Source organism: Scyliorhinus torazame, chromosome 10 (assembly GCF_047496885.1).
Source record: "Scyliorhinus torazame isolate Kashiwa2021f chromosome 10, sScyTor2.1, whole genome shotgun sequence".
NCBI lineage: Eukaryota > Metazoa > Chordata > Chondrichthyes > Carcharhiniformes > Scyliorhinidae > Scyliorhinus > Scyliorhinus torazame.
In genome coordinates, this window is record NC_092716.1 from 184,690,463 (window position 1) to 184,833,556 (window position 143,094).

The 143,094-nt window shown below is 52.2% G+C and overlaps 1 protein-coding gene across 2 annotated transcripts; it reads left to right on the forward strand.

Moving 5' to 3' along the window:
• The first annotated feature begins 1,429 nt into the window (after positions 1–1,429).
• On the forward strand, positions 1,430–110,165 carry LOC140384906 (uncharacterized oxidoreductase YjmC-like). 2 transcript variants are annotated; one of them, XM_072466822.1, is made up of 11 exons: positions 1,430–1,594; positions 29,986–30,134; positions 45,244–45,432; positions 66,864–66,925; positions 67,019–67,072; positions 72,286–72,384; positions 73,063–73,198; positions 88,703–88,821; positions 96,779–96,874; positions 108,312–108,422; positions 109,610–110,165. In XM_072466822.1, exons 1-11 carry the CDS (start codon positions 1,590–1,592, stop codon positions 109,670–109,672), a joined length of 1,083 nt encoding a protein of 360 aa, XP_072322923.1. In that variant the 5' UTR covers positions 1,430–1,589; the 3' UTR covers positions 109,673–110,165. The 2 variants fall into 2 exon arrangements, with proteins under 2 accessions (XP_072322923.1, XP_072322922.1); XM_072466821.1 differs by lacking the exon at positions 1,430–1,594 and adding an exon at positions 5,190–5,325.
• The last annotated feature ends 32,929 nt before the right edge of the window (positions 110,166–143,094 follow it).

A 143,094-nucleotide genomic window follows, 5' to 3' on the forward strand; every position in this document is an offset into this window, starting at 1 on the left:
GACAGGCGGGGTATAAGAACCGGTGCCGTCCCAGCAGCCCAGAAGCTGCTGGGGAACAGTTTTAGTCTATCAAAGCCTTCAGTTATGATACTACCTCGTCTTTAATCATAATTGATCGTGCATCAGGGAGATAGAAGTGGGTCTGTGGGCGGATGCTTTGAGCAGAGTCAACACGTCCTCATCATGTGCCAGGCTCAGCCTGATACAATTTAAGGTAGTCCACCGGGCACACATGATGGTGGCCCGGATGTAAAGGGTTTTTAGGATAGAGGACAGGTGTGTGAGATGTGCGGGAGGGCCAGCAAACCATGTCCCTATGTTTTGGGATGTCCGAAGGTTAGGGGATCCTGGCAGGGATTTGCAGAGGTCATGTCCACGGGGCTAAAAACAAGGGTGGCGCCGAATCCACAGATGTTGATTTTTGGAGTGTCGGAAGATCCGGGAATCCAGGGGGCGAGAGAGGCTGATGTCGTGGCCATTGCCTCCTTGGTAGCCCGGATATGGATATTGCTAGCGTGGAGGGACTCGAAGCCCCCGAAATCAGAGATCTGGGTTAGCGATATGGCCGGGTTTCTCAGACTTGAGAAAATTAAGTTCGCCTTAAGAGGGTTCGTCCGGAGGTGGCAGCCGTTTGTTGACTTCTTCGGGGAAAACTGTCAGCACAGGCAATAAGAAAAATGGGGGCGGTGGGGGTGGTGGACGGGGGGAAGGGGGGGGGGGAGTTCGGCTATTTTCTGTTTACTGTTATCATAATAAAATTATAAATACATTAATAAAATGTTTTACAAAAAAAAGATATGCAGGTCCTGTCTTCTCCCACTCCCAGCAGTTGTGGCGGCCTTGTTCCTTGGTGGGTGGGTGGGTGGGTGGGGGGGGTCGCTGGTAGCCGGTATGGGTGATGGCATGTGGTGCAGGTTGAGGGTTCTGCCGCCCTCCAAGTGGGGGGGTCGGGCTACAGGTGTGTGGTACGGGGTTAGTGCCAGGATCACAGTGCTGCCTACTCACCCTGGAGACCCTGAGGTCGGGCAGTTTTTTTGGCACTGCTGACCGGTCTGGACAGTGTTGCCCACGGCGCTGGCTGTGTTCCACGTGATGCCGGTGCTGGCCTCTTAACAGTAGCAGAATCAGTCCGGGTGCGGCGGCAGTTTTGCTGTCGTGGAACGCCACGAATTCTGCGTCGGCGTCAACACTTTGGGCTGGGTTCTCCTGCCCCGCCCACTGCAAGAACGCCACGGGGCCACGGGGCGGGCCGCATAGAACTCCATTGACCCAAGGTGGGTTCTCCGGTCGCTGGGCAGATGCGGCCAGAGAATCCCGCCCTCAGACTCAGAAATGGAGAATCCCGCCCCTTGTGCTTCATTTCACTGCCAAATAAGTAGAGGCTGCTGGGCAGGTTTCTTACTGTTTGGGTGTTGAACAAACCCATGGGTTTTACCTGCAAGGTGAGGCAGGGCTGTCTCCTTAGCAACACGTCACATGGAATCAGCAAGGTGATAATTAGTGACTGGATATTAATGTCTTATTCAAAGACGGGCAGTTTGTAAAATAAACCTGTTTCCATTTACCAAGCGTTAAATTGAGAGATCATCATGAGGTAAGTTTTATCTTTTGCAGTTATTGATAAAATGCCTACAGGTAAAATTTGAGATTTTGATCAAAGCAATTCCTGCTCCTGACACTGTGGGGATTCATCAACTCTCAGCAGTAAGGGCGTCATTGTTAATTTTTCCAAGCAAGGCGCAGTGAGCAGGTTCTAAAACTAAATTAAAGCGCAGAAGCTGGAAACTCAGTGGGCCAGACAGCGTCTGTGGTGAGACACATCCGTTTCCCCCCCCTGCAGCGTGTTGCCTGACCTGCTGAGCATTTCCAGCATTTTCTATTTAATATTTGTCGAAGCTTGAGCTGCTCCACAACAGCCATTGGCTCCAGATCCGCAGGCAGGTTCGCAATGTTTTCGGGAGAGAGCAGTGGGTTGGGATTTTCAAAGAGCCAGCAAGAAAACAATGAGCTAAATGGCCACTTTCTGTGCTGTGAGACTTTATGATTGTTGTGTCATATTCTGAAGACTTTGCAAAAGTAACAGCAAAGAACTTATAATAATTTTTAATTTCAGGTGCATACAACATTTGGAATTTTTAATAGATCTGCAAAACATGAGCTTGTTTTCCGACTGTAATTCCTCGCCCTTGGCTGGACCATGTGAAGTTCTGAGTCAGAATTTATTCCTTTTTAAAAAATAAATTTAGAGTCCCCAATTATTTTTTTTCCAATTAAGGGGCAATTTAGCGTGGCCAATCCACCTAACCTGCACATTTTTGGGTTGTGGGGGTGAAACCCACACAGACACGGGGAGAATGTGCAAACTCCACATGAGTCAGAATTTATTCCTATTGGTAGTTTGTTTCCTGTTGATTCCTCTAAAATGCGGTAAGTTACATATAACACATCTAAATCATAGAATCATAGAATTTACAGTGCAGAAGGAGGCCATTCGGCCCATCGAGTCTGCACCGGCTCTTGGAAAGAGCTCCCTACCCAAGGTCAACACGTCCACCCTATCCCAATAACCCAGTAACCCCACCCAACACTAAGGGCAATTTTGGACACTAAGGGTAATTTATCATGGCCAATCCACCTAACCTGCATATCTTTGGACTGTGGGAGGAAACCGGAGCACCCGGAGGAAACCCACGCACACACGGGGAGGATGTGCAGACTCCGCACAGACAGTGGCTCAAGCTGGAATCGAACCTGGGACCCTGGAGCTGTGAAACAATTGTGCTATCGACAGTGCTACCGTGCTGCCCACGTAAATCAGTAATCTACGGATAAAACTAAGAAATCCCACAACTAAATCTCGATAGTTCCATCACATCCAGCTGAGAACAATGGTGCAAAGCCAGGCAAACAAGAGGAGGAATCTATTCACAGCCATATTGAAGCTCATTCACAGTCATTTTGAAGCTCATTATGAGAATGCAAAAGTAATGTTTACCAGTGCAGGATGACTAAACCCAATGGGCTTTCTCCCAAGGTCCCACTTGTAACAGATTTCCACCCAACCCTGTTCACTTCACTTGACAGTAAAAAGTATCTGAGTGTTACGGTAAAGGCTCTGGAAGTTTACAACATTCCGGCTGTAGCATTGAAGTTCGGTGCTCCAGAGCTAGTCCTGCCTGCAGCCAAGCTGTTCCAGTACAACTTTTGTCTGAAACAGGCATTTTTGTACATTATTAAATGAATGGAATAAGGCGTTTCTAAATCTGGTTTTGACATGTGGGCGTCGTTTACAAGGCATATTTTGGCACTGATCCCAAATTACCCCGAGAAAGAAAATATATCAATTTTGATAGTGTCTTTCACAACCATAGGACCTCCCAAATCCTTTTGCAAAGACGGGCAGTTTGTAAAATAAACCTGTTTCCATTTACCAAGCGTTAAATTGAGAGATCATCATGAGGTAAGTTTTATCTTTTGCAGTTATTGATAAAATGCCTACAGGTAAAATTTGAGATTTTGATCAAAGCAATTCCTGCTCCTGACACTGTGGGGATTCATCAACTCTCAGCAGTAAGGGCGTCATTGTTAATTTTTCCAAGCAAGGCGCAGTGAGCAGGTTCTAAAACTAAATTAAAGCGCAGAAGCTGGAAACTCAGTGGGCCAGACAGCGTCTGTGGTGAGACACATCCGTTTCCCCCCCCTGCAGCGTGTTGCCTGACCTGCTGAGCATTTCCAGCATTTTCTATTTAATATTTGTCGAAGCTTGAGCTGCTCCACAACAGCCATTGGCTCCAGATCCGCAGGCAGGTTCGCAATGTTTTCGGGAGAGAGCAGTGGGTTGGGATTTTCAAAGAGCCAGCAAGAAAACAATGAGCTAAATGGCCACTTTCTGTGCTGTGAGACTTTATGATTGTTGTGTCATATTCTGAAGACTTTGCAAAAGTAACAGCAAAGAACTTATAATAATTTTTAATTTCAGGTGCATACAACATTTGGAATTTTTAATAGATCTGCAAAACATGAGCTTGTTTTCCGACTGTAATTCCTCGCCCTTGGCTGGACCATGTGAAGTTCTGAGTCAGAATTTATTCCTTTTTAAAAAATAAATTTAGAGTCCCCAATTATTTTTTTTCCAATTAAGGGGCAATTTAGCGTGGCCAATCCACCTAACCTGCACATTTTTGGGTTGTGGGGGTGAAACCCACACAGACACGGGGAGAATGTGCAAACTCCACATGAGTCAGAATTTATTCCTATTGGTAGTTTGTTTCCTGTTGATTCCTCTAAAATGCGGTAAGTTACATATAACACATCTAAATCATAGAATCATAGAATTTACAGTGCAGAAGGAGGCCATTCAGCCCATCGAGTCTGCACCGGCTCTTGGAAAGAGCTCCCTACCCAAGGTCAACACGTCCACCCTATCCCAATAACCCAGTAACCCCACCCAACACTAAGGGCAATTTTGGACACTAAGGGTAATTTATCATGGCCAATCCACCTAACCTGCATATCTTTGGACTGTGGGAGGAAACCGGAGCACCCGGAGGAAACCCACGCACACACGGGGAGGATGTGCAGACTCCGCACAGACAGTGGCTCAAGCTGGAATCGAACCTGGGACCCTGGAGCTGTGAAACAATTGTGCTATCGACAGTGCTACCGTGCTGCCCACGTAAATCAGTAATCTACGGATAAAACTAAGAAATCCCACAACTAAATCTCGATAGTTCCATCACATCCAGCTGAGAACAATGGTGCAAAGCCAGGCAAACAAGAGGAGGAATCTATTCACAGCCACATTGAAGCTCATTCACAGTCATTTTGAAGCTCATTATGAGAATGCAAAAGTAATGTTTACCAGTGCAGGATGACTAAACCCAATGGGCTTTCTCCCAAGGTCCCACTTGTAACAGATTTCCACCCAACCCTGTTCACTTCACTTGACAGTAAAAAGTATCTGAGTGTTACGGTAAAGGCTCTGGAAGTTTACAACATTCCGGCTGTAGCATTGAAGTTCGGTGCTCCAGAGCTAGTCCTGCCTGTAGCCAAGCTGTTCCAGTACAACTTTTGTCTGAAACAGGCATTTTTGTACATTATTAAATGAATGGAATAAGGCGTTTCTAAATCTGGTTTTGACATGTGGGCGTCGTTTACAAGGCATATTTTGGCACTGATCCCAAATTACCCCGAGAAAGAAAATATATCAATTTTGATGTGTCTTTCACAACCATAGGACCTCCCAAATCCTTTTGCAAAGACGGGCAGTTTGTAAAATAAACCTGTTTCCATTTACCAAGCGTTAAATTGAGAGATCATCATGAGGTAAGTTTTATCTTTTGCAGTTATTGATAAAATGCCTACAGGTAAAATTTGAGATTTTGATCAAAGCAATTCCTGCTCCTGACACTGTGGGAATTCATCAACTCTCAGCAGTAAGGGCGTCATTGTTAATTTTTCCAAGCAAGGCGCAGTGAGCAGGTTCTAAAACTAAATTAAAGCGCAGAAGCTGGAAACTCAGTGGGCCAGACAGCGTCTGTGGTGAGACACATCCGTTTCCCCCCCCTGCAGCGTGTTGCCTGACCTGCTGAGCATTTCCAGCATTTTCTATTTAATATTTGTCGAAGCTTGAGCTGCTCCACAACAGCCATTGGCTCCAGATCCGCAGGCAGGTTCGCAATGTTTTCGGGAGAGAGCAGTGGGTTGGGATTTTCAAAGAGCCAGCAAGAAAACAATGAGCTAAATGGCCACTTTCTGTGCTGTGAGACTTTATGATTGTTGTGTCATATTCTGAAGACTTTGCAAAAGTAACAGCAAAGAACTTATAATAATTTTTAATTTCAGGTGCATACAACATTTGGAATTTTTAATAGATCTGCAAAACATGAGCTTGTTTTCCGACTGTAATTCCTCGCCCTTGGCTGGACCATGTGAAGTTCTGAGTCAGAATTTATTCCTTTTTAAAAAATAAATTTAGAGTCCCCAATTATTTTTTTTCCAATTAAGGGGCAATTTAGCGTGGCCAATCCACCTAACCTGCACATTTTTGGGTTGTGGGGGTGAAACCCACACAGACACGGGGAGAATGTGCAGACTCCACATGAGTCAGAATTTATTCCTATTGGTAGTTTGTTTCCTGTTGATTCCTCTAAAATGCGGTAAGTTACATATAACACATCTAAATCATAGAATCATAGAATTTACAGTGCAGAAGGAGGCCATTCGGCCCATCGAGTCTGCACCGGTTCTTGGAAAGAGCTCCCTACCCAAGGTCAACACGTCCACCCTATCCCAATAACCCAGTAACCCCACCCAACACTAAGGGCAATTTTGGACACTAAGAGTAATTTATCATGGCCAATCCACCTAACCTGCATATCTTTGGACTGTGGGAGGAAACCGGAGCACCCGGAGGAAACCCACGCGCACACGGGGAGGATGTGCAGACTCCGCACAGACAGTGGCTCAAGCTGGAATCGAACCTGGGACCCTGGAGCTGTGAAACAATTGTGCTATCGACAGTGCTACCGTGCTGCCCACGTAAATCAGTAATCTACGGATAAAACTAAGAAATCCCACAACTAAATCTCGATAGTTCCATCACATCCAGCTGAGAACAATGGCGCAAAGCCAGGCAAACAAGAGGAGGAATCTATTCACAGCCATATTGAAGCTCATTCACAGCCATTTTGAAGCTCATTATGAGAATGCAAAAGTAATGTTTACCAGTGCAGGATGACTAAACCCAATGGGCTTTCTCCCAAGGTCCCACTTGTAACAGATTTCCACCCAACCCTGTTCACTTCACTTGACAGTAAAAAGTATCCGAGTGTTACGGTAAAGGCTCTGGAAGTTTACAACATTCCGGCTGTAGCATTGAAGTTCGGTGCTCCAGAGCTAGTCCTGCCTGTAGCCAAGCTGTTCCAGTACAGCTTTTGTCTGAAACAGGCATTTTTGTACATTATTAAATGAATGGAATAAGGCGTTTCTAAATCTGGTTTTGACATGTGGGCGTCGTTTACAAGGCATATTTTGGCACTGATCCCAAATTACCCCGAGAAAGAAAATATATCAATTTTGATAGTGTCTTTCACAACCATAGGACCTCCCAAATCCTTTTGCAGCCACTGAAGTATTTTGAAGTGTAGTCACTGCTTGTAATGTAGGAAAATGTGGCAGCTACTCTTTTCACACAGTAATCAGATATTCACCAGAGCATCTGTTTTTAATGATGTACTTGGCTATAAGCTTCTGCTCGGCGCTTCTGCGTTGTCGCGCGTCCTGAAGGCCGCCTTGGAGAACACTTACCTGTAGATCAGAGGCTGAATGCCCTTGACTGCTGAAGTGTTCCCCGACTGGAAGGGAACATTCCTGCCTGGTGATTGTCGCGCGATGTCCGTTCATTCGTTGTCGCAGCGCCTGCATGGTCTCGCCAATGTACCACGCTTCGGGACATCCTTTCCTGCAGCGTATGAGGTAGACAACATTGGCCGAGTCGCACGAGTATGTACCGCGTACCTGGTGGGTGGTGTTCTCACGTGTAATGGTGGTATCCACGTCGATGATCTGGCACGTCTTGCAGAGATTGCCATGGCAGGGTTGTGTGGTGTCGTGGTTACTGTTCTGAAGGCTGGGTAGTCAGCAAACTACAACGCCGAATCGCCGAGCAGAAACTTATAGCCAAGTTCCGCACACATGAGTGCGGCCTCAACCGGGACCTGGGATTCATGTCGCATTACATTCATCCCCTATCATCTGGCCTGCAAAATCCTACCAACTGTCCTGGCTTGACACACTTCACACCTCTTTAACCTGGGGTTACCCCATCTCTGGATCTGTAAAGATTTAATCACCTGCTAATGCTCGCATTCCAAGCATTGTCTGGCATCTTTGAATCTGTCTATATATATGTTTCTGGAACAGACCTCTTCATTCACCTGAGGAAGGAGCAGCGCTCCGAAAGTTAGTGACATCGAAACAAACCTGTTGGACTTTAACCTGATGTTGTAAGACTTCTTACTGTGCTCACCCCAGTCCAACACCGGCATCTCCACATCATGGCCTTTAATGATGTAGGTAGAGGAATAAATATCAGCCAGAACAAAATAACAACTTATTTTTATATTGTACATTTCATGGAATAAAACATCCCATGGCACTTCATAAATGTTATAAAACAAAGTATGACACTCTTTCAAGTCGAAAGACAGCAGAGCTTAGTCAGCATTTTGGCTCAGTGAGAATCTTTATCGAACTCATCAGAAATGGTAGCCTGCAGTGCATTGTGCCTCATGTCAGAGCCACATTGATGCACGGTCAATGACCACTAAAGCGAGGTTGCAGTCCAACTGAAGGCTTTAATAAGCTAGATGTTTCCCCCAGCAGCTCAGGTACGGAATGAAGGCTGCTGGGGCGGCTCGGGCTCTTATACCCCACCTTGCAGGGTGGAGCTACCATACAGCTTGACCAATAGGAAACATACAATATCTACCAATGGTGTTCCAGCATTACCAGGTACCGTAATACCTCTACACAGACTTCCACATTCACCCCCAATTAAAAAAGAGTCCAGCGGGGGAGGTGGCTTGATATGACAACATGGTAACGTGGTAGAAATTATAGTTATGGAGGTACCGTAATACCTCTGTACAACGTTTTGTAACTATTTACAGATTCATAATTAACTATACACTTTAAAATGAAGCAATCAGTCGATCGGGAGCCCTGGTCGTCCTCTGTGATCGTCGAAGCTTTGGTGGTGACTCCGGTGGAGGCTCGGGGGTCTGTGACTCCGGGAGCGTGGCCTCGATCTCTGTGGCAGCTTCAACACCCCTAGACGGCGATGGTGGAGAAAACAGTTGACCTGGGAAGGGAGCGTCTGCGGGGTGCATTGGTGGGTGGGGGGGCCGGCGGAAGGACCGATCCTCCTGTAAGGTGCACTGGTGGGAGGGAGGGTGGGACTGGTGGCTGGGGTGTGCGTGGGGATCTGGCGGGCGGCAGGTCTCATAGGGAGACCGTATCTTGACGGCCGTCGGGGCACGCCACGTAGGCGTACTGGGGGTTAGCGTGGAGAAGATGGTCCCTCGCGACCAACGGGTCCGACTTGTGCGCCCGCACGTGTTTTCGGAGCAGGATGGGTCCGGGAGCTGCCAGCCAGGTCGGGAGCGAGGTCCCAGAGGAGGACTTCCTGGCGAAGACAAGGAGGCGTTCGTGAGGTGTTTGGTTGGTCGTGGTACAAAGCAGTGACCAGATGGAGTGGTGGGCATCCGGGAGGACCTACTGCCAGCGGGAGATTGGGAGAATCCTGGACCGTAGGGCCAGTAGGACAGTCTTCCAAACCGTTCCGTTCTCCCTCTCTACCTGTCCGTTACCCCGGGGGTTGTAACTGGTCGTCCTGCTTGAGGTGATGCCCTTGATGAGCAGGAATTGACGCAGTTCGTCGCTCATAAAGGAGAACCCCCTATCACTATGTATGTAAGCGGGGAACCCGAACAGTGCAAAGATGCTATGGAGGGTCTTGATGACGGTGGTTGCGGTCATGTCGGAGCAGGGGATGGCGAATGGGAACCGGGAGTACTCGTCAATCACGTTCAGGAAGTACGTGTTGCGGTCGGTGGAGGGGAGGGGCCCTTTGAAGTCTATGCTGAGACGTTCAAAGGGACGGGAAGCCTTTACCAGGTGCGCTTTCTCTGGCCGGTAGAAGTGCGGTTTGCACACCGCGCAGATTTGGCTGTCCCTGGTGGTTGTCCTGATCTCCTCGATGGAGTAGGGCAGGTTGCGGGTCTTGATAAAGTGGAAAAAGCGAGTGACCCCCGGGTGGCAGATGTCCTCTTGGAGGGCTCGGAGGCGGTCCACTTGTGCGTTGGCACATGTGCTATGGGACAGGGCATCAGGAGGCTCGTTTTGCTTCTCGGGATGATACAAGATCTCGTAGTTGTAGGTGGAGAGTTCGATCCTCCACCGCAAGATCTTGTCGGTTTTTATCTTGCCCCGCTGTGCATTATCGAACATGAAAGCAACCGACCGTCTGTCAGTGAGGAGAGAGAATTTCCTGCTGGCCAGGTAATGCCTCCAATGTCGCACAGCTTCTACCATGGCCTGAGCCTCCTTTTCGACTGAGGAGTGGCGGATTTCGGAAGCATGAAGGGTACGTGAGAAGAAGGCCACGGGTCTGCCCGCTTGGTTGAGGGTGGCCGCCAGAGCTACGTCAGGCGCGTCGCTCTCGACCTGGAAGGGGAGGGACTCGTCGATGGCGTGAATCGTGGCCTTTGCAATGTCTGCTTTGATGCGGCTGAAGGCCTGGCGGGCCTCTATCGACAGGGGAAAAACTGTGGATTGGATCAGGGGACGAGCCTTGTCTGCATAGTTGGGGATCCACTGGGCATAGTAAGAGAAAAACCCGAGGCGGCGCTTCAGGGCCTTGGAGCAGTGAGGGAGGGGGAACTCCATAAGGGGGCGCATGCATTCAGGGTCGGGGCCTATAACTCCATTTCGCAATACGTAACCGAGGATGGCTAGGCGGTCGGTGCTGAACACGCATTTATCCTTGTTATACGTAAGGTTAAGGATCTTTGCGGTCTGGAGGAATTTTCGGAGGTTGGTGTCGTGGTCCTGCTGATCGTGGCCGCAGATGGTGACATTACTGAGATACGGGAATGTTGCCCGTAAACCGTACCGGTCAACCATTCGGTCCATCTCGCGCTGGAAGACCGAAACCCCATTGGTGACACCGAAGGGAACCCTTAAGGAGTGATAGAGCCGCCCATCTACCTCTAAGGCAGTGTATTTGCGGTCACTAGTGCAGATGGGGAGCTGGTGGAGGCGGACTTAAGATCCACCGTGCAGAAGACCCTGCAATGCGCGATCCTGTTTACCAGGTCGGATATGCGGGCGAGAGGGTACGCATCCAGCTGCGTAAACCTTTTGATGGTCTGACTGTAGTCGATGACCATCCTATGCTTCTCCCCGGTCTTTACCACCACTACTTGAGCTCTCCAGGGACTGTTGTTAGCTTCAATGACCCCTTCCCTCAGCAACCTTTGGACCTCTGACCTAATAAAGATCCGATCCTGTACACTGTACCATCTGCTCCTGGTGGCGACGGGTTTGCAATCCGGGGTGAGGTTCGTAAACAGGGAAGGCGGATCGACCTTGAGGGTCGCGAGGCCGCAGACAGTGAGACTTTGGAGATTACACTGGAAGTCTAAACCCAGGAGTGTGGCCGCGCAGAGGTGGGAAGGACGTAGAGCCGGTAGTTTTTAAACTCCCTTCCCTGGACTGTGAGGTTTGCTACACAAAACTCCTTTATCTCTACTGAGTGGGAACCGGAGGCCAGGGAGATTTAAAAAAATATATATATTTTATTGAAATTTTTTTCCCTGAGCAACATTTTTCCCGCTTACAAAACAAGCGAAACGATAACAGTAACAAAACAGAAATTTTTAAACTTTTTAACAATAATAATAATAGTAGTAATAATATACAAGTAACAAAACCTCGTACTCTATTGACCTATACTCAACTGCCTCCCCCCTCCCCCCCCCCCCCCCCCCCTCCCCCCTGGGTTGCTGCTGCTGGTCATCCGTCTTCCCTCTAACGTTCCTCTAGGTAGTCGAGAAATGGCTGCCACCGCCTGGTGAACCCTTGAGCCGATCCTCTCAGGGCAAACTTTATCTGCTCCAGTTTAATAAACCCCGCCATATCGTTTACCCAGGCCTCCAGTCCGGGGGGGTTTCGCCTCCTTCCACATGAGTAGGATCCTGCGCCGGGCTACGAGGGACGCAAAGGCCACGACATCGGCCTCTTTCGCCTCCTGCACTCCCGGCTCTTCCGCAACTCCAAATAGAGCTAACCCCCAGCCTGGTTTGACCCGGGCCTTCACCACCTGCGAAATCACTCCCGTCACTCCCTTCCAATACCCTTCCAGTGCCGGGCACGCCCAAAACATATGTGCATGGTTTGCCGGGCTTCCGCCACACCTCCCACATTTGTCCTCCACTCCAAAGAACCTGCTCAGTCTTGCCCCCGTTATGTGTGCTCTATGTAGCACCTTAAATTGAATCAGGCTAAGCCTGGCGCATGAGGAAGAGGAATTTACCCTGCTTAGGGCATCAGCCCACATACCCTCCTCTATCTCCTCCCCTAATTCTTCTTCCCACTTTCTTTTTAGTTCGCCCACCGACTCCTCCCCCTCTTCCCTCATCTCTCTATAAATCTCTGACACCCTGCCCTCTCCGACCCACGCCCCTGAAAGCACCCTGTCCTGTATCCCCTGTGTCGGGAGCCGCGGAAATTCCCTCACCTGTTGTCTAGTAAACGCCCTCACCTGCATATATCTCAAGAAATTCCCCCGGGGTAACTTATACTTTTCCTCCAGTGCTCCCAAGCTCGCAAAAGTCCCATCTATGAATAAATCTCCCACCTTCCTAATTCCCAACTGGTACCAGCTTTGAAATCCTCCATCCATTCTTCCTGGGGCGAACCTATGGTTGTTCCTGATAGGGGACCACATCAGGGCTCCCCGCACCCCTCTCTGTCGCCTCCACTGTCCTCATATGTTCAGTGTTGCCGCCACCACCGGGTTCGTGGTGTACTTTTTCGGTGAGAACGGTAGCGGCGCCGTCACCAGCGCCTCTAGACTCGTCCCTTTACAGGACCTTCTCTCCAGCCTTTTCCACGCCGCTCCCCCACCCTCCATCATCCATCTACGTATCATTGCCACATTGGCGGCCCAATAATAATCTCCCAAGTTCGGTAGTGCCAGTCCTCCTCTGTCCCTACTGCGCTGAAGGAACCCCCTCCTTACTCTCGGAACTTTCCCTGCCCACACAAAGCTCGTAATGCTCCTATCTATTTTATTAAAAAAGGTCCTGGTGATTAAAATAGGGAGACATTGAAATACAAATAAGAACCTCGGGAGGACCATCATCTTAATTGCTTGCACCCTGCCCGCCAGCGATAAAGGCTGCATGTCCCACCTCTTAAAGTCCTCCTCCATTTGTTCTACCAGCCGTGTCAGATTAAGTCTGTGCAAGGTTCCCCAGCTCCTAGCGATTTGAATCCCCAAGTATCGGAAGTTTCTTTCCACTTTCCTTAGCGGTAAGCCTTCTATCTCTCTACTCTGGTCCCCTGGATGTATCACATATAATTCACTCTTCCCCATGTTTAACCTATACCCCGAAAATTCCCCGAACCTCCTCAAGATTCGCATAACCTCTATCATCCCCCCCGCTGGGTCCGACACGTATAGCAATAGGTCATCCGCGTATAACGAAACTCGGTGTTCTTCTCCCCCTCTAGTCGCCCCTCTCCATTTCCTGGAGTCTCTCAGCGCCATGGCCAGAGGTTCAATTGCCAGCGCAAACAACAATGGAGACAGCGGGCATCCCTGTCTTGTTCCCCTATATAATCGGAAATACTCCGATCTATGTCGACCTGTAACTACGCTTGCCGTCGGTGCCCCATAAAGTAGTCTAACCCAGCGAATAAATCCGTTCCCAAACCCAAACCTCCTTAACACTTCCCATAAATATGCCTTCTCTGCGTCCATTGCCGCCACTATCTCTGCCTCCCCCTCCACTGAGGGCATCATTATCACCCCTAATAGCCGTCGCACGTTAACATTCAATTGTCTCCCTTTTACGAACCCTGTCTGGTCTTCGTGCACCACCCCTGGGACACAGCCCTCTATCCTCGATGCCAGCACCTTTGCTAGCAGTTTGGCGTCCACGTTTAATAGTGAAATCGGTCTATAGGACCCACACTGCATCGGATCTTTGTCCCTCTTCAAAATTAGCGATATCGTCGCCTCCGACATTGTCGGGGGTAGTGTCCCCCCTTCCCTGGCCTCATTGAATGTCCTCGCCAACAACGGGGCCAACAAGTCCACATATTTTCTGTAGAATTCCACCAGGAACCCGTCTGGCCCCGGGGCCTTCCCTGCTTGCATGCTTCCCAGTCCCTTAATAACCTCATCCACCTCAATCGGCGCCCCCAGGCCTGCCACCGCCTGCTCCTCCACTTTTGGGAACCTCAGCTGGTCCAGGAACTGCCGCATCCCCTCCTCTCCCTCTGGGGGCTGAGACCTATAGTTCTTCATAAAAGGTTGTAGCGCACAAAGACTCCGAGAGACGAATAGAGTGAAGTCGATGAGGCTTTATTAAGCGTGACTGTTTCCCCCGCAGTTCAGTAGTAGACTACCTGCGGGGGAGGGCTCCAGGTACTTATACTCCGCCTTCAGGGCGGAGCTAGAGGTCAACGTCCAACCAGGACCCGGGATCTGTCAGCCAATGACATCATGGCTTCACAGTCCCACATGACCCCTAATGCATACTACCACATTCACCCCTTGTTAAAAATGAACCCGGCGGGGTGATGCTTCCCATGGTGGTAAGGGTTTACAAGGCTGGTCCTGGGAGGAAAACTTTCAATATAACAGTATGTACAAGGTTTTTTTTGTTTTGTTTCAACTATTTACAGCAATCGTCAGGAAAAGACAAAATGTTCTCGTTAGAAGTCCACATTGTACTGTTAGATCGACGCCACGAGTCGGTCGGGCGGTCTGGTCGTCCGTGTCGATCGCCTCGGCCCCGGTGGTGGTGGTGCTTGTTCTGGTGTTGTCTTCTCTGGGAGCCTTACGGTTTCAGCTTGGGCTTTATTCCTGGTCGGGCCTGGGAGGAGGACTGATCCTCCTGGGAAGGGGGCGGTCGCGGGGTGCGGCGGTGGCAGGAAGGGGGGGGGTTGGGTGATTGGTGTCGGGGGGGTGTGTGTGTTGCCGGCGGGCGCCAGATCTCGCAGAGAGACCGTGTCCTGTCGGCCGTCGGGGTACTCCACGTAGGCGTACTGCGAGTTCGCGTGAAGGAGGTGAACCCTTTCGACCAACGGGTCCGACTTGTGCGCCCGCACGTGCTTTCGGAGCAAGATGGGTCCTGGGGCCGCCAGCCAGGTCGGCAGCGACGTTCCAGAGGAGGACTTCCTGGGAAAGACAAGGAGGCGCTCATGAGGCGTTTGGTTAGTGCTAGTACACAGTAGTGACCGGATGGAGTGGAGGGCGTCCGGGAGGACCTCCTGCCACCGGGAAACTGGGAGGTCCTTGGACCGTAGGGCCAGTAGGACGGTCTTCCAGACCGTGCCGTTCTCCCTCTCTACTTGCCCGTTCCCCCGGGGGTTGTAGCTGGTCATCCTGATCGAGGCTATCCCGTTGCTGAGCAGGAACTGGCGCAGCTCGTCACTCATGAAAGAGGACCCCCTGTCGCTGTGGACGTATGCGGGGCAACCGAACAGTGTGAATATGGTGTTCAGGGCTTTAATGACTGTGGCCGCGGTCATGTCAGAACAGGGGATGGCGAATGGGAAGCGGGAGTACTCGTCCACCACATTAAGGAAGTATACGTTGCGGTCGGTGGAGGGGAGGGGTCCTTTGAAGTCCAGACTAAGGCGTTCAAAGGGGCGGGAAGCCTTAATCAGGTGCACACCATCCGGCCTGAAAAAATGCGGTTTGCACTCTGCGCAGATGTGGCAGTTCCTTGTGACTGTACGGACCTCCTCGAAGGAGTATGGGAGGTTGCGGGACTTGATAAAGTGGAAAAACCGAGTGACCCCCGGGTGGCAGAGGTCCTCGTGGAGGGTTTGGAGGCGGTTAATTTGTGCGTTGGCACATGTGCCGCGGGATAGGGCATCGGACGGCTCGTTCAGCTTTCCGGGACGATACAAGATCTCGTAGTTGAAGGTGGAGAGCTCGATCCTCCACCTTAAGATCTTGTCGTTTTTGATTTTGCCCCGCTGTGCATTATCGAACATGAAGGCTACCGACCGTTGGTCGGTGAGGAGAGTGAATCTCCTACCGGCCAGGTAATGCCTCCAATGTCGCACAGCTTCCACTATGGCTTGGGCTTCCTTTTCCACTGAGGAGTGGCGGATTTCTGAAGCGTGGAGGGTTCGGGAGAAAAAGGCCACGGGTCTGCCCGCTTGGTTAAGGGTGGCCGCTAGAGCTACGTCGGAGGCGTCGCTCTCGACCTGGAAGGGGAGGGACTCGTCGATGGCGCGCATCGTGGCCTTTGCGATATCCGCTTTGATGCGGCTGAAGGCCTGGCAAGCCTCTGTCGACAGAGGGAAGGTCGTGGTCTGTATTAGAGGGCGGGCCTTGTCTGCGTACTGGGGGACCCACTGGGCGTAGTATGAAAAGAACCCCAGGCAGCGTTTCAGGGCTTTTGAGCAGTGTGGGAGGGGAAATTCCATGAGGGCGTGCATACGTTCGGGATCGGGGCCTATTATCCCATTGCGCACTACGTAGCCCAGGATGGCTAGCCGGTTGGTGATAAAAACGCACTTGTCCTCGTTGTACGTGAGGTTCAAGGCTTTAGCGGTCTGGAGGAATTTTTGGAGGTTGGCGTCGTGGTCCTGCTGGTCGTGGCCGCAGATGGTTACATTGTCGAGATACGGGAACGTGGCCCGCAACCCGTGTTGATCAACCATTCGGTCCATCTCTCGTTGGAAGACCGAGACCCCGTTTGTGACGCCAAATGGGACCCTTAGGAAATGGTATAATCGCCCGTCTGCCTCGAAGGCTGTACTTGCGGTCACTTGGGCGGATGGGGAGCTGATGGTAGGCGGACGTGAGGTCCACGGTGGAGAAGACTTTATATTGGGCAATCCGATTGACCATGTCGGATATGCGGGGGAGAGGGTACGCGTCTAGTTGTGTGTACCTGTTGATGGTCTGGCTATAGTCTATGACCATCCTTTGCTTCTCCCCTGTCTTCACTACTACCACTTGTGCTCTCCAGGGACTATTGCTGGCCTGGATTATGCCTTCCTTTAGTAGCCGCTGGACTTTGGACCGAATGAAGGTCCGGTCCTTGGCGCTGTACCGTCTGCTCCTAGTGGCGACGGGTTTGCAATCCGGGGTGAGGTTCGCAAACAAGGACGGGGGTTGCACCTTGAGGGTTGCGAGGCCGCAGATAGTGAGTGGGGGTATTGGGCCGCCGAATTTGAAGGTAAGGCTCTGTAGATTGCACTGGAAGTCTAATCCCAGTAATGTGGGGGCACAGAGTTGGGGAAGGACGTGGAGACTGTAGTTTTTGAACTCCCTCTCCTGCACCGTTAGGGTAACTATGCAGAAACCTTTGATCTGTACGGAGTGGGATCCTGCAGCTAGGGAAATCTTTTGTGCGCTGGGATGGGTGGTCAAGGAACAGCGTCTTACCGTGTCGGGGTGGATAAAGCTCTCCGTGCTCCCGGAGTCGACTAGGCATGGTGTCTCGTGCCCGTTTATCAGCACCGTTGTCGTCGTCGTCTGGAGTGTCCGGGGCCGAGCTTGGTCCAGCGTTATTGAAGCGAGACGTGGTTGTAGTAGTGGAGCGTCGTCTTCGAACCCCGTGGAGCCGTCGACACTGGGGTCCGTTGTTGCCGTCCAAGATGGCGTCGGGGATGAACAAAATGGCTGCCCCCATGCATCGCACATGGCTGGGGGGTCACAAGATGGCGGCGGGGGTGGACAAAATGGCCGCCCCCATGCGTCGTACAGGTCTGGGGTGGTCCAAGATGGCGGCGCCCTTCCTCCCCTCGTGGTGGCCGGGACCCAAAATGGCGGCGTCTGCGGGTCGCACATGGGGCGCCGGGGGGGGTTGGGGAGCGTTAGGAACGCGCGGGGCTCCCTCATCTCTGGGGACAGCGGTGGTCGGGACCCAAAGTGGTAGCGCCGGCGGGTCATACATGGGGCGCGGGGGGGGGCGGTTGGGGAGCGTAAGCGGCGTGCAGGGCTCCCTGTTCTCCCGGGACCGCGGCGGTCGGAACCCAGAGTGGCTGCGCCTGCGGGTCGTACATGGGGCGCTGGGGGGGTTGGGGAGCGTAAGCAGCGTGCAGGGCTCCCTGTTCTCCCGGGACAGCGGCGACCTCGCGGGACCGGCACACAACCGCGAAATGGCCCTTTTTCCCGCAGCTCTTGCAGATCGCTGCGCGGGCCGGGCAGCGCTGCCGGGGGTGTTTTGCCAGGCCGCAGAAATAGCAGCGGGCGCCCCCGGTGCGACTTGGTGTTTGGACCGCGCAAGCCTGTGGGGTGTCCGGTGGGGGGGGGGGGTGGGTTTGTCGCGACGGGTACGTACGGAGCCCAATTACGCGGGTAATTACGTGCGGCCACGTCTAGGGAGGCTGCTAGGGCCCGTGCCTCTGAGAGTCCTAGCGACTCTTTTTCTAGAAGTCTTTGGCGGATTTGGGAGGAGTTCATACCTGCCACAAAAGCATCGCGCATTAACATGTCCGTGTGTTCATTTGCGTTCACCGACGGGCAGCTGCAGGCTCGTCCCAAAATTAGTGGCGCGGCGTAGAATTCATCTATCGATTCTCCGGGACTTTGCCATCTCGTTGCGAGTTGATAGCGAGCGTAGATCTGGTTTACTGGGCGGACATAGAGACTTTTCAGTGCTGCGAACGCCGTCTGGAAATCCTCTGCCTCTTCGATGAAAGAGAAAATCTCCGTGCTTAACCTCGAGTGCAGGACCTGTAGTTTTTGGTCTTCTGTGACCCGGCCGGTGGCCGTTCTGAGGTAGGCCTCGAAACAAGTCTGCCAATGCTTGAAAGCTGCTGCCGCGTTCACTGCGTGGGGGCTGATCCTCAGGCATTCCGGGATGATCCTGAGCTCCATAGTCCTTTTTAGGCACGCTTAATAAATTGTAGCGCACAAAGACTCCGAGAGACGAATAGAGTGAAGTCGATGAGGCTTTATTAAGCATGACTGTTTCCCCCGCAGTTCAGTAGTAGACTACCTGCGGGGGAGGGCTCCAGGTACTTATACTCCGCCTTCAGGGCGGAGCTAGAGGTCAACGTCCAACCAGGACCCGGGATCTGTCAGCCAATGACATCATGGCTTCACAGTCCCACATGACCCCTAATGCATACTACCACAAAGGTCTTAAACACCTCATTTATCTTTCCTGCCCTTCGCACGGTGTCTCCCCTTTCTTCCCTAATTCCTCCTATCTCCCTCGCTGCTGCCCTCTTTCGCAGTTGGTGCGCCAACAGGCGACTAGCCTTTTCCCCATATTCATACCTCCTCCCCTGTGCCTTCCTCCACAGTACCTCCGCCTTTCTGGTGGTCAGAAGGTCAAACTCGGTCTGGAGTCGTCTCCTCTCCCTGTACAGCTCCTCCTCCGGGGTCTCTGCAAATTCCCTGTCCACCCTTAAAATCTCCCCCAGTAATCTATCCCTTTCCTTGGCCTCTGTTTTCCTTTTGTGGGCCCCAATAGAAATCAGCTCTCCTCTGACCACCACTTTTAGTGCTTCCCAGACCACTCCCACAGGGACCTCGCCGTCGTCATTGACCGCCAGGTATCTCTCGATACACCCCCTCACTCTTGCACACACTCCCTCATCTGTCATCAGTCCCACATCTAATCGCCAGAGTGTTCTCTGCTCCCTGTCCTCTCCTACTTCCAGGTCCACCCAATGTGGGGCATGATCCGAAACCGCTATGGCTGAGTATTCAGCTTCTTCCACCCTAGAGATCAACGACCTTCCTAGAACAAAAAAATCTATCCGGGAGGACACTTTATGGACGTGGGAGAAGAAGGAATACTCCCTAGCCCTGGGTCTAAGAAATCGCCATGGATCCACTCCCCCCATTTGGTCCATAAACCCCTTAAGTACCTTGGCCGCCGCCGGCCTTCTTCCAGTCCTTGAGCTGTATCTATCTAGCCCCGGGTCCAGCACCGTATTGAAGTCCCCTCCTAAAATCAAATTTCCTGCCTCCAGGTCCGGAATACGCCCCAGCATCCGTCTCATGAACCCCGCATCGTCCCAATTTGGGGCACACACATTAACCAACACGACCTCCATTCCCTCCAGCCTACCACTCACCATTACATATCTACCTCCACTATCTGCTACGATGTTCTTTGCTTCAAATGCTACCCGTTTCCCCACCAAAATGGCCACCCCTCTGTTCTATGCGTCCAGTCCTGAGTGGAACACCTATCCCACCCATCCTTTCCTTAGCCTAACTTGGTCCGCCACCTTTAGGTGCGTCTCTTGGAGCATAACCACGTCTGCCCTTAGTCCTTTCAAATGCGTGAGCGCTCGGGCCCTTTTTATCGGCCCATTCAGGCCTCTCACGTTCCACGTGATCAGCCTCACTGGGGGGCTACCTGCCCCCCTCCCGTGTCGACTAGCCATTACCTTCTCTAGGCCAGTCCCATATCCCGCCTCCGCGCTCCCGCTCGCTCCCCCAGCGTCGCATTCCGCCCCCGACCACCTTCTCTTTAGCCATTTCCTTTTGGATTTCCGCAGCAGCAACCCAGTTGTCCCCTTCCCCCCCCCCCCCCCACCCGCTAGATCCCTATCTAGCTTGATTGCTCCCCCCATATCACTTCCATAAGTCAGCTGACTTCAACTGACCCCGGCTACTCCTGCTCGCCCCTCGGCCCCCCCGGTGTGAGGGAACTCCCATCCGCCTTGCGCCTGTTTTCCCGCCTTATTCTTTCTGGCGCGGGAACATCCCTTTACCTGTCCCGCCTCTAATGGCGCAGCTCCCTTTCCCCTCCCCCTCTCCTTCCCCATTCTCTGACTATGTCCCGCCTCTCCCCCCTCACCGGCGCCCACATTTCCCCAGTGTCCCCCCCCTTCCCTGTTTACTTCTCGCTTAACTTTCACCATCCCATTAACAAAAACAATAATAACAACAATAACAGTTCCCTGCAGCATCAGTCCCTCAGTTCCGGTCCAGTTTCTCTTCATTGATGAAGGACCATGCTTCCTCCGCCGTCTCGAAATAATTGTGTCTCTCCTGATGTGTGACCCATAGTCTTGCCGGCTGCAGCATCCCAAACTTCACCTTCCTTTTGTGCAAAGCCTCTTTGGCTCGGTTGAAGCTCGCCCTCCTTCTCGCCACCTCCGCACTCCAATCCTGGTAGATCCTTACCACCGCATTCTCCCATCTGCTACTCCGCACCTTTTTGGCCCATCTCAGGACCTCTTCTCTGTCCTTAAGGCGGTAGAATCGCACGATTATCGCCCTCGGTGGTTCTCCCGCTTTTGGTCTTCTCGCCGGGATCCGATTTGCCCACTCCTCCTCCATGGGGCCCGCAGGGGCCTCAGCACCCATCAGTGAGCTCAGCATCTTACTTGCGTACGCTCCACAGTCCACTCCTTCCACACCCTCCGGGAGACCTAGTATCCTAAGGTTCTTCCTTCGCGCTCCATTTTCAAGGGCCTCAATCCTGTCAGCACACTTTTTATGAAGTGCCTCGTGCGTCTGAGTCTTGACCGCCAGGCCCAGGACCTCGTCCTCAATACCTGACACCTTCTGCTCCACCACACGAAGTTCCGTCTCCTGGGTCTTTAAAGTCTCCTTAAGCCCTCAATTGCCTGTAACAACGGGGTCATTACCTCCTTCTTCAGCAGGTCCACGCACCATCTCACCACCTCGTCCTGCTCAGGCCCCCATGTCACCTGTGGTTTCTCCGCCGCCATTTTGTTTCACTCCCTCTCTCTCTATCTCTGATCTTCTGGCTGCAGATTCATACTGCCCGACCATACTGCCCGACTAAACTACAATCTTCTACCCTTCCTGGGTCCGTATCCTTCTATTCCCATCCTATTCATATATTTGTCAAGATGCCCCTTAAATGTCCCTATCGTCCCTGCTTCCACTACCTCTTCCGGTAGCGAGTTCCAGGTACCCACTACCCTCTGCGTAAAAAACTTGCCTCGTACATCTACTCTAAACCTTGCCCCTCTCACCTTAAACCTATACCCCCTAGTAATTGACCCCTCTACCCTGGGGAAAAGCCTCTGACTATCCACTCTGTCTATGCCCCTCATAATTTTGTATACCTCTATCAGGTCGCCCCTCAACCTCCTTCGTTCCAGTGAGAACAAACCGAGTTTATTCAACCGCTCCTCATAGCTTATGCCCTCCATACCAGGCAACATTCTGGTAAATCTCTTCTGCACCCTCTCTAAAGCCTCCACATCCTTCTGGTAGTGTGGCGACCAGAATTGAACACTATACTCCAAGTGTAGCCTAACTAAGGTTCTATACAGCTGCAACATGACTTGCCAATTCTTATACTCAATGCCCCGGCCAATGAAGGCCAGCATGCCGTATGCCTTCTTGACTACCTTCTCCACCTGTGTAGCCCCTTTCAATGACCTGTGGACCTGTACTCCTAGATCTCTTTGACTTTCAATACTCTTGAGGGTTCTACCATTCACTGTATATTCCCTACCTGCATTAGACCTTCCAAAATGCATTACCTCACATTTGTCCGGATTAAACTCCATCTGCCATCTCTCCGCCCAAGTCTCCAGACAATCTAAATCCTGCTGTATCCTCAGACAGTCCTCATCGCTATCCGCAATTCCACCAACCTTTGTGTCGTCTGCAAACTTACTAATCAGACCAGTTACATTTTCCTCCAAATCATTTATATATACTACAAAGAGCAAAGGTCCCAGCACTGATCCCTGTGGAACACCACTGGTCACAGCCCTCCAATTAGAAAAGCATCCCTCCATTGCTACCCTCTGCCTTCTATGGCCTAGCCAGTTCTGTATCCACCTTGCCAGTTCACCCCTGATCCCGTGTGACTTCACCTTTTGTACTAGTCTACCATGAGGGACCTTGTCAAAGGCCTTACTGAAGTCCATATAGACAACATCTACTGCCCTACCTGCATCAATCATCTTAGTGACCTCCTCGAAAAACTCTATCAAGTTAGTGAGACACGACCTCCCCTTCACAAAACCGTGCTGCCTCTCACTAATACGTCCATTTGCTTCCAAATGGGAGTAGATCCTGTCTCTAAGAATTCTCTCCAGTAATTTCCCTACCACTGACGTAAGGCTCACCGGCCTGTAGTTCCCGGGATTATCCTTGCTACCCTTCTTAAACAGAGGAACAACATTGGCTATTCTCCAGTCCTCCGGGACATCCCCTGAAGACAGCGAGGATCCAAAGATTTCTGTCAAGGCCTCAGCAATTTCCTCTCCAGCCTCCTTCAGTATTCTGGGGTAGATCCCATCAGGCCCTGGGGACTTATCTACCTTAATATTTTTTAAGACACCCAACACCTTGTCTTTTTGGATCACAATGTGACCCAGGCTATCTACACCCCCTTCTCCAGACTCAACATCTACCAATTCCTTCTCTTTGGTGAATACTGATGCAAAGTATTCATTTAGTACCTCGCCCATTTCCTCTGGCTCCACACATATCCTTCAGTGGGCCAACCCTTTCCCTGGCTACCCTCTTGCTTTTTATGTACGTGTAAAAAGCCTTGGGATTTTCCTTAACCCTATTTGCTAATGGCTTTTCGTGACCCCTTCTAGCCCTCCTGACTCCTTGCTTAAGTTCCTTCCTACTTTCCTTATATGCCACACAGGCTTCGTCTGTTCCCAGCCTTTTAGCCCTGACAAATGCCTCCTTTTTCTTTTTGACGAGGCCTACAATATCACTCGTCATCCAAGGTTCCCGAAAATTGCCGTATTTATCTTTCTTCCTCACAGGAACATGCCGGTCCTGTATTCCTTTCAACTGACACTTGAAAGCCTCCCACATGTCAGATGTTGATTTGCCCTCAAACATCCGCCCCCAATCTATGTTCTTCAGTTCCCGCCTAATATTGTTATAATTAGCCTTCCCCCAATTTAGCACATTCATCCTCGGACCACTCTTATCCTTGTCCACCAGTACTTTAAAACTTACTGAATTGTGGTCACTGTTACCGAAATGCTCCCCTACTGAAACATCTACCACCTGGCTGGGCTCATTCCCCAATACCAGGTCCAGTACCGTATCAACTTGGATACGGGCTACGGCCCCTTTTATTTTCCCCAAACCAGGCTGGAATACATCTGGGTATCGTCCTAGCACCTCAGTCAACCCTTCAGAAACTGTTTGGAGGATGTGCTGCCATTGCAACCGCAAATGGCGCAACCAGTCCCGACCCAACAGGCTGGGCCCATGGCCGCGCACCACGATAAGTGGGAAACGCCCCTCCTGGCGTCCATAGACAACAGGGGTCATTGTAGTTCCTGCAATGTCCAGTGGTTCCCCCGTGTAGGTGGCCAACCTGGCCTGTGAGTCGGTTAATGTAAGGGTCTGTATACCCTTCTTGATGCGGTAGAATGTCCTCTGGGCGATCACGGAGACCGCTGCGCCAGTATCCAACTCCATCTCAAGCGGGTGGCCATTGACCCGTACTGTCACCTTAATGGGGGCCACACAGGGAGCTGCCACACAATGCAGCTGCAGGCAGTCGTCCTCCGTCTCCACGTCCTCAGGAGTAGTCGCCGCCGGTTCATCCACATGGAAGGTACGGCCTCTGGGCTGGTCCCAGTTACGGCCCCTGGGCTAGTCCCAGTTTCGGTCGGAACGACGGCGCCTCTGGCGTCCCCAGGACCGCTGTCCGCGACGGGGTCGGCGCCTACAAGTCTGACACGGACATGGCTCCTCATCCATTGGCTCTGGAGAAGGCTCCCTTCGGGGAGGAATGTCCGATGGCCACTGGCATCGGTCCGGACGTTGCCTCGCCCAAGGTACCGCAGGAGTGTGGGGGGACGTTTTTGGACGGAAAGGGTTGCGCCCCAAGGCATGCACTTCCATTCCCTGTAGCTCCTGTACTCCTCGCTCTGCGCTCTCTCGGGACAAGACTATTTGAATGGCCTGTTGAAAAGTCAATGTTGGCTCCGCTAACAACTTTGTTAGCTGCATTGTTAATACCGCAAACCAAACGGTCGCATAACATTTCTGACAAGGTCTCACCATAGTCACAGTACTCCGCAATCCTGCGTAGCCTGGATAGAAAATCAGCAAGGGATTCTCCAGGGGTCCTCTCAGCGGTATTAAACCGGTAACGCTGGACTATCGTGGATGGGGTTGGATTAAAGTGGTGCCCCACTATATTCACAAGTTCATCAAACGTTTTGGTGTCCGGCGCAGCTGGGTACGTAAGGCTCCTAATCACCCCAAACGTATGCGGGCCGCAGGCGGTGAGCAATATGACCACCTGGCGCTCGTTTTCGGTGATATTGTTTGCCCGGAAATAGTAACGCATCCGTTGTGTGTACTGGTTCCAGCTTTCCAGCGCAGCATCAAAAACATCCAAACGTCCGTACAGAGGCATGGTATAATAGAAAACAACTTCCAACCTGTATCCAACAAAAATCCAGGGAGGTGGCTTCAGCAGTGTAGACAGCTATTCACTTTTACCTTCGTCGCCAGTTTTGTAAGGGCCACGAAGAATCCAGCACGAGTTTTAAGGATACAAAGTAATAACATTTATTCACTATAACATATATACATAACAGTAGCAGTAACTTCCCTTGCTACATACTCCTTCCTCCTGGTTCCTGAACTGGCCAGCTTATTTATACTAGGAGTTTACTAGTTGTTTCTCCGCCCCCCTCATTGGGGAAGCTCATACTCCCACAGGATTGTGGGATAGTCATTAGTCCCCAGACAATGGTAAGTAAGCAGGTTATAACAGCCAGGTTTCACAAAAAGACGCAACGGTTTCAAAGATGGAAAAAGCGCAACTGCGAAGTTTAATTGGGCAACTGAATTGGTTAGGTAGACAGACTAGACCGGACATGAGTTTTGATGTCTTAGAGTTGAGTACAAAAATGAATGATCCCAAAGTGGAAGACATAATAAGAGCAAATAAAGCGTTGGTCAAACTAAAAATGCAGAAGTGTGTTTTGAGGTTCCCGGTTTTAGGTGACCTTAGGCACTTGAAACTCATAGTTTATAGTGATACGTCCTATGCTAATTTATGTGATGGGGTTTCAAGCACAGGAGGTTTTATAATTTTCCTTTTGGGGAACAATGGTAAATGTTGCCCTCTTGTGTGGGAAACAAAGAAAATAAGGAGTGGTCAAAAGCATTTTGGCTGCTGAGATATTAAGCCCTGTAGAGGCTTATATCTTATATCTCAGATATTGACAGACATGGGATTAGGGGATTTGGGTAACATACCCATTGAGTGTCACTTTGACAATAAATCCCTGTGGGAAAATGTGCACTCTACAAAAAGTGTCAATGAAAAAAGATTAAGGATAGACTTCGCAAGTTTGAAACAGATGTAGGACAGAGGGAAAATAGCAAAAATTAAATGGGTTGGAAGTAGCTATCAATTGTCAGGCTGTTTTACAAAAAGTGGGGCTAGCTCACAGAAACATTTGGATATTGTTAATGAAGGATGCCTGTTTCTGTGACTGTTGTTTTTTCTTCCAAAAAAAAACAAAATGAAAAAAAAGTGGGGGAAATTACATGTGTGTTTTTGAGTTTCTTGTAATTTTGTTTTCACCTAATTATTTTTTTCTCCAAGGAAGGGGAGACTGTTAAGTATTGGTTAAGAGACATTCCACTTAGTTGTCTCATTTATGTTAAGTATCCAATAATTGACACTGATATGTAAAGGGGCTTCGGGTGGCCTTTGTGTCAGGTGATGTGATGTTAGAGTTTTGTGCAGTCTGTTGAAGTAAATTAAAGGTGTTTATGGAAAATGAGCAGTACCTTTGACTCTTTATACAACAGCAGCTAAACGTCTAACATTACCCACCCTCTCAACCCAAACCTCAACCCTCTGCCCCATTCTCCAAAACCTCAAACCCTTCGCCCAATAACCTCAACATAATATTCCTCATCCTAATACCACCTCACCCCATACCCTCTCACTCTAAATGTACCTTATACGCTCATTCAGTGTTTTTCAAAGTGGGGGTCACGACCCACGATGTTAAATGGATCGGCAAATGGTCTCCAAAAATAATCCCCGAGGATCGCCTGACCTTGATTCCTATTTTCTCCCTGGGTGAATTCTGGCTACAGCGCAGTGTGTGGCCACATGAGGTTGATGTAGAGGCCGGTGCCGTGGACCTTCTGCCTCCCTGGGTCACCGTTACAGTCACTGCCACAGCTTTCAGCAGAAACTCCCATTTCTACAGCAGCTGATCAGCCAGGTTAATCAGCACCTGCACCTACAACTGAAGAGTTTAAAAGAAAAAAAAATTATCTTTAAATTTATTTCCTGCAGATACTCCTTCTGCACAACATTAGTTACCATCAGTGCTTTACGATTTTTTTTTTCCAGGTCTGCATCCCCCACCCAAAACCAAGTGATTGCCGGCTGGAAGATGTATCCACAAATACCCCAGTCAGTAACTCACTAACTATGGAGAACCTATTATGAACTTGGCGTGGATCACGAGAGGCGGCCATTTTGTAAAAATGGGTCACCGGAAAAAAATGTTTGAAAATCACTGCCCTAATTCACTCACCACTCATAACTCAACTCTCAACAATAATGACCTGTATTTATACAGCATGTTTGGTATTGTAAAACATTCCAAAGCGCTTCAAAGGAGCATTATCAAAAAATGTTTATCACTGGACCACATAGGGAGATATTAGGGAAGGTGGCCAAAAGTTTAACCAAAGCAAATGGTTTTCAGGAATATGTTAAAGGACAATCCAGAATAGGCAGAGAGGTTTAGTGAAGGAATTACAGAGTTTTGGACCTAGGCCGCTGAAAGCACATCCACCAATAGTAACTAAAATCGGGAATGCTCAAGAGGCCAGAATTAGATGAGCACAGAATTATTGGAGGTTTGTAGGACTGGAGATTACAGAGATTGGGAAGGGCAAGACAATAAAGAGATTTGAGAATCTTAAACTCAAGACATTGCCTAACTGGGGGTCAATATAGATGAATGAACACGGCAGTGATGGATGAACTGGACTTAAGGTTACTGAAAGCAAAACATGGGAGGCAAAACAGGAATGCATTGGACATAACACAAAAAATAGGAGAAGTCAGACAGTTGGCCCCTTGGGCTGCTCTGCCATTCAATAAGATCATGGCTGATCTGAGTGTGGCTGCAACTCGACTTTCCTGTCTGCCTTCCATAATCTTTCACTATCTCATCGATCAAAACATCTATCTCAGCCATGAATACATCAAATGACACAAGATCAATTGCTCTGTAGGGTATAAAGAATTCCAAAGATTGACGGCCCTCTGAGAGAAGTAATTCCTCCTTATCTCTATCCTAAATGAGAGGTCCCTTATTCTGAACCCATGTTCCCCATTTCCAGATTCCCACAAGGGCAAATATCCTCAGAATTTACCCCGCCTCAGAAACTTATATGTTTCAATAAGATCACCTCTCATTCTGCTGAACCCCAGTAAATGTAGGCCCAACCTGTTCAATATTTCCTCATTGAACAACCCCTTCTTCTTTAGAATCAACCGAGTGAACCTTCTCTGAATTGTCCCGAATATAATTGTATACGTTCTTAAATAAAGAAACCAAAACTGTACGCAGTAGTTTATTCCATATACAGTTGTAGCAAGACTTCCCTTCTTTTATACTCCATCCCCTTTGTAATGAAGGCAATATTCCATTTACCTTCCAAATTACTTGCTGTATGCATGCTAGCTTTTTGTGATTCATGTAGGAAACCCAAATCCCCTGTACTACAGCATTCTGTAGTCTTTCTCAATTTAAATTATATTCTGCTTTTATATTCTTTCCATCAAAATGAACAACGTCACATATTTCCACATCATAATCCATCTGTCAAATTTTTAACTATCTCAACCTGAGATAGCCGAAGGTAAAGACTTCATATGACACCAGGTAGGCAGGATAACAACTAGGTTTATTTACTCTACTCACTATACTACAGTTATACTAGTTAATTTGTCAAACATGGCAGGGATTCTCCGAGCGTCCGCTTTTTGAAAAAATTCTGGCGTGATTGGCGCCCGTTTTCCGGCGGGCGTGGGGACATAGCCCCATTTTCAGAGAATCCCGGCCCATGGTTTTCCTCTCATAAAACCATGCTGACTTTGCTTAATTGTATTATGATTGTCTTAATGTCCTGCTGCTACTTCCTTAATGATGGATGTATTTTATATACTGTGCGCATTATATATTGTATATGGTGTGTATTGTATATTTTATATACAACATATACAGTGTATAGCATATATTATTTATATTGTACATACTTTAAATATAGTGTACATTGTTTACATGTATATCTATGTGTCATGTATATTGTATGAACTGTATACATTGTATATATTTTGTACATTATATATTAGGTATACAATATATATCATGTATTTTGTGTGCAAATATGTAATTTTTATCTTCATTGTACATGTTGCCATTTTCAAACCACGCCATCTGCAAGAAAGAATCATCGTAGGCCCAATGCATCGCCAATAGATCATATATTGTGTGTGTAGTACGTTTGTATGTGTTAATTACATATCGTATATATTGTATACATTTTATACCCATTACGATGTTATATTTATTTATATATATATTGTACATATTGTGTACATTGTTATTACCTGATCGTGAGGGCGGAGCTGCCACTGTGAACACACGGACCGCGGATCTCCATAGCAACCGGGCGCGGGACCCAAGGGGTCCCAGCGGGACATGGCCAGGTGGAGAAAGACCCCCAACCCTCCGTCCCTCAGCCCCTGCTGTCCCTCAGTTACTGCCCTTCAATCTGTCCCGGTCCCCAGCCACTCAGTCCCTTGTCCCTCAGTCTCTGTCTCCCGCCCCTCAGTCCCCACTCCTCGGTTCCTCCATGTGTGTGCCCTCAGTCCCTCTCCCTCACTCTCTATCATGCAGTCCCTTTCTGTCTCCGAGGAGACGCAAGCTTGTCCCTCAGTCTCTGACTCTCACTGTCAGCCCTTCCTCAGCCTGAGCCCCTCAGTTTCAGCCCCTTTGTCACTCAGTTTGTCTCCCTATCCCCCAATCCCTCAGTCTCTGCTTCTCAATCTCTCCCTCAACCCCTCTGAAACCCAGTATTGGCTGTCCCTTTATCCAGTTATCCATCCCCTCGGTGGTTATCTCCCTCTCCATTTACTACCCTGGTTACTTTGAGCAGATTGAGTTGCTGATGTGGTCAGTGCGTGATTGATATTTTCACTTTAATAATTGAATATGCGATATGTGTTTCAGGTACTTGGTGAGTCGCTCGGAGATGCACCAGTTCATTGAGCGCTGTATGAAAGCAGTGGGAGTCAAGAATAGCCATGCCATGGCACTGGCTGATGTGTTGGTGGAAGGAGATTATCGAGGACATTACAGCCACGGACTCAACAGGCTTGGTGGGTGGACCTGCAGTGATGGAACAGTGGGAATGAGGCCATCTCTCCTCAGCTCTCTGATCACATCAAGGGTTGGAACATTCAATAGCTCTTTCCCAAAGAAACACGAGGTTTATAAACACTTTTGTGTTGTGCAGCAGTTTCAACTTCACTGAACACTTGGTCAGGAGGTGACCAGTGAGTCCCAAAGATTTGTGTTCAAGGATGGAGCATATGAGGAATGGAGGATCTGGAGGTGGGGAGTTTGGGGGAATGGGGGTTTTGGTAATGAAGGCTCTGGAGGATGGAGATGGGGGTCTGGGGAATGAGTGATATGCAGATTGAAGGACAAGGAATCTGGAGGATGAGGGATAAAACTAATAATATAATCTTAATTATTGTCACATAGGATTATAGATAGGATTTAGGAGCAGGAGTAGGCCATTTGGCCCTCTGAGTCTCTGCCATTCAATATGATCATAGATGATGTGATTGTGGTCTCAACTCCACTTTCCTGCCCACAGTGCACCTCCCCTCCCCATTACTACCATAATCCTTGATACTATCTAACTCAGCCGTGAATAAATTCAATGACCCAGCCGCCACTGTTTTCTGGGGAATGGGATTTCCACAGATTAATGATCCTCTGAGAGAATTTTTCCCCCCTAACTCTGCCTTAAACGGGGAACCCCTTATTTTTTAACTGTATCTCCTGGTTAGAGTGCCTCCCACAAGAGGAACCATCTTCCCAGTATCCACCCTAGTAAGTCCCATCAGAACATTACATGTTTCAATACGATCACCTAAACCCCAATAGGTATAGGCCATAAAACCATAAGACCATAAGACATAGGAGCAGAATTAGGCCACTTGGCCCATCGAGTCTGCTCCACTATTCAATCATGGCTGATATTTTCTCATCCCCATTCTCCTGCCTTCTCCCCATAACCCCTGATCCCCTTACTAATCAAAAACCTATCTATCTCTGTTTTAAAGACACTGTGATTTGGCCTCCACAGCCTTTTGCAGCAAAGAGTTCCACAGATTCATCACCCTCTGGCTGAAGAAATTCCTCCTCATCTCTGTTTTAAAGGATCGTCCCTTTAGTCTGAGATTGTGTCCTCTGCTTCTAGTTTTTCCTACAAGTGGAAATAATCTCTCCACGTCCACTCTATCCAGGCCACGCAGAATCCTGTAAGTTTCAATAAGGTCCCCCCCTCATCTTTCTAAACTCCAACGAGTACTGTTGTTGAAAACTCACCACTATTCTTAGAAGTCCCCCTATACCAAAAAAGGCCAACATTCTAAATGGTGATCAGGGATTCTCACTCCCCGACTCCGATGCAGGCTTCAGTGCTATTCAGGTCAAACTATATTTTCAAGTTATCCCCCGGTATAACCCATACCTTCACCGAAGATTTCATCTACTTACCACTTAGTAGCATCGATCCTGGGTCCCGCATTGCTAAGTAAGTAAAGTAGACTTTGGAATAACCACTTTTCCAGGTTAAATTAAGTTATTTTATTATTATATTTTTTCTTTTAAAAGCTGCAATTACTGTCTTTACAGAAAGGTAAAAAGATCTTGCTTCTGGATCCTTCTGGTTGGTTAAAGGGACCTTCAGGCCCAACTTGACAATCAGTCTTTTAAAAATCTGGTCTTCTTTAGATGTATGCGCTGATGAGCTCGGTTGCTGTGTCCTATCTTTCCCATGTACTGAGCTGTGAGAGCTGACTCTGCTGGCTATCTCTGAGCTGACTCTGCCTCCTCTTTAAATTCTAGTCTTCTTTAGATGTATGAGCTGTTTTAGCTTGGTTGCTTTGGCCTGTCCCTTTCCCATGGCCGAGCTGACTGTAATTTGACTCTGAGCAGCTTGTTCCTTCTCTGCTTCTCCGCCTCTCTGCTTCTCTCTGAGTTCTGGTAGTTCCTGCTCTAGTCTCTGGGTTTATATTCTCTTTCTAACAGTTATTCAGTTTTTATGACTTTATTGTAAAGTAACTTTTTTCACTTTGATTGTAAAAAGTATCTTTGATCTAAACATTCTAAGACAACTAATTATTCATTTTGACATGACCTCACCTCTCAGGTCTCTGATTAAATTGTTTCCTTTGTGATGTTCAAAGTTCCTTTGTGATATTCAAAAATGCTTTGGTTTCAAGAGGTGTGAATTTTGGTTTGGTTCCTGTCATTTCTATAGTTTTATTTTCCAATTGTGTCCTCAGCTCATAATTTTGACTTTGATTTTGGCTTTGAATTATGTTTCTCATAGACTGATAGTCTCCAGTTTTCTTTAATTTACCTGGTATTAGCAAAGTTTCACACCTAGAATTGTCACCGAATTCAACTAAACCTCATCTTTTCCTTTCCAGCTGCTGACTAAGATAGTTACTTTCAATGAAGGTGTGAGCCATTGTTTTTGGCTTCATTCAAAATCCTGTTTGTCTTGTTTGCTAAGCCTGCTTGACCAAGGATATCTGCATTTTACAATCCTGCTCGTGGCAGCTGCTGTTAACCCTTTGTGGGATCTTTCCCTGTATCCTCTCATGTTTCTCTCAGACCAAATATTGCCAGACCTCTATGTTTCAAATGACACATCTTTACATATTTTCAATAACAGTACAGACCCAGAATCCTCATACGACAAGCTCTTCATTCCAGGGATCATTCTTGTGAACCTCCTCTGAACCCTTTCCAAGGCCAGCACATCCTTCCTTAGATACGGGGCCCAAAACTGTTCACAATACTCCAAATGAGGTCTGACCAGAACCTTATACAGCCTCAGAAGTGCATCCCTGGTCTTGTATTCTAGCCCTCTGACATGAATGCTAACATTGCATTTGCCTTCCTAACTGCCGACTAAACCTGCGTGTTAACCTTAAGAGAATCGTGAACAAGGACTCCCAAGTCCCTTTGTGCTTCTGATTTCCTAAGCATCTTCCCATTTAGAAAATAGTCTATGCCTCCATTTCTCCTTCCAAAATGCATAACCTCACACTTTTCCACATTGTATTCCATCTGCCACTTCTTCACCCACTCTCCCAGCCTGTCCAAGTCCTTCTGAAGCCCACCTGCTTCCTCAACACTACCTGCCCCTCTACAAATCTTTGTATCATCTGCAAACTTAGCAACCGTACCTTCAATTCCTTCCTCCAGATCATTAATGTATATTGTGAAAAGGTTGGTCCTAGCACCGACCCCTGAGGTACACCACTAGTCACCGGCTGTCATCCTGAAAAAGATCCCTTTTTCCCCACTCTCTGCATTCTGCCAGTCAGTCAATCCTCTATCCATGCCAGTATCTTCCCCTGAACACCATGGGCTCTTAACTTATTTAACAGTCTCCTATGCGGCACCTTGTCAAAGGCCTTCTGGAAATCTAAATAAATCACGTCCACTGGTTCTCCTTTGTCTAACTTCCTTGTTAATTCCTCAAAGAGCTCCAACAGATTTGTCAGACATGACCTCCCCTTGACGAAGCCGTGCTGACTCAGTCCTATTTTATCATGCACTTCCAAGTACTCCGCGATCTCATCTTTAATAATGGACTCTAAAATCTTACCAATGACTGAAGTCAGGCTAGCCGGCTTATAATTTCCCGTCTTCTGCCTCCCTCCCTTCTTAAACAGGCCCAACCTGTTCAACCTTTCTTCATAAGATAAGTCTTTCATCCAAGAAATGAGTCGAGTGAACCTTTCCTGAACTGTTCTAATGTCATTATATCCTTTTTCAAATAAGGAGACAAAACTGTACACAGTACTCCAGATGTGGCCTCACCAAGACCCTTTCCAGTGGAAGTAACAATTCCCTATTTTTAATTCCAAAATGCTTGCAATAAACGCCAACATTCCGTCTGCCTTCCTAATCACATGCTGTACCTGCATACTAATTTATTATGATTCATGTACCAGAACATCCAGATCCCTCTGTACCACCGAGTACTGCAATCTCTCCACTTTATTAGTACTGCTTTTCTATTCTTCTTGCCATAGTGGACAAGTTCACATTTTCAGACATTCTACTCCATTTGACAAATGTTGGCCCACTCACTTAATCTATCTATATCCCTTTGTAGACTCTTTAGCTCTTCTTGACAACTTATTTTCCACCTACCTTGGTGTGATTGGCAAATTTAGCAACCATATACTTGGTCCCTTGATTCAATCATTGATATAGATTGTAACAGTTCAGGCTTCAGCACTGAAATGAAATGAAATGAAAATCGCTTAATGTCACAAGTAGGCTTCAAATGAAGTTACTGTGAAAAGCCCCTAGTCGCCACATTCCGGCGCCTGTTCGGGGAGGCTGGTACGGGAATTGAACCATGCTGCTGGCCTGCCTTGGTCTGCTTTAAAAGCCAGGTCTTTCGCCCTGTGCTAAACCAGCCCCTCTGAGCCCTGTGCCTAGTTACACCTTATCAACCCGAAAAAGACCCATTTATCCCTACTCTCTGCTTCCTGTTATAGAATTCCTACAGTGCAGAATGAGACCACTCGGCTTATTAAGTCTGCACCAACCCACTGAAAGAGCAGCCTACCTCGGCCCGTTCCCCACTCTATCCCCGGAGTCCTGCACCCCATCTAACCTGCACATCTTTGGACTGTGGAAGGAAACCAGAGCACGCGGAGGAAACCAAGCAGACATGGGGTGAATGTGCAAACTTCACACAGACAGTCACCCAAGGCCGGAATTGAACCCGGGTCCCTGGCACCGTGAGGCAGTAGTGCCACAGCAAAATATCAATTCACCACAGCCAGATAGTGACTCACTGTACAAGTAAAGTTGCCATAGTCCCAGATGACTGTAGTCTGCTTTCCCCTGTGAGAGGGAAACTGATTTGTGGTGATTTAACTGGAGGATCACACCTCAGGCAAGGAGCAAGATTGAGAAGGCAGAGCCTGTATGGGAATTGAACCAATGGCATTGGCCTTGTTCTGCATCACAAACCAGCTGTCCAGCCAACTGAGCTAAACTGGCCCCAGTTAGCTAATCGATCCTTTATCAATGGAAACGTGTTATCTCAAACAGCATGAGCTCTTATTTTGTGCAATGACCTTTGATGTGGCACTTTATCAAAAGTCTTTTGGAAATCCAAGTACAGCACATAGATCAGGATCACAGAAAAATACAGTGCAGAAAAAGCCCTTCGGCCCAACGAGTCTGCACTTCCGCATGAAAGGCACCTGATCTGCCAATCCTAATCCCATTTGCCAGCACTTGGTCCATAGCCTCGAATGTTAAGACGTGCCAAGTGCTCATCCAGGTACTTTTTTAAGGATGTGACCAGCTTCTGGGTAAAAAGGTTTTCTTCAAATCCCCCTTGAACCTCTCGCCCTTCACCTTGAACTTGTGTCCCCTCGTAACCGACCCTTCAACTAAGGAGAACAGCTGTTTCCTATCCACCATGTCCATGCCCCTCATAATCTTGTACATCTCGATCAGGTCGATCCTCAGTCTTCTCTACTCCAGTGAAAACAACCCAAGCCGATCCAACCTCTCTTCATAACTTAAATGTTCCATCCCAGGCAATATCCTGGTGAAATGCCTCTGCACCCCATCTCGTGCAATCACATCCTTCCTATAATGTGGCAACCAGAATTGCACACAATACTCCAGCTGTGGCCTTACCAATGTTCTACATAACTTCAACATGACCTCCTTGCTTTTGTAATCTATGCCACGATTGATAAAGGCAAGTGTCCCATATGCCTTTTTCACCACCCTATTGACCTGCCTTTCTGCCTTCAGAGATCTATTTACAGACACCCCAAGGTCTCTTTGTTCCTCAGGACTTCCCAGCGTGGTCCCATTCATTTAATATTTCCTTGTCAAATTGCCCCTTCCAAAATGTAACACCTCACACTTTTCAGGATTAAATTCCATCTGCCACTTTTCTGCCCATTTTGACCATCCCGTCTATATCTTCCTGTAACCCGAAACTCTCAGCGTCACTGTTAACCACCCGGCCTAACTTTGTGTCATCCGCAAACTTACTGATCCTACCCCCCACATAGTCATCTAAGCTCAGATCCATGTGGTACGCCACTGAACACTGGCTTCCAGTCACCAAAGCAGCCGTCCGTTCTCACCCTCTGTTTCCCACAACACAGCCACGTTATCCACCTTATCAAGTTCCCCTGTATCCCATGAGCATTTGCCTTCACTGAGTTCATTGATTAATCATGTCTCATTGCACATTACTAGGTCTAGAATAGCCTGCTCCCTTGTCGGCACTAGAATGTGCTCTAAGAAAGTGTTCCAAATACACTATGAGATAATTTTTCAGGTTACCTTTGCAAATCTGACTTGCCCGATTTATATGTAGATTAATGTCACCCATAATTATTGTGATACCTTTATTGCACACCCTGTTTACTTCCTGTATACTCTGTTTTACAGTGTAACTACTGTAAGGGACCTTACTACACCCAAAAGTGACCTCTTACCTTTCTTATTTTTTGTCTCCATCCATACTGATTCTGCATCCTGCATTTCCGATTGTACTAATGTCATCATTAATCAACAGAGATACCCTACCACCTTTTCCTAACTTCCTGGACTGGATTCTCCGATTTTGAGACTAAGTACTGACGCCGGTGTGGGAATGATGGTGTTTTATGACCAAAGAAACGGCGGCAAAAGGGCCACCGATCCTGCGTCTGGTGGGGGGGGGGGGCTAGCAGCACGCAGCGTAGAGCCCCCGGCTCCAGCTGCAGATACGGCTGGAGAATTGCCGGGTCCGTGGCCACGCACGTACACAGCGGCAGCCTGCAGCGGCCGCGCCGTGCAACATGGCGCCGGCCGTGTGCAGACCAAGCCTGCCAAATAGTGCTCCCCTTTGACAAGGCTCGCCACCACTGGACCACTCCCCACCAGTGTCCCCAGCCCCTGCCAAAGACCCCCCCCCTGCTCAAAGATCGGCTCCCCCCGATTGTGGCGGCGCCGGATAAAGTCAGCAGTTGCCACACCGAGTTCCCGAAAAGAAAAAAAACACACGTGACCATTTCCATTGGGAACTCGGCCCATCGGGGGTAGGGCCTCTGGTCACGTCCTGAGGCCATCCCGATGGCGTTCAACGTACTTCTAGAGTACGCGTTTTGGACGGGGCAGACCATCGCAAAAGCGGCGCTGCCCTCAATTTCGGTGCCAACGTGGATTCTCCAGCCGATCGCCAAACCCGGTTTTGGCGTCGGAGACTGGGGAATCCGACCCCTGTCTTTCCAAAACGATAATTACTTTCAATATTCAAGTCCCAGGCTTGGTCACCTTGCAAACATGTTCCCATGCTAAAATCTGTCAGGAAATGAGGTTGTCGTCACGGAACCCGTCTCCAGGATTGTATTTTCAGAGTGTTTAAAAATTCAGTGGGAAAAACCGACATCGCAGTCAGAAGGCTACACACTGCTTTTACCACCCAAGTTGATGCTGTCTTTTTTCAATTTTTGGCAATATCTAGCCCTCTCTACTGGTGCGTTCTTAATTTTGTATGCTCTGTCCCTTCCTGCCATTCTGGTAATCACTGCCCATTACTATCGTAAATTTCCCTTCTTTATTACCATGTTGTTTCCCTTTCCCACATCTCGCCTCACATGATTCCTTCCGCCCAGTGTTTAAAGCCCTCCCTACCACCCTAGTTATACATTCGCCAAAACACTGGTCCCAGCAAGATTCAAGTGCAGACCATTCCAATGGTACATCTACCACCTTCCCCAGTATTGGTGTCAATGAATCAAAACCCATTTCCCCCACAGCAGTCTTGAGCCACACATTCCATCTGTCTGGGCGTATTTATCCGAACTGAATTTGCTCATAGTTCAGGTCATAATCAAGAGAGTTCTGCTTTTTAATTTAGCCCCTTATTTCTCATAATCCCGAAGCAAAACTTCCTTCCCTAATAGTTGGAGCCCACATGGAGCACAATAACTCGATCCATCCCTTCTGCTACAAAATTCTGTCCAGCCCAGAGCTGATTTCTCAAACCCTGGCATTTGGCAGGCAACACAAACTTCTGAACTCTCACTTTCTCAGTGGAAATGTGTTCATCCTCCTGACTATACTGTCCATTGCTACCAAAACATTTCTATTTACTCCCCCCCACTTGAATGGCTTCTTGTATCACAGGTGGCATGGTCTGTTCGCTCATCCACCTCAAACTCTCCGCTCTCTCATCCAAAGAAGCTGAAAGAACCTCAGGTGGGATTCTCTGTTTCGGAGACTTTGGCGCCAACCCAGAATTCGTGGACTTCCACAACAGCAAAACCGGTGCCGCACCTGGACTGATTCAGCTACTTTTAAAGGGTTGGCCACGTGGAACATAATCGATTCCAATGCGAAATGGTGCGGGATTCGCCATCTTTGTGATTGACACTCAGGAGGCTGACAAGCTGCAGTTGCATATACACATTGCAGTCCCCACACACACACCATCCCAGCCAACAAGATGGCAGCAAGATGCGCAGCCCCTCATTTCACGGACGCAGAGCTTGAGACCCGACTGGACGCCGGGAAGGAGAGGCAGATGACCATGTACTCCAGCCCAGACAGGAGGCTGCCATTTGCCGTGCCTGGGCGCAGGTCGCAGAGGCCGTGAGCGCCGTGGGTAACACCTTCCGGACCGTCCAGCAGTGCCGGACAAAATTGCACATCCTTCACAGGGCGGCCAGGGTGAGTAGCCAGCACTGTGATCCTGGCACTAACCCACATCCCACACACTCCTAGCCCGACACCCCCCCCCGCCCCCACCCAACCTGGAGGGTGGCCGAACCCCAACCCTGCACCACATGCCAGCACCCATACCGGCCACCATGGCCGGGTGCCCTGACCATTGAGGCCACCAGCTACCCACCCCTTGTGCTGTATGCATCGGACAGTCTAACACTGTTATTTTCTTGTCCACCCCGCAGGAAAAGGTCACAGAGGGACAGAAGACAGGAGGGGGACCGCTGGACCTGTGGCCCCTCACCATGGCAGAGCAGAGGACCCTGGACGTGGTTGGTGGCCGGGGGAAAGGAAGGTCGCCGGGCTGGAGTTCGGTCGTGGGAAATGAAGTGACATCCTGCTTAGTTGCAGTTCACTGTGATACATGTGTCACCCCCCCCCCCCAACAGCACCCCCACACTACCCTCACCCTCACCCCACACCACCCTCACCACTCCCCATTCACAAACACATGCTCCCCCCACCACCCTCAGCCCACAGTCTAATCATGGGTCTTGTCTTGCAGGAGCAGTTGGAGATGGGGTGGGTGCATTCGGTGCCCCCCCTCCTCCAGCCAGTGCCACAGCCAGAGCCCCTCCATGAACCGAGTAGCGACGAGGATAGCAGCTCAGATGGCAGTCCTCTGCCCAAGACTCAGGAGATCCCAGAGCGGGAGTTGGAGGATGACACTGACTTCCCGTCTCCAACACCCTCCACCGTCCCAAAGACACTCACCTTGATTGCGCACTTTAGTGAAGAGGCTCCAGGGACATTCACTGGTGCTCACCAACAGCTGATGCGGTACAGCAGGTGGAGGTAGGAACTCCCGAAGGGGTGGACGGTCGGAGGGCAGGCCGATACCAGGAACTAGCTGCCGTCCAGACGGGTTTCAGGCTGCTGGAACGGACAGTCCCATCGATTGTGGAGATGTAGTCACAGGGCCAGAGACTACATGAGGGGATGACATGAGAGGTACAGTTGGAGGAGTCCAACCGCGTGCAGCAGCAGGCCCATGTTTGGCACCCAGGCCAACACAGCATGGGTGGCGTTGGCATTGGAGGCATTGAGGGCGAGGGCTTTGGCTATGGACCAGCATGTCCAAGGCCTGGGGCATTCTGTGCAGGCGGTGGCCGTGGCCCAGGACAGGGTTGTCGCCTCACAGACGACCATGTGCCAGAGCCACCTGGAAATCGCAGCAGTGCTCCTGAGCATGGTCCAGTCACAGCAGGCCATGGCAGGGAACGTCAGCGGCATTGCCCAGGTGCTGGCAGACATGGCACAGATACAGAATGAGGTGGCCCTATCCCAGAAGAAGATAGCGCAGTCACTGGCTGATATGACACAGACCCAGAAGGTGGTGGCACAGTCAATGGGTGATATAGCGCAGTCCCAGACAGAGATGGTCTACTCCCTGTGCTCCATGGCTGGGAGCATGCAGATCCTGGTCGAGACCAGAGCAGGCCTCCAGGAGAAGGTGTTGGGGCCTTGCCGGTGACTACTGCAGGGGAGGTGCCGGATCACCAAAGCACCTAGTACTACCCCCTGCCTCTTCTGTCCCTGGTCCATCTGGTGGGCATGCAGGCACAACAGGGTGGCACCTCGCCACCTGGGATGCCCGAGCAGTAACCGGGCCCATCCAGACCCGGTCAACCCAGATGATGCCCGTCAACATGGACCTAGGTCGCAGGGCGGTAATCACAGCAGGCCATCTCCACTCCTGCTGTACTGTCTGGGGACCCACCTAGACATGGCGTTAGGGCCCGTAAGGCCAGAATGTTAGACACTAATTAAGTTGACACACATGCAGGGCACAATTTAGTTATAGGGCCTAGGGCACAAATCTGTTTGTACGTTGTCACATTAAACATATTTTACCACAGTTACAACCTGTCACATGTGTGTGAGAGGTGGGCTGGTCTGGGCTGGCCAGAGAGAGGGTGCAGGAGGGGAGGAATGGGCGGACGATGTGGATGGCCCAGGCTCCCCCACCGACCGTCCCCACCACCGTCACCCCAGGGATCCGATGGAACTGTGTGATGGAATGGCCAGCTCGCATGCAGGATTCAAACAAGTGGATGGTGGAAAGTACTACCTCGTCAGACGATGCGGAGCACCAGAGCTCATCGCAGAGCGGGTCGTCATCATCCTCCATTCCCATGGACCAGACCTGGTGTTACTGCCAAACCCCCCCCCCCCCCCCCCCCCCCCCCCCCCCCACTCGTTGGTGAATCTGGAGACGATCAGAGCATCCTGTGTGCGTTGGCCCTGGCGCACACATCGTGCGGCCTCCCGGTCCTTCCTGGGTCCCATGTCCTGCCCATCCTCCCCCTCCCCCACGTCAGACGAGGCCCCTCTGCTGCGCGATGTTGTGGAGGATGCAGCAGGCGGCCATGATGCAGGCGACCCTTTCAGCATCATACTGGACGGTCTCTCCAAAGTGGTCCAGACACCTGAACCGCATCTTCAGGAGACGGAAGCATTGCTCGATCATGCCCCTGGTCACTGCATGGGCGTCGTTGTAGCGGGTCTCAGCACTAGTCTGTGGCTTCCAGATAGGTGTCATCAGCTACAACCTCAGTGGATAACCCCTGTCACCCAGGAGCCAACACCCCCCCCCCCCCAGCTTGGGGAAGGGGGGGGAGTCTTAAACATGTCAGGAATCAGCGAGCATGCCAGGATAAAGGAGTCATGCGCAGTGCCCGGGTATCGGGCACAGACGTGTATGATGCATAGCTGCTGGTCACATATCAGCTGCACGGTCATTGAGTGGAACCCCTTTTTGTTTGTGTAGAGCAGCCTGTCATTTGCCTATGGTCGTGGGGGACATGCATCCTGTCAATCACCCCCAGGACCCGGGGCATCACGTCGATGGCGGCAAATCCCACTGCATGGGCACCCTGGTGAGCTCAGTCCACATTGAAGTGGACCCTAACGCCAGGTCTAGGTGGGTCCCCAAACAGTACAGCAGGAGTGGAGGTGGCCTGCTGTGATTACCGCCCTGCGACCTTGGTCCCTGTTGAAGTGGATGTATTGAGCCGCCTGGGCATCCTGTCCATTGTCAGAATGCACAGAATATCTCTCACCTTTGCACCGAGAACTGAGATCCCAGACCGATCCACACTCGACGCCTGGAAAGACCCTGCCACGTAGAAGTTCAGGGCGTCACATTGATGGCCACTGGGAGCAGGTGTCCACCCCCTTACCCCCGCGGTGCCAAATGTGCCATGATTTGGCAGATATATCGCACTGTCTCCCTGCCCAGCCGGAGTCTTCGACGGCATGCCCGGTCTGGGAGCTCCTCGAATGGCAGGCACTGTAAGTCACACTGGCAAGGGCAGTGCCAGCCGACGGTCCCATACACACGGAATCTCATGTGGCGCCTCCTTTGCCACCTGTTCCTCTGCGGCATGCTCCATTGCTGCAGCTTCCCCCTCTTCGAGCAGCTCCAACTCGTAAAGCCGCAGGGCATCCCCCAGGGCTGCGGTGACAAGCAGGAAGGCCACCATTGCCAGTTGTATTCCAATATCCATTGTCTGTAGGCAGTGAAGGGCCAGCATGTTAGCATGGTGCGTACCCCTGTGCCCAACCAGGTCCAAGGGGCTACATGGTGTTCCCGGTTGGCACTGCGTGCTCCACCCCGCATGTAACCCCCCACCCCATCTTGCATCCCTGGCCCTGTCGTTGCCCCCCCCCCACCAATGCTTGCTGCCAGGGGGACCGTCGGCTGGCACTGCCCTTAGCCAGCGGTATGCTACATAACCCCCACCTGGCACCCCCGTAGGGGCTATAGTGGGCGTTGCCCTTGGGTGGGCTCCCTGATGCCCTGCCGGCGGGTGGCGGCCAGGGTGGAGGGGGGCATATGGCAGAGGGTAGGATGGGGGGGTGGGGGCACCCATACGGCCGGTGTAACTCTGCAGAATCAGGGGCCAAGGTGGGTGGTCAATGGGATGTACAGCAAGATGGCTGCCTTGCAGGTTGCAGCAATGGCGGTCCATGGCTGACACCTCGCCAGTCCCATGGGGGTCACTCTGGCCACAGTCCATTTCCCCGTCGCACCACCCCCCGCCCCTGGCCCTGGTGGGCATCCCTCCACCCCTACCAGCCTGGCCAGTGACCTGCCCGGCAGCCAACGGTTGCGACTCTCTGTGTCCTACCTCCTCTCTCGCCCTCATCATCCACAACGCCGGTTTCATGATTTGTAAAAACGCAAGTGAACTGCAATGTCGGGAATCCGGACCATCGGAGGTGGAGAATTATGGAGGCTCTGGAGAATACTGGTTCAGGCCTGCTAATGACATGCAAACGATGTTTACTGTACATGCGTTCCGGACTGCATTGACGCCACTGTCGAGGTGACGGAGAATTGCGATTTGGACACATATCGGCGCCCAATATGACATAACCAATTCCCCACCAAATCACGTTTTGCGATTTCAGCATCGGCCAATGGAGATTCCGCTCCCAAAATTTGTTGCCCAACTTAAGGGCTGAGTCTCCTCTATTTCTACCTTCTCCATCCCCAATATTGCCTCACTCACAGTCATCCCTTCTGTCCCTGAGCAATGTCCAAACCAGAACACTCCATTCTTAATCGTATGACTGCCTTCTGGAAGAGAGTGTCCAGGTAACTTTCCCTCTTCCTGATGCATTACAGTGTCTGTAGCTTGGCCTCATTGATTGTTCACCGAAGCTCCTTGAGCCCCAGGGACTGACTGGAGGTGTTTTTGTCGCGGTGGGGTGTTTGCCATGGATCACACTGATGTCCAGAAGCTCCCAGATATTACATCCACAACACATCACCAGCACTGTCTTTATTATGTGTTAGTTTATTTATTTTTCTTAGTTAATTTCTATTAAACCCCACTGCTGCTAATAAGCTTTACTATCACTAGTAAAACTTGTTACTAAGAGTAAAACATTACTTTAATAATAATTGTTTAGTGTCACAAGTAGACTTCAATGAAGTTACTGTGAAAAGCTCCTAGTTGCCACATTCCGGCACTTGTTCGGGGAGGCTGGTACAGGAATTGAACCGTGCTGTTGGCCTGCCTTGGTCTGTTTTCAAAGCCAGCGATTTAGCCCTGAGCTAAATCAGCCCCTCAGAGATTTAACACAAGTTTCAGAAGATTTATATGGGCGGCATGGTAGCACAGTGGTTAGCACTGTTGCTTCACAGCGCCAGGGTCCTAGGTTCAATTTCTGGCTTGGGTCACTGCCTGTGCGGAGTCTGCATGTTCTCCCTGTGTCTGCGTGGGTTTCCTCCAGGTGCTCCAGTTTCCTCCCACGAGTCCTGAAAGATGCACTGTAAGGTAATTTGGACATTCTGAATTTTCCCTCCGTGTACCCGAACAGGCGCCGGAATGTGGCGACTCGGGGCTTCATTGCAGTGTTAATGTAAGCCTACTTGTGACAATAAAGATTATTATTATTTTAATTTTTTCATTTAGTATATACCCCAACTAAAATTCCTTTGTTTAGATAAGAGAAAATGCTCATGAACCAATTAATCACTTGCTTTCTTTGCTGTTAGATCACACTTCAATTTTCTTTGGCATTCTCTGATCCGATAAACTCACCCTGCCCCCCCACCTGACAATAAACAAAATCCAAATCCAATCCAATCCAACCCCACCAGCTCTTCAAACTCACACCGCTGTATCTTGGTTACCCTCTATTTCTGGAAAGCAACTTGTGCCTTCTACGGCTACTAAAGTTTGGAAAAGGTAGAAAAAGGAGCATCTTTTTCCCCCTCTGATCCAAAATCCAAACTGCACACTATCGCCCTTACCCTGTGTAGTTTGAAAAGGCTCTTTGCTTATATAAAGCCTCTAATGAGTCCCCAACTAGCTTGGCTTCCTGCTACAGCAATTAACACTTATTGAATCAACTACTTTCAACTGATTAAGAGAAATATGGGGGGTCAGAATGGGGATCAGGGTGTTGGGAGAGTTGCTTCTGTTTCTTGGCCAGTTTTGTTCTGAAATAGAAATAGCAGTTGGAAGGTTTGATTCTGCTTTGAGTTTCTGTCTTGATCTGTCACCCCTCCCCCTGCCAACAACTTTTAAAGAGCAGGGCAGCCTGACGTCCCCCAGCTTGTGGCATCAACTGGGGAGTCAGTGATGGGTTGTGGCCCCACTGATAAACACCGCAACGCAAACAGTTAATCAAAATTTCCAATGTAGAAGTCATCATTTATCAAAAGTGTCACACAAGCCATTATTGGAAGCCTGTCGGGGTCAGCGTTGGGTTTAGGGTTATGGGCAGGGGTTAGAGTTACCATTGGGAGGGATCTGGGTCAAGGTTACGACCAGTGATATGATTCTCACTGGGTCGGGTTGCGGGTTAGGATCAGGATTTGGGTCGTGTATGTCAGGAGTTATTGTCAGGGTATGGGTCAGGGATATTATTTTCAGAATCGCTGTGTCTATGTTGCAGATATATATTTGAAAGACATGAAATCTGGAATCTGTGCCAAGGATGGAGAGCCTGTTATTGAAAAGTCAACAGTGGCTACAGCATTGGTAAATGGCAATAACCTGATGGGGCCTGTGGTCGGCAATTTCTGCATGGATCTAGCTATTCAAAAGGCCAAAGAGGTGGGAATCGGATGGGTGTCAGCTTACGGTGAGTTAGAATACCAGAATCAGAAGGAGTGAGTAATGCGATGTGTTAATCCCTCTTTACTTTTGAATTGAAGTCGCTGAGCCTGTCGGGTGTTGAGTCATTTCGCCCAAAGTCTCACAAAAACATTTCAGTGCTGCTTAAGATGTGTTGCTAGCGAAATGGGTTAAAAAAGGAAAGTGACTTTTCCAGAATTCATGAGACATTCATGACACAAACATTGAAAGTGGTAGACAGTGATAGATCCACCTGGTACATTGGGCTACTCCCCTTCAGCCCTGGAGTAACAGAGAAACATGGGGCAAAATCGTGTTCGCCGATCGGGCGGAGAATGGGCTCCCGCGGATGGGGAGTTGGGTTCGCGAACGGCTGCCGCCATGTTGTACGGTGCGATCGCTGCAGGTCGTCAGCCATGCGCATGTGCGGCCCGAGACCCACCTATTCTCCAGCCGTTATCAGCGCAGGAGGCCGATATTTCACTCGGCGCTGGTGCGAGCCCCCCCACTGGTCCTGGAATCGGTGAGGGTTTCACGCCGATGGTTTGGCCGTTAAAGCCCAACCATACCCCACTGGCACCGGCACTTAGTCGCTGAAATGGAGAATCCAGTCCATGGTCCCCCAATCACTGCCCACCCCCTCTCCGGAGTAACAAAAAAAAATCACGCATTCCCCCCCCCCCCCCCCCCACCCCCAAAACCTCCTCCCCAAACATTCAGAGGAATGGAGGAACACAGCCCCCAAACAATCCCCACCCACCGCCCTGAGGTAACTGGGAAACAGCCCCCCAAATATTCCTTGCATGCTATCTACTCTGGGAAGGATAATATGATTACGGATGGTTTGTTTAATGTAGAGACTGGGAAGGGAACTTGTATAATGGAATGGTTTGGATGGATCAGTGTTTGCGATATATGTCTTGCATACCTCATAATGAAATTCTGGGCACTAAAATTTCATTCTTTTAGGGGGTAGGAATGTAAGGGTCCTTCCTGTTTGTTCCCTGTTTAGTCCCTTATTTACCCTTTCTTTTATTTTACCATTACACTTTTGATTCATGGATGATTAATGGACCTGTGACTTTAAAGCAAGCAGCCTGGAAACAGTCTGTACCTTTAATTCAAACAGAAGAATCTGGAAGGCTGCGCTGGTTTAAACTGGTGATTGCAGACTGGCCGGCATCAGTTTGATTGATTTGCTGATGGCCAATGAATTGACCCAAAAGACTTTGTTTTGCCCGATAACAGGTGGTGATTGGATCTGATCCTACGCAAATGTTTTTCAGAGTTTCAAGGTTGAGTTTGGTTTCCGTTTGTCTCCTGGCAGCCCTGAGAAAGGTCTGCTATCCTGTCCTGTCTGTTTTTCTTCAGAAGGGCTGTGTTTCTGAAGTGGCAGAGACCTGGGTGAACCTATGTACAGGCAGAGACCAGAACCGATCAACTTTCTCTCCTGAAAGATAGAGACCAGGGGCGAAATTCTCCTACCCGCCCTGCCACATTTCTGCCCCGACCGGCCGGCGGGAGTCTCCATCACACCGGCCGGTCAATGGGGTTTCCCATTGTGGGGCAGCCCCACGCCGTCGGGAAACCCCCGGGCGCCGGCAAAACGGAGACTCCTGCCGGCGGAGAATGACGCCCCTGAATACAAACCTAGAACTGAACAACAATAAGGTGTCTGCCCTGAAGGCCTGTTGCCTGTGAGTACGGCATTTTCTAAACTACAGAGACTCCTTGAATGAATGAATCTACAAAGAAGATCATTGCAGGCTGTAAACCAGAGACTTTAGTCAGCAAGTTTGCTGTGAAGAAAGTGTGCTAAAGAGGCACCATCTGAAGCAAATACCCTTATCTTTTAACTTTCAGTCTTATTATTTTACACCCCTTTCCCTCCTCTGTGTTTGTCTGTCTTGAGTGCATGGGTAGATGGTGGGGAAGTTAAAGTGGGAGTCAGGGGTTAGGTGATAGTTAACCAGTTGTATTTACTACATATTTCCTGATCATTCTTGTTATAAATAAACAGTAGTCATGTTTACATTTACAAATCTGGCAACTGTAATTATTGGGCAGCCAAGGACCAAAGACTTTGGGTATTTTTCTAAGAATTATTGGTTAATTCACTTGGGTTGTTATTCCGGGTCACTTGGGGTGGAATTGACTGTGCGCTAGCCCAGGTCATTGTAATAAGTAGAAGCGAGACACGTCACTGCATACCCACCTAGCGCTTGAACCCAGTATGACCAGCCTCCTCTGGAACACACTCACCTTCCTAACCTGAATGATATTTACATCTGTACTTCTTTTGTATGAAACTGTCATACTAAACCAACAGAAGTCCGATACAATAATGTAATAAATCAGAAGTTGGCAAAACAGGAAATATCACGCTGTCAAGGTATGATCATTAATTTTAACACTTTTAGTTTATTTCTCTGTACCTAACTCTTCACTGTCCTGTGAGTTTGCATATGATCGAGAAGATGTTTACCTTCATTGTTGGAAGAAAAGTCAAGGAGCTGTTCTAGAACCGTTATCCATCGATTCACTTTAACATCCAGCTGAACATTTAGCATAGAATGCAACAACAAGCATAGTCTTCAGATGTGGTTGAGGGTGAGATGAAACTGGATTAAGTTAATCAATGTAGCTCACTCTCTATGTTAGGATTATGGGGGGGACTTTACCTTCCAGGAACAGGTGCATTTGGGGTGAATGGGACATTGGAAGTGAATGGGCATTGGGAGTGGACAGAGCTGATAAAAATGTAGATCTTACCAGCAGGATCAGATCCTGACCCCAACAAGCCCATTTCCAGGGTTAATCGAGCTGTGTTTGGATATCAGTTAGAAACCTAGTCACCTATTTCAGGGATTTAATTATTTCAGGCGGGAGTGTTTTTCATTGCACAATTGACATTCTCAGAAAACATTAATGAGGTCTTGAAAAATTGCATTTAACTTGGCTCCACATTTAACTGGAGCAATATAGGTTTCACTGGGCCCAGGAAGCTGCCAGGAGAATGGAGGCACAATTAAGCAGCATTCCAGGTGGGTATTTAAATTTCTCATTGTCCCATTCCCACAGCAAGATATTTTTGACAGAGAGTGCTTGAGTGGATGCAGCTATTTCCTAGCTTGTGGTTTCCAAAGTGATCAGGTTGAGAAGGAATGTGTTTGATAGAACATCAGAAGAGGAGACTGTCGCCATCCATGGTAGTGATGACATGCTGCCGGGTTCCCAGCAGAAGTGCATGAGGGAGAGGTGCACAAGAGATAGATGCACATGCACGAGAGGGCCCAAGATTTCATGAAGCACTTTCAATGTCGCAGGGTTTACAGAGGCTCAGCTTCCTTGAACTCTCAGAAGAACAACGGCTCCACAGGCTGAGCTTGTCACGTCAGGTGGTGACAGACATCTGCAGTCGCCTACGGGAAGACCATGCTAGATCGAGAGGCCAGGTCAGGCCATACCAGTGGAGGTTAAAGTGACCGTTCCGCTCAACAGCTTCACCTCCAGATCCTTTCAGGGTCCTAATGGTGATAGACCCAGGATCTCCCAGTTGTCGGTCCACAAAGGCATGAGACAGGTGGCTGATGGATTGTTTGCCAGGGGTGAAAATTATATAAACTTCCTCAGTGCTGACAATGGACAGAATGAGCAAGCATTCAAATTCACCTCTCTGCCTGGATTACCGCAGGTAAAGGATATCACCAACTATATATATGTGGGGTTCTGGGCACTGCCATAGCAACCAGGAATGTTTATATGAACTATCTGTCCATGTTCAAAGCAGTTCAGAGAAGATATACCCGACTAATACCTGGAATGAACAGCTTGTCTTGTGAGGAAAGGGAGGATTGGTTAGGCTTGTAACCACTAGATTTTAGAAGAGTAAGAGGCGACTTGATTGAAACAAGTGAAAGTCGGCATAGTGCCCGAGGATCCTAAGCTGCTCTCTCCTTTTGAGAGAGAGCTGACTGGTAGTGGCTTAACCTGAGGGGCAAGATTGAGAATGTGGGAGCTTCATGGATAACCTCAACTGTTACAGGAATTGAACCCACGCTGTTGGAGATACACCGCATCATGAACCAGCCGTCCAGGCAACTGAGGTTATTGACCTCACCCATGTATACGTTCCTGAGGGGTTTTGACAGGGTGGATGCGGAGAGGATGTTTCCTGATGTGGGAGAATCTAGAACCGGTGGAAAATAATGTTGGGGTTCATCACTCTCTTTCAGATGAGGGCATCATAGAGGAGTAGGAAAGGGATGGGGCCCCCATCACTGAACACTGACATTGCTGTCCAGGATTCCAAAATATTGCCGAGGTTCACCTGTGTGAAACATAATAAATGAAATCCAATGGTCCCCTCCCACCACCAGCACTAACCATCCCATTCCCTCCCGTTGCATTAAACAGTACTTCAATTACACATTCATTGCTTACTGCCCAATGCCCTTTAATGTATTGCCATTCATTATGAAACATGTGAAAGGCCAGTTAGCCCTCGTGTGGAATACTGACCAAGATGTGAAAATAATGTTGATAAGTACATTTTATTTGGCATTATAAATAAAGAAGATGTAACAGAACATTCCGTCAGTCATATGTACATTTTTGGTGAATTACAACTTCTTCAACTTGTGCTTTAAATGTATTTATGAAGATGCGTGATAAATACAGTGGCTGAACACCCGGAACCCAAAAATGATGTCAAGGTTTCTTAATCTTTCTAATCCTACCGCTACATCTTGTTGGATCCACGATATCCGCAGCAGAGTTGGAGACAGCTTGCTCACTACTACGCTCTTCAATGACTTTGGCGGGCATCCTCTGGAGAGTTGAGATCCAGAGGGCCCTGGTCTGCTTTTGGTCTCCTGCTGTGAGGCAGGTGCAGCCTCCTTGGTCGGTATAGCTGCAGGGGCCACAGGCAGAGGAGATTGGGATCATCAGAATACTCACAGAGTCAACTGAGTGGATGGTCCCCGGGTATCCAGCCCTGGTCCTCCTCCATGTGGGTGCCCAAGGGGCCCTACCTGACTTCTTGAGGAGGAGGGGCACCTGAAGGGAGTTCGAGGTGCTCAGCCCCCTCTCCCACCAATGCCTATAGAGATGAAGTGAGGGTCCAAGCACAAACCTGGCAGAACCTGTTGGACCAAGGTATCCAAGACCATCCTTCTCCTGTAGACCTTGAGGCGTTTGCATGTTGGGGCCACAACATCAGACAGAATTTGGATGAACTCGGGACTTCCGGTGGCAGCTATGAGGGAGTAAGTCGCACATTTGGTGCCTCCCGCTCTGGCAGGACTTTTAGACCTTTCCCCCCGACTTTTTCGCGGTTTTGAGCGCTGGCTTTGAAGGCGAAGTCAATTTGGCACTGGATCCACACATTGGTGTATGGAACAAAGAACCCCAAGGGATCGAAAAGGGAGAAATAAGAAGATAAGCGAGGGCTGGGTGGAGGTTGTGGTTGAAGACAATATGGCTGCTGTGCAGACCCCTGCTGTGACGGCCCAACCATCAATGGAGGAGCTGATGCAGGTCATCCAAGAGGACTTTGCTAGGCAGAAACGGGACTGTCTTGACCCGATAAAGGAATCGATCGATCGGCTGGAGCGCAGGTTGGATGCCCAGGATCGGACGATTCAGAAGCTGAAGAAAGTGCTGGCGGACCAGGAGGAGCACCAAACAGTGGTTGAACTGGAGGTGGGGATGTTGAAGGATCAGCAAAAAAGGCTGCTGGAGAAGGTAGACGACCTGGAGAATAGAGCTCGCCGGCAGAACTTAAGAATTGTCAGACTCCCTGAGGGGGCTGATGCGAGCGCGTTCGTGGCGAGTATGTTTCAGAAGCTTCTGGGGAGGGGGCTTTTCCCCGACCGTTGGAGGTGGACAGGGCGTACAGAGCGCTGGCGGGGAAGCCGCGGCCTGGGGACCCCCCCAAGGGCGATTGTGGTCCGGTTCCACAGGTCTTTGGACAAGGAGAGTGTTCTCCAGTGGGCCAAGCTTACGCGGCATTTTGCATGTTTATCAGGATCTGAGCGTGGAGGTGGCCAGAAGGAGGGCAGGCTTTAATCAAGTTAAGGCGATCCTGTTTAAGAAGAAGGTGAAATTTGGGCTGCTAGACCCAGGGTGTCTTTGGGTTACGCACGAGGACCAGCACCATTATTTTGAGTCGCCCAAAGACACGATGGACTTTGCCAAGAAGAAAGGGCTGGTGCTGAACTGAGAATTTTTTGTTTTAAGTTGTAACTTTTTTGAGTGATGTTTATATGTTTCGATTGTCATTTCTCTTCTGTATTTGAGTTTGGTTGAAGATGAGGGAAGTAAAAGTTATTCGGTTTCTGTGGGTTTTCGGTGTTTGGTGGGGGTGGCTGGTGGGCATTTTACTTTGTAATACTTTGATTTGCACTATTGGGGGGGGGGGGTTCTTCGTGTGTGTTTTTCTTTTTGGGTTGTCTCATATGTTAATTGGGCAATTGTTTGGGGTCATTTGATGAGCGAAGTGGTTTCGATGGGCGGGGGGGGAGGGGAGTGAGGGAACAATTGGTGGGAGACTTCTTGGCGCCGGAGGCGAGGGCCACCAGGCTAGCTGAGTGAGCTAGTCTATGGAAGCACAGTGGGGGGTGTGCATATAATTAATCTATGGCAGGAGTTAGGTTACAAAGTGGTGTTGCTGGGGGCGGGGAGGGGAATGTTAGTCTGCTGACGGGGGAGGGACTTAGGTTTCGGGACAGAGAGGAGGTCGGGGGTGGGGGCTGCCAAAAGGCGGGCCAATGGAGGCACGGCGCATGAGCTGGAGGCAGGCCCAGGAAGGGGACGGCTGATCGGCGGGGGGGGGGGCACGGTGCCCCCCAACTAGGCTGATCACCTGGAATGTCAGAGGGTTGAATAGGCCGGTCAAGAGGGCACGTGTGTTCGTGCATCTGAGGGCTCTGAAGGTGGACGTGGTGATGTTACAGGAGACACACCTGAAAGTGACGGATCAAGTCAGGCTAAGGAAGGGTTGGGTCAGTCAGCTCTTTCATTCGGGGCTGGACACCAAGTCTAGAGGGGTTGCGATTTTGATCAACAAGTGGGTGCAATTTCAGGTGGGCAGTATAGTCTCGGAGAGGGGGGGGGGGATTATGTCATGGTTAGCGGTAAGCTGGAGGGGAGGAAGGTAGTCTTGGTTAATGTGTATGCGCCAAATTGGGACGATGTGGAATTTATAAATAGGTTGCTGGGGAAGATACCTGACCTGGACTCGCACAAGCTGGTTATGGGAGGGGATTTTAATATAGTCAGTGACCCCGGCCTGGACGGGTCGTGTTCGAAAATGGGGAGGGTGCCAGCTATGGCAAAGGAACTGATAGGGTTCATGGAGCAGATGGGGGGGATCGACCCAAGGAGGTTTAAGCAGCCGATGGGGAAGGATTTTTCTTTTTATTCGCATGATCACAAGGTTTATTCCCGGGTTGACTTTTTCATTTTGAGCAGGGATTTACTGGCGGGGGTCGTGGTCTCGGGGTACTCGGCCATCACTATTTCGGATCATGCCCCACACTGGGTGGAACTGCAGGTCAGTGAGGAGAGCTTCCAGCGTCCACAGTGGAGGTTGGACGTGGGCTTGTTGGCGGATGAGGCGGTGTGCGCGAGGGTGAGGAAGTGCATGCAGAATTACCTGCAGATTAATGGCACAGGGGAAGTCTCCGTAGCGGTGGTCTGGGAGGCACTGAAGGCAGTTGTCAGAGGGGAGCTGATTTCGATCCAGGCTCATAGGGACAGGACGGATAGGGCAGAGACGGACCGACTGGTTAAGGAGGTGGAGCTCTTAAGGGAGCATCAGAGGCGGCAGGCTGAGTTCGGGGTGCTGTCCACAGGTAAGGCAGTGGAGCAGCTTAGGAAGGCGAGGGGTGCGTTTTACGAACATGGGGAGAAGGCCAGCAGAATGCTGGGCACAGCAGCTTAGGAAGAGGGAGGCGGCCAGGGAAATAGAGAGGGTGGTTGATGGGGATGGGAACTTGGTAGGGTACGCGGCAGGACTAAACAGGGCGTTCGGGGACTTTTACAGTCGGCTCTATTGCTCGGAACCCCCCACGGGGCCGGAGGGGATGAGATGCTTTTTGGCCGGACTGACCTTCCCAAGGGTGGGTAGGGAGCTGGTAGATGGGCTGGGGCCCCGATTAGGGCCGAAGAAATAGTCGAGGGCTTGAAGGCAATGCAGTCGCGTAAAGCCCCAGGGCCGGACGGGTACCCGGCGGAGTTCTATAAGAGGTTCTCGGGGATTTTAGGGCCGTTGCTGGTCAAGGTTTTCAAGGAGGCAAGGGATAGAGGGGTGCTGCCCCCGCGATGTCACAGGCCACTATTTCATTGATACTGAAGCGGGACAAGAACCCGGAGCTATGCGGATCACATAGGCCGATCTCACTGCTCAACGTGGACGCCAAGTTGCTGGCCGAAATTCTGGCTTCCAGGATTGAAGATTGCGTGCCGGATGTGATTATGGAGGATCAAACCGGGTTTGTCAAGGGCAGGCAGCTGGTGGCCAATATAAGAAGGCTGCTCAACGTGATTATGATGCCCCCGGAGAGTAGGGAGGTTGAGGTAGTTGTGGCAATGGATGCGGAAAAGGCATTCTACCAGGTGGAGTGGGACTATCTATGGGAGGTGCTGGGACGATTTGGGATCGGTAGGGGCTTTATCGACTGGGTCAGGCTGTTGTACCAGGCCCCGGAGGCTAGTGTAAGGACGAATAGGACAATCTCGGACTATTTTAGACTGTACCAGGGGACAAGATAGAGGTGCCCCTCTCATCACTGCTGATTGCGTTAGCTATAGAGCCGTTGGCAATTGCTCTGAGAGCTTCAAAGGGCTGGAAGGGGCTGGTTCTGGGGGTTGGGAGGGGGGGGTGGGGGGTGGAACATAGGGTCTCACTGTATGCGGACGACCTGCCCGTATACGTATCAGATCCAGGGGCAGGGATGGGTCAAATTATGGCGATTTGGGGGGAATTTGGCCGGTTTTCGAGGTATAAACTGAATATGACAAAGAGTGAGATATCTGTAGTCCAGGCGAGGGGTCAGGAGGGTCGACTGAGGGAGCTGCCATTTAGGATAGTAGGGGACAGTATCAGGTACTTAGGGATACAAGTAGAGCGCGACTGGGGCCGGTTACACAAGTTGAACTTATCCCGGTTGGTTGAACAGATGAGGGGCGAGTTTCGGAGATGGGATGCGCTCCCGCTATCGTTGGCGGGGAGAGTGCGGACGGTCAAAATGACGGTCCTACCGAGATTTTTATTTGTATTTCAGTGTCTCCCAATTTTCATCCCGCGGTCCTTTTTAAGAGGGTTAACAAAATCATCCTGGGCTTTGTGTGGGCGGGTATGTCCCCCGCGAGTGAAGAAGATGATGCTCGAGCCGAATCGGGGAGGAGGGTGGGCTTGCGATACCGAATTTCAGTAATTATTACTGGGCGGCTAACATAGCCATGATAAGGAAGTGAGTGGTGGGGACGGGGTCAGTTTGGGAGCGGATGGAGGCAGCTTCATGTAGGGGCACCAGTCTGGGGGCATTGATAACGGTACCTCTGCCGTTCTCGCCGGCGAGGTACTCCACCAGCCCCGTGGTGGTGGCGGCCTTGAGGATCTGGGGTCAGTGGAGGAGGTACATTGGAGCAGATGTCGGTCTGGTTCCCAATATGTGACAATCACCGGTTTGCCCCAGGGAGCTTGGATGGGGGGTTCCAAGTATGGCGAAGGGCGGGAATTGAGAGAATGGAGGACCTGTTTTTAGAGGGGAGCTTCCCTAGCTTGAGGGCGCAGGAGGAGAAGTTTGGGTTGGCAAGGGGGAATGAATTTAGATATTTACAGGTGCGGGACTTTCTGTGCAGGCAGGTATCATCCTTCGCACTCCTGCCACTAATGGGGATCCAGGATAGGGTAGTGTCTATGGGATGGGTGGGAGAGGGGAGCGTCGCGGACATCTACAAAGAACTCATGGGGGCGGAGGAGTCGCAGACCGAGGAGCTGAAGCGTAAGTGGGAGGAGGAGCTTGATGGTGAGATGGAGGATGGCTTATGGGCGGTCCCGTTGAGCAGAGTAAACGCGACCGCAACATGCACCAGGCTCAGCTCGATCCAATTCAAGGTGGTACACCGGGCCAATATGACAGTGGCCCGGATGAGCAGATTCTTTGGGGTGGAGGTCAGGTGTGTAAAATGTGCGGGCGGACCAGAGAACCATGTTCACATGTTCTGGGCGTGTCCAAAGCTTAGGGGATATTGGCAGGGGTTTGCTGACGTCATGTCCAGAGTATTGAAAACAAGGGTGGCAATGAATCCAGAGGTGGCGATTTTCGGAGTGTCGGAAGATCCGGGAATCCAGGAAGAGCAAGAGGCAGACATTCTGGCTTTTTCTTCCCTGGTAGCCCGGAGACAGATACTGCTAGCTTGGAGGGACTCAAAGCCCCCGAAGTCGGAGACCTGGCTAACTGACATGGCGAGCTTGCTCGGCCTAGAGAAGATTAAGTTTGCCTTGAGAGGGTCAGTGTTAGGGTTCGCCCGGAGGTGGCAACCATTCATCGACTTCTTCGCGGAGAATTAATCGTCAGTGGAGGGGGGGTTAAGGTAGTGTAGAATAGGGGGTCAATTAGGCAGGCCTTGGTAGGACAGGAGTCGGTGATTGCACTATGTTTTTTGTTCTTTGTACATTGTTTTTATACTGTTGCTGTTTGTAATACCAAAAATACCTCATTAAAATTGTTTATTAAAAAAAAAAGAATTTGGATGAACTCCTCCATTTGTTGACTGCCTCTCGCAACTCTAGGTGATGTTTCATCTAGAACTTCCCAGGTTCGATTCCCAGTTTGGTTCACTGTCTGTGCGGAGTCTGCACGCTCTCCCTGTGTCTGTGTGGGTTTCCTCCGGGTGCTCCGGTTTCCTCCCACAAGTTCCGAAAGACGTGCTGTTAGGTGAATTGGACATTCTGAATTCTCCCTCTATGTACCTGAACAGATGCCGGAAGGTTGCGACTCGGGGCTTTTCACAGTAACTTTATTGCAGTGGTAATGTCAGCCTACTTGTGACAATAAAGAATATTATTATTATGACAGTGACCCAGAGCCAGGATCGAACCTGGGACCTCAGTGCCATGAGGCGCCATCGTGCTGCCCTCTAAACAACATCCAATATTATACAACTCTATGAGCTAAATCCAGCAGATAGTTACCACCTACAAATTATTTGTTCATGTGTGGGAAAGCCATCTTCAGTTTCAGTGAAGGAATAATCTTTTCTGTTCGAGTTTTGGATTTTAAACAATAACTTGTTTTTGGGAGAGTCTGCTTTCTACAGCTGGGTGTGACTCTGATGGTAGCTGCTTCTACTATGTCCCTTTCTCCAATTATGATGCTACAGACCGATAATTCTTTCCCTTTGATGTTACCCACCATGTGGTCCCAGATTCCCTTATCCCTCCACTTTGAAGTCACGTTTTCTACACCATTGTTTTATCTTAGACACATAGGTAAACACTTGCTTTTTTACACTGGTATACCAATTTGCATATTAAAATACTCCTTAAGACAGTTGTACATCGGTGTCCTTTTATCCCCTTTTCTTTTCTTTTATCCCAGTTTCATGTGCTGTACTTTCAAAAGATCAGCAGCGGGATTCTCCGCTGTACAGCACATGGTATCGTAATCGGCGATCGGGCGGAGAATCCCTTTTTACGACTGAATCGGGAATACGCCTGTCTTCGGATGCTCCGCCCTCTCCACAACGGCGTCATCGGGGAGCACACTGCACACCATTGGGACGGCCTCAGGACATCACCTGAAGGTCCTCCCCCGATGCTCCGCCCCTAATGGGCCGAGTTCACGACGGCGGGGATATCTTGTGCTCTCAGTTTTCGTCAAGCTCGCCTGGCGGCTGCGGACTGTGTCCAGTGCCGCCAAAGTGGGGGGGGGGGGGGGGGGGGAGCTATTGTGCTGGCCAGGGGGGGCTTCAGTGAGGGTTGGGGAGACTGGTAGGGGGTGGTCCGGGGACACTATCTGGCAGGTCAGGCACGCATGCTGCTGGCACCATTATGTACGGCGCAACCGCTGCAGGTCGTCGTCGTGCGTGGCCATGGTCCCGGCCATTTTCCGGCCGTTTTTGGCGCGGGAGCCGAGGGTTTTACCCGGCACCACTCCTAACCTATCACCGGTCCCGGAATCGGTGAGGGTTCGGCGCCGATTCTGAGGTCGTAAAATCGGCACTTAGCCGCAAAATCAGAGAATCCAGCCCTAAGTGTTGACACCGACACAGGGTTCGTGGAGTTCCACAACAGCAAAACTGGCACCACACCTGGACCAGTTCAGCAGCTGTTGAGGAGCTAGCACTGGCACCACGTGGAACACAATCGATTCCAATGGGAAACAGTGCGGGATTTACCGGCTCCGAGATTGGCACTTAGAAGGCTGACAGGCTGCAGCTGCACATACACACTGCACTCCCCACACACACCATCGCAGACAACAAGATGGCAGCGAGAGAGCAACCCCGAGATTCACAGATGCCGACCCGAAGACCATCCTGGATGGGGTGAAGGATTGGGGGTGAGCGCCATCAGCAACACTGCCCAGACCGGCCAGTAGTGCTGGAAAAACCTGCACAACCTCCTGGGTCGTGGTGAGTGAGACAGCGCTATGCCCCTAGCACTAACCCGCGTCCCGTAACCCGACCCCGGAGGGTGCCCGAACCCCCACCCTGCACTACATGCCGGCACCCATATCGGCTGCCGTGGCCGGGTGCCCTGGCCACTGAGGCCACCAGCTAACCACCCGCTGGGTTCTTGCGTCTAACCACCCCCTGGGCTGTCTAACACTGTCATTTTCTGTTGTCCCTCCCAGGAGAAGGTGCTCATAACCACTGGAAGCGGGAGAAAACTGGAGCGGGACCACCAAACCTGTGGCCCCTGACCGTGGCAGAGCAGAGGGCCCTGGACATGGTCAGCGGCCTGGGTGAAAGCCCTGTCAGATGGGTGTGAGGGGTGGACCGGTCTGGGCTGGCCAGAGAGGGGGTGCAGAGGGTGGGAAATGGGCAGGCATTGTGGGTGACCTGGGCTCCCTACCGTCCCCTTCCCCGCCCCAACCATCCCCACCACCGTCACCCCAGGGATTCAATGGGACCGTGTGATGGAATGGCCAGTTCGCATGCAGTGATCACCCAGGTAGACAGTGGAAAGTGCTACCTTGTGCAGGAGTCAGATGTTGCCAAGTGATGCGGAGCACCAGAGCTTATTGCAGAGCAGGTTGTCATCATCCTCCATCCCTTGAACCAAACCCGGTGTTACTGTCAATCTAGGGACCGCACCCCATTGTGCGGCAGGTATGTATCACGGAGCGGGTTGCAGACAGAGAGGTTTGGGGGGGGGCTGTTGGGAAGCAGTGTCCATGAGCCTGGCCAGTTTCCCTGACCCAGTCGGTGAAACTGGAGGCGATCGGGGTATCCTGTGAGCTTTGGCCCTGGGACATACGTTGTGCGGCTTCCTTGCCTGCCTGGGCCCCATGTCCTGCCCATCCTTCCCCTCCCTCACATTCTCCTCGTCAGGCCTGCCGTTCATCCTCCCCATCCAGCACATCGCCCTTTGTAGCGGTTCTCAGCGTCGGTCTGTGTTCTCTGGATGGGTGTCATCAGCCACGACCGCAGCGGATAACCCCTGTCACCCAGGAGCCAACCCCACAGCCAGGGGGGCATCGTGAACATGTCAGGAATCATGAAGGTGTCGTGCACACTGCCTGGGTATCGGGCGCAGACGTGCATGATGCGCATCTGATGATCACACACCAGCTGCTCGTTCATCGAGTGGAATCCCTTTTGGTTGGTGTAGAGCGGCCTGTCATCTGTAGGTGCTCGTAGGGGGACATGCGTCCCGTCGATCACCCTCTGGACCCGGGCATGTCGATAGTGGTGAACCCCACTGCCCGGGCTGTGGTGGGCTCGGTCCACATTGGAGTGGATTTATTGAGCCGACTGGGTATATCAGGCTTCCGTGACGGCACGGATGCACCTGGTGCACCGGGGTCTGTGAGATCCCAGACAGGTCCCCACCTAGAAGGACCCCATCGTGTAAAGATTCAGGGTGGCTGTCACGTTGATGGCCACCAGGAGTGGGTGTCCTCCCGCATATCCCTGCGGTGCCAGGCGTGCCATGGTCTGGCAGATAAGTCGCACTGTCTCCCTGCTCAGCTGGAGTCATTGACGGCATGCCCAGTCCGGCAGGTCCTCGAATGAGAGGCGCTGCCAATACACACAAGGCCTCATGCGGCCCCTCCTTGGCATCTCCTCCTCCTCGGCCTGTTGGGCAGCCGGCTCTCCAACCTGGGGGGCTGCCTCATGTTCTTCTGCGGCACGCTCCATGGCTGCAGCTTCCTCCTCCTCAAGCAGCTCCAGTTCGTACAGCCGCAGGGCATTCCGAGGGCTGCGGCAACTAGCAGGGTGGCAACGATTGCTGGTTGAATTCCAATATCCATTGTCTACTGGGGCTGAAATGCCGATATGTTAGCATGGTACATACCCTAGTTCTCACTTAGGTCCACCGGGCTGTATGGTGGCCCCGGTTGGCACTGCGGGTTCTGCCTCTGCATGTCCCCCACCCCTTCCATATAGCGCACACGTCCCTGATGCCAGGGGTATCATCGGCTGCGCTGATGCCCATGCCAGCGGTACGCTCTGCGGCACCCGTCCAGTGCTCCTGTAGGGGTTACTGTGAATATTGCCCTGGGTGGGCCGCCTGTGCCCGGGTGGTGGCCGGGTGGGTGAGGGTATACCAGAGGGTGGGGTGCAAGGGTGGAGGGGTGGGGGCATCCATATCGCCGGTGTCACTCTGCAGAGCCAGAGGCCAAGGTGGGTGATCACGGGTGTGCAGCAAGATGGCTGCCTTGCTGCCCGCGGCAATGGTGGTCCTCGCCCGGATACTGCCCAGTCCCACTCTGGAGGGGGGGGGGGGGGTCACCCCCCCCCCCCCCCCCCCCCGACCACTGAACCTGTTCCCCCCCTCACCTCACCTCCCCCTCCGGCCCTGGCAGGCCCCCCACCCACCCCAGTGTGGTGGTATGTATTAGGGGTCATGTGGGACTGTGAAGCCGTGATGCTATTGGCTGACAGATCCCGGGTCCTGGTTGGCTGCTGACTCCTGGCTCCGCCCTGAAGGCGGAGTATAAGAACCCGAGCTTCTCCCCGCCGCTTCATTCTGTTGCTGAACTGCTGGGGACAAGTCTCGCTTAATAAAGCCTGAATCGACTTCATCACTTCTCGTCTCTCTCGTAAGTCATTGTGCGCTACAATTTATTAAGCGAGCTTAAAAGACTATGGAGCACCGGATCGCCCCGGAATGCCTGCGGATCAGCCCCCACGCAGCGAACTCGACAACAGTATTTAAACACTGGCAAGCATGTTTTGAAGGCTACCTCCAAACGGCCCCCGGCCGGATCACAGAAGACCAGAAAATGCAGGTCCTGCATTCGAGGGTAAGCCCGGAAATTTACCCTCTCATAGAAGACGCAGAGGATTTCCCGACGGCGCTCGCATTACTGAAGGGCATCTACGTTCGGCCCGTTAACCAGGTCTACGCGCGCCACCAACTCGCAACGAGACGGCAAAGTCCCGGAGAATCGCTAGAAGAATTCTACGCCGCGCTGCTAATTTTGGGACGGGGCTGCAGCTGCCCGCCGGTGAACGCGATCGAACACACGGACATGCTAATTCGCGATGCTTATGTGGCAGGTATGAACTCTCCCCAAATCCGCCAAAGACTTTTAGAAAGAGAGTCGCTAGGACTCTCAGAGGCACGGGCCCTTGCAGCTTCCCTAGATGTGGCCTCGCAAAACGCCCGCACCTACGGCCCCGACCGCGCTGCAGCCCCTTGGGCTACGTGGACCCCCGTCGCGACGAACCCCCGCCTCGCAGGCTTGCGCGGTTAAAGCACCAGACCATCCCGTGGGGGCCCGCTGCTATTTCTGCGGGCAATCGAAACACCCCCGGCAGCGCTGCCTGGCCCGCGCAGCTATTTGTAAAAGCTGCGGCAAGAAGGGCCATTACGCGGCAGTGTGCCGGTCCCGGGGGGTCGCCGCAATCCCCGGAGAAGAACGAGCCCAGCATATCCCAAATGCTCCCCAACCCCCCCCAGCGCCCCATGTGCGACCCGCGGGTGCCGCCATTTTGGGTCCCGGGCACCACGAGGGGAGGATGGGCGCCACCATCTTGTGACCCCCCCCAGCCACGTGCGATTCATGGGGGTGGCCATTTTGTCCACCCCCGACCACGTGCGATCCATGGGGGCGGCCATTTTGTCCACCCCCGGCCGCGTGCGATTCATGGACGCCACCATCTTGGTTGACAACAAAGGACCCCAGCATCGACGGCTCCACGGGGTCCGAAGAAGACGCCGCGACACTACTACCACGACTGGCTTCGGTGACTCTGGATCAATCACGGCCCCGGACGCTCCAGACGACGACAACAACGGTGCTTATCAACGGACACGAGACACCATACCTGATCGACTCCGGGAGCACTGAAAGTTTTATTCACCCAGACACGGTAAGACGCTGTTGTTTGACCATCCATCCAAGCACGCAAAAGATTTCCCTAGCTGCAGGAAGGTGCAAGGGAGGGAGTTTAAGAACTACAAGCTCTACGTCCTTCCCCAACTCTGCGCGCCCACATTACTGGGATTAGATTTCCAGTGTAACCTGCAGAGCCTAACATTTCAATTCGGCGGCCCAATACCCCACTCACTATCTGCGGCCTCGCAACTCTCAAGGTTGAACCGCCGTCCTTGTTTGCAAACCTCACCCCGGATTGCAAACTCGTCGCCACTAGGAGCAGACGGTACAGCGCCCAGGACCGGATATTTATTCGGTCTGAAGTCCAGCGGTTGCTGAAGGAAGGCATAATCCAGGCCAGCAATAGTCCCTGGAGAGCCCAGGTGGTAGTAGTAAAGACCGGGGAGAAGCAAAGGATGGTTGTAAACTATAGTCAGACCATCAACAGGTACACACAGCTAGATGCGTACCCTCTCTCCCGCATATCCGACATGGTAAATCGGATTGCCCAGTATAAGGTTTTCTCCACCGTGGACCTCAAGTCCGCCCACCACCAGCTCCCCATCCGCCCAGGTGACCGCAAGTACACAGCCTTCGAGGCAGACGGGCGTCTATACCACTTCCTAAGGGTCCCATTTGGTGTCACAAACGGGGTCTCGGTCTTCCAACGGGAGATGGACCGAATGGTTGACCAGCACGGGTTGCGGGCCACGTTCCCGTATCTCGACAACGTAACCATCTGCGGCCACGATCAGCAGGACCACGACGCCAACCTCCAAAAATTCCTCCAGACCGCTAACGCCCTGAACCTCACATACAACGAGGAAAAGTGCATTTTTAGCACAAACCGGTTGGCCATCCTGGGATACGTAGTGCGCAATGGGATAATAGGCCCCGACCCCGAACGCATGCGCCTCCTTATGGAATTTCCCCTCCCCCACTGCTCCAAAGCCCTGAAACGTTGCCTGGGTTTCTTTTCATATTACGCCCAGTGGGTCCCCCCGTATGCAGACAAGGCCCGCCCGCTAATACAGTCCACTACCTTCCCCCTGTTGACAGAGGCTCGCCAGGCCTTCAGCCGCATCAAAGCGGATATCGCAAAGGCCACGATGCTCGCCATCAACGAGTCCCTCCCCTTCCAGGTCAAGAGCGACGCATCCGACGTAGCTCTGGCGGCCACCCTTAACCAAGCGGGCAGACCCGTGGCCTTTTTCTCCCGGACCCTCCACGCTTCAGAAATCCGCCACTCCTCAGTGGAAAAGGAAGCCCATTCCATAGTGGAAGCTGTGCGACATTGGAGGCATTACCTGGCCGGCAGGAGATTCACTCTCCTCACTGACCAACGGTTGGTAGCCTTCATGTTCGATAATGCACAGCGGGGCAAAATTAAAAATGACAAGATCTTAAGGTGGAGGATCGAGCTCTCCACCTTCAACTATGAGATCTTGTACCGTCCCGGAAAGCTGAACGAGCCGTCCGATGCCCTATCCCGCGGCACATGTGCCAACGCACAAATAGACCGCCTCCAAGCCCTCCACGAGGACCTCTGCCACCCGGGGGTCACTCGATTCTACCATTTCGTAAAGTCCCGCAACCTCCCCTACTCTGTGGAGGAGGTCCGTACAGTCACCAGGAACTGCCACATCTGCGCAGAGTGCAAACCGCACTTTTTCAGGCTGGATAGAGCGCACCTGATCAAGGCTTCCCTCCCCTTTGAACGCCTCAGTTTGGATTTCAAAGGGCCCCTCCCCTCCACTGACCACAACGCATACTTCCTGAACGTGGTGGACGAGTACTCTCGTTTCCCCTTCGCCATCCCCTGCCCCGACATGACAGCGGCCACAGTCATTAAAACCCTTGGCACCATATTCACACTGTTCGGTTGCCCCGCGTATATCCATAGCGACAGGGGGTCCTCCTTCATGAGTGACGAGCTGCGCCAGTTCCTGCTCAGCAAGGGCATAGCCTCGAGCAGGACGACCAGCTACAACCCCCGGGGGGACGGGCAAGTAGAGAGGGAAAACGGCACGGTCTGGAAGACCGTCCTGCTGGCCCTACGGTCCAGGGATCTCCCAGTTTCCCGGTGGCAGGAGGTCCTCCCGGATGCTCTCCACTCCATCCGGCCGCTGCTGTGTACCACCACTAACCAAATGCCTCATGAGCGCCTCCTTGTCTTCCCCAGGAAGTCCTCCTCCGGAACGTCGCTGCCGACCTGGCTGGCGGCCCCAGGACCCATCTTGCTCCAGAAACATGTGCGGGCGCACAAATCGGACCCGTTGGTCGAGAGGGTTCACCTTCTCCACGCGAACCCGCAGTACGCCTACGTGGCGTACCCCGACGGCCGACAGGACACGGTCTCCCTGAAGGACCTGCCGCCCGCCGGCAACACACACACCCCCCCGACACCGATCATCCCCTCCCTGCCACCGGCACCCCCCCCCCCACTTCCCGGCGACCGCCCCCTTCCCGGGGGGATCGGTCCTCCTCCCGTGCCCGCCCAGGAGTGAAACAGGAACAAACACCGAAACGCTCCCGGAGACGACAACGCCTGAACAAGCACCTGCACCACCACTGGGGCTGAGGCGATCGACGAGGAAGACCAGACCGCCCGCTAGACTCGTGGCATCCGCGTGACACCAAGAATGTTGTTGTATTGTAACAAAAAAAAAAAAATTTTTTCTTGCTAATATTGTAAATAGTTTCACAAACTTGTACATGGCCCAGTGTAGGGCTAAAACTGTAGTAACATGTCCAAAATTTTCCTTCCAGGGCCAGCCTTGTAAACCCCTACCACCATGCGAACCACCACCCCGCCGGGTTCCTTTTTAACAAGGGATGAATGTGGTGGTATGTATTCGGGGTCATGTGGGTCTGTGAAGCCGTGATGCTATTGGCTGACAGATCCCGGGTCCTGGTTGGCTGCTGACTCCTGGCTCCGCCCTGAAGGCGGAGTATAAGAACCCGAGCTTCTCCCCGCCGCTTCATTCTGTTGCTGAACTGCTGGGGACAAGTCTCGCTTAATAAAGCCTGAATCGACTTCATCACTTCTCGTCTCTCTCGTAAGTCATTGTGCGCTACACCCAGCCAGCCCAGCCAGTGTCCGGCCCAGTAGCCCACAGTCCTGCCACTCCGTGACCTACTTCCTCTCTCCCTCGTCAGCCACGACACCTGTTTTATGATTTCCAAAAGCACAAGCGAACCGCACCGTCGGATATTCGGCCCATTGGAGGCAGTGAATCGCAGAGGCCCCAGAGAATACCTAGTCGGGCCTGCTAATGATATGCAAACAGTGTTTACTGAATGTGTGTTCCGGACTGCATTGACGTTGCTGTCGAGGTAACGGAGAATTGTGATTTGGCGTCAAATCGGCACCCGCCACACTTTCGGTGTCGGAATTCTCCACCCAATCGCGTTTCACGATTCCGACGTCTGCCAATGGAGAATCCCGCCCCAGTACTCAGGAGTGCTGCACTATCGGAGGACCAGTACCGAGGGTACTCTACAGTGTTATCGGGTCAGTAGTGTAGGGAGCGTTGAATCATTGGAGGGGTAGTAATGAGGGAGCACTGCAATGTAGGAAATTCAATACTGAAAGGTTGCTGCACTATTGCATGTTCATTATTGTGGGAGCGCTGCATTATTGGGTGGGCATTACTGAAAGAGCACTGCATTGTCAGAGGTCAATACTGGTAATGTTTCATTGTTAAATGTTCAGGAATGAGAGAGAACTGCATTGTCAAAGTGGCAGTACTGAGGGAGTGCTGCAATGCTGGTGGGGTCAATACCTGGGAGTGCAGCACTGTCAGAAGTGCCATATTTTGAATGATTGGTTAAACTGAATTTCATAGAATTTACAGTGCAGAAGGAGGCCATTTGGCCCATCGAGTCTGCACCGGCTCTTGGAAAGAGCACCCCACCCAAGGTCCACACCTCCACCCTATCCCCATAACCCAGTAACCCCACCCAACACTAAGGGCAATTTTGGACACTATGGGCAATTTAGCATGGCCAATCCACCTAACCCGCACATCTTTGGACTGTGGAGGAAACCGGAGCACCCGGAGGAAACCCACGCACACACGGGGAGAATGTGCAGACTCCGCACAGACAGTGACTCAAGCCGGGAATCGAACCTGGGACCCTGGAGCTGTGAAGCAATTGTGCTATTCACTATGCTACCATGCTGCCGTGAAGCCCAACTGCCCTCTAACCTGAACATGCAAGATCCTTGACCTGATAGAAGGAGAGTTCTTCCAGTGTCCTATGACAAATATTTATCCTTCAACCAACATCACTGAAACAAATATCTAATTAATATCTCATTGATGTGTTAAGTAAGTTGGTTCAACGTTGACTGCAACTGGATGCTGTGAAACTAGAAACAGGCTTCTGACACAGGAGATGGTCCAACACTGTTTTATTGAACTTCCTGATTGCTGTACATAGTCTGCTGTGAGTTGACACTCTATCTGCTGTGAGTTTACACTCTATCAATCTAACTGATAACCTCCTCCTGGCTTGACCAGACTAACTCTCTACCCCATGGTGATAGTGCTCACTGGCTTGTGCACTCTTACTAGCTCAGTAGCTGTGTCCTGTAGAGAGAGGGAGAGTCTTAATGCCCTGTGTGCTTTATAGTGGTGGTGTCCTGTCTGTTGATTGGTTGTTATGCGTCGTGTGTGTTCATTGGTTATCCTGTGTGTCAATCACTGCCTGTCTGCATCTCATTATATACATGAGTGGATATTATGACACTCGTAACTGTGGAATCTTGTGTGCAAATTGCCTGATAACTTCCTTTATTGGGATGACAGGGAGGGTTTGGGGATATCCCTCACACTGTGCTGTTCTTTATTATGTCTCATTGCAATTGCAGGGTCTAATCACTACGGTATTGCAGGATTTTATTCCATGCAAGCTCTAAAATGTGGTTTCATTGTAAGTAGAATAACCTTTACATGACAACATGATTTGGAAATTTCACTCATTGGACCAGCAATTTATTACAATCTTTGCATTTACTTTCAACAGGGAATGTCTTGCACAAACACCTCCCCACTCGTAGTGGCAACCAGAGCAAAGGAGGTAGAGTATCTGCTGACGGAGGCTCTAGTTACAGAGAATTGGTTATAATGGGATGCTCTAGTTACAAAGAATTGGTTCAGCTTTATATAGTAGTAGTCAGTTTGCTGTCTCAATGTGTGGAAGCGTCAGCCTGTCTTTTTATTGTCTGGATGTGTGGGTCAGTCACTGGGTAGGCGGCTCTTATTGACCAAGAAAGACTGATTTGGACACTTCAGAGGCATTGTGGGTCAACCATGCAGCCTGGGGCTTGAATCAAATGCCTAACATGGGTAGATGTAGCAGCATCTCTCCCTGAAAGGTTCATGTAATAATAATAACAATCTTTATTGGTGTCCCAAGTAGGCTTACATTAACATTGCAATGAAGTGAAAATACTGTGAAAATTCCCTAGTCGCCACATTGGCGCCTGTTCAGGTACACTGAGGGAGAATTTAAAATGTCCAATTCACAAACAGGCATGTCTTTCGGGAGGAAACCTGAACACCCGCAGGAAACCCACGCAGACACGAGGAGAACATGCAGACTCTGCATAGACAGTGACCCAAGCCGGGAATCGAATGCAGGTCCCTGACGCTGTGAAGCAATTGTGCTAACCACTGTGTTACCATGCAACATTCAACCACATGAGCACAGAATCTCAGAGACCAAGGATGTCCCAAGTATGAATCTGACTCTGAGGATTTGGTCTGCCTCAATTGTAGTAACTAGAATTAGTCACACTCCGGCTAATTAACCCAGAAACCAGCCAAAGCCTCACATGCAATGGAATATCCAGTGATTCCAGCAGCAGAAGGTCCTATTGGCAGGGGTATTTCCATCTTTTAAAAAAATATTTTTATATGTATACATTAAACACAACCAAAACCAAAAAGGGAACAAACAGGAAATCTTACAACAAAGAAAGAGCACCCCACCGCCCCATCCTCCCTGCTGTTCTCCTCCACCCACCCTATTTTCCCCATTTTAAAATCATATGGCCCCCCTCTTCCCCCACTGCTGATGTCTTAACTGTCCTTGAAGAAGTTGATAAATGGTTTCCATCTCCGGGCAAACCCCTCCATTGACCCGCTCAAGGCCAACTTGATTTTTTTCCACCCTAAGGAATTCCGCAAGGTCGCTCACCCACACCCCTGGCTTCGGCGGCCCCGATTCCATCCACTCCAACAGAATCCATCTCCAGGCTACCAGGGAGGCAAAGGCCACAATGTCGGCCTCTCCTGCCCCCTGGACTCCCGGGTCTTCCGACACTCCGAATATAGCCACTTCTGGACTCGGGGCAACCTTCAGCACTTCGGTTATTACGTCTGTGAACCCCTGCCACAACCCCTTCAGCTTTGGACATGCCCAAAACATGTGGACATGGTTTGCGGGCCCCCTCCCACGCACCGCCCACTCCCTGTCCTCCGCCCCCTTAAAGAACCTGCTCATCCTGGCCACCGTCATATGCTCCCTATGAACTATTTTGAATTGTAAGCATAGCACACAAAGAGGATGCATTCACTCTCCTCATAGCCTCCTCCCACAGCCCAGCCTCCAGTTCTCTGCCCAGCTTCCCACTTCCGCTTGACTTCTTCTATCGAGGCTCCCTCTCAATTCATTAACTCCTTATAATTCTCCCGACACCCTACCCTTGCCAACTCCTGCTTGCGACACCTGAAATAAGTCCACAAAGCCAGAAGTCTCTTCACCAGAATCCCTTTTATTAACAAAACCGACAGCAGTACGACCATGTGCATTCAGCTTGCTTTCTACACTGGGAGTGCAGAGGGTCTGACACTCCCTGTTATGTACAAAGAAGAAGTTCCCTGATTTTCCCACTAAGTCATTACAACACCACCTTGTCCTGCAGCCCGGGGTGGGGCGTTAGGTCAGGAAAGACACATGTTTCCGAACATAAACCCGCACCTGTAAGTACCGGAGCCCATTCCCGCTGGACAGCTCATATTCCTCCACCAATTCCTCTGGACTTGGGAAACTGACTCCCACAAATCATTTGATCCCTGCCCGCTGGCACCCCCAAAATGTCCAAACCCCCCGGTGCAAATCTCTGAATCCCACAGATCAGTGCCCACACCGAGGCACCCTCCAACCTCAGATGCTGCTGCCACTATCCCCACAATCTCAGGACCGTCATCACCACAGGGCTCACGGGGTACTTGGCCTGCGGGAACTGCAGAGGCGCCGTCAACAATGCCCTTGAGCTTGTGCCATTACAAGAGGCTGCCTCCAGCCAATCCCTCCCACACCAACCCCTCCCCCACTACCCGCTTCCTAACCATGGCTATATTTTCTACCCAGTAATAGTTCATTATATTTGGCAAGGCCAGCACCCCCTCCCCACCCTCTCGTCCCCGTTCTGGCAGCACCTTCTTTACCCCTGGGGATCTCCCCGCCCACGCAAACATCAAAATCAAAACATTAATTTTCCTGCCTGAAAAAAGTATTTTTCAGATAATGGTTGATAAATGGTTTCCATCTCCGGGCAAACCCCTCCATTGACCCGCTCAAGGCCAACTTGATTTTTTTCAAGACTCTCGGGAGTACTGTCATTTTCATGGTCTGCACCTGTCCCTCTGGCGATAACGGGAGCACATCCTCCCTCTTAAAATCTCCCTTCATCTGCTCCACCGACTGTGCCAAATTCAATTTGTGTAGTTGCTCCGATCTCCGCACCACCTCGATGCCCAAATACCTAACGCTCGCCCCCCCACTACCTTTAAACGGCAACTCACCCAGCCTCTTCTCCTGCCCCCTCGTCTGGATCAGAAAGGCCTCTCTCTTCCCCATGTTTAACTTATATCCGGAAAATCGGCCGAAATCCTATAAAATGTTCATGATCCCCCAATTACTTCCGAGTGGATCCGATAGACAAAGCAATAGATCGTCCGCATACAGCGAGACACTGTGCAACCCCCCCCCCCCCCCGGCCCCCTCCGCCTTGTCCCACGATGTAGTCCGAAATACCCCAAAGTCACCCAATGCGTCCTTACACTTGCTACCGCCGCCCCGATACAGCGGCAGGTTCCAATCCTCAAACCCCTACCCGATCCGTGCCAATACTCCCCACAGATATTCCCATTCTATCCGATCAAAGGCCTTCTCCGCGTCCATAGCGACCGGTACCTCCACATTTTGTCCCTCCGAGGGCATCAATAGACGCATAACGTTAGCCACCAGATGCCTCCCCTTTACAAACCACGTCTGGTCCTCCCCATCATCCCCGGCACACAGTCCTCAATCCACGAGGCCAAGATCTTTGCCAACGGTTTGGCATCCACATTTAGTATTGATATCAGGCGATAGGACCCACACTGCTCCAGGTCCTTATCCTTCTTCAAAATTAAGGTTATTGGAGTCTGCAAAATTGTAGAGGGAAGCTCCCCCTTCTCCCTTGCCTCATTATAGGCCCTTACCAGCAGGGGCCACAGATCCCCCGAAAACATTTTATCAAATTCTACCAGGAACCCATCTGGGCCCAGGACATCCCTGCCTACATCACCCCCATACCCGCCATCACCCCCAACAGTCCAATGGGTGCCCCCAGGCCCTCTACCAGGTCCTCCTCCATCCAAAAATCGGCGCATTCCCTCTCCCCCGGCCGGGGGCTCCGATTCATATAACCGCTGATAGAATTCCTTAACAACCCCATTCACCCCCACCGGGTCCAAACCACTCTTCCTCTCCTATCCTTCACCTTTTCGATCTCCCTCACCGCCTCCTGCTTCCTAAGTTGGTGAGCCAGCATCCTACTCACCTTCTCCCCATATTCATACACTGCCCCCCTGGCCCTCCGTAACTGCCCCACTGCCTTCTCCATAGACACCAACCCGAACTCCAACTGGAGCTTCTACCGCTCCTTCAACAGCCCTGCCTCTGGGGCCTCCGAGTACCTCCTATCCACCCACAGAATCTCATCCACCAGCCTGGGTATTTCCATGCTGACCCTCCTTCACCCTTGAAAAATGCCCTTGGGCAGAACTGGAGGGCAGCCAGTATGGGATAGTCAGTACCTGCAGGAGAGAGCAACGTATAAGTCTAGACATCTGGAGCTTTTGCTGACACTGTGTATTTAACTACGTCCTGGTCACTTCAGCACTGGGCACGTCCTGGTCAGTTCATAGAATCTTACAGCTTAAAAGGCAGCCATTCAGCCCATCCTGCCTATGCTAGCTCTTTTCCAATAAGTCCGACTCCCCACTCTTTCCCCATAGCCCTGCATATTTTGCCTTTTGAAGTCTTGTATTTATCCAATTCTCATGAAAGTTATTGTTGAATTTGTTTCCACTCCCTTAGCACAAGAACATTTCAAGTCATATCTACCAGTTGTGTAAATAAATTCTCTTCATCTCCCATTCTACTTCTTTTGCTAACTATCTTAAATCTGTGTCATCTGGTTACCAACCTTCCTACGAGTGAAAGCGGTTTCTCCTTATTTACTTTATCGAAAGTCTTTATTCTTTTGCATGCCTCAATAAAATCTTCACGTAACTTCCTCTGCTTTAAAGAGAACAATTCCAGCTTCATCGTTTGCATAATTGAAGCTCCTCATCCCTGGTGCCATTCTCATGAATCTCTTCTGCACTTTCTTCAAAACCCTTGTTATGTTCTTTGTTTCAGTTATTTCAGGATGGTGAAGGTTGTAGTGCGAACAAAGAATAGCAAGCTGTGTTTAATAAACAAAGCTAATTTATTACACTACACTGAATTAGATTTGAACATATTACGAAGGGATTAGTGAAGTAAAGATTACACTACACATCTACACTATCAACACTACACCAATTTTTACACTATTAACTATACTGTTAGTTCAACTATCTCACAACTACTCTATCTTGCTTGCTCCCACTGTCTCCATCTATCTCCCAGAAGTCAAGGAGGCATGTGATATTTATCTGGTTGTTCTAGTGACTGGAGTAGTAACATTACATTAACCCTATATGTGCTTTACAATATCCACATATTGTGACAACCTCAACATTCTTCGTAAAGTGTGGTGCTCAGAACTGAACACAGTATTCCAGCTGAGGCCAAAGTTTCACCACAACCTCCCTGCTTTGTTACTCTATTGGTTGTATTAAGCACAGGATCATGTTCCCCTTTATAGCTTCTTCTGCCACCTTCAAAGATGTGTGTGTAATCATCCCAGCTCTCCCTGTTCCTATATCCACTTTAAAATTGTACATTTTATCTCTTACTTACTTGTTTTGCAGTGCACTCTGGGGACCAATCCTATCAGTGTTGCTGCTCCAGCCCTCGATGGTGATAGCTTTGTGCTGGACATGGCCACATCAGCAGTGGCTCTGGGAAAGGTACAGCAGCGTTTCATTCTTTACATTCAGGTGATAGAGATTAAAGTACTCATTCAGGCTCGTTTGTTGCTGAAACCCTTATCCATACCTGTGTTAACAGCAGCATCGACTATTCCAGCGCACATTTGGATGTCCTTCCACCTTCCAGAAACATCAGACTATTTTCAACTTGGCTGCCCGTATCCTAACTCGCACCAATCCCTGTTGGATAGTGTGAGACCTCCAACCTTTGTGCTAGCTGACATACATTAACTCCTGGTCTGGCAAAGCCTAAATTTTTTAATTCTCATCATTGTTTTCAAATCCTTCCGTGCTTCACCCTTCCCTGTCGCTGTGATATCTAACAGCTCCACAACCTTCTGAAATCCCTGCACTCCTTTCATTCAAGACCTCTTGCACATCCACAATTTTAATCACTCCATCAATGGTGGCCATGCTTTTAGCTGTGTAAGTTTCTCTGCCTCTCTCTCCTCCTTCATGATGTTCCTTAAAACCTTTCCCTTTAGCTAAGCTTCTTGTTATCTGCCTTAATATCCTCTATGTAGCTTGATGTAAAATGTTGCTTGATTCTGCTACTCGAAAGCATCAATTGTTATATGAATGCAAATTATTGATGGTGTTGCGTGCCTTTGGTCTGCAGTAACTTGCTTGTTGAGCCATGCCATCTCCGTCTTTTAGATAGAAGTACAGCAAAGACGTAACGAGGAAGTTCCAGAAGGATGGGGCTGTGATTCCAATGGCAAAGCAACTACTAATCCAACGCAGATTCTAACGGGTGGGGGACAATTGCCTCTGGGAGGAAGTGAGGCTACAAGTAAGTGATCTCTGTATCAATATGTCTTTTGCATAAGTTCACTATTGATGGGGGAGGTGTGGTGATATGCCTATGAGCCATATCATAGTTGGATAGAGTGAGACCTCCAACCAGCAGGTGGCGGTACAGATGCACCATGCGGGCTCAAGACCAAGGTCATGTGACCTGTAACCAGTATATAAAGAGGGGATCTACCAGCCATCTGCAGAACATGAGATAGAGGGTAAGAAGACATATGTACAACAGGTCGGCAGAAGGTGTAAGTTCCAGAGGAGTAGCAAGACGCCATGATAACGTGTTCTGTATCAGATTGCATCCCACCGCACGAGACACAATAAAAGAATCTTGGTTTGGACAGATCAAAGTGTTTGGTGAGTTGTGCAATCCACCCTGAATCCATGAACCCAGACAGAGCTCCATCTGTCACAGTTCACTCTCTGGTGTTAGTTTCTCAGCTGTTTGGCCTCTCACACCTTTTGTTCTCTCTGGGTACTGCCATTAGCATTCTTTCCCCTTGGTTTCTGTGGCTATGAGCACCCCGTTTCCCTGGGTTTCTGTGGCTATGACTCATCTTTCATTCTCACTCCACAGTATAAATATTCCCACTTTCTGTGCCTGTTAGCTTTGACAAAGAGTCATTGGGCTCGAAATGTTAACTCTTTTCTCTCCCTACAGATGCTGCCAGACCTGCTGAGAGTTTCCAGCATTTCCTCTTTCAACCAGAGAGATCCTAACCACCTTAACCCGAGCTTCAGCTGTGCTCCTTGATCGATTCCATGTCTCAGTCACTGTGTCTGAAGAAGGATTTCCTACTTTTGGTTCTGAATTTGCTTGTCCACCTGCCCTACTATACAGGAATATATAAGATGTACCTTCTATACCCCATCACTGAGGTATTCTAAAATACCAGTTTTCTCCCGATCACTAAGGTATTGGGCACGATTCTCTGGGCGGAGAATCGCACGTGAGGTGAAAATCTTGGCCATCGAATGCCATGCTCCCGTGCCTCGACAGCGGCATCAATGCATTCTACTCCGGACGTACAGTAAATGCCATGGGCATATCATTAACGGGCCTGACCCAGTATTCTCCGGGGCCTTCTCGATGCTCCGCCGGGAGGAATTATTTATTTTTTTTAAATATATTTTATTCGAAAATTTTGGCCAACCATAACAGTACATTGTGTATCTTTTACACCGTAATATAACAATATAAATAACAATGGCCAGTTTTTTAAACAAGAAATAAATAATATATAAACATCAAAATTAAAAAACAAAACTAAATGGCAACTGCCTTGTCCCAAATAAATACTCTCCAAAAATACAATTCAGCAGTCCAGTATACAATTACCTATAGCAACGACCTATACATATTATACTTATACACTAACATCCCTGAGAGTCCTTCTGGTTCCCCCCCCCCTCCCCTGGGTTGCTGCTGCTGTCTTCTTCTTTTCCATTCCCTCTATCTTTCTGTGAGGTATTCGACGAACGGTTGCCACCGCCTGGTGAACCCTTGAGCCGATCCCCTTAGGACGAACTTAATCCGTTCCAGCTTTATAAACCCTGCCATGTCATTTATCCAGGTCTCCACACCCAGGGGCTTGGCTTCCTTCCACATCAACAGTATCCTGCGCCGGGCTACTAGGGACGCAAAGGCCAAAACATCAGCCTCTTTCGTCTCCTGCACTCCCGGCTCTTCTGCAACCCCGAATATAGCCAACCCCCAGCTTGGTTTGACCTGGACCCCCACCACCTTCGAAAGCACCTTTGTCACCCCCACCCAAAACCCCTGTAGTGCCGGACATGACCAGAACATGTGGGTGTGATTCGCACACCTATCCTCTACTCCAAAAAATTTACTGAGCCGTGCTCCAGTCATATGCGCCCTGTGTAACACCTTAAATTGTATCAGGCTTAGCCTGGCACACGAGGACGATGAGTTTACCCTACTTAGGGCATCAGCCCACAGCCCCTCCTCAATCTCCTCCCTGCCGGGAGGAATTATTGATGGCGAGTATCACGTGGTGGGCGTGGGGGTGGGGTAGGATCGAGGGGATGGGGACGTGTGGGGGGAGGGGCTGCAGTGCAGGCTGGGGCCACCGTGCAGCCCATTGGACATGGTTGGGCACGGGCACGTACCATGCCAACATGTCTGCCTTTCACCCCTGCAGGCAATAGCTATGAGAATCCAAACAGGAATAGTGGCCTTCATCCTGGCCGCCGCAGCCGTGGGAGATGCACTGAGGTTGTACGAGCAGGAGCTGCTCGAGAGGGGCCCTGCAGCCATGGAGCCTATCCCAGAAGAACAAGAGCCCGCCAGTGAGAATGGAGACCCGGCCATCCAACAGGCCGAGGAATAGGTGGGAAAGAGACACACATGAGGCCTTATGTGTACCTGCAGCGCCTGTCCTTCGAGGACCAGACATGCTGCCAAAGACTCCTGCTGAACAGGAGGACCATATTGCATATCTGAGTCACATGGCACTGCAGGGGTATGGGGGAGGACACCCGCTCCCGGTGTCCGTCAAGATGCTGGCAGCCCAGAACCTTTACACCAAGGGGTCCCTCCAGGTGCCGAATAATGACCTGCCTGGGATCTCACAGACCTTGGTGGGCTGTCAGAACTGGACACAATGTTTAAGGTGTATCTGACCAAAACTGAAGACAATGCTGAAGGTACATCTGACCAGAACTTGACACAATGCTCAAGTTGCATCTGCCCAGAACAAGACACAATACTCAAGGTGTATCTGACCAGAACTGGAGACAATACTCAAGTTCCATCTGACCAGAACTGAAGGCAATGCTCAAGGTGCTTCTGACCAGAACTGGACATAGTGTTCAAGGGACATCTGACCAGAACAGGAGACAATGCTCAAGGTGCATCTGACCAGAATTGGAGACAATTCTCAAGTTGCATCTGACCAGAACTGGAGGCAATCCTCAAGGTGTATTTGACCAGAACTGGAGACAATGCTCAAGTTCCATCTGACCAGAACTGGACACAATGCTCAAGGTGCACCTCACCAGAACTGGACACAATGTTCAAGGTGCATCTGACCAGAACTGGACATAGCCCTCAAAGTGCATCTGACCAGACCTGGAGACAATGCCCAAGGTGCATCTGACCTGAACTGGAGACAATGCTCAAGTTGCATCTGACCAGAACTGGAGAAAAATGCTCACGGTGTATCTGACCAGAACTGGGGACAGTGCTCAAGTTGCAACTGACCAGGCCTTGAGACAATGCTCAAGGTGTATCTGACCAGAACTGGAGACAATGCTCAAGTTTCTTCTGACCAGAACTGGAGAGAATGCTCAAGGTACATCTGATCAGAACTGGATACAATGCTCAATTTGCATCTGACCAGAACTGAACACAGTGCTCAAAGTGCATCTGACCAGAACTAGGCACAATGTTTTTTTTTTTTTAAATATTTTATTGAAAATTTTTGGTCAACCAGCACAGTACATTGTGCATCCTTTACACAATATTATAACAACACAAATAACAATGACCTCGAGGCACAATGTTAAAGGTGCATCTGACTGGAACTGGACGTAGTGTTCAATGTGCATCTGACCAGAACTGGATACAATGCTCAAGGTGCATCTGACCAGAACATTCGCACAATGTTAAAGGTGCATCTGACCAGAACAGGACACAATGCTCAAGGTGGATCTGACTAGAACCGAGGCAGTGCTCAAAATGCATCTGACCATAACTGGATAGAATTGCACTTTTCACCTTGGCCTGGGGCACGCCACTCATTTACAACATTGATACGGTGGTAATTGACCTGGTTTGTGGTACCCTGTTGTCAGTTGATAGGACATCCGTGGGTGCAAATTGCAGCTGGACTGGAAAAGTTAGCATTAGGGGGCAAATTGCTCTGGAGTAGAGGACTCAGCAATACAGATGGGATGTTGGCGGTGTTCAAAAACGTAAATGAGGCTTTGCACCATTCCTAATATCACATGAAGTGAACTGAATAGACTGAGGATTAGCCTCAGTAATGGTGATATCTTGGATGGATCATCCACTCAGCACCTTTACCTGAAGGCACTTCATAACGTTGTCTCATCATTATTTCTCTTCAGCTCACTTGCTGGGTTCCAATATGATTGAGAATGGAAATGTTCCTCCTCCATTTAGCTGTATGGTTGTCCACTACCATTCTCAACTGGATGTGACAGAGCTGCAGAGTTTAGCTTTGAGTTGTTGGCTGTGGGTCATGTTAGCTCTGTCTCCAGCCTGATGCTTTTGCTGTTTAGAACAAAGAACAAAGAAATATACAGCACAGGAACAGGCCCTTCGGCCCTCCAAGCCCGTGCCGACCATGCTGCCCGACTAAACTACAATCTTCTACACTTCCTGGGTCCGTATCCCTCTATTCCCATCCTATTCATGTATTTGTCAAGATGCCCCTTAAATGTCACTATCGTCCCTGCTTCCACCACCTCCTCCGGTAGCGAGTTCCAGGCACCCACTACCCTCTGCGTAAAAAACTTGCCTCGTACATCTACTCTAAACCTTGCCCCTCTCACCTTAAACCTATGCCCCCTAGTAATTGACCCCTCTACCCTGGGGAAAAGCCTCTGACTATCCACTCTGTCTATGCCCCTCATAATTTTGTATACCTCTATCAGGTCTCCCCTCAACCTCCTTCGTTCCAGTGAGAACAAACTGAGTTTATTCAACCGCTCCTCATAGCTAATGCCCTCCATACCAGGCAACATTCTGGTAAATCTCTTCTGCACCCTCTCTAAAGCCTCCACATCCTTCTGGTAGTGTGGCGACCAGAATTGAGCACTATACTCCAAGTGTGGCCTAACTAAGGTTCTATACAGCTGCAACATGACTTGCCAATTCTTATACTCAATGCCCCGGCCAATGAAGGCAAGAATGCCGTATGCCTTCTTGACTACCTTCTCCACCTGTGTTGCCCCTTTCAGTGACCTGTGGACCTGCACTCCTAGATCTCTTTGACTTTCAGTACTCTTGAGGGTTCTACCATTCACCGTATATTCCCTACCTGCATTAGACCTCACCTTCAGCTGGTGAGTGGTGAGTCAGTTTCAGCGGGAGCATTGCGGAAGGAGGTTGCTGGGAGGTAAGTCAACCTTTAAAAGCACTTGTCTTTGCAGGGGCAGGCCAGTCGATTTCGGCGGCGTGAGAACAGCTGGCTGGTTAGTCAATTTCAGCAGGAGCTGAGAATTTTTCTTTTTTTTAATTTTAAATTAGTTTTTTAGGCGGGAACAGGAAGTCGACCCGCGGACGTCTGGGAAGACCCTCCCCAATAAATTCTGGTGGAGAGGAAACCCGAGACACGACACGTGTAGTGTCTCCCACCTGCCCTCCTCCTCTAACCTAATAATAAAACCCATTGGTCTGAGTAAGTACCATATTTTATTATATTATTATTTTTTAGCCAGATCTTGGTAGAAAGTTGGAGGAATGGCAGGGAAGGGAGTGCAATGTTCCTCCTGCAGGATGTTTGAGGTGAGGGATGCAGTTAGTGTCCCTGCTGATTTTACCTGCAGGAAGTGCTGCCATCTCCAGCTCCTCCAAGACCGAGTTAGGGAACTGGAGCTGGAGTTGGAAGAACTTCGGATCATTCAGGAGGCAGAAGGGGTCATAGATAGCAGCTTCAGGGAATTAGTTACACCAAAGATTGGAGATAGGTGGGTAACTGTAAGAGGGACTGGGAAAAAACAGTCAGTGCAGGGATCCCCTGCGGTCGTACCCCTGAGAAACAAGTATACCGCTTTGGATACTTGTGGGGGGGACGACTTACCAGGGGTAAGCCATGGGGTACGGGCCTCTGGCACGGAGTCTGTCCCTGTTGCTCAGAAGGGAAGGGGGGAGAGGAGCAGAGCATTAGTAATTGGGGACTCTATAGTCAGGGGCACAGATAGGAGATTTTGTGGGAGCGTGAGAGACTCACGTTTGGTATGTTGCCTCCCAGGTGCAAGGGTACGTGATGTCTCGGATCGTGTTTTCCGGGTCCTTAGGGGGGAGGGGGAGCAGCCCCAAGTCGTGGTCCACATTGGCACCAACGACATAGGTAGGAAAGGGGACAAGGATGTCAGGCAGGCTTTCAGGGAGCTAGGATGGAAGCTCAGAACTAGAACAAACAGAGTTGTGATCTCTGGGTTGTTGCCCGTGCCACGTGATAGTGAGATGAGGAATAAGGAAAGAGAGCATTTAAACACGTGGCTACAGGGATGGTGCAGGCGGGAGGGATTCAGATTTTTGGATAACTGGGGCTCTTTCTGGGGAAGGTGGGACCTCTACAGACAGGATGGTCTACATCTGAACCTGAGGGGCACAAATATCCTGGGGGGGGAGATTTGTTAGTGCTCTTTGGGGGGGTTTAAACTAATGCAGCAGGGGCATGGGAACCTGGATTGTAGTTTTAGGGTAAGGGAGAATGAGAGTATAGAGGTCAGGAGCACAGATTTGACATCGCAGGAGGGGGCCAGTGTTCAGGTAGGTGGTTTGAAGTGTGTCTACTTCAATGCCAGGAGTATACGAAACAAGGTAGGGGAACTGGCAGCGTGGGTTGGTACCTGGGACTTCGATGTTGTGGCCATTTCGGAGACATGGATAGAGCAGGGACAGGAATGGATGTTGCAGGTTCCGGGGTTTAGGTGTTTTAGTAAGCTCAGAGAAGGAGGCAAAAGAGGGGGAGGTGTGGCGCTGCTAGTCAAGAGCAGTATTACGGTGGCGGAGAGGATGCTAGATGGGGACTCTTCTGCCGAGGTAGTATGGGCTGAAGTTAGAAACAGGAAAGGAGAGGTCACCCTGTTGGGAGTTTTTTATAGGCCTCCTAATAGTTCTCGGGATGTAGAGGAAAGGATGGCGAAGATGATTCTGGATATGAGCGAAAGTAACAGGGTAGTTATTATGGGAGATTTTAACTTTCCAAATATTGACTGGAAAAGATATAGTTCGAGTACAATAGATCGGTCGTTTTTTGTACAGTGTGTGCAGGAGGGTTTCCTGAAACAATATGTTGACAGGCCAACAAGAGGCGAGGCCACGTTGGATTTGGTTTTGGGTAATGAACCAGGCCAGGTGTTGGATTTGGAGGTAGGAGAGCACTTTGGGGACAGTGACCACAATTCGGTGACGTTTACGTTAATGATGGAAAGGGATAAGTATACACCGCAGGGCAAGAGTTATAGCTGGGGGAAGGGCAATTATGATGCCATTAGACGTGACTTGGGGGGGATAAGGTGGAGAAGTAGGCTGCAAGTGTTGGGCACACTGGATAAGTGGGGCTTGTTGAAGGATCAGCTACTGCGTGTTCTTGATAAGTATGTACCGGTCAGACAGGGAGGAAGGCGTCGAGCGAGGGAACCGTGGTTTACCAAGGAAGTGAAATCTCTTGTTAAGAGGAAGACGGAGGCCTATGTGAAGATGAAGTGTGAAGTTTCGGTTGGGGCGATGGATAGTTACAAGGTAGCGAGGAAGGATCTAAAGAGAGAGCTAAGACGAGCAAGGAGGGGACATGAGAAGTATTTGGCAGGAAGGATCAAGGAAAACCCAAAAGCTTTCTATAGGTATGTCAGGAATAAGCGAATGACTAGGGAAAGAGTAGGACCAGTCAAGGACAGGGATGGGAAATTGTGTGTGGAGTCTGAAGAGATAGGCGAGATACTAAATGAATATTTTTCGTCAGTATTCACTCAGGAAAAAGATAATGTTGTGGAGGAGAATGCTGAGCCCCAGGCTAATAGAATAGATGGCATTGAGGTACATAGGGAAGAGGTGTTGGCAATTCTGGACAGGCTGAAAATAGATAAGTCCCCGGGACCTGATGGGATTTATCCTAGGATTCTATGGGAGGCCAGGGAAGAGATTGCTGGACCTTTGGCTTTGATTTTTATGTCATCATTGGCTACAGGAATAGTGCCAGAGGACTGGAGGACAGCAAATGTGGTCCCTTTGTTCAAAAAGGGGAGCAGAGACAACCCCGGCAACTATAGGCCGGTGAGCCTCACGTCTGTAGTGGGTAAAGTCTTGGAGGGGATTATAAGAGACAAGATTTATAATCATCTAGATAGGAATAATATGATCAGGGATAGTCAGCATGGCTTTGTGAAGGGTAGGTCATGCCTCACAAACCTTATTGAGTTCTTTGAGAAGGTGACTGAACAGGTAGACGAGGGTAGAGCAGTTGATGTGGTGTATATGGATTTCAGCAAAGCGTTTGATAAGGTTCCCCACGGTAGGCTATTGCAAAAAATACGGAGGCTGGGGATTGAGGGTGATTTAGAGATGTGGATCAGAAATTGGCTAGCTGAAAGAAGACAGAGGGTGGTGGTTGATGGGAAATGTTCAGAATGGAGTACAGTCACAAGTGGAGTACCACAAGGATCTGTTCTGGGGCCGTTGCTGTTTGTCATTTTTATCAATGACCTAGAGGAAGGCGCAGAAGGGTGGGTGAGTAAATTTGCAGACGATACTAAAGTCGATGGTGTTGTCGATAGTGTGGAAGGATGTAGCAGATTACAGAGGGATATAGATAAGCTGCAGAGCTGGGCCGAGAGGTGGCAAATGGAGTTTAATGTAGAGAAGTGTGAGGTGATTCACTTTGGAAGGAATAACAGGAATGCGGAATATTTGGCTAATGGTAAAGTTCTTGAAAGTGTGGATGAGCAGAGGGATCTAGGTGTCCATGTACATAGATCCCTGAAAGTTGCCACCCAGGTTGATAGGGTTGTGAAGAAGGCCTATGGAGTGTTTATTGGTAGAGGGATTGAGTTCCGGAGTCGGGAGGTCATGTTGCAGCTGTACAGAACTCTGGTACGGCCGCATTTGGAGTATTGCATACAGTTCTGGTCACCGCATTATAGGAAGGACGTGGAGGCTTTGGAGCGGGTGCAGAGGAGATTTACCAGGATGTTGCCTGGTATGGAGGGAAAATCTTATGAGGAAAGGCTGATGGACTTGAGGTTGTTTTCGTTGGAGAGAAGAAGGTTAAGAGGAGACTTAATAGAGGCATACAAAATGATCAGGGGGTTGGATAGGGTGGACAGTGAGAGCCTTCTCCCGCGGATGGATATGGCTGGCACGAGGGGACATAACTTTAAACTGAGGGGTAATAGATATAGGACAGAGGTCAGAGGTAGGTTCTTTACGCAAAGAGTAGTGAGGCCGTGGAATGCCCTACCTGCTACAGTGGTGAACTCGCCAACATTGAGGGCATTTAAAAGTTTATTGGATAAACATATGGATGATAATGGCATAGTGTAGGTTGGATGGCTTTTGTTTCGGTGCAACATCGTGGGCCGAAGGGCCTGTACTGCGCTGTATTGTTCTATGTTCTATGTTCTATGTTCTAAAATGCATTACCTCACATTTGTCCGGATTAAACTCCATCTGCCATCTCTCCGCCCAAGTCTCCAAACAATCTAAATCCTGCTGTATCCTCCGACAGTCCTCATCGCTATCCGCAATTCCACCAACCTTTGTGTCGTCTGCAAACTTACTAATCAGACCAGTTACATTTTCCTCCAAATCATTTATATATACTACAAAGAGCAAAGGCCCCAGCACTGATCCCTGTGCAACACCACTGGTCATAGCCCTCCAATTAGAAAAGCATCCTTCCATTGATACTCTCTGCCTTCTATGGCCTAGCCAGTTCTGTATCCACCTTGCCAGCTCACCCCTGATCCCGTGTGACTTCACCTTTTGTACTAGTCTACCATGAGGGACCTTGTCAAAGGCCTTACTGAAGTCCATATAGACATCATCCACTGCCCTACCTGCATCAATCATCTTAGTGACCTCCTCGAAAAACTCTATCAAGTTAGTGAGACACGACCTCCCCTTCACAAAACCGTGCTGCCTCTCACTAATACGTCCATTTGCTTCCAAATGGGAGTAGATCCTGTCTCGAAGAATTCTCTCCAGTAATTTCCCTACCACTGAAGTAAGGCTCACCGGCCTGTAGTTCCCGGGATTATCCTTGCTACCCTTCTTAATCAGAGGAACAACATTGGCTATTCTCCAGTCCTCCGGGACATCCCCCGAAGACAGCGAGGATCCAAAGATTTCCGTCAAGGCCTCAGCAATTTCCTCTCCAGCCTCCTTCAGTATTCTGGGGTAGATCCCATCAGGCCCTGGGGACTTATCTACCTTAATATTTTTTAAGACACCCAACACCTCGTCTTTTTGGATCTCAATGTGACCCAGGCTATCTACACCCACTTCTCCAGACTCAACATCTACCAATTCCTTCTCTTTGGTGAATACTGATGCAAAGTATTCATTTAGTACCTCGCCCATTTCCTCTGGCTCCACACATAGATTCCCTTGCCTATCCTTCAGTGGGCCAACCCTTTCCCTGGCTACCCTCTTGCTTTTTATGTACGTGTAAAAAGCCTTGGGATTTTCCTTAACCCTATTTGCCAATGACTTTTCGTGACCCCTTCTAGCCCTCCTGACTCCTTGCTTAAGTTCCTTCCTACTTTCCTTATATTCCACGCAGGCTTCGTCTGTTCCCAGCCTTTTAGCCCTGATAAATGCCTCCTTTTTCTTTTTGACGAGGCCTACAATATCTCTCGTCATCCAAGGTTCCCGAAAATTGCCGTATTTATCCTTCTTCCTCACAGGAACATGCCGGTCCTGAATTCCTTTCAACTGCCACTTGAAAGCCTCCCACATGTCAGATGTTGATTTGCCCTCAAACATCCGCCCCCAATCTATGTTCTTCCGTTCCCGCCTAATATTGTTATAATTAGCCTTCCCCCAATTTAGCACATTCATCCTAGGACCACTCTTATCCTTGTCCACCAGTACTTTAAAACTTACTGAATTGTGGTCACTGTTACCGAAATGCTCCCCTACTGAAACATCTACCACCTGGCCGGGCTCATTCCCCAATACCAGGTCCAGTACCGCCCCTTCCCTAGTTGGACTGTCTACATATTGTTTTAAGAAGCCCTCCTGGATGCTCCTTACAAACTCCGCCCCGTCTAAGCCCCTGGCACTAAGTGAGTCCCAGTCAATATTGGGGAAGTTGAAGTCTCCCATCACCACAACCCTGTTGTTTTCACTCTTTTCCAAAATCTGTCTACCTATCTGCTCCTCTATCTCCCGCTGGCTGTTGGGAGGCCTGTAGTAAACCCCCAACATTGTGACTGCACCCTTCTTATTCCTGATCTCTACCCATATAGCCTCACTGCCCTCTGAGGTGTCCTCTCGCAGTACAGCTGTGATATTCTCCCGAACCAGTAGCGCAACTCCGCCTCCCCTTTTACATCCCCCTCTATCCCGCCTGAAACATCTAAATCCTGGATCGTTTAGCTGCCAATCCTGCCCTTCCATCAACCAGGTCTCTGTAATGGCAACAATATCATAGTTCCAAGTACTAATCCAAGCTCTAAGTTCATCTGCCTTACCCGTAATACTTCTTGCATTAAAACATACGCACTTCAGGCCACCAGACCCGCTGTGTTCATCAACTTCTCCCTGTCTGCTCTGCCTCAGAGCCACACTGTCCCTATTCCCTAGTTCTCCCTCAATGCTCTCACCTTCTGACCTATTGCTCCCGTGCCCACCCCCCTGCCATACTAGTTTAAACCCTCCCGTGTGACACTAGCAAACTTCGCGGCCAGGATATTTATGCCTCTCCGGTTTAGATGCAACCCGTCCTTCTTATACAGGTCACACCTGCCCCGGAAGAGCTCCCAGTGGTCCAGATAATGGAAACCCTCCATCCTACACCAGCTGTTTAGCCACGTGTTTAGCTGCTCTATCTTCCTATTTCTAGCCTCACTGGCACGTGGCACAGGGAGTAATCCCGAGATTACAACCCTCGAGGTCCTGTCTTTTAACTTTCTGCCTAGCTCCCTGAACTCCTGCTGCAGGACCTCATGCCCCTTCCTGCCTATGTCGTTAGTACCAATATGTACAACGACCTCTGCCTGTTTGCCCTCCCCCTTCAGGATGCCCTCTACCCGTTCGGAGACATCCTGGACCCTGGCACCAGGGAGGCAACATACCATCCTGGAGTCTCTTTCACGTCCACAGAAGCGCCTATCTGTGCCCTTGACTATAGAGTCCCCTATTACTATTACTCTTCTGCGCTTTGACCCTCCCTTCTGAACATCAGAGCCAGCCGTGGTGCCACTGCTCTGGCTGCTGCTGTTTTCCCCTGATAGGCTATCCCCCCCGACAGTATCCAAAGGGGTATATCTGTTCGAGAGGGGGACAACCACAGGGGATTCCTGCACTGACTGCCTGCCCTTTCTGGTGGTCACCCATTTCTCTGCCTGCACCTTGGGTGTGACCACATCTACACAACTGTGATCTATGACGCTTTCCGCCACCTGCATGCTCCTAAGTGCATCCAATTGCCGCTCCAACCGAACCATGCGGTCTGTGAGGAGCTCCAGTTGGGTGCACTTTCTGCAGATGAAGCCATCCGGGACGCTGGAAGCCTCCCGGACCTGCCACATCTCACAGTCAGAGCACAGCACCCCTCTAACTGACATTGCGTCAATTAATTAAAATTAAAATTTTTAAAATTTTTTTTTTTGAATATATATTTTTTTAAATTTCAAAGTTACTGTTGACTATCTGTTTCCTAGCACTAGATTTCTAATAGAAATGCGAAAGCTAAATATAGTACTCTCCGATCTCTGGCTTAGATATCCCTCTAAATTATAATTAAGTAATTATGTTTAATTAGTTACCAATGCTCAGTTTTTTTAATTTAGTGTAGAATCCCAACCAGCCACTCAGGCCACAGCTTTTCTGTGATTTCACTTCAGTTTCCCCCCCGACACACACACAATTTGAAAAAGATACAAAAGTAATAATGCGTAAAAATCACTTACTTACCTTCGTGTTAATAATAAAATATGGTACTTACCTCACATCAATGGGTTTTATTATTAGGTTAGAGGAGGAGGGCGGGTGGGAGACACTACACGTGTAGTGTTTCGGGTTTCCTCTCCACCAGAATTTATTGGTGAGGGTCTTCCCAGAGGTCCGCGGGTCGAACTTCCTGTTCCCGCCTTAAATACTAAAATATTTTTTAAAAACAGAAAAGAGGGACCGAAAACGGGGCCAGGTAAGTGTTTTTAAAGCACAGACTTACCTCCCAGCAATCACATCCGCACTGCCCCCGCTGAAATTGACAAACCAGCTGTTCTCCCGCCGAAATCGACTGGCCTGCCCCTGCAAAGACAAGTGTTTTTAAAGCACAGACTTACCTCCCAGCAATCACTTCCGCACTGCCCCCGCTGAAATTGACAAACCAGCTGTTCTCCCGCCGAAATCGACTGGCCTGCCCCTGCAAAGACAAGTGTTTTTAAAGCACAGACTTACCTCCCAGAAATCACTTCCGCACTGCCCCCGCTGAAATTGACAAACCAGCTGTTCTCCCGCCGAAATCGACTGGCCTGCCCCTGCAAAGACAAGTGTTTTTAAAGCACAGACTTACCTCCCAGCAATCACTTTCGCACTGCCCCCGCTGAAATTGACAAACCAGCTGTTCTCCCGCCGAAATCAACTGGCCTGCCCCTGCAAAGACAAGTGCAGTTTACAACTCATTCTCAGCTATGCCGTTTAGTGTCTCTTCTTCAACACTCGCCATTGAGCTCGGATTGGTTTCCTGGCTTGCTGGTGATGTGGAAGTGAAATGCCGAGACGCAAGATTACAGATTGTGGTGGAATGCAATTCTGCTGCTGCTGATGCCCCACAGCGGCTCATAGATGTCCAGTTTATGCAACAGTCAAGAAAGCCGGCAATGTCTCTACTTCCTAAGGAAACTAAAGAAATTCGACATGTCTGCATTGACTCTCACAAACCTCTACAGATGTGCCATAGAGAGCATCCTATCTGGCTGCATTACAGCTTGATATGGCAACTGCTCGGCCCAAGATCGCAAGAAGCTGCAGAGTGTGGTGAACTCAGCCCAGTGCATCACACAAGTTTGCCATCCTCCCATTGATTCTGTCTGCACCTCCCGCTGCCTCAGGAAGGCAGATAGCATTATCAGAGACCCCTCCCACTCAGGCTTTGCCTGCTTCCAGACCCTTCCATCAGGCCGAAGATGCAGAAGTCTGAAGACCCACACATCCAGACAGAGGGACAGCTTCTTCCCCACAGCTACTAGACTCCTCAACGACTCTCCCTTGGACTGATCGGTTCCCTGTAAGAAAACTATTCACATTGCCCTATGCTGCTCTTGTTTGGCCCCTTGTTTCGCACTGCAACCAATCACTATTGGTCAATGTACTCTGTTAATTATTCTTTTGTATACTATGTACGTACTGTGTACGTTCCCTTGGCCGCAGAAAAATACCTTTCACTGTACTTCGGTACATGTGACAATAAAAATCAATCAATCAATTTTGAGCAGCTGGGTCAGTCCTATTGGATGGAGAATGTGCTCAGGATTGGGATAAGCTTTTGTTTTCACGAGCAATGCAATGTTTGTTCATTTCTACTAAACCCGCCATTGACGGATAAATTTGTGACAAGGGGTTAAGAACAATCATACAGACCCGAAATGTGAACTTTATATTCTCGCTCCACAAATGCTGCCAGACCTGCTGAGTTCTTCCACTATTTTCTGCTTATTTTACTTCCTTGTGTTCGTTCTTTTGTCACCTACCACAATCTCAGTCTGGACCATTCAGGACTTGGTTTGTTAGTGTTATTGCTCGGCCATTCCCACACAGGATAGATTTTATGCCCTTAACCCTTCCTCCAAGTTCTGTTCATCATGGTGGAGAGCCAGCTTTTCACATAAGAGGGCTCAGCCTCGGAGCAGAACACACCCAGAGATGGATGACACTCAGATACTAGGGCCACGATTATGTCAAGCTGTAACCAATCACTCGAAGATTATACCTATGGTAGTGAATGTGGGTGGTCATTCAGCACACACAAACTAATATTTACCACTGATCTAAAACAAATACTTGCAGCAGGGTAAATTGAGATGCATGGTTGATTTGTTCTTCCATATTCCATGATACTGAGGTCTGTTTAGAATGACCTATTGTAGATTGGGCATTTGCCCTCCTACGGGCAATTCATCAACACCCATTCACACGGGTTTAGGTGTGAAAAATGACAGGTTGAGTGAGCTTCTCCTGGTGCTGTGAAGCAACAGTGCTAACCACTGTGCTGACGTGCTGACGTGCTGCCCAAAGAGGGAGTGGATGGAAGGAATGGGATAGTTGGAGATGAAAAAAAGAGAAAAGAAAATGAGGAAGGAAGAGAATCCATTGGAGAGGAAACTGAAAGCAGGAGGAGGGGGGGGGGGGGGGAGGGGAGGAGGAAGGAGGCGAAGGAAGAAGAGGTGAAGATAGAAAGGAATGGGTGGAGTAGAGAGGAAAGGGAAGGAGAGAGGATGGGAGGGACAGAGGAAAAGAAAGGGAGTTGTAGAAACTGAATTTTGTGATTAGCTGAGTGCTTTGACAAGCCGAGTGATGTTTGAGCTGAATGTTGTGTTTTATTTTCAGGTGGTTATAAGGGCTATGGACTGAGTATGCTGGTGGAGGTATTTTGCGGCATGCTCTCAGGATCTCATTACAGTAATAACATCCGTCGTTGGAAGGAAACAGACAAGGTGGCCAATCTGGTGAGGACTCAATATTGCTGCACTGAGTGACTGCACAACAAATATGCTTTCATCCTGCTCAAAACTCGACTCATAGATAGAATTTTTCATAGAATTTACAATGCAGAAGGAGGCCATTCGGCCCATCGAGTCTGCACCAGCTCTTGGAAAGAGCACCCTACCCAAGGTCCACACCTCCACCCTATCCCCACAACCCAGTAACCCCACCCAACACTAAGGGCAATTTTGAACACTAAGGGCAATTTATCATGGCCAATCCACCTAACCTGCACATCTTTGGACTGTGAGAAGAAATCGGAGCACCCGGAGGAAACCCATGCACACACGGGGAGGATGTGCAGACTCCTCACAGACAGTGACCCAAGGCAGAATCGATCCTGGGACCCTGGAGCTGTGAAGCAATTGTGCTATCCACAATGCTACCGTGCTGCACATGACTCATTGCTCCATCTCCCACTCCAGCTCACTCAGGGTGGAGATATGGGGCGAAATTCTCCTACCCGCCCCGCCACATTTCTGCGCCGACCGGCCGGCGGGAGTCTCCGTAACACCGGCCGGTCAATGGGGTTTCCCATTGTGGGGCACCCCCACGCCGTCGGGAAACCCCCGAGCGCCGGCAGAACGGAGACTCCCGCCGGCGGAGAATGACGCCCATGGTTTGGTCTTCACGAGCACAGTGTATTGGTCACTTCTGTTAAAGCCATTATAGATGGTTGGTTGTCCCACCATCTGCCACAATCTCAGTCTGGAATATTCAGGACGTGAGCCATTGATGCTATTGATGTTGCCGGTCATCTATCCGGAATGTAGAAAATTTTCCAGGTGTGTCACGTACTCAAGAAACAGGATAAATCCAACCCAGCCAATTACCGCCCTATCAGTCTACTCTCCATGATCAGCAAAGTGATGGAAAGAGTCATCAACATTGCGATCAAGCGGCACTTACTCAGCAATAACCTGCTCACGGACACTCAGTTTGGGTTCTCCAGGGTCATTCATCTCCTCATCTCATTACTGCTTTGGTACAAACATGGAGATAGGGCTGAATGCCAGAGGTGAGGTGAGAGTGACTGCCCTTGACATCAAGGCAGCACTTGACCGAGTATGGCATCAAGGAGCCCTAGCAAAAATGGAGCAAGACGAATCAGGGGAAAACTCTCCGCTGGTTGGAGTCATACCAGACACAAAAGAAGATGGTTGTGTTGGTTGGAGGTCAAAAATCTCAGCTCTAGTATATCACTGTAGGAGTTCCTCAGGCCCTAGGCCCAACCATCTTCAGCTGCTTCATCAGTGACCTCCCTTCCATCATAAGTGGGCAGCACGGTAGCATAGTGGTTAGCACAATTACTTCACAGCTCCAGGGTCCCAGGTTCGATTCCGGCGTGGGTCACTGTCTGTGCGGAGTCTGCACATCCTCCCCGTGTGTGCTTGGGTTTCCTCCGGGTGCTCCGGTTTCCTCCCACAGTCCAAAGATGTGCAGGTTAGGTGGATTGGCCATGATAAATTGCCCTTAGTGTCCAAAATTGCCCTTAGTGTTGGGTGAGGTTACTGGGTTATGGGGATAGGGTGGAAGCGTGGACCTTGGGTAGGGTGCTCTTTCCAAGAGCCGGTGCAGACTCGATGGGCCGAATGGCCTCCTTCTGCACTGTAAATTCTATGATCTATTCTATGATCTATAAGCTCAGATTTGGGAATGTTCACAGATGACTGCACAATGTTCAGCGCCATTGATGACTCCTCAGATAATGAAGCAGTCCATGTCCAAATGAAGAAAGACCTGGGCAATATTCAGGCTTGGGCATACAAGTGGCAAGTTACATTAGCACTACACAAGTGCTGGGCAATGACCATCTCCTATGAGAGAGGATCTAACCTCTTGACACACAGTGGCATATATATAGATGTAAAGGGGCATGATATAGTTGGGTTTACGGAGACATGGTCCAAGGTGACCAAGGATGGGAACTAAATATTGCGGGCTATTCAGTTTTTAGGAAGGACAGACAGAAAGGAAAAGATGGTGAAGTTGCTTTGTTGATTAAAGAAAATATTGAGACAGTATTGAGGAAAGATATTGGGTGGGATTCTCCGTTCCTCATTCCTGCAGCCGGGCAATGGGGTTAACCATTGTAGGCCCCCCACACAGCGTCGGGTAACACGCACGTGTGGGCGCGGTGCCGACTAGGCGGAGGATCCCATCAACAGAGAATCCCGCAGAGTAGCACAGACGATGTGGAATCTATATGGGTCAAGTTAAGAAACACCATGGGGCAAAGAACATTTGTTGGGGTGGCATACAGACTACCAAACAGTGGTAATGTTGGGAACAGCATTAGACAGGAAATCAGTGATGCATGTGTTCAAGGTACATTGTGATAATTATGGGTGAATTTAATCTGCATATAGTTGGGTGAGTCAAATTATTCACAGTACAATAAAGGAGAAATTTCTGGAATATATACGGGGATGGTTCTCTGGACCAATACTTTGAGGAACCACCAATGGACAGGCCATCTTGGACTGGGTGTTATCCAATGAGAAAGGGTTAGTTGGAAACCTAGCTGTGAGAGAATCCTTGGGGCTGAGTGACCATAATATGAGAGAATTCTTTATCATGGTGGATACTGAGGTAGTTGATTCTAAGACTAGGGCCCTGAATCTTAATAAAGGTAATTATAATGGTATGAGGCATATGTTGGCTATGACTGACTGGGAAACATTACTGAAAGGAAGGACAGTGGACAGGCAATGGCAGGCATTCAATGAACGAATGGGTGAACTCAAAAAGTTCTTTATTCCTATTTGGCACAAGAGTAGGAAGGGAACTGTGGCCAAACCACTGCTTACAAGGGAAATTAGAGATAGTATTAGATTGAAAGAAGAGGCAGTCAAGTTGGCAAGAAAAAGCAATAGACCAGAGGATTGGGAACAGTTTAAAATTCAGCAAAGGCAGACCAAGGGATTGATTAAGAAGGGGAAAATACAATATGAAAGAAAGCTAGCAGGGAACATAAAAACTGACTGTAAAAGTATTTTATAGGTATGTAAAAAAAAAAGGATTAGGGCAGCACAGTGGCGCAATGGTTAGCACTGCTGCCTCACAGTGCCGTGGACCCAGCTCTGGGTCACTGTCCATGTGGAGTTTGCACATTTTCTCAGTGTCCGCGAGGGTCTCACCCCCACAACCCAAAGATGTGCAGGGTAGGTGGATTGGCCACGCTAAATTGCCCCTTAATTGGAAAAAAGAATTGGATACTCTCAATTTAAAAAAAGTGAAAAAGATTTATGAAAACAAATATAGGCCCCTCATAGTCAGAAATGGGAAAATTCATAATGGGAACAAAGAAATGGCTGAGGAACTAAATTTGTACTTTGCTTCTGTCTTCACAAAAGGAAGACATGAATAATGTACTGGAAGTTCTGAGTGAGGAGTTGAAGGAAATTAGAAACAGTAGAAAAATAATTTTAGGGAAATTAATGGAGTTGTAGACATTTAAATCTCCAGGGCCTGATAATCTTCATTCCAGAGTTCTTAAGGAAGTAGCCCCAGAAATATTAGCTCCATTGGCAGTCATATTCTAAAATTCCTTGGACTCTGGAATGGTTCCTACAGATTGGAGGGTCGCTAATATAACTCTGCTATTCACAAACGGAAGTAAAGAGAAAACAGGGAACTACAGACCAATGAGCTTAACGTCAGTAGTCGGGAAGTTGCTGGAGTCCATTATCATGGATTTCTTTGCACAGTATTTGGAAAGCATTGGCATAATCAGACAAACTCAGCATGGATTTCTGAAAGGGAAATTATGCCTGACAAATCTACTGGAATTCTTTGAAGGTGTAACTGCTAGAGTTGACCAGGGAGACCCGATGATGTGGTTTATTTAGACTTCAGAAGGCTTTCAACAGTGGCACAGTGGTTAGCACTGCTGGCTCACAGCTCCGGGGTCTCAGGTTCAATTCCGGCCTCGGGTGACTATCTGTGTGAAGTTTGCACTTTCTCCCCATGTCTGCATGGGTTTCCTCTGGGTGCTCCTGTTTCCTCCCACAACCCAATGATTAGGGGTTAGGCGCAGGTTAGGTGGATTGGCCATGCTAAATTTGCCCTTAGTGTCCAAAAGGTTAGGTGGGGTTACTGGGTTACGGGGATAGGGTGGAGGCGTAAGGCGCTCTTTCCAAGGGCCGGTGCAGACCCGATGGGCCGAATGGCCCCCTTCTGCACTGTAAATTCAATGATTCTATGAAGGTCTCACATAGCAGATTACTATGTAAAGTTAAAGTGCATGGGGATTGTGGGTAGTGTCTTGAGATGGATAGAAAGCTGGTTAGCAGACAGGAAACAAAAAGTTGGAATAAATAGGTCTTTTTTTCGATTGGCAGGCGGTAACTAGTGGGGTACTGCATGGATCTGTGCTAGGACTCCAACTGTTGACATTATATACTAATGGGTTGGACAACAGAACTAAATGTAGTATTTCCAAATTTGCAGATGATACCAAGTTGGGTGGGAGGGTGAACTGTGAGGAGGATGCAGAGATGCTTCAGTGGGATTTGGGCAGGCTGAATGAATGGGCATATGCATGGCAGAAACAATATAATGTGGATAAATGTGAGGTTATCCACTTTGGCAGCAAAAATAGGAAGGATGGGTGTAAATTGAGAGAGGTGGATACTCAGCGAGGCCTTGGTGTCCTCGAGCATCAGTCGCTGAAAGTAAGCTTGCAGGTAGAGCAGGCAGTAAAGAAGGCAACAGGTATGTTGGTCTTCATAGCGAGAGGATTTAGTGTAGGAATAGGGATGTTTTACTGCTATTGTATAGAGCATTGGTAAGGCTAGAATAATACTGGAGTGTTGTGTGCAGTTTTGGTGTCCTTATCTGAGGAAGAATGTTCTTGATATGGAGGCAGTGCAGCGAAGGTTAACCAGACTGATTTCCAGGATGGCGGGACTGCGATATAAGAAGAGACTAAGTCAGTTAGGATTATATTAACTGGAGTCTAGAAGAGTGAGAAGGGATCACATAGAAACTTATAAAATTCTAGCAAGATTAGACCGGGTAGATTCAGAAAGAATGTTCCTGATGGTGGGAGAGTCCAGGACCAGGGGTCATAGTTTGAGGATAAGGGGTAAACCTTTTAGGACTGAGGTGAGGAGAAATTTCTTTACCCAGAGAGTGGTGTATCTATTCATTACCACAAAAAGTAGTTGAGTCGAAAACATTATGTAATTCCAAGAAGGAATTAGATATAGCTCTTGGGGCTAAAGGGATCAAGGGATATGGGGTAAGGCGGGATCAGGGTAGTGAACTTGATGATGATCAGCCATGATCATCATGAATGGCGGAGTAGGCTTGAAGGGCCGAATGGCCTACACCTGCTTCTATTTTCTATATATGTTTCTATGTATTACCATTGCTGAATTTTTAAAAATTACTGGGCCATTCCCACCCAGGGTGGATTCTGTTCCTTAACCATCCTCCAAGTGCTGTTCATCATATGAAAGGGTTATCAACACTATTATACTCCTTCTTCCCTCACTCTCTCCTCCCTCTCTTCCCTCCCTTATTCTTCTTCCTCAACAAGCATCATCTGAGCCTGGAGGAAGCTGCGTGTGATTTAGTTTTCCACTTTTATTTTAAGTATTATTCATTTCTATTTCCTTCCTCCTCACTCTCTCTCCATCACGCGCTCTCTCTCCCACACTCTTTCTCTCCCTTGTTTTATATTCTGCTTTCTCACTCTCTCTTCCTCACTTTCCCATTCTATCGTCATCTCCCTCATTTCCTTTTCTCACTTTCCTTCCTCCTCCATTCTCCTACTCCCCTTTTCTCTCTCCCCCTTTTCTCGTTTTCCTTCCACCTCATTTTCTCCCTCCTCCCTTTTTCTCTCCCCTCTTCCTTGATTACCCCTCTGCTGTCTTTCCATCCCTTTTTTCCACTCCTCCTTGTTTTCTCCCATTCCCTCACACACTCCCTTGCTCTTTCCCCTTTTTCTGAATCTTGCTTCATCCATCCTATGAAGCCCCTTTAGAATTTTGTATGTGTCAATAAGATCGCCTTTCATTCTGATAAACCCCAGAGAACATAAACCCAATTTACTCAATCTCTCATCATAGGACAACCCCTTCACTCCAGGGATCAATTGAGTAAATCTTTGTTGCGCTGCCTCCAATACAAGTATATCCATCCTTAAATGTGGAGACCAAAACTGCACACAGTATTCCAGATGTGGTCCCACCAAAACCCTATACAGTGTAGCAGAATTTATTCCTGTATTCCAATCCCCTTACAATGAATGCCAATATGCCATGTGCCTTCATAATTGCTTACAATACTTGCATGCCAACTTTCAATGTTCTTTGTACATGCACATCAAAGTTTCTTTGAACATAAACACTTCTGTTTTTCTATCCTTATGACCAAAGTGTTGCTATATTTACTCGCTATAAATATGGCAGTCAATAAGGTTGCCTTTCTTTTATCTAGATATCGATATTATATTGCTTTCAGAGTCGCCAGGTATCAAATGATACCACCACAAGGTTCAACCGGATATCGATCAAAGACCCAACAACCAGTTAGTTAGTTCAAGTTCAATAATACTTTATTTACACACAAGATTAACTTATACATGCAACATAAACACTAGGAGCTAAACTACACCTAACAACTATGACAACCTGTACTTAACTTCAGGCACCTGGCTTAGGTCAGAGGAACAGTGGCCTTTGTTCGAATCTGGATCTGCTGGGTCTGGAGAAGTAACTGCTGTTCAGCTAGGCTCATCCATCTGGGAGCGAATGTTGAACTTGGACTTGCTTCTGGTCGTGGTGCTGCAGTTGGAGATAGACGTTGCGAGAGCGCCAGGTCGAAAAGAGATCGAACACATGGCAGTGTCTCTCTTTATCCTTGGGGGGTTTTGCGCTCTTTTGGGCGGTCCTTAGGTTTGGACCCAATTAATTGGGCAGTTCTCGATCACTGCCTTCGATCTGAGCCAATAAAGGGCGGGTGCCTTGATGGCTGGGCATGTCCTAAGTGGTCATTGACCTTGCTGTTTATGCTTCCTGAGCAAAGGGAGGGGCGCCGATGTGTCTGGGATTGTGTCGGTTACCTGAGCACCAGTCCTTTGTCTTACGGAGATGGGTCATTAAAATGCTAATCGGTTGGGGGTTTCGATGCTGTCTGGATTCTCAGCTCACGAATATACATGCAGGCTCTGTACCTGCCTGAATCTTACATTGGCCATATTTCCCTTTAGGCTTTGCGAACGTCCATGTTTCTTGTTGTAAGTGGCCATCCCAGGTGGCTACAAAAGTAAATGACTTCATGCTTTCCTTCATTGTATTCCATCTACTATCTTGTTTTCCACTCGCTTAACCTGCCGATATCTCCGTGCAGCCGCCCTGTGTCCTCCCCACAGCTTAGCTTTCCACATAGCTGTGTATCATCAGCAAACTTTGACACATTACTCTGTCTCTTCATCTGAGTCATTAATACAGATTGCAAATAGCTGAGGTTCCAGCACTGATCCTTACAGGACTCCACCATTCACCAACTTGAAATTGCCACCTTTATCTCTACTCTATACTTCCTCTGTAGAACAATATCGTCAGCTCCCTTCTCCCACACTATCAAACCCTGTAAGTTTATTTCACTCGAGTGCCTATGCGGTTTCTCTTTGAAAACATTAATCAGCTTCTTCCAGGAAGTGTGTGTGTGCCTACATGTCTGTGTATGTTTGTATCTGTGTCTGTGTGTATGTCTGTCTGCACGTATCTGCTTGAGGCTCCTGGTGCTCTCTGTTTTAATCCCAGCACCTGCCCAGTGCACTTCCACTTTTGAAATATTTATGCAATTCCCTACTATGCATTTGTAAAGAAAATAGGAATGGCTATTGCTGTGTTCAATAACGGCTGCAGTCACTAACTCTCAAACTCTTGTACTCTCCTTATCCTTCAGGGACAGTGTTTCTTTGCCATTAATCCAGGATGCTTTGCTCCAAATTTTGAGAAAAGGATGTCGGACTTGCTGAACATACACAGAACACTAGAACCGGTGAGTATAACTTAAATAGCTTTTAAAAAAATTAATTTAGAGTATCCAATTCTATTTTTTAAATTAAGGGGCAATTTAGCTTGGCAAACCACCTACCCTGCACATCTTTGGGTTGTGGGGGTGAGACACATGCAGACACAAGGCAGCCAGTGCTGCTGAGGATGAGGTGACAGCAGCCGTTAGTCCCACACAGTATGGCAAAGGGAATTGACCAGCAGCGCAGGAAGAAGGTCAACGACCTACACCGGGCAACACGAGTGAGTAGACACCAACGCCCCCCATACCCCCACCCAAGGTTGCATTCACCCCCCATCTCTCCAAGTGGCCCAGAGCCCCCAAAACCCCCAAAACCTGTCTTCACACCCCCTCTCCCATTACTGAACCACACGTGTGGGTAACGATGCCCTCTCTGTGACTCCTCAGGAAAAACTCTCCCACAATCGACAGGAGAGGGCCCAGACTGGCGGAGGGGTGCCGGACATCAGAATCTTAACCTCCTTCGTGGGTCGTGCCCTGGAGGTGACGGGGGCGGCCGAGGACGGAGCGGTCACCTACGCGGATGCTGGTGGATGCCGCAGAGCTGAGCCTCTGGAAGTGGGTTACCCGGAGATGATGGAGATGATAGGGAGCGGTCGGGATGTTCAGAGGGAGATGCCAGCATCACTCCAACAGATCCATAGCCGTTTGGAGGAGTGGCATCGAGGCCAACACTGCTAGGATAGCGACCGCAATGGATAACCTGGTGCACGACATTGGCACCATGAGTAAAGGTATCCAAGGCATGGTGCAGTCGATGACGGCCATGGTTGAGGGTCATGGCAGAGTGTCCGACTCGCTGGGGGATGTCACCCAGCACCAAGCCAACCTTGATGAGATTCCGCGGGATATGTCCCGCTCTCAAATGGGCATGGCTGAGGCACTGCAGAGCATGGCCCAGTCACTGAGGAGCATCGCTGAGGGCGTCGACACAATAGTGCGGACCAAGGGGAGCTGCCAGGGCTGGCAGAGCCAGATGATGCAGGGGCAGCCGGGGCTCGAACTAGCTGCCCCTCTGTCCCAAGCTGAACCCCATGGTACTCAATGACCCTGCAGGGAGTCCTGTGGGGTTCTGGGGCTGGAGGGATCCAGCGTGCTTGACGGCGGCACATGCACAGCCATGCCATCCTGTCCCGTGTGCTGATTGCAAAACACGGCCTCATCAGATTGGTGGAACTCAGGGGAGCTGATGGCCACCGTTACCACTCCATAGGACAGGTTGCCCCCCCCCCCCACCCCCCGGCCCTGTGGTGCTCGTCCAGCTCCAGCCGTGGACATGTCCCCGGAACTGTGTCCCATCCCCTGGGTGTTCGGATGTTGGTTGCCGCTGGTGTGGTGTTGCCTCCTGCAGTGTTCAGGCATCAAGGTGCGATTGCAATGACTCCCACATGATACATGGCCCACCCACCCACGGGAATCCACTTGGCATGTGTCAAATGCGCTCCTAACCACGATTGCCAATTCCCTATTATTAATAGCCCTCAGCCGCACGGCCGGAGGCCTCAGCAGTCGGTAGGGGTTATAGGTGATCGGTGGGGCAGGCGGGCAGGGTCAAGGGTTGCCCCCAGAATGGGGTTGGGGTCCAGGGGTTGGCATGGTGGTACCATGAGTGATTGCCCCCCGATTGTCCCCCCAGCGCTCCCCCCTCCCATGGTGGCTACATCTGCGACCTGCGGAGGGTCCCCCAACTCCCTGCTGAGCACTGGGGTGACAATCCCTGCACGCCCGGGCTCTTTGCCTGTGAGCAAAGATGGCTACTTACCTCCTTGGCTTCCCACAGAAGCCCTTCCGCCAGGTTCATGTTTTTCAAAAGGAGTACTAATTGGTGCCAGCGTGACCGCTTGCTGGGAAGACCGCTGAATGACGGGAGGCCATTGGACATAGGGAACGCTCTCGTTGATTGTACTGAAATGAGGCTTATGTGATCCCGATTTCGCCTATGGGTTGCATCACAATCTGTTTGGTGCCCGGCGTGGATCATGGACTGGGTTCTTCCACCTGCCCTCCGCAAGAACGCCACAGTGAGACGTGGACAATGGAGAAGTCCGGGCGGATTTTTGGGCCCTGTTCAAGCGTCCACCAAAACATACTTCCCCAACTCTAATTATACCAGGAGCACCTTTGACCCATTATAACGTATTTTTCTCAGATTTAAGACCCGCCTGCACCGTTGCAGGAGCCAGTTAATGATTGCATGACCCCAAAGCAAAAATGAATCCAAACAATTTGCAAATACATTAGTTCAAGGGGGGTATTTTACATTTAATCACAAGACGCAACAAATCCCCAAAACCTAGTACAGTTCAGAGTGATCATCATTCCACATATACATACAGAGAAGACCAACCAATATTCATACAATTGGTTCAGATTATCAGTCATTGTTATCGTTGAGGTTGGCCGTTTCTTTCATATAAGGAAAAAGAAAGGATAAAAGGATACCAAAAAGAGTGAGGCTCTCAGGATAATAGGATAAAGCCATGAGCACATGGGACTACAGTGCACGCCCTCCTGTACAGGGCAACAAAGAAAAAGCTACACTATATACGAGATCCCTCATGGGGTAAAAGACAACCTATTAGAACCTAACTCAGCCTCTCAAGACCTCCAATCATTGAAAGAATACCCCAGGAAAAGGGGAAAAACAGGATACCATGGGTTAGCACTGCTGTCTCACAGCGTCGATATCCCAGGTTCGATCCCGGCTCTGGGTCACTGTCTGTGTGGGGTTTGCACATTCTCCCCATGTTTGCGTGGGTTTCGCCCCCAGATGTGCAAGGTAGATGGATTGGCCACGCTAAATTGCCTCTTTCTTGGAAAAAATGAATAAATTGTTTAAAAACAGGATACCACCATCAGCACACTCTCATATACAAGAGCCAGTAAACCAAGGGTTCTTCCACCGTGCCGAGACTCGCAACACAACGTCCCTCACTCCTCTCCAGCCAAGTCAAAGGCACCGTTCACCGTCACCAGAAAACTTAAAGCATTTTCCCCCACGGAAACCCCACGGACAAGGAGAAGAAGAATCCAAGGACTGAAGGTGAGCCCCCACCGAGGAAACTGCACTAACGACTGTCAGGATTCTCTTCTCCGTTTCATCCATTCTCTTCAGGTTATCTGGCAGTTCATTAATATGAGCATTGATAATCTGTGCCAACAATCCAAGACCGTCATCTTATGTCTGCATGGGTTTCCTATGAGTGCTCCGGTTTCCTCCCACAGTCCAAATATGTGCAGGTTAGGTGGTTTGGCCATGATAAAATTGCCCCTTAGTCCAAAAGGTTAGGTGGGGTTACTGGGTTACAGGGATGGGGTGGAGGCATAGCCTAAAGCAGGGTGCTCTGTTCAAGGGCTGGTGCAGACTCGATGGGCCAAATGGCCTCCTTCTGCACTGTAGGGATTCTATGATTCTATGATATGTTCCATGATCATTTTGTCTGCGATATAAGTAATATGGAAATCAGAAAAAACCTTTGGGCAAAATCCTCCTGTCCTTTCAGCAGGCACTGCAGATCTCCTTATCCGAAGAAAGCGCGGACCGCTGCTTCAAGAGAAACAAGGGATGGAGGTTAACGTTTTGGGGCATTGCCCCTCACATGATATCCCCATTGTCATAATATACACACAAGTATATGATGGTGCAGAGACAGACACTGACTGACACACTGGAAGACCAATCAACACACCGCACACAGCAGCCAATCACCAGACAGGATACGGCCACTATATAGCCAGAAGGCACTAGTTTTCCCGCTCATTCGGGATGCAGCCTCTGAGACAGCCAGAGCCCGTGATCTGTAACGTGAACATCTACCATGTGCTAGCAGTATAGTCTGGTCAGGTTAGCCTCAGGTCTCCAGTCAACCTAACATCGGGTCAACCCACAGTGCAAGTATGTTTAACAGCTCATAGCTAAATAAAATAGAGTTGTACTTCTACAAGCGTTGGTAGCCTGTCTCTCTCACTGCTCTGGTAAACGCAGTCCACGCAGACCCAGCATACCCAACACATCACCCATGGCCCGGACCAACGCCACAGCGACTCCGGCCTCTGGGTGAAGAGCCAGCCGCCGTGCATGCGACGTCGCCAGACTCGGCTGATGGCAATTCTGGCCCGTGTGTGACATGTCGATACCGGTCTAGGTGTACCTGCAGGCAACAGGAGGGGCCAGCATTCCAGGCACCCCAGCCAAAGTAGGTGCCAGCCCGGGGGTCGGGCTTTGAATCTGGATGACCCAGAAGAAACCGATGCCAAGGATGAGGCTGAGATGTAGCTGAACTGTTTGGCAGTGCCCCTTGTGTATTCGTGGCTGGACGCAAACCGACCCCGTCCTTGCCAAGGTGCAGCATCTGGTGCTATACGGTGCCTCCATCGACGGCTACCAGGGAAGTTGAAGGCTTTCTCCTCTACGTTTGAGGAACTGACCGTAGAAGACGGTATCCTCCTGTGGGGCACGAGGGTTGTTGTCTCGGTGAAGGAACAAGATGTCATGTCGAAAGAGCTTGTCAAAGCTCACCCAGGGGAGTCCAAAATGAAGGTGCTGGTGAGAAGTTACGTCTGGTGGCCGGGTTTGGACACAGGTATCAAGGTGTTGACTCAACAGTGCTCCATCTGACAAGAGCACCAGAAGCTCCCTGCAGCGTCATCCCTACACCCTTGGAAGTAGCCGGACGCCCTTGGGTTCGCGTGCACACGGATTTCGCCGGTTCATTCCCGGGTTTGACGTTTCTCATTATGGTGAATGCCCACTCCAAGTGGCTGCAGGTTCAGAAGATGGTGACGATCACCTGTCGGGTGACCGGTGAGCCTTTGCACATTTCTATTTCCACCCATGGAATCCCAGAGGTGCTCGTAATGGGGCCTCTTTCACGAGTGAAGAATTTGGCACTTTCATGACAGGCAACATGATTCAGCATGTCCGCTCTGCCTCATACCATCCGGCATAAAATGGCTTGGCAGAAACGGATGTGCAGGCGGTTCAACATGGCGATGGACACCAGGCTGGCAAGTTTTATGTTCTTGTACAGGACCATGCGGCACGCAGTAACTGGGATGGCTTCCGCTGAGATGCTCATGGTTCGTAAGCTTCGTATCTGACTTTGATTCTCCCAGACATCAGCACGAAAGTGCGCCAAAATCAGCATTTGCAAGGACATTGTCCGCTTCGACCTCAACTTCTCCTATGCTTCTCACCTGACACTGCGGTGTTTGGTCATAACTTCAGTGACAGTGCTCACTGGCTCTCTGGGATTGTCGTCCGTCTAATGGCACCAGTGTCTTACCAAGTTCGGGTCTGGGAGCAACTGATCCGACTCATTTGTATCACATTTGCTCACGGAGGTTGGTCCCTCGTGAGGTTCCTCAGATGAAACCTGTCCTGGACCCTCCAACTCCATTGCCGAACCATCCCGCTGTGACGCCTCCAGTCTGTGTCAGCGCCGACATGCCCAATGTTGTATCTCAGGATTCAGAAATGGAGGTGGAGACGTCTGAAGTCTCAGATGCCGAATCCACAGTTCAGCCGCCTCCTGCTGACCGTCCACCATGGCGTTCCTGCCACAGGCGACGCTACCCTGCGAGATATACACTGATCCAGCGCATAATGTGCATGACGGTTTACCGGAACCAAAGAGAGTCTGACGTCCTCCACCTGCTTCTCCTTCTCCTTCTCATCAGTCGCCGAGGGGATCTTTGCACTTTGGTCGGGGTGGGAGCGGGGGGTGGGAGGAATGTAAGACCCCAGACGGGACGGGATTGATTATCTTCCCTGTGGTTCTTGCGGAGTACGAGCTCCCCCGCTGAAGGGCGGGGGAATTCCATTTAGCAATGTATAAAAGATCAGCCAGTAAGGCACTGACCAGAGAGAGACCCGGTAGGAAGTGTATATACCGTAATTATAAGTAAATCAAAGTTCTTTATTTTATTTGGTGTGGACTTCCCATGTCCTTATTAAAGTGACTTCAACAAGATTAATCAAATATAACCAGCCTTATGTAAGCCCATGCTAACTCTATCAGCATGTGAATGTTTAAATGCTCATTCACCAGCCCTGATGGTGGATTGCAGCCTTTTTATTCCTACTACAATTAATCAATCTGTGTAAAACTCTGTGTTAGTCGCTACTGGATTTACAATAAACTAGGAAATAACAAAGGAATGATACATTAAAACATTACAATCATGTTGTCAGATGAAGCAAAATCTACCAGTGTAATATTCTTGTCAAAGTTGGCTGTCTACTGGCAGAGAGATAGCAGCTGGTGTACCCTGACCGTTTCGCTGATTGATCGCAGCCTCTGTCCTAGCCAGCTGATCTGTGGTATGTTGAGTATGAACTTTGGGTGTGATGCGCTATCAATCATGACGAGACGAGAATAGAATGTAATCGAGGCTTTATTACACAGAGATGTGTGGCCTCCTACAGCAGCTGACGAAATGGCTGCTGTTCGGAGAGTGCACATATTTATACTCCACCTACTGGGTAGAGCCAGCGGGCAGGGATCTACCCCCATACCTGTAGTAGGTAAGCTTGGTCCTCGGTGACTCCGGGAGCGTGTCGAAATCCTCTTCATCCCCGGGTGGGAGCAAGGGGAGGACGGATTGTCCTGGAACGGGGGCTGCGGTGGGGTGTGCCGGGGGAAGGGAGGGTGGCACCGGGGCAGGGGGTTGGGGGGGGTTGGAACCAGCCCCTGAGGGAGACTGTGTCATGGCGGCCGTTGGGGTACGCAACGTAAGCGTACTGCAGGTTGGCGTGGAGTAGCTGTACCCTCTCAACCAACCGATCCGCCTTGTGGAGTCGCACGTGTCTACGGAGGAGAACGGGTCCTGGTGCTGCCAGCCACGTTGGTGGACTTCCTGGGGAAGGCAAAGAGACGTTCATGGGGGATGTCGTTAGTCGCGGTGCACAGGAGCGACCGAATGGAGTGGAGTGCGTCAGGGAGGACCTCCTGCCAGCGGGAGGCCAGGAGATTTCTGGACCGTAGGGCCAGCTGGACGGCCCTCCAGACCGTCCCATTCTCCCGCTCCACCTGCCCTTTTCCCCTGGGGTTGTAGCTGGTCGTGCTGCTCGAGGCAATGCCCCTGTTGAGCAGGAACTGGCGCAGCTCATCGCACATAAATGAGGATCCCCGGTCGCTGTGGACGTAGGCGGGGAAACCGAACAGAGCGAAGATGGTGTTGAGGGCTTTGATGACGGTGGCAGACGTCATGTCGGGGCATGGGACGGCAAAGGGGAATCGGGAATATTCATCGACCACACTGCGGAAGTACATGTTGCAGTCGGTGGAGGGGAGGGGCTCTTTGAAATCCACGCTGAGGCGTTCAAAGGGGCGGGAGGCCTTCACCAGGCACGCACAGTCTGGCTGGTAGACGTGCGGTTTACACTCCGCGCAGACCTGACATCCTCTGGTGATCGCCCTGACTCCCTCGATGGAGTAGGGCAGTTTGCGGGCCTTAATGAAGTGGTAAAAATGGGTGACTCCTGGGTGACAGAGATTGTCGTGCAGGGTCCGGAGTCGGTCTACTTGTGCGCTGGCACATGTACCTCGGGATAGGGCATCGGGGGGCTCGTTGAGCTTACCGGGGTGATACAAAATCTCGTAGTTGTAGGTGGAGAGCTCGATCCTCCACCTCAAGATTTTATCGTTTTTGATCTTGCCCCGCTGTGTGTTATTAAACATGAAGGCAACCGACCATTGGTCAGTGAGGAGAGTGAATCTCCTGCCGGCCAGGTAATGCCTCCAATGCCGCACAGCTTCAACGATGGCTTGGGCCTCCTTTTCGAAGGAGTGCCGAATTTCAGAGGCATGGAGGGTGCGGGAAAAGAATGCCACGGGCCTGCCTGCCTGGTTGAGGGTGGCAGCCAGAGCGACGTCTGATGCATCGCTCTCGACTTGGAAGGGGAGCGTCTCGTCGACTGCGTGCATCGCGGCCTTGGCGATGTTGGCCTTGATACGATCGAAGGCCTGGTGAGCCTCGGCCGTCAGTGGGAAAACGGTGGATTGAATGAGTGGGCGGGCCTTGTCCCCATAGTTTGGGACCCACTGGGCGTAATACGAAAAGAACCCCAGGCATCGTTTGAGGGCCTTGGGGCAGTGGGGGAGGGGGAATTCCATGAGGGGGCACATGCGATCAGGGTCGGGTCCCAAAACTCCGTTCTGGACCACATAGCCGAGGATGGCCAATTGCTTTGTGCTGAACACGCACTTCTCCTTGTTATACTTGAGGTTGAGGAGAGTGGCGGTGTGGAGAAATTTGGAAAGGTTAGCGTCGTGGTCCTGCTGGTCGTGGCCTTAGATGGTGACGTTGTCCAGGTACGGGAAGGTGGCCCGCAGTCCGTACCAGTCAACCATTCGGTCCATCTCCCGTTGGAAGACCGAGACCCCGTTGGTGACGCCGAGGGGAACCCTAAGAAGGTGGTAAAGGCGGCTGTCTGCCTCGAATGCAGTGTATGGGCGGTCCGCCTTACGGATGGGGAGCTGGTGATAGGCAGATTTCAGGTCCACTGTCGAGAAGACCCGATACTGTGCAATCTGATTGACCATATCAGAAATGCGTGGGAGGGGGTACACGTCGAGCTGCGTGTACCGGTTGATGGTCTGACTGTAGTCAACGACCATCATGTTTTTCTCCCCGGTTTTCACCACTACCACTTGGGCTCTCCAGGGGCTGTTGCTGGCCTCGATGATACCTTCCCGCAGCAGCCGCTGCACCTCAGACCTGATGAAGGTCCTGTCCTGGGCGCTGTACCGGCTGCTCCTGGTTTGCAAACTCGGGTGAGGTTTGCACAAAGGGAAGGCGGATCGCGAGGTCGCAAACGGTAAGGGGTGGTAAGGGTCCATCAAATTTCAGAGTTAGGCTCTGGAGGTTGCAATGGAAGTCCAGGCCAAGTAGCAAGGCAGCGCAGAGGTTAGGGAGGACGTAGAGGCGGAAGCCGCTGAACTCCACGCCCGGACGGTGAGGGTGGCGATGCAGTACCCCCGGATCGCCACGGAGTGGGATCCGGAGGCATAGGAGATTCTCTGGTTAGCGGGGTCTACCGCGAGGGAGCAGCGCCTTACCGTATCGGGGTGGATGAAGCTCTCAGTGTTCCCGGAGTCCAGAAGGCAGGATATCTCGTGCCCGTCAACGTTCACCTTTGTCGAAGCGGTCGCGAGGTTGTGCGGTCGAGACTGGTCAATCGTGACCGAGGCGAGTCGCGGCTGGTCGTCGGCGGTTGCAGGCGATGAGCGGCCTGATGAGGTGCCCGATGGCCATGGGTCCTGAGGCGGGTAAGATGGCAGCACCCACGGGCCACACGTGTCCTGGAGAAGGCAAGGTGGCGGCGCCCATTGGTTCTGAGGCAGGCAAAATGGCGCGGCCCTGGGCTGCACGTGTTGTGAGTAGAGCAAGATGGCGGCACCCACAGGCCGCACGCGGTCCGAGGAGGGGAAGATGGCGGCGCCCACTGGCCGCACGTGGGGGTTGCTGGTACAATAACAGCGATTGAGCAGGCCTAGCACACTGCAGCGAAATGTCCCTTCTTGCCACAGGCCTTGAAGAGGGCGCTCTGCGCCGGGCAGCGCTGCCGGGGATGTTTTGACTGTCCACAGAAGTAGCATTTGGTTCCCCGGGGTTGGTTGGCTGCCGCGCGGTACAGGCGTGGGGTTGGCTGGGGGCTGTCGCTGATGGGGTCCATGATGGGGTGGCCGTCGGCGGGGTCCATGATGCACAGGGGGGGGCATAGGCCTGAACGTTGCGTGATGTGACCGTAAGCGAGAGGGCTAGTTTTTTTGGTCGCTGCGAGGTCAAGCGTGGCCCCTTCTAAGAGGCGCTGGCGAATATAGTCAGACCCTATGCCCCTAACGAACGCGTCTCTCATCAGCAGGTTTGAGCGTTCAGTGGCCGAAATGGCCTGGCAGTCAGTGTCTCTCACTAGGGCGAGCAGGGCACGCCAGAAATCTTCCACAGACTCACTGGGAGGTTGGCGCCGTGTGGATAGGAGATGCCTGGCATAGATTTTGTTGGTCTGCAGTGTAATGTTCCTTCAATAGCGCCATGGCTTCTGCGTAGGTCGGCGCGTCCGGACAAGGGGACAAATGTTGGAGCTCAGCCACGTGTACAGAATCTGGAGCTTCTGTGCTTCTGGGATTGGGTCTGGTGCAGACCCGATGTAAGCTTCAAAACAGGCTAGCCAATGTTCAAAGTCATTTTTGGCGTTGTCTGCTTGAGGATGCAGCTGCAGGCGATCCGGCTTGATGCGGAGATCCATCTTTGTAAAATCTCTGTGTAATAAATTGATGCACTCTCAATTACGACGAGACGAGAGTAGAGAGTAATCAAGGCTTTATTACACAGAGATGATGTGGAGATGCCGGCGTTGGACTGGGGTGAGCACAGTACGAAGTCTTACAACACCAGGTTAAAGTCCAACAGGTTTGTTTCGATGTCACTAGCTTTCGGAGCGCTGCTCCTTCCTCAGGTGAATGAAGAGGTATGTTCCAGAAACACATATATAGACAAATTCAAAGATGCCAAACAATGCTTGGAATGCGACCATTAGCAGGTGATTAAATCTTTACAGACCCAGAGATGGGGTAACCCCAGGTTAAAGAGGTGTGAATTGTATCAAGCCAGGACAGTTGGTAGGATTTCGCAGGCCAGATGGTGGGGGATGAATGGAATGTGACATGAATCCCAGAATGTTCCCTTCCAGTCGGAGAACACTTCAGCAGTCAAGGGCATTCAGCCTCTGATCTCCGGGTAAGCGTTCTCCAAGGCGGCCTTCAGGAAACGCAACAACGCAGAATCGCAGAGCAGAAACTTATAGCCAAGTTCCGCACACATGAGTGCGGCCTCAACCGGGACCTGGGATTCATGTCACATTACATTCATCCCCCACCATCTGGCCTGCGAAATCCTACCAACTGTCCTGGCTTGAGACAATTCACACCTCTTTAACCTGGGGTTACCCCATCTCTGGATCTGTAAAGATTTAATCACCTGCTAATGGTCGCATTCCAAGCATTGTTTGGCATCTTTGAATTTGTCTATATATGTGTTTCTGGAACATACCTCTTCATTCACCTGAGGAAGGAGCAACGCTCCGAAAGCTAGTGACATCGAAACAAACCTGTTGGACTTTAACCTGGTGTTGTAAGACTTCGTACTGCGTTACACAGAGATGTGAGGCCTCCTACAGCAGCTGACGAAATGGCTGCTGTTCGGAGAGCACACATATTTATACTCCACCTACTGGGCCGAGGCAGCAGGCAGGGATCTACCCCCGTACCTGTAGTACAGGGGCCTTACCGTAAAACCCATATATCTACAGTATAATACATCAGTGGTGACTACCACAGGGTGATTATGTCTCCGTTTACATTAAACTCACCAGGACAATGTGCTTCAATCCATACAGAGTGACCCTAGCCTTCCTGTGCTGATCCCTGGAGACCCAGAGGCCCTTCATATCGCAGAATGTGACCATCACGGTGCCATCCCCTATCACGTCAATGTCGTCGATCACATGGTGAGAGTCCAGCCACAGTTCAGATGCTCTGTCACTCAGTAAAAAGCTGGAGTGCCGAATTAGAAAGACAAGGGGTGATTTAGTGGGGGCCCCAGGGCAGGCTGGAGGGTGGTGAGGGAGGGACATTTGCTCAGGACTGTGGAATAACAAAGAGAAGCTCTAAAATAAAGAGATTGCATAGTTGTAGCAATGACTGTAAAAATAAGAGCGAGTTACAGGTTCCAGAATGCCATGGATAAATCAAGAGAACTAATGCTGAAGAAGGAAATTACAGGTGTAATATAGTCAGTTCGCATGTGGCAGGGCCCACGTGTGATAGACCCTGCGTGTGATATGATCTGCATGTGAAAGAACAAGTTTATGACAGGGCACTGGGTGTGACACAGTCCGCATGCGTTAGGGCCTGTGTGTGATTGGAAAAGTGTGCAATGGGGCATATGTATAATAGAGCTTCCTTGTGACAGCACCCGCATGTGATGAGACCCAGGTGTGACTGGACACATGGGTAACAGGGTCCAATTATAATAGGACAGGTTTAGTTAGAACACAGATGTGATGGGGATAATGTGTGACAAGGAAGGTGTGTGACAGGGTCCACATGGGCATTGCCCGTGTATGATATGAACCATGTATGAGACGGCTTTGTATGATGGATCTGGATGTGACAGGGCCCATATGTGACACGGTCCCCATCACACGCCATCCACAGGCCCTGTGAAACATGGGCCTGTGTGTGGGGTCTGTGTGTGATGGGAACAGTGTTTAATGGGGATAGTGTGTGACAGAGACCATGTATGACAAGGCCTATATGAACATGGCCCACTTGTGACAGGACCTGCGTGTAACAGGACCCACATATGACCGGGCCTGTATATGACAGGACATGTATGACAGGGCCTGTGTGTGACAGGACCCACATGTGACAGGGCCTGTGTATAATAGAACCTGTATGTGACAGGGCTTGCATATGACAGAGCATGCATGTGACAGGGCCTGTATGTGACAGCGTCTGTGTTGACAGGGCCTGTATATGACAGGGTCGCATTAACTGCGACAGATCAGCGACTATCGTGTGTTGAGTTTTGGTTCAGTTGATGTTTGTCACAACTTCATCCTTCAAAGTCCAGTATTGTGGTTCCGTTGTTTTAATCCCCTTCTTTTCCTGGTACTAACATTCATTTCTTTAGAACTCTGTTGCAAAGGAGCTTGGAGTCGACCTGCTCCCAACTAATCGCACAATCGACCCCTGAGCACTCGGTTCTGGAAGCTGCATGGCGCCAATTGTCAAGAGTGGGTTCAGGACACGCACAACGCTTCAGGATTATACAGTTTGCATTTCAGCTCAAAGTTCAATGTTGCAATTTAAATTAGGTGGTGATATTATTTTAACTTGTAGGGATTAAGGTGGTTCATACATTAAAATATTCTGCTACGCAAGACACCAGGGAGAAACAAAGGAATCTTCAATGTTCTCAGTTATCCCTTGTGAGAGTGTGTGCATGAGGTGAGTGGAGTTTAGGAGTGAGATGCCCTCTAGCCTGAGCCCACACTTGGGTGGCTCCAGCATGTGAATAAATGGAAACAGCAGATGTTTGGGGCTTAATTGGTATTTAGAGCTGTGGCAATATTTGAATGTGAATCATCTTCATGGCTGTATTTTATTCTGGGACTGGGGATTTATAACATTACGGTGAAATTAATAAATCTACGTTTTCAATAAAGGCTTTTGCTTGTAGCCATTAACTGCTCTTGCTTCACTGAAGGAAGATTCTTCAGCTCAGTAGGTAGCACTTTCACCTCTGGGATCAAAGATTGTGGGCTGGATTCTCCGATTGTGGGGCTAAGTCCGGAGGAAGTGTCTGGTTCTACTATGAAAAATCGGCAAGGCTCGAGCACCGACCCTCTGACCAGTGAGTGGCTAGCAGTCGCACCACGTAAAACACACGGCCTTCACGACATAAACGGCCGGAGAATTGCCGGTTCCGTGGCCGCACATGCGCACTGGACACAGTCCGCAGCCGCCACGCAGTTTCCCAAAAACTGAGAGCACACGTGCCCCGTGCCGTCGGGATCATGGCCCAGTGGGGGTGGCGCATTGGGGGAGGGCCTACAGTTAATGTCCTGAAGCCGTCCCAACGGCGTGGGGTGTACTCCCTGATGACGCCATTTTGGAGAGGGAGGGGCATCCAAAATCAGGTGCCGCCCCCGATTCGGTCGTAAAAAGGGATTCTCCACCCGATCGCCGATTACAAAATCGGTGTCGGCAAGTGGAGAATCCCGCCCCATATCAGTTCAAGCCCCATCCAGAGTGTTCAGTGTGGTGAACCACTGTAACAGGAGGTGTAAGGTAGGACCTGCACTACAGGTTCGCCGGTAGCTCCTGCCGGCTGGCTCCGTCCACGGAGAACTGTATAAATATGAATGACCTCCAGTGCCCTGACATTTCACCAGCTGCAGCAGGAGGCCTCGCATCGGACTGTAATAAAGCCACAGTTGTACCCAACAGTCTTTGTGCAATTGATCGTGCATCAATTTATTACAGTCAGATTTTCCACAGAATGGATATCAGAATTAAGCCCGATCGCCTGCAGCTGGATCTGCACTCGCCCGGCGCCAGGAAGGACTTTAATCACTGGCTAGCATGTTTCGAGGCTTACAGCAACGCGGCGGACCCCGCGCCAACGGAGGCTCAGAAGATAAACGTCCTGTACTCCAGACTGAGCCCCAGCGTGTTCCCGTTGATCCAAGACGCCACGAATTACACAAAAGCAATAGAACTCCTCAAAGAACACTACGCGCAGAAGACGAACACGCTCTTCGCCAGGCATGTACTCATCACCCACTCGCAACTACCCGGTGAGTCCATCGAAGACTTCTGGCGGGCCCTAATCCCACTGGTCCGGGGCTGTGACTCAGGCCATCACGGCCGCCGAACACTCAAATCTCCTCATGCGCGATGCCTTTGTGACGGGGATTGCGTCGCATCCGAGAACGATTACTGGAAGGGGCCACGCTCGAACTGGCGGAGATGAAAACCTTGGCGCTCTCCATGACGGTCGCATCCCGTAACGTACAATCGTACCTCTCCCGCCGCGCTGCCCACCCTTCTACTCCTTCCTACCCCTCCTGGACCCCGCCGACGACCTCCTCAGCCGGGGCCCTGCCTTCCCAATACACCTGCGCCGCATGCCGATCCGCGCACCCCGGGGGTCCCCGCTGCTACTTCTGCGGTCAGCAGAAGCACCCCAGCCAACACTGCCTGGCCCGCACTGCAGTTTGTAAAGCCTGCAGTAAAAATGGCCACTTCGCGGCTGTGTGCCAGTCCCGCGCAGTCGCTGCGATCGCGCCCGCTATCGCCCCCTCCCCCACGCCAGACGCACAATGGGAGCCGCCATCTTCTCCTCCCGGGTCCATGTGCGACCAATGGGGGCCGCCATCTTGTCCCGACCCCGCAATGTGCGCACCATGGGTGCCGCCATCTTGTCCCGACCCCGCAATGTGCGCACCATGGGTGCCGCCATCTTGGCACGACCCCGCTATGTGCGCACCATGGGTGCCGCCATCTTGTCCCGACACCACAATGTGCGCACCATGGGTGCCGCCATCTTGTCCCGACCCCGCAATGTGCGCACCATGGGTGCCGCCATCTTGTCCCGACCCCGCAATGTGCGCACCATGGGTGCCGCCATCTTGTCCCGACACCACAATGTGCGCACCATGGGCGCCGCCATCCTGTCCCCCACAGGGTCTCCGGACATCCCGACATCGGAACCGCACACGCTCGCCACCCGAAGCATCCAATGGATACCCGCAGCTCGCTTCGATGACGCTGGACCAATCTCGCTCGCACAACCTGGCCACCGCGTCGCGACGGTTAAAATCAACGGCCACGCGACCTTGTGCCTGCTGGACTCCGGGAGCACCAAAAGCTTTGTTCACCCAGATACGGTAAGGCGCTGCTCCCTCACGGTCCACCCTGCCAATCAAAGGATCTCCCTAGCCTCCGGATCCCACTCCGTCCCGATCCGAGGCTTTTGTACAGTCACCCTCACGGTCCAGGGCGTAGAATTTAGTAACTTCCGCCTCTATGTCCTTCCTAATCTCTACGCTGCACTCCTGTTGGGCCTGGACTTCCAGTGCAACCTCCAGAGCCTCACCCTCAAATTCGGCGGGCCCTTACCCCCCCTTACCATTTGCGGCCTCGCGACCCTCAAGGTCGATCCCCCCTCCCTTTTTGCCAAACTAACTGTAGATTGCAAGCCCGTTGCCACTAGGAGCAGACGGTACAGCACCCAGGACAAGACCTTCATCAGGTCCGAAGTCCAGTGGCTGCTTAAGGAGGGTATTATCGAGGCCAGCAACAGCCCCTGGAGAGCCCAAGTGGTAGTGGTTAAAACTGGGGAGAAACACAGGATGGTCGTGGACTACAGCCAGACCATCAATCGGTACACTAAGCTCGACGCGTACCCCCTCCCGTCAATATGGTCAATCAGATTGCGCAGTACCGGGTCTTCTCAACAATTGACCTGAAATCCGCCTACCACCAGCTCCCCATCCAGAAGTCGGACCGTCTATACACTGCCTTCGAGGCGGACGGTCGCCTCTACCACTTCCTTCGAGTCCCTTTCGGTGTTACAAATGGGTCTCGGTCTTCCAAAGAGAGTTGGACCGAATGGTCGACCAGTACGGTTTGCGGGCCACCTTTCCGTACTTAGATAATGTCACCATCTGCGGCCATGACCAGCAGGACCACGATGCCAACCTCAATAAATTCCTCCGCACTGCCACTCTTCTCAACCTGACCTATAACAAAGAGAAGTGTGTGTTCAGCACGACCCGGTTAGCCATTCTCGGCTATGTAGTCCAAAACGGACTTCTCGGGCCCGACCCCGACCGCATGCGCCCCCTCATGGAACTTCCCCTCCTCCACTGCCCCAAGGCCCTCAAACGCTGCCTGGGGTTCTTTTCCTACTACGCTCAGTGGGCCCCAAACTATGCGGACGAGGCCCGCCCACTCATTCAGTCCACCCAATTCCCCCTCGCGGCCGAGGCACAACACGCTTTCGCCCGCATCAGAGCAGACATCGCCAAGGCCGGGATGCGCACAGTGGACGAGTCACTGCCTTTCCAAGTAGAAAGCGACGCTTCAGACGTCGCCCTTGCCGCCACTCTAAACCAGGCAGGCAGGCCCGTGGCATTCTTTTCCCGCACCCTTCATGCCTCTGAAATTCGACACTCATCCGTTGAGAAGGAGGCCCAAGCTATCGTTGTAGCGGTGTGGCATTGGAGGCATTACCTGGCCGGTAAGAGATTCACCCTCCTCACTGACCAACAGTCGGTAGCCTTCATGTTCAATAACACACAGCGGGGCAAGATCAACAATGATAAAATCTTGCGGTGGAGAATCGAGCTCTCCACCTATAATTACGAGATCTTGTATCGCCCCGGTAAACTCAACGAGCCCCCAGACGCCCTCTCCCGAGGTACATGTGCCAGCGCACAAGTGGACCAACTCCGGGCCCTACACGACAGCCTTTGTCACCCGGGGGGTCACTCGATTGTACCATCTAGTCAAAGCTCAAATCTGCCCTACTCCGTCGAGGAAGTAAGGACAGTCACCAGAGACTGCCAGGTCTGTGCGGAGTGCAAGTTGCACTTCTACCGGCCGGACCGTGCATGCCTGGTGAAGGCTTCCCGCCCCTTTGAACGCCTCAGCGTGGATTTCAAAGTGCCCTTCCCCTCCACCGACCGTAACATGTACATTCTCAGTGTGGTTGATGAGTACTCCGGATTCCCCTTTGCCATCCCATGCCCCGATATGACGTCTGCCACCGTCATCAAGGCCCTCAGCACCATCTTCGCTCTGTTCGGTTTCGCCACCTACATCCACAGGGACAGGTGATCCTCATTCATGAGCGATGAGCTGCGTCAGTTGCTGCTCAGCAGGGGTATAGCCTCCAGCAGGACGACCAGCTACAACCCCCGGGGAAACGGGCAAGTAGAACGGGAGAATGGGACGGTTTGGAAGGCCGTCCAGCTGGCCCTACGGTCCAGGAACCTCCAGCCGCTCGCTGGCAGGAGATCCTCCCTGACGCTCTGCACTCCATCCAGTCACTATTGTGCACCGCCACTAATAACACACCCCATGAACGTGCTTTTACCTTCCCCACGAAGACCACATCCGGGGTGTCGCTCCCGACTTGGCTTGCTGCTCCAGGACCGGTCCTTCTCCGTAGGCTTGTCCGACTCCACAAGGTGGAACCCTTGGTGGACAGGGTTCACCTGCTCCACGCTAACCCTCAATATGCCTACGTTGAGTTCCCCGACGGCCGCCAAGATACTGTCTCACTCAGAGACCTGGCACTGTCAGGTTCCACCCCAACACCCCCCCCCCCCACCAATGCCCCCCCCCCACCTCCCACCGCGCCACCAATATTGACCCCACCAGACCAGCCCCCCCCTCCCCTTTTCCGCACAAGAGGACGAAGAGGACTTTGGCATGCTCCCGGAGTTCCCCGATGACTGGCCAGCATCAGCACCGCCACCACCGCCATCGGTGCCACCTCCACCACCACCAGCACCGACTTCGCCGCCACCGTTACGCCACTCCCAACGAAGAACCAAAGCACCGGACCGGCTGAACCTTTGACGGACTCCTGACCGTCAACATGGACTTTTCTTTCCCTACCACTGTACATAATTGCAGTAATTGTATATAGTTTCACGTCACCCCCGCCGGACTCATTTTTAACAGGGGGTGAATGTGGTGAACCACTGTAATAGGAGATGTAAGGTAGGAACTGCACTACAGGTTCGCCGGTAGCTCCTGCCGGCCAGCTTCGGCCATGGAGAACTGTATAAATATGTATGACCTCCAGTGCCCTGCCATTTCGCCAGCTGCAGCAGGAGGCCACACATCTGACTGTAATAAAGCCACAGTTGTACCCAACATTAGTCTTTGTACAATTGATCGTGCATCATTCAGCACAAAATTGATACTGTCGGTGACAGTCCCAAAGGAGTAGAGGTCAGCACTGAGAGAGTGCTGCACTGTCAGAGGGTCAGTACTGAGGGAGTGCTGCACTGTCAGAGGGGCAGTATGGACAGTGCCCTGCACTCTTAGAGAGGCTGGACTGAGGGAGTGCTGCACTGTCGGGGGGGACGTACTCAGTTGCCTTGCACTGTTGGAGGATCTGTAGAGGAAGTACTTTATTGTTAGAGGAAAATAATGAGGTAGTACAGTACATCATTCTCAGATGGGCTGTCAAGAGGGAACACTGAACTGGCAGAGGTGCAGTACTGAGGGACTGCTGCACTGTGGGTGGGGCAGTATTGAGGGAATGCTACATTGTCAGAGAAGCACAACTGAAGGATTATTACACTGTCAGAGGGGACATACTGAGACTGCACTTTTGGAGGGGCTGTACCAAGGGAATCCTACACTGTCAGAAGGGTAGTATTGAAGGAGCACTGCACTGTCCGAAGGGAGACCCTGGAGAGCACTGCTCTGTTTTTATAATCTTTATTAGTGTCACAAGTAGTCTTACATTAACACCGTAATGAAGTTACTGTGAAAATCCCCTAGTCGCTGTGGTAATCACCACTGTTATATATATTAGGAGATGTGTGGTAAGGCCCTCTACTACAGGTACGGGGGTAGTCCCTGCCTGCTGACTCCGCCCTGTAGGCGGAGTATAAATATGTGTGCTCCCCATACAGCAGCCATTTCATCAGCTGCTATAGGAGGCCACACATCTTAGTGTAATAAAGGCTCAGTTGTATTCAACTCTCGTCTTTGTGCAATTGATCGTGCATCAGTTGCCACATTCCGGGCGTCTGTTCGGGTACACTGAGGCAGAATTCAGAATGTCCAATTCACCTAACAAGCACATCTTTCGGGACTTGTGGGGAAAAAACGGAGCACCTGGAGGAAACCCACGCAGACACGGGAAGAACGTGCAGACTCGCACAGACCCAAGCTGGGAATTGAACCTGGGACCCTGGCGCTGTGAAGCAACAGTGCTAACCACTGTGCTACTACAGGGACAGCACTGAGGGGGTACTCAATGAGCACTGATAAAACACAAAGAAGTTATTTAACGCTTTGCTCTTCTGGGATCTTGCTGTGCACTAATATCCTGCCCCATTTCCGACATTACAACAGTAGCTTGTAAAAATACTTCATTGTCTTTCGGACTATGAGAACTCCCTGTGAGCGTTGTCATTCCCAGTGAGGGCGCTTTATTCTCAGTGAGGAGATTCTGTTGTGCGCGGGAAGGGGAGTTTACTCCCGGTGATGTTTATATCCCCAATGAGGTGTTTACCCCCAGTTTGGAGGCAATTCTCGTGAACGTTGTTTTTAACCAATGAGGTTGATATTTTCAATTCGGGGATTATTCCCAGTGAGTGGAGTTTATTCCCAGGAAGAGGGTTTACTCCCAGTGAGGTGGCTGTATCCAGTGGTGATTCCCAGTGGATGGGTCACTCCCAGTGGTCTTGCTGCCTATTCTGCACCCACCCAGTGGCTCCACTTGTCCAGCTGTCAGTGCTGCAGCCGGACCCGGACCGCTTGGCGGGCAGACGTGCGCTTGTTGGAGGGAGATGCAGGGACTGAGCCGCCCCCTGTCCCGGGGGCTCCGCTTCCTGATCGCCGACAGCCGGCGGCAGCTCATTCCCAGGGCGGGGATCGTGGCCAAACCCGCCAAGGAGAAGTTGACAATCGCGGTGAGTGACTGCAAAACAACGCGGGAGCCCGGAGTGTGGGAGAGGCAGAGAGTGAGAGGGGGATGAGAGGGGAGGGGGTACAGAGAGTGAGGGGGAGAGGATAGAGAGAGTGGGTGATAGAGCGAGGGGGTCAATGAGTGAAGGGAGAGTGACTGAGTGGTCAAAGTGGGGGTTAAAGAATGAGGGAGCCAGTGAGTGAGGGGATAGTGAGTGAGGGAACGGTGTGGTAAGAGTGAGTGGAGATCGGTGACTAAAGGTCAGTGAGTGACAGAGCAATGAATGTGGGTCAGTGAGTGAGGGTCAGTGAGTGACGGGTCAGTGAGTGAGGGTCAGTGGGTGAGGGTCAGTGAGTGAGGGTCAGTGAGTGAGGGTCAGTGAGTGACGGGTCAGTGAGTGACGGGTCAGTGAGTGAGGGGTCAGTGAGTGACGGGTCAGTGAGTGAGGGTCAGTGAGTGAGGGTCAGTGAGTGACGGGTCAGTGAGTGAGGGTCAGTGAGTGAGGGTCAGTGGGTGACGGGTCAGTGAGTGACGGGTCAGTGAGTGAGGGTCAGTGAGTGACGGGTCAGTGAGTGAGGGTCAGTGAGTGACGGGTCAGTGAGTGACGGGTCAGTGAGTGAGGGGTCAGTGAGTGACGGGTCAGTGAGTGAGGGTCAGTGAGTGAGGGTCAGTGGGTGACGGGTCAGTGAGTGAGGGTCAGTGAGTGACGGGTCACTGAGTGAGGGTCAGTGAGTGAGGGTCAGTGAGTGACGGGTCAGTGAGTGAGGGTCAGTGAGTGAGGGTCAGTGAGTGACGGGTCAGTGAGTGAGGGTCAGTGAGTGACGGGTCAGTGAGTGACGGGTCAGTGAGTGAGGGTCAGTGAGTGACGGGTCAGTGAGTGACGGGTCAGTGGGTGACGGGTCAGTGAGTGAGGGGTCAGTGAGTGACGGGTCAGTGAGTGACGGGTCAGTGAGTGAGGGTCAGTGAGTGACGGGTCAGTGAGTGACGGGTCAGTGAGTGACGGGTCAGTGGGTGACGGGTCAGTGAGTGACGGGTCAGTGAGTGACGGGTCAGTGAGTGACGGGTCAGTGAGTGACGGGTCAGTGAGTGACGGGTCAGTGGGTGACGGGTCAGTGAGTGACGGGTCAGTGAGTGAGGGTCAGTGAGTGACGGGTCAGTGAGTGAGGGTCAGTGAGTGAGGGTCAGTGAGTGACGGGTCAGTGAGTGACGGGTCAGTGAGTGAGGGTCAGTGAGTGACGGGTCAGTGAGTGAGGGTCAGTGAGTGAGGGTCAGTGAGTGACGGGTCAGTGGGTGACGGGTCAGTGAGTGACGGGTCAGTGAGTGAGGGTCAGTGAGTGAGGGTCAGTGGGTGACGGGTCAGTGAGTGACGGGTCAGTGAGTGACGGGTCAGTGAGTGACGGGTCAGTGAGTGACGGGTCAGTGAGTGAGGGTCAGTGAGTGACGGGTCAGTGAGTGACGGGTCAGTGAGTGAGGGTCAGTGAGTGAGGGTCAGTGAGTGAGGGTCAGTGAGTGAGGGTCAGTGGGTGACGGGTCAGTGAGTGAGGGTCAGTGAGTGACGGGTCAGTGAGTGAGGGTCAGTGAGTGAGGGTCAGTGAGTGACGGGTCAGTGAGTGACGGGTCAGTGAGTGACGGGTCAGTGAGTGACGGGTCAGTGAGTGACGGGTCAGTGAGTGAGGGTCAGTGAGTGAGGGTCAGTGGGTGACGGGTCAGTGAGTGAGGGTCAGTGAGTGAGGGTCAGTGGGTGACGGGTCAGTGAGTGACGGGTCAGTGAGTGAGGGTCAGTGAGTGAGGGTCAGTGAGTGACGGGTCAGTGAGTGACGGGTCAGTGAGTGACGGGTCAGTGAGTGACGGGTCAGTGAGTGAGGGTCAGTGAGTGACGGGTCAGTGAGTGAGGGTCAGTGGGGGACGGGTCAGTGAGTGACGGGTCAGTGAGTGAGGGTCAGTGAGTGACGGGTCAGTGAGTGAGGGTCAGTGAGTGAGGGTCAGTGGGTGACGGGTCAGTGAGTGAGGGTCAGTGAGTGACGGGTCAGTGAGTGACGGGTCAGTGAGTGACGGGTCAGTGAGTGAGGGTCAGTGAGTGAGGGTCAGTGGGTGACGGGTCAGTGAGTGAGGGTCAGTGAGTGAGGGTCAGTGGGTGACGGGTCAGTGAGTGACGGGTCAGTGAGTGAGGGTCAGTGAGTGAGGGTCAGTGAGTGACGGGTCAGTGAGTGACGGGTCAGTGAGTGACGGGTCAGTGAGTGACGGGTCCGTGGGTGACGGGTCCGTGGGTGACGGGTCAGTGAGTGAGGGTCAGTGAGTGACTGGTCAGTGGGTGACGGGTCAGTGAGTGACGGGTCAGTGAGTGACGGGTCAGTGAGTGAGGGTCAGTGGGTGACGGGTCAGTGAGTGACGGGTCAGTGAGTGACGGGTCAGTGAGTGAGGGTCAGTGGGTGACGGGTAAGTGAGTGACGGGTCAGTGAGTGACGGGTCAGTGGGTGACGGGTCAGTGGGTGACGGGTCAGAGGGTGACGGGTCAGTGAGTGACGGGTCAGTGAGTGACGGGTCAGTGAGTGACGGGTCAGTGAGTGACGGGTCAGTGGGTGACGGGTCAGTGAGTGACGGGTCAGTGAGTGACGGGTCAGTGAGTGACGGGTCAGTGAGTGACGGGTCAGTGAGTGAGGGTCAGTGAGTGAGGGTCAGTGAGTGAGGGTCAGTGAGTGAGGGTCAGTGAGTGAGGGTCAGTGAGTGAGGGTCAGTGAGTGACGGGTCAGTGAGTGACGGGTCAGTGAGTGACGGGTCAGTGAGTGACGGGTCAGTGAGAGACGGGTCAGTGAGTGACGGGTCAGTGAGTGACGGGTCAGTGAGTGAGGGTCAGTGGGTGACGGGTAAGTGAGTGACGGGTCAGTGAGTGACGGGTCAGTGGGTGACGGGTCAGTGGGTGACGGGTCAGAGGGTGACGGGTCAGTGAGTGAGGGTCAGTGAGTGACGGGTCAGTGAGTGAGGGTCAGTGAGTGAGGGTCAGTGAGTGACGGGTCAGTGGGTGACGGGTCAGTGGGTGACGGGTCAGTGAGTGACGGGTCAGTGGGTGACGGGTCAGTGAGTGAGGGTCAGTGAGTGACGGGTCAGTGGGTGACGGGTCAGTGAGTGAGGGTCAGTGGGTGAGGGTCAGTGAGTGACGGGTCAGTGAGTGACGGGTCAGTGAGTGACGGGTCAGTGAGTGAGGGTCAGTGAGTGAGGGTCAGTGAGTGAGGGTCAGTGGGTGACGGGTCAGTGAGTGAGGGTCAGTGAGTGACGGGTCAGTGAGTGACGGGTCAGTGAGTGACGGGTCAGTGAGTGAGGGTCAGTGAGTGAGGGTCAGTGGGTGACGGGTCAGTGAGTGAGGGTCAGTGAGTGAGGGTCAGTGGGTGACGGGTCAGTGAGTGACGGGTCAGTGAGTGAGGGTCAGTGAGTGAGGGTCAGTGAGTGACGGGTCAGTGAGTGACGGGTCAGTGAGTGACGGGTCAGTGAGTGACGGGTCCGTGGGTGACGGGTCCGTGGGTGACGGGTCAGTGAGTGAGGGTCAGTGAGTGACTGGTCAGTGGGTGACGGGTCAGTGAGTGACGGGTCAGTGAGTGACGGGTCAGTGAGTGAGGGTCAGTGGGTGACGGGTCAGTGAGTGACGGGTCAGTGAGTGACGGGTCAGTGAGTGAGGGTCAGTGGGTGACGGGTAAGTGAGTGACGGGTCAGTGAGTGACGGGTCAGTGGGTGACGGGTCAGTGGGTGACGGGTCAGTGAGTGAGGGTCAGTGGGTGACGGGTCAGTGAGTGACGGGTCAGTGAGTGAGGGTCAGTGAGTGACGGGTCAGTGAGTGAGGGTCAGTGAGTGAGGGTCAGTGAGTGAGGGTCAGTGAGTGAGGGTCAGTGAGTGAGGGTCAGTGAGTGAGGGTCAGTGAGTGACGGGTCAGTGAGTGACGGGTCAGTGAGTGACGGGTCAGTGAGAGACGGGTCAGTGAGTGACGGGTCAGTGAGTGACGGGTCAGTGAGTGAGGGTCAGTGGGTGACGGGTAAGTGAGTGACGGGTCAGTGAGTGACGGGTCAGTGGGTGACGGGTCAGTGGGTGACGGGTCAGAGGGTGACGGGTCAGTGAGTGAGGGTCAGTGAGTGACGGGTCAGTGAGTGAGGGTCAGTGAGTGAGGGTCAGTGAGTGACGGGTCAGTGGGTGACGGGTCAGTGGGTGACGGGTCAGTGAGTGACGGGTCAGTGGGTGACGGGTCAGTGAGTGAGGGTCAGTGAGTGACGGGTCAGTGGGTGACGGGTCAGTGGGTGACGGGTCAGTGAGAGACGGGTCAGTGAGAGACGGGTCAGTGAGTGACGGGTCAGTGAGTGAGGGTCAGTGAGTGACGGGTCAGTGAGTGAGGGTCAGTGAGTGACGGGTCAGTGAGTGAGGGTCAGTGAGTGAGGGTCAGTGAGTGACGGGTCAGTGAGTGACGGGTCAGTGAGTGACGGGTCAGTGAGAGACGGGTCAGTGAGAGACGGGTCAGTGAGTGACGGGTCAGTGAGTGAGGGTCAGTGAGTGAGGGTCAGTGAGTGAGGGTCAGTGAGTGAGGGTCAGTGAGTGACGGGTCAGTGAGTGACGGGTCAGTGGGTGACGGGTCAGTGGGTGACGGGTCAGTGAGTGACGGGTCAGTGAGTGACGGGTCAGTGAGTGAGGGTCAGTGAGTGACGGGTCAGTGAGTGACGGGTCAGTGGGTGACGGGTCAGTGGGTGACGGGTCAGTGAGTGACGGGTCAGTGGGTGACGGGTCAGTGAGTGACGGGTCAGTGAGTGAGGGTCAGTGAGTGACGGGTCAGTGAGTGACGGGTCAGTGAGTGACGGGTCAGTGAGTGACGGGTCAGTGAGTGACGGGTCAGTGAGTGAGGGTCAGTGAGTGACGGGTCAGTGAGTGACGGGTCAGTGAGTGACGGGTCAGTGAGTGACGGGTCAGTGGGTGACGGGTCAGTGAGTGACGGGTCAGTGAGTGACGGGTCAGTGAGTGACGGGTCAGTGAGTGACGGGTCAGTGAGTGACGGGTCAGTGAGTGACGGGTCAGTGAGTGAGGGTCAGTGAGTGACGGGTCAGTGAGTGACGGGTCAGTGAGTGACGGGTCAGTGGGTGACGGGTCAGTGGGTGACGGGTCAGTGGGTGACGGGTCAGTGAGTGACGGGTCAGTGAGTGACGGGTCAGTGGGTGACGGGTCAGTGGGTGACGGGTCAGTGGGTGACGGGTCAGTGAGTGACGGGTCAGTGAGTGACGGGTCAGTGAGTGACGGGTCAGTGAGTGACGGGTCAGTGGGTGACGGGTCAGTGGGTGACGGGTCAGTGAGTGAGGGTCAGTGAGTGACGGGTCAGTGAGTGACGGGTCAGTGAGTGACGGGTCAGTGAGTGAGGGTCAGTGAGTGAGGGTCAGTGAGTGAGGGTCAGTGAGTGACGGGTCAGTGGGTGACGGGTCAGTGAGTGACGGGTCAGTGAGTGACGGGTCAGTGAGTGACGGGTCAGTGAGTGACGGGTCAGTGAGTGACGGGTCAGTGAGTGACGGGTCAGTGAGTGACGGGTCAGTGAGTGACGGGTCAGTGAGTGAGGGTCAGTGGGTGACGGGTCAGTGAGTGAGGGTCAGTGAGTGACGGGTCAGTGAGTGACGGGTCAGTGAGTGACGGGTCAGTGAGTGAGGGGTCAGTGAGTGAGGGTCAGTGAGTGACGGGTCAGTGAGTGACGGGTCAGTGAGTGAGGGTCAGTGAGTGAGGGTCAGTGAGTGAGGGTCAGTGAGTGAGGGTCAGTGAGTGACGGGTCAGTGAGTGAGGGTCAGTGAGTGACGGGTCAGTGAGTGACGGGTCAGTAAGTGACGGGTCAGTGAGTGAGGGTCAGTGGGTGACGGGTCAGTGAGTGACGGGTCAGTGAGTGAGGGTCAGTGGGTGACGGGTCAGTGAGTGAGGGTCAGTGGGTGACGGGTCAGTGAGTGACGGGTCAGTGAGTGAGGGTCAGTAAGTGACGGGTCAGTGAGTGAGGGTCAGTGGGTGAGGGTCAGTGAGTGACGGGTCAGTGAGTGAGGGTCAGTGAGTGACGGGTCAGTGAGTGACGGGTCAGTGAGTGAGGGGTCAGTGAGTGAGGGTCAGTGAGTGAGGGTCAGTGAGTGAGGGTCAGTGAGTGAGGGTCAGTGAGTGAGGGGTCAGTGAGTGACGGGTCAGTGAGTGAGGGTCAGTGAGTGAGGGTCAGTGAGTGAGGGTCAGTGAGTGACGGGTCAGTGAGTGAGGGTCAGTGGGTGACGGGTCAGTGAGTGACGGGTCAGTGGGTGACGGGTCAGTGAGTGACGGGTCAGTGAGTGAGGGTCAGTGAGTGACGGGTCAGTGAGTGACGGGTCAGTGGGTGACGGGTCAGTGAGTGACGGGTCAGTGAGTGAGGGTCAGTGAGTGACGGGTCAGTGAGTGACGGGTCAGTGAGTGACGGGTCAGTGAGTGAGGGTCAGTGAGTGAGGGTCAGTGAGTGAGGGTCAGTGAGTGAGGGTCAGTGAGTGAGGGTCAGTGAGTGAGGGTCAGTGAGTGAGGGTCAGTGAGTGAGGGTCAGTGGGTGACGGGTCAGTGAGTGAGGGTCAGTGAGTGACGGGTCAGTGAGTGACGGGTCAGTGGGTGACGGGTCAGTGAGTGAGGGTCAGTGAGTGACGGGTCAGTGAGTGAGGGTCAGTGAGTGACGGGTCAGTGAGTGACGGGTCAGTGGGTGACGGGTCAGTGAGTGACGGGTCAGTGAGTGAGGGTCAGTGAGTGACGGGTCAGTGAGTGACGGGTCAGTGAGTGACGGGTCAGTGGGTGACGGGTCAGTGAGTGACGGGTCAGTGAGTGACGGGTCAGTGAGTGAGGGTCAGTGAGTGAGGGTCAGTGAGTGACGGGTCAGTGAGTGACGGGTCAGTGAGTGAGGGTCAGTGGGTGACGGGTCAGTGAGTGACGGGTCAGTGAGTGAGGGTCAGTGAGTGAGGGTCAGTGAGTGAGGGTCAGTGAGTGACGGGTCAGTGAGTGAGGGTCAGTGAGTGACGGGTCAGTGAGTGAGGGTCAGTGAGTGACGGGTCAGTGAGTGAGGGTCAGTGAGTGACGGGTCAGTGAGTGACGGGTCAGTGAGTGACGGGTCAGTGAGTGAGGGTCAGTGAGTGACGGGCCAGTGGGTGACGGGTCAGTGAGTGAGGGTCAGTGAGTGAGGGTCAGTGAGTGAGGGTCAGTGAGTGAGGGTCAGTGGGTGACGGGTCAGTGAGTGAGGGTCAGTGGGTGACGGGTCAGTGAGTGACGGGTCAGTGAGTGAGGGTCAGTAAGTGACGGGTCAGTGAGTGAGGGTCAGTGGGTGAGGGTCAGTGAGTGACGGGTCAGTGAGTGAGGGTCAGTGAGTGACGGGTCAGTGAGTGAGGGTCAGTGAGTGACGGGTCAGTGAGTGACGGGTCAGTGAGTGAGGGGTCAGTGAGTGAGGGTCAGTGAGTGAGGGTCAGTGAGTGAGGGTCAGTGAGTGAGGGTCAGTGAGTGAGGGGTCAGTGAGTGACGGGTCAGTGAGTGAGGGTCAGTGAGTGACGGGTCAGTGAGTGAGGGTCAGTGAGTGACGGGTCAGTGAGTGAGGGTCAGTGGGTGACGGGTCAGTGAGTGACGGGTCAGTGAGTGACGGGTCAGTGAGTGAGGGTCAGTGAGTGAGGGTCAGTGAGTGAGGGTCAGTGAGTGAGGGTCAGTGAGTGAGGGTCAGTGGGTGACGGGTCAGTGAGTGAGGGTCAGTGAGTGACGGGTCAGTGAGTGACGGGTCAGTGGGTGACGGGTCAGTGAGTGACGGGTCAGTGAGTGAGGGTCAGTGAGTGACGGGTCAGTGAGTGACGGGTCAGTGGGTGACGGGTCAGTGAGTGACGGGTCAGTGAGTGAGGGTCAGTGGGTGACGGGTCAGTGAGTGACGGGTCAGTGAGTGACGGGTCAGTGAGTGACGGGTCAGTGAGTGAGGGTCAGTGAGTGACGGGTCAGTGAGTGACGGGTCAGTGAGTGACGGGTCAGTGAGTGACGGGTCAGTGAGTGACGGGTCAGTGAGTGAGGGTCAGTGAGTGAGGGTCAGTGAGTGACGGGTCAGTGAGTGACGGGTCAGTGAGTGACGGGTCAGTGAGTGAGGGTCAGTGAGTGAGGGTCAGTGAGTGACGGGTCAGTGAGTGACGGGTCAGTGAGTGACGGGTCAGTGGGTGACGGGTCAGTGAGTGACGGGTCAGTGAGTGACGGGTCAGTGAGTGAGGGTCAGTGAGTGAGGGTCAGTGAGTGACGGGTCAGTGAGTGACGGGTCAGTGAGTGAGGGTCAGTGGGTGACGGGTCAGTGAGTGACGGGTCAGTGAGTGAGGGTCAGTGAGTGAGGGTCAGTGAGTGAGGGTCAGTGAGTGACGGGTCAGTGGGTGACGGGTCAGTGAGTGAGGGTCAGTGAGTGACGGGTCAGTGAGTGAGGGTCAGTGAGTGACGGGTCAGTGAGTGACGGGTCAGTGAGTGACGGGTCAGTGAGTGAGGGTCAGTGAGTGACGGGCCAGTGGGTGACGGGTCAGTGAGTGAGGGTCAGTGAGTGAGGGTCAGTGAGTGAGGGTCAGTGAGTGAGGGTCAGTGGGTGACGGGTCAGTGAGTGAGGGTCAGTGGGTGACGGGTCAGTGAGTGACGGGTCAGTGAGTGAGGGTCAGTAAGTGACGGGTCAGTGAGTGAGGGTCAGTGGGTGAGGGTCAGTGAGTGACGGGTCAGTGAGTGAGGGTCAGTGAGTGACGGGTCAGTGAGTGAGGGTCAGTGAGTGACGGGTCAGTGAGTGACGGGTCAGTGAGTGAGGGGTCAGTGAGTGAGGGTCAGTGAGTGAGGGTCAGTGAGTGAGGGTCAGTGAGTGAGGGTCAGTGAGTGAGGGGTCAGTGAGTGACGGGTCAGTGAGTGAGGGTCAGTGAGTGACGGGTCAGTGAGTGAGGGTCAGTGAGTGACGGGTCAGTGAGTGAGGGTCAGTGGGTGACGGGTCAGTGAGTGACGGGTCAGTGAGTGACGGGTCAGTGAGTGAGGGTCAGTGAGTGAGGGTCAGTGAGTGAGGGTCAGTGAGTGAGGGTCAGTGAGTGAGGGTCAGTGGGTGACGGGTCAGTGAGTGAGGGTCAGTGAGTGACGGGTCAGTGAGTGACGGGTCAGTGGGTGACGGGTCAGTGAGTGAGGGTCAGTGAGTGACGGGTCAGTGAGTGAGGGTCAGTGAGTGACGGGTCAGTGAGTGACGGGTCAGTGGGTGACGGGTCAGTGAGTGACGGGTCAGTGAGTGAGGGTCAGTGGGTGACGGGTCAGTGAGTGACGGGTCAGTGAGTGACGGGTCAGTGAGTGACGGGTCAGTGAGTGAGGGTCAGTGAGTGACGGGTCAGTGAGTGAGGGTCAGTGAGTGACGGGTCAGTGAGTGACGGGTCAGTGGGTGACGGGTCAGTGAGTGACGGGTCAGTGAGTGAGGGTCAGTGAGTGACGGGTCAGTGAGTGACGGGTCAGTGAGTGACGGGTCAGTGAGTGACGGGTCAGTGAGTGACGGGTCAGTGGGTGACGTGTCAGTGAGTGACGGGTCAGTGAGTGACGGGTCAGTGAGTGACGGGTCAGTGGGTGACGGGTCAGTGGGTGACGGGTCAGTGAGTGACGGGTCAGTGGGTGACGGGTCAGTGAGTGACGGGTCAGTGAGTGACGGGTCAGTGGCTGACGGGTCAGTGAGTGACGGGTCAGTGAGTGACGGGTCAGTGAGTGAGGGTCAGTGAGTGACGGGTCAGTGAGTGACGGGTCAGTGAGTGAGGGTCAGTGAGTGAGGGTCAGCGAGTGAGGGTCAGTGAGTGAGGGTCAGTGAGTGACGGGTCAGTGAGTGACGGGTCAGTGAGTGAGGGTCAGTGGGTGAGGTCAGTGAGTGACGGTCAGTGAGTGAGGGTCAGTGAGTGACGGGTCAGTGGGTGACGGGTCAGTGAGTGACGGGTCAGTGAGTGAGGGTCAGTGAGTGAGGGTCAGTGAGTGACGGGTCAGTGAGTGAGGGTCAGTGAGTGAGGGTCAGTGAGTGAGGGTCAGTGAGTGACGGGTCAGTGGGTGACGGGTCAGTGAGTGACGGGTCAGTGAGTGAGGGTCAGTGAGTGAGGGTCAGTGAGTGAGGGTCAGTGAGTGACGGGTCAGTGAGTGACGGGTCAGTGAGTGACGGGTCAGTGGGTGACGGGTCAGTGAGTGACGGGTCAGTGGGTGACGGGTCAGTGAGTGAGGGTCAGTGAGTGAGGGTCAGTGAGTGAGGGTCAGTGAGTGACGGGTCAGTGAGTGACGGGTCAGTGAGTGACGGGTCAGTGAGTGAGGGTCAGTGGGTGACGGGTCAGTGAGTGACGGGTCAGTGAGTGACGGGTCAGTGGTGACGGGTCAGTGAGTGACGGGTCAGTGAGTGACGGGTCAGTGAGTGAGGGTCAGTGAGTGAGGGTCAGTGAGTGACGGGTCAGTGAGTGACGGGTCAGTGAGTGACGGGTCAGTGAGTGACGGGTCAGTGAGTGACGGGTCAGTGAGTGAGGGTCAGGAGTGAGGGTCGGTCAGTGAGTGACGGTCAGTGAGTGACGGGTCAGTAGTGACGGGTCAGTGAGTGACGGGTCAGTGAGTGACGGGTCAGTGAGTGACGGGTCAGTGAGTGAGGGTCAGTGAGTGACGGGTCAGTGAGTGACGGGTCAGTGGGTGACGGGTCAGTGAGTGAGGGTCAGTGAGTGACGGGTCAGTGAGTGAGGGTCAGTGAGTGACGGGTCAGTGAGTGACGGTCAGTGGTGACGGGTCAGTGAGTGACGGGTCAGTGTGTGACGGGTCCAGTGGGTGACGGGTCAGTGAGTGGAGGGTCAGTGAGTGACGGGTCAGTGAGTGAGGGTCAGTGAGTGACGGGTCAGTGAGTGAGGGTCAGTGAGTGACGGGTCAGTGAGTGAGGGTCAGTGAGTGACGGGTCAGTGAGTGAGGGTCAGTGAGTGACGGGTCAGTGAGTGACGGGTCCAGTGAGTGACGGGTCAGTGAGTGAGGGTCAGTGAGTGACGGGTCAGTGAGTGAGGGTCAGTGAGTGAAGGGTCAGTGAGTGACGGGTCAGTGGGTGACGGGTCAGTGAGTGAGGGTCAGTGGGTGACGGGTCAGTGAGTGAGGGTCAGTGAGTGACGGGTCAGTGAGTGAGGGTCAGTGAGTGACGGGTCAGTGAGTGAGGGTCAGTGAGTGACGGGTCAGTGAGTGAGGGTCAGTGAGTGACGGGTCAGTGAGTGACGGGTCAGTGAGTGACGGGTCAGTGAGTGAGGGTCAGTGAGTGAGGGTCAGTGAGTGAGGGTCAGTGAGTGACGGGTCAGTGAGTGAGGGTCAGTGAGTGAGGGTCAGTGAGTGACGGGTCAGTGAGTGAGGGTCAGTGAGTGAGGTCAGTGAGTGAGGGTCAGTGAGTGAGGGTCAGTGAGTGACGGGTCAGTGGGTGACGGGTCAGTGAGTGACGGGTCAGTGAGTGACGGTCAGTGAGTGACGGGTCAGTGAGTGAGGGTCAGTGAGTGACGGGTCAGTGAGTGACGGGTCAGTGAGTGACTGGTCAGTGAGTGAGGGTCAGTGAGTGACGGGTCAGTGAGTGACGGGTCAGTGAGTGACGGGTCAGTGAGTGACGGGTCAGTGGTGACGGGTCAGTGAGTGAGGGTCAGTGAGTGACGGTCAGTGAGTGACGGGGTCAGTGAGTGACGGGTCAGTGAGTGACGGGTCAGTGAGTGACGGGTCAGTGAGTGAGGGTCAGTGAGTGAGGGTCAGTGAGTGAGGGTCAGTGAGTGACGGGTCAGTGAGTGACGGGTCAGTGAGTGAGGGTCAGTGAGTGAGGGTCAGTGGTGACGGGTCAGTGAGTGAGGGTCAGTGAGTGACGGGTCAGTGAGTGACGGGTCAGTGAGTGAGGGTCAGTGAGTGAGGGTCAGTGAGTGAGGGTCAGTGAGTGAGGGTCAGTGAGTGACGGGTCAGTGAGTGACGGGTCAGTGAGTGACGGGTCAGTGAGTGACGGGTCAGTGAGTGAGGGTCAGTGAGTGACGGGTCAGTGAGTGACGGGTCAGTGAGTGACGGGTCAGTGAGTGAGGGTCAGTGAGTGACGGGTCAGTGAGTGAGGGTCAGTGAGTGAGGGTCAGTGAGTGACGGGTCAGAGAGTGTGACGGGTCAGTGAGTGACGGGTCAGTGAGTGACGGGTCAGTGAGTGAGGGTCAGTGAGTGACGGGTCAGAGTGTGACGGGTCAGTGAGTGACGGGTCAGTGGGTGACGGGTCAGTGAGTGACGGGTCAGTGAGTGACGGGTCAGTGAGTGACGGGTCAGTGAGTGACGGGTCAGTGAGTGAGGTCAGTGAGTGAGGGTCAGTGAGTGAGGGTCAGTGAGTGAGGGTCAGAGTGACGGAGTGACGGGTCAGTGAGTGACGGGTCAGTGAGTGACGGGTCAGTGAGTGACGGGTCAGTGAGTGATGGGTCAGTGAGTGAGGGTCAGTGAGTGACGGGTCAGTGAGTGACGGGTCAGTGGTGACGGGTCAGTGAGTGAGGGTCAGTGAGTGAGGGTCAGTGAGTGACGGTCAGATGAGTGACGGGTCAGTGAGTGACGGTCAGTGAGTGACGGGTCAGTGAGTGAGGGTCAGTGGAGTGAGGGTCAGTGAGTGACGGGTCAGTGAGTGAGGGTCAGTGGGTGACGGGTCAGTGAGTGACGGGTCAGTGAGTGAGGGTCAGTGGTGACGGGTCAGTGAGTGAGGGTCAGTGAGTGACGGGTCAGTGAGTGACGGGTCAGTGAGTGAGGGTCAGTGAGTGACGGGTCAGTGAGTGAGGGTCAGTGAGTGAGGGTCAGTGGAGTGACGGGTCAGTGAGTGAGGGTCAGTGAGTGACGGGTCAGTGAGTGACGGGTCAGGGGTGACGGGTCAGTGAGTGACGGGTCAGTGAGTGAGGGTCAGTGAGTGAGGGTCAGTGAGTGACGGGTCAGTGTGTGACGGGTCAGTGAGTGACGGGCCAGTGGGTGACGGGTCAGTGAGTGACGGGTCAGTGAGTGACGGGTCAGTGAGTGACGGGTCAGTGAGTGACGGGTCAGTGAGTGAGGGTCAGTGAGTGACGGGTCAGTGAGTGAGGGTCAGTGAGTGACGGGTCAGTGAGTGACGGGTCAGTGGGTGACGGGTCAGTGAGTGACGGGTCAGTGAGTGACGGGTCAGTGAGTGACGGGTCAGTGAGTGACGGGTCAGTGAGTGACGGGTCAGTGGTGACGGGTCAGTGAGTGACGGGTCAGTGAGTGACGGGTCAGTGAGTGACGGGTCAGTGAGTGAGGGTCAGTGAGTGACGGGTCAGTGAGTGACGGGTCAGTGAGTGACGGGTCAGTGAGTGACGGGTCAGTGAGTGACGGGTCAGTGAGGTGACGGGTCAGTGAGTGACGGGTCAGTGAGTGAGGGTCAGTGAGTGACGGGTCAGTGAGTGACGGGTCAGTGAGTGACGGGTCAGTGAGTGAGGGTCAGTGAGTGACGGGTCAGTGAGTGACGGGTCAGTGAGTGACGGGTCAGTGAGTGAGGGTCAGTGAGTGACGGGTCAGTGAGTGAGGGTCAGTGAGTGACGGGTCAGTGAGTGACGGGTCAGTGAGTGAGGGTCAGTGAGTGAGGGTCAGTGAGTGACGGGTCAGTGAGTGAGGGTCAGTGAGTGACGGGTCAGTGAGTGAGGGTCAGTGAGTGACGGGTCAGTGAGTGACGGGTCAGTGAGTGAGGGTCAGTGAGTGACGGGTCAGTGAGTGACGGGTCAGTGGGTGACGGGTCAGTGAGTGAGGGTCAGTGAGTGAGGGTCAGTGAGTGAGGGGTCAGTGAGTGAGGGTCAGTGAGTGACGGGTCAGTGAGTGACGGGTCAGTGAGTGACGGGTCAGTGAGTGAGGGTCAGTGGGTGACGGGTCAGTGAGTGACGGGTCCGTGAGTGACAGGTCAGTGGGTGACGGGTCAGTGAGTGACGGGTCAGTGAGTGACGGGTCAGTGAGTGAGGGTCAGTGAGTGGCGGGTCAGTGAGTGACGGGTCAGTGAGTGACGGGTCAGTGAGTGACGGCTCAGTGAGTGACGGGTCAGTGAGTGACGGGTCAGTGAGTGAGGGTCAGTGAGTGAGGGGTCAGTGAGTGACGGGTCAGTGAGTGAGGGTCAGTGGGGTGACGGGTCAGTGAGTGACGGGTCAGTGAGTGAGGGTCAGTGAGTGAGGGTCAGTGAGTGGAGTGGTCAGTGAGTGACGGGTCAGTGGGTGACGGGTCAGTGAGTGAGGGTCAGTGAGTGACGGGTCAGTGAGTGACGGGTCAGTGAGTGAGGGTCAGTGAGTGACGGGTCAGTGAGTGACGGGTCAGTGAGTGACGGGTCAGTGAGTGAGGGTCAGTGAGTGACGGTCAGTGAGTGACGGGTCAGTGAGTGAGGGTCAGTGAGTGACGGTCAGTGAGTGACGGGTCAGTGAGTGAGGGTCAGTGAGTGACGGGTCAGTGAGTGAGGGTCAGTGAGTGACGGGTCAGTGAGTGACGGGTCAGTGAGTGACGGGGTCAGTGAGTGAAGGGTCAGTGAGTGACGGGTCAGTGGGTGACGGGTCAGTGAGTGAGGGTCAGTGAGTGACGGGTCAGTGAGTGACGGGTCAGTGAGTGACGGGCCAGTGGGTGGACGGGTCAGTGAGTGAGGGTCAGTGAGTGAGGGTCAGTGAGTGGAGGGTCAGTGAGTGAGGGCCAGTGAGTGAGGGCCAGTGGGTGACGGGTCAGTGAGTGAGGGTCAGTGAGTGAGGGTCAGTGAGTGAGGGTCAGTGAGTGAGGGTCAGTGAGTGACGGGTCAGTGGGTGACGGGTCAGTGAGTGACGGGGTCAGTGAAGTGAGGGTCAGTGAGTGGACGGGTCAGTGAGTGACGGGTCAGTGAGTGAGGGTCAGTGAGTGAGGGTCAGCGAGTGAGGGTCAGTGAGTGAGGGTCAGTGAGTGACGGGTCAGTGAGTGACGGGTCAGTGAGTGAGGGTCAGTGGGGTGAGGGGGTCAGTGAGTGACGGGTCAGTGAGTGAGGGTCAGTGATGACGGGTCAGTGGGTGACGGGTCAGGTGAGGTGACGGGTCAGTGAGTGAGGGTCAGTGAGTGAGGTCAGTGAGTGACGGGTCAGTGAGTGACGGGTCAGTGAGTGAGGGTCAGTGAGTGAGGGTCAGTGAGTGACGGGTCAGTGGGTGACGGGTCAGTGGGTGACGGGTCAGTGAGTGAGGGTCAGTGAGTGAGGGTCAGTGAGTGAGGGTCAGTGAGTGACGGGTCAGTGAGTGACGGTCAGTGAGTGACGGGTCAGTGGGTGACGGGTCAGTGAGTGACGGGTCAGTGGGTGACGGGTCAGTGAGTGAGGGTCAGTGAGTGAGGGTCAGTGAGTGAGGGTCAGTGAGTGACGGGTCAGTGAGTGACGGGTCAGTGAGTGACGGGTCAGTGAGTGAGGGTCAGTGGGTGACGGGTCAGTGAGTGACGGGTCAGTGAGTGACGGGTCAGTGGGTGACGGGTCAGTGAGTGACGGGTCAGTGAGTGACGGGTCAGTGAGTGAGGGTCAGTGAGTGAGGTCAGTGAGTGACGGGTCAGTGAGTGACGGTCAGTGAGTGACGGTCAGTGAGTGACGGGTCAGTGAGTGACGGGTCAGTGAGTGAGGGTCAGTGAGTGAGGGTCAGTGAGTGACGGGTCAGTGAGTGACGGGTCAGTTAGTGAGGGTCAGTGGGTGACGGGTCAGTGAGTGACGGGTCAGTGAGTGAGGGTCAGTGAGTGAGGGTCAGTGAGTGAGGGTCAGTGAGTGACGGGTCAGTGGGTGACGGGTCAGTGAGTGAGGGTCAGTGAGTGACGGGTCAGTGAGTGAGGGTCAGTGAGTGACGGGTCAGTGAGTGACGGGTCAGTGGGTGACGGGTCAGTGAGTGAGGGTCAGTGAGTGACGGGTCAGTGGGTGACGGGTCAGTGAGTGAGGGTCAGTGGAGTGACGGGTCAGTGAGTGAGGGTCAGTGAGTGACGGGTCAGTGAGTGAGGGTCAGTGAGTGAACGGGTCAGTGAGTGAGGGTCAGTGAGTGACGGGTCAGTGAGTGAGGGTCAGTGAGTGACGGGTCAGTGAGTGACGGGCCAGTGGGTGACGGGTCAGTGAGTGAGGGTCAGTGAGTGAGGTCAGTGAGTGAGGGTCAGTGAGTGAGGGTCAGTGAGTGAGGGGTCAGTGGGTGACGGGTCAGTGAGTGAGGGTCAGTGGGTGACGGGTCAGTGAGTGAGGGTCAGTGAGTGACGGGTCAGTGAGTGAGGGTCAGTGAGTGACGGGTCAGTGAGTGAGGGTCAGTGAGTGACGGGTCAGTGAGTGAGGGTCAGTGAGTGACGGGTCAGTGAGTGACGGGCCAGTGGGTGACGGGTCAGTGAGTGAGGGTCAGTGAGTGAGGGTCAGTGAGTGAGGGTCAGTGAGTGAGGGTCAGTGAGTGAGGGTCAGTGAGTGAGGGCCAGTGGGTGACGGGTCAGTGAGTGAGGGTCAGTGAGTGAGGGTCAGTGAGTGAGGGTCAGTGAGTGAGGGTCAGTGAGTGACGGGTCAGTGGGTGACGGGTCAGTGAGTGACGGGTCAGTGAGTGACGGGTCAGTGAGTGACGGGTCAGTGAGTGAGGGTCAGTGAGTGACGGGTCAGTGAGTGACGGGTCAGTGAGTGACTGGTCAGTGAGTGAGGGTCAGTGGGTGACGGGTCAGTGAGTGACGGGTCAGTGAGTGACGGGTCAGTGAGTGACGGGTCAGTGAGTGACGGGTCAGTGAGTGAGGGTCAGTGAGTGACGGGTCAGTGGGTGACGGGTCAGTGAGTGACGGGTCAGTGAGTGACGGGTCAGTGAGTGACGGGTCAGTGAGTGAGGGTCAGTGAGTGAGGGTCAGTGAGTGAGGGTCAGTGAGTGACGGGTCAGTGAGTGAGGGTCAGTGAGTGAGGGTCAGTGAGTGAGGGTCAGTGGGTGACGGGTCAGTGAGTGAGGGTCAGTGAGTGACGGGTCAGTGAGTGACGGGTCAGTGAGTGAGGGTCAGTGAGTGAGGGTCAGTGAGTGAGGGTCAGTGAGTGAGGGTCAGTGGGTGACGGGTCAGTGAGTGACGGGTCAGTGAGTGACGGGTCAGTGAGTGACGGGTCAGTGAGTGAGGGTCAGTGAGTGAGGGTCAGTGAGTGACGGGTCAGTGAGTGACGGGTCAGTGAGTGAGGGTCAGTGAGTGACGGGTCAGTGAGTGAGGGTCAGTGAGTGAGGGTCAGTGAGTGACGAGTCAGAGTGTGACGGGTCAGTGAGTGACGGGTCAGTGAGTGACGGGTCAGTGAGTGACGGGTCAGTGAGTGACGGGTCAGTGAGTGACGGGTCAGTGAGTGAGGGGTCAGTGAGTGATGGGTCAGTGAGTGAGGGTCACTGAGTGACGGGTCAGTGAGTGACGGGTCAGTGAGTGACGGGTCAGTGAGTGACGGGTCAGTGAGTGATGGGTCAGTGAGTGAGGGTCAGTGAGTGACGGGTCAGTGAGTGACGGGTCAGTGGGTGACGGGTCAGTGAGTGAGGGTCAGTGAGTGAGGGTCAGTGAGTGACGGGTCAATGAGTGACGGGTCAGTGAGTGACGGGTCAGTGGGTGACGGGTCAGTGAGTGAGGGTCAGTGAGTGAGGGTCAGTGAGTGACGGGTCAGTGAGTGAGGGTCAGTGGGTGACGGGTCAGTGAGTGACGGGTCAGTGAGTGAGGGTCAGTGGGTGACGGGTCAGTGAGTGAGGGTCAGTGGGTGACGGGTCAGTGAGTGACGGGTCAGTGAGTGAGGGTCAGTAAGTGACGGGTCAGTGAGTGAGGGTCAGTGAGTGAGGGTCAGTGAGTGACGGGTCAGTGAGTGAGGTCAGTGAGTGACGGGTCAGTGAGTGACGGGTCAGTGGGTGACGGGTCAGTGAGTGACGGGTCAGTGAGTGAGGGTCAGTGAGTGAGGGTCAGTGAGTGACGGGTCAGTGTGTGACGGGGCAGTGGGTGACGGGCCAGTGGGTGACGGGTCAGTGGGTGACGGGTCAGTGAGTGACGGGTCAGTGAGTGACGGGTCAGTGAGTGACGGGGTCAGTGAGTGAGGGTCAGTGAGTGACGGGTCAGTGAGTGAGGGTCAGTGAGTGACGGGTCAGTGAGTGACGGGTCAGTGGGTGACGGGTCAGTGAGTGACGGGTCAGTGAGTGACGGGTCAGTGAGTGACGGGGTCAGTGAGTGACGGGTCAGTGAGTGACGGGTCAGTGGGTGACGTGTCAGTGAGTGACGGGTCAGTGAGTGACGGGTCAGTGAGTGACGGGTCAGTGGGTGACGGGTCAGTGAGTGACGGGTCAGTGAGTGACGGGTCAGTGGCTGACGGGTCAGTGAGTGAGGGTCAGTGAGTGACGGGTCAGTGGGTGACGGGTTTTACTGAGTGACGGGTATGTGAGTGACGGGTCAGTGAGTGACGGGTCAGTGAGTGACGGGTCAGTGAGTGACGGGTCAGTGAGTGAGGGTCAGTGAGTGACGGGTCAGTGAGTGACGGGTCAGTGAGTGAGGGTCAGTGAGTGAGGGTCAGTGAGTGAGGGTCAGTGAGTGAGGGTCAGTGAGTGACGGGTCAGTGAGTGACGGGTCAGTGAGTGAGGGTCAGTGGGTGAGGTCAGTGAGTGACGGGTCAGTGAGTGAGGGGTCAGTGAGTGACGGGTCAGTGAGTGAGGGTCAGTGAGTGAGGGTCAGTGAGTGACGGGTCAGTGAGTGAGGGTCAGTGAGTGACGGGTCAGTGAGTGACGGGTCAGTGGGTGACGGGTCAGTGAGTGAGGGTCAGTGAGTGAGGGTCAGTGAGTGAGGGTCAGTGAGTGAGGGTCAGTGAGTGACGGGTCAGTGAGTGACGGGTCAGTGAGTGACGGGTCAGTGAGTGAGGGTCAGTGGGTGACGGGTCAGTGAGTGACGGGTCCGTGAGTGACAGGTCAGTGGGTGACGGGTCAGTGAGTGACGGGTCAGTGAGTGACGGGTCAGTGAGTGAGGGTCAGTGAGTGGCGGTCAGTGAGTGACGGGTCAGTGAGTGACGGGTCAGTGAGTGACGGCTCAGTGAGTGACGGGTCAGTGAGTGACGGGTCAGTGAGTGAGGGTCAGTGAGTGAGGGTCAGTGAGTGACGGATCAGTGAGTGAGGGTCAGTGGGTGACGGGTCAGTGAGTGACGGGTCAGTGAGTGAGGGTCAGTGAGTGAGGGGTCAGTGAGTGAGTGTCAGTGAGTGACGGGTCAGTGGGTGACGGGTCAGTGAGTGAGGGTCAGTGAGTGACGGGTCAGTGAGTGACGGGTCAGTGAGTGAGGGTCAGTGAGTGACGGGTCAGTGAGTGACGGGTCAGTGAGTGACGGGTCAGTGAGTGAGGGTCAGTGAGTGACGGGTCAGTGAGTGACGGGTCAGTGAGTGAGGGTCAGTGAGTGACGGGTCAGTGAGTGACGGGTCAGTGAGTGAGGGTCAGTGAGTGACGGGTCAGTGAGTGAGGGTCAGTGAGTGACGGGTCAGTGAGTGACGGGTCAGTGAGTGACGGGTCAGTGAGTGAGGGTCAGTGAGTGACGGGTCAGTGGGTGACGGGTCAGTGAGTGAGGGTCAGTGAGTGACGGGTCAGTGAGTGACGGGTCAGTGAGTGACGGGCCAGTGGGTGACGGGTCAGTGAGTGAGGGTCAGTGAGTGAGGGTCAGTGAGTGAGGGTCAGTGAGTGAGGGCCAGTGGGTGACGGGTCAGTGAGTGAGGGTCAGTGAGTGAGGGTCAGTGAGTGACGGGTCAGTGAGTGACGGGTCAGTGAGTGACGGGTCAGTGGGTGACGGGTCAGTGAGTGACGGGTCAGTGAGTGACGGGTCAGTGAGTGACGGGTCAGTGAGTGAGGGTCAGTGAGTGACGGGTCAGTGGGTGACGGGTCAGTGAGTGACGGGGCAGTGAGTGACGGGTCAGTGAGTGACGGGTCAGTGAGTGACGGGTCAGTGAGTGACGGGTCAGTGGGTGACGGGTCAGTGAGTGAGGGTCAGTGAGTGACGGGTCAGTGGGTGACGGGTCAGTGGGTGACGGGTCAGTGAGTGACGGGTCAGTGAGTGAGGGTCAGTGAGTGAGGGTCAGTGAGTGACGGGTCAGTGAGTGACGGGTCAGTGAGTGACGGGTCAGTGAGTGAGGGTCAGTGAGTGAGGGTCAGTGAGTGAGGGTCAGTGAGTGACGGGTCAGTGAGTGAGGGTCAGTGAGTGACGGGTCAGTGAGTGACGGGTCAGTGAGTGAGGGTCAGTGAGTGACGGGTCAGTGAGTGAAGGGTCAGTGAGTGACGGGTCAGTGAGTGAGGGTCAGTGAGTGAGGGTCAGTGAGTGAGGGTCAGTGAGTGACGGGTCAGTGGGTGACGGGTCAGTGAGTGAGGGTCAGTGAGTGACGGGTCAGTGAGTGACGGGTCAGTGAGTGAGGGGTCAGTGAGTGAGGGTCAGTGAGTGACGGGTCAGTGAGTGAGGGTCAGTGAGTGAGGGTCAGTGAGCAGGGTGACGGGTCAGTGGGTGACGGGTCAGTGAGTGAGGGTCAGTGAGTGACGGGTCAGTGAGTGACGGGTCAGTGAGTGAGGGTCAGTGAGTGACGGGTCAGTGTGTGAGGGTCAGTGAGTGAGGGTCAGTGGGTGACGGGTCAGTGAGTGACGGGTCAGTGAGTGACGGGTCAGTGAGTGACGGGTCAGTGAGTGAGGGTCAGTGAGTGAGGGTCAGTGAGTGACGGGTCAGTGAGTGACGGGTCAGTGAGTGAGGGTCAGTGAGTGACGGGTCAGAGTGTGACGGGTCAGTGAGTGACGGGTCAGTGAGTGACGGGTCAGTGAGTGACGGGTCAGTGAGTGACGGGTCAGTGAGTGAGGGTCAGTGAGTGAGGGTCAGTGAGTGAGGGTCAGTGAGTGACGGGTCAGTGAGTGACGGGTCAGTGAGTGAGGGTCAGTGAGTGACGGGTCAGTGAGTGACGGGTCAGTGAGTGACGGGTCAGTGAGTGAGGGTCAGTGAGTGACGGGTCAGTGAGTGACGGGTCAGTGAGTGAGGGTCAGTGAGTGACGGGCAGGGTCAGTGAGTGAGGGTCAGTGAGTGACGGGTCAGTGGAGTGACGGGTCAGTGAGTGACGGGTCAGTGAGTGACGGGTCAGTGAGTGACGGGTCAGTGAGTGACGGGTCAGTGAGTGACGGGTCAGTGAGTGACGGGTCAGTGAGTGACGGGTCAGTGAGTGAGGGTCAGTGAGTGAGGGTCAGTGAGTGACGGGTCAGTGAGTGACGGGTCAGTGAGTGAGGGTCAGTGAGTGAGGGTCAGTGAGTGACGGGTCAGTGAGTGAGGGGTCAGTGAGTGACGGGTCAGTGAGTGACGGGTCAGTGAGTGACGGTCAGTGAGTGACGGGGTCAGTGAGTGACGGGTCAGTGAGTGACGGGTCAGTGAGGTGACGGGTCAGTGAGTGAGGGTCAGTGAGTGACGGGTCAGTGAGTGACGGGTCAGTGAGTGACGGGTCAGTGAGTGACGGGTCAGTGAGTGACGGGTCAGTGAGTGAGGGTCAGTGAGTGACGGGTCAGTGAGTGACGGGTCAGTGAGTGACGGGTCAGTGAGTGACGGGTCAGTGAGTGACGGGTCAGTGAGTGACGGGTCAGTGAGTGACGGGTCAGTGAGTGACGGGTCAGTGAGTGAGGGTCAGTGAGTGACGGGTCAGTGAGTGACGGGTCAGTGAGTGACGGGTCAGTGAGTGACGGGGTCAGTGGAGTGACGGGTCAGTGAGTGACGGGTCAGTGAGTGACGGGTCAGTGAGTGAGGGTCAGTGAGTGAGGGTCAGTGAGTGACGGGTCAGTGAGTGACGGGTCAGTGAGTGACGGGTCAGTGAGTGACGGGTCAGTGAGTGACGGGTCAGTGAGTGACGGGTCAGTGAGTGAGGGTCAGTGGGTGACGGGTCAGTGAGTGACGGGTCAGTGAGTGACGGGTCAGTGAGTGACGGGTCAGTGAGTGACGGGTCAGTGAGTGAGGGTCAGTGGGGACGGGTCAGTGAGTGACGGGTCAGTGAGTGAGGGTCAGTGAGTGACGGGTCAGTGAGTGAGGGTCAGTGAGTGAGGGTCAGTGAGTGACGGGTCAGTGAGTGACGGGTCAGTGAGTGAAGGGTCAGTGAGTGAGGGTCAGTGAGTGACGGGTCAGTGAGTGACGGGTCAGTGAGTGACGGGTCAGTGAGTGACGGGTCAGTGGGTGACGGGTCAGTGGGTGACGGGTCAGTGGATGACGGGTCAGTGAGTGAGGGTCAGTGAGTGACGGGTCAGTGAGGTGACGGGTCAGTGAGTGACGGGTCAGTGGGTGAACGGGTCAGTGAGTGACGGGTCAGTGGGTGACGGGTCAGTGAGTGACGGGTCAGTGAGTGAGGGTCAGTGGGTGACGGGTCAGTGAGTGACGGGTCAGTGAGTGACGGGTCAGTGAGTGACGGGTCAGTGGGTGACGGGTCAGTGGAGTGACGGGTCAGTGGGTGACGGGTCAGTGGGTGACGGGTCAGTGAGTGACGGGTCAGTGAGAGACGGGTCAGTGAGTGAGGGTCAGTGAGTGAGGGCCAGTGAGTGAGGGTCAGTGGGTGACGGGTCAGTGAGTGACGGGTCAGTGAGTGACGGGTCAGTGAGTGACGGGTCAGTGAGTGAGGGTCAGTGAGTGACGGGTCAGTGAGTGACGGGTCAGTGAGTGAGGGTCAGTGGTGACGGGTCAGTGGGTGACGGGTCAGTGGGTGAGGATGGGTCCAGTGAGTGACGGGTCAGTGAGTGACGGGTCAGTGAGTGAGGGTCAGTGGGTGACGGGTCAGTGGGTGACGGGTCAGTGGGTGATGGGTCAGTGAGTGACGGGTCAGTGGGTGACGGGTCAGTGGGTGATGGGTCAGTGAGTGACGGGTCAGTGAGTGAGGGTCAGTGGGTGACGGGTCAGTGAGTGAGGGTCAGTGAGTGACGGGGTCAGTGAGTGACGGGTCAGTGAGTGACGGGTCAGTGAGTGAGGGCCAGTGAGTGAGGGTCAGTGGGTGAGGGTCAGTGAGTGACGGGTCAGTGAGTGACGGGTCAGTGAGTGAGGGTCAGTGAGTGACGGGTCAGTGGGTGACGGGTCAGTGGGTGACGGGTCAGTGGAGTGACGGGTCAGTGAGTGAGGGTCAGTGAGTGACGGGTCAGTGGGTGACGGGTCAGTGAGTGACGGGTCAGTGGTGACGGGTCAGTGAGTGAGGGTCAGTGGGTGACGGGTCAGTGAGTGACGGGTCAGTGAGTGAGGGTCAGTGGGGTGACGGGTCAGTGAGTGACGGGTCAGTGAGTGACGGGTCAGTGAGTGACGGGTCAGTGGGTGACGGGTCAGTGGGTGACGGGTCAGTGAGTGACGGGTCAGTGAGAGACGGGTCAGTGAGTGACGGGTCAGTGAGTGAGGTCAGTGGGTGACGGGTCAGTGAGTGACGGGGTCAGTGAGTGACGGGTCAGTGAGTGACGGGTCAGTGGGTGACGGGTCAGTGAGTGACGGGTCAGTGAGTGAGGGTCAGTGGGTGACGGGTCAGTGAGTGACGGGTCAGTGAGTGACGGGTCAGTGGGTGACGGGTCAGTGGGTGACGGGTCAGTGGGTGACGGGTCAGTGAGTGACGGGTCAGTGAGTGAGGGTCAGTGGGTGACGGGTCAGTGAGTGACGGGTCAGTAAGTGACGGGTCAGTGAGTGACGGGTCAGTGGGTGACGGGTCAGTGAGTGAGGGTCAGTGAGTGACGGGTCAGTGAGTGAGGGTCAGTGGGTGACGGGTCAGTGGGTGACGGGTCAGTGAGTGACGGGTCAGTGAGTGACGGGTCAGTGAGTGAGGGTCAGTGGGTGACGGGTCAGTGAGTGACGGGTCAGTGAGTGACGGGTCAGTGAGTGAGGGGTCAGTGAGTGAGGGTCAGTGAGTGAGGGTCAGTGAGTGACGGGTCAGTGAGTGAGGGTCAGTGGGTGACGGGTCAGTGAGTGAGGGGTCAGTGAGTGAGGGTCAGTGAGTGACGGGTCAGTGAGTGAGGGTCAGTGGGTGACGGGTCAGTGAGTGACGGGTCAGTGAGTGACGGGTCAGTGAGTGACGGGTCAGTGAGTGACGGGTCAGTGAGTGAGGGTCAGTGAGTGAGGGTCAGTGAGTGACGGGTCAGTGAGTGACGGGTCAGTGAGTGACGGGTCAGTGAGTGACGGGTCAGTGAGTGAGGGTCAGTGGGTGACGGGTCAGTGAGTGAGGGTCAGTGGGTGACGGGTCAGTGAGTGACGGGTCAGTGAGTGAGGGTCAGTGAGTGAGGGTCAGTGAGTGACGGGTCAGTGAGTGACGGGTCAGTGTGACGGTCAGTGGTGACGGTCAGTGAGTGAGGTCAGTGAGTGAGGGTCAGTGAGTGACGGGTCAGTGGTGACGGGTCAGTGAGTGAGGGTCAGTGAGTGACGGGTCAGTGAGTGACGGGTCAGTGAGTGAGGGTCAGTGGGTGACGGGTCAGTGAGTGACGGGTCAGTGGGTGACGGGTCAGTGAGTGAGGGTCAGTGAGTGACGGGTCAGTGAGTGAGGGTCAGTGAGTGAGGGTCAGTGAGTGACGGGTCAGTGAGTGAGGGTCAGTGAGTGACGGGTCAGTGAGTGACGGGTCAGTGGTGACGGGTCAGTGAGTGACGGGTCAGTGAGTGACGGGTCAGTGAGTGACGGGTCAGTGAGTGACGGGTCAGTGAGTGACGGGTCAGTGTGACGGTCAGGAGGAGGTCAGTGAGTGAGGGTCAGTGAGTGACGGGTCAGTGGTGACGGGCGGAGTGAGGTCAGTGAGTGAGGGTCAGTGAGTGACGGGTCAGTGGTGACGGGTCAGTGAGTGAGGGTCAGTGAGTGAGGGTCAGTGAGTGACGGGTCAGTGAGTGAGGGTCAGTGAGTGAGGGTCAGTGAGTGACGGGTCAGTGAGTGACGGGTCAGTGAGTGAGGGTCAGTGAGTGACGGGTCCAGTGAGTGAGGGTCAGTGAGTGAGGGTCAGTGAGTGACGGGTCAGTGAGTGACGGGTCAGTGAGTGACGGTCAGTGAGTGACGGGTCAGTGAGTGACGGTCAGTGGGTGACGGGTCAGTGAGTGCGGTCAGTGAGTGACGGGTCAGTGAGTGACGGGTCAGTGAGTGAGGGTCAGTGAGTGACGGGTCAGTGAGTGAGGGTCAGTGAGTGACGGGTCAGTGAGTGACGGGTCAGTCGAGTGACGGGTCAGTGAGTGAGGGTCAGTGAGTGAGGGTCAGTGAGTGACGGGTCAGTGAGTGAGGGTCAGTGGAGTGAGGGTCAGTGAGTGACGGGTCAGTGAGTGACGGGTCAGTGAGTGACGGGTCAGTGAGTGACGGGTCAGTGAGTGACGGGTCAGTGAGTGACGGGTCAGTGAGTGAGGGTCAGTGAGTGACGGGTCAGTGGGTGACGGGTCAGTGAGTGAGGGTCAGTGAGTGACGGGTCAGTGAGTGACGGGTCAGTGAGTGACGGGTCAGTGAGTGACGGGTCAGTGAGTGACGGTCAGTGAGTGAGGTCAGTGAGTGACGGGTCAGTGAGTGAGGGTCAGTGAGTGACGGGTCAGTGAGTGACGGGTCAGTGAGTGACGGGTCAGTGAGTGAGGGTCAGTGAGTGACGGGTCAGTGAGTGACGGGTCAGTGAGTGACGGGTCAGTGAGTGACGGGTCAGTGAGTGACGGGTCAGTGAGTGAGGGTCAGTGAGTGACGGGTCAGTGAGTGAGGGTCAGTGAGTGAGGGTCAGTGAGTGACGGGTCAGTGAGTGACGGGTCAGTGAGTGAGGGTCAGTGAGTGACGGGTCAGTGAGTGAGGGTCAGTGAGTGACGGGTCAGTGAGTGACGGGTCAGTGAGTGAGGGTCAGTGAGTGACGGGTCAGTGAGTGACGGGTCAGTGAGTGACGGGTCAGTGAGTGACGGGTCAGTGAGTGACGGTCAGTGAGTGACGGGTCAGTGAGTGACGGGTCAGTGAGTGACGGGTCAGTGGAGTGAGGGTCAGTGAGTGACGGGTCAGTGAGTGACGGGTCAGTGAGTGACGGGTCAGTGAGTGACG

Excerpts from the sequence above, each read along its gene's own strand:
- LOC140384906 (XM_072466822.1), top strand. Across the intron at positions 30,135-45,243 it reads CCACGGACTCAACAGGCTTG|ATATATATTTGAAAGACATG; the intron begins GTGGGTGGACCT and ends TCTATGTTGCAG. Across the intron at positions 108,423-109,609 it reads TCAATGTCGTCGATCACATG|AACTCTGTTGCAAAGGAGCT; the intron begins GTGAGAGTCCAG and ends TCATTTCTTTAG.